Below are 144,179 nucleotides of genomic sequence, written 5' to 3' on the forward strand. Positions count from 1 at the left end.
CATGTTTGTTTTTCTTTCCCTCTCCAGCAATCTAAACATGACAGTCATCCATCTTCTCCCAACATACAGCTGATGACAGGGCTATAAGGAGTATCTACACCTGTAGCGTTTAGTTCATCCAAGAGATATATATATATAAATTTATACATAATTTCATTTTCTTTCTTTGCCGTCTTTATCATTTCCTTTTATTACTTTCATAAAAGTAATTCTTAATCTGTCAGTATAGGACTTTCAGTTATCCATCTACATATTATTAAAAAAAAAAGGTGAGATTTGCAATTCTTACCGCAAATTTTATTTTGATGTTTTCATACGTCTGATACATGAAGCCTGTGAGACTAAATTGATGACCCAAATAAGAAGTAACAAAGAATAAAACTTTATTTCCAAGAAACCAAAAACCATGAACTTGACTTGAAGAACAAAATATTGCAAGCTTTACAATAATCTGTCTTGAAAACATCCGATATACAACAAGAAACAGCAAACATGAGGGGCTTAACTACACTGATTAACTAACAAGAGTTATAAACAAGAACCAATGAGGAAACAAGATTGAATAACAAGAACCCACCAGATACTTCAAGATAAAACTGATTTATTTTTGTCATATCAAAATAACAAGACATGAACATAAAACATGACATAAAACAAGCTAAAGAACATGTTGAAGCGTAGGCCTATATGAATGTCCATCTTAATAGGCAGGTAAATACTGTGGTCTTCTCAAACAAGAGGCAAACCAAGGTAACCGGGCCTAATGGTTCAGCTGTTCACCGCATTCATCCTAGCCATCAGCACTGCACTATATTTACCAGCTTCCTGGGTTACACAAGCCTGCCAAGGGGTGTGCACAAGCCCTCGACCCCTTCCTCTGTCCTCCGGATAAGCCGGCTTCTCTGTCACTGCCATAGTAAACACACAAAAAGCATGGTGCAGGGCCCACCGTTGAGGGAACAAACAAGGGGAGGGTCACATGTGAGACCCGGAGGACAGCAGCCCTCGAGACTATTCTAGGTAACTGGAATGTACACAGCGACCTCATGGCAAACTCCAAATTTGAGACCTCGTGTCTTTCTCCATGCCACTTTTGACTGAGTCGTCTTTGAGAGAGAAATTTGGGAGAAATTGATTTGCTTTTATCCTGCCGAACGGTTCCCATTGGAACTTGAGTGTGAAGAACAAACAGGTGAGTTCAAGAGCTACTTTCAAAATATAAACAAGATTGAATTCATGTACAAAATGCAAATTCTGATATAGGGCATTTGCTTTTCCGGAATTGTCATCTAGTTATTTTATATAACATGTTTGATGAACTAGAGAATTGTATTAAAATCCTTGTTTGTTGAGGTTCTCTTAAGGTATTGTCACTCAGCCATTTTCCACAACTGATGGTTTGTTGTCTATTTTGAAGCTGTCTTCTTTTAAACGAGTACCACTGAAATATGATATGGTATCATTTTATCTTCGGGGAATACTTTCAGCCTTGTTGTGGTGTCTCAGAATGGGGATTAATAATAAGAAAAAACAATTAGCATCCCAAAATAGACGTCAGACAGGCCTATGTGATCTGGAGTGAAATAAAATCAGTAGCTGTCTCTGGGGTGATTAGATGACTTAGTGTTGATAATAGGCCTATGAAATGTCCTGGTCTAAACGGTTAGGCTGTCAAGGGCAAACCTACCGAGGGGATCAGAAACAGCTGGCAAGTGATACAACGGCGTTGATAAACTTAGCTTACATTGGGAAATGTAGCCAAGCGCTACACATGAATGCATTAAAATGATTTAAGGGACACTGGAATAGAACACTGTGGTGTGGCACTGAACATCCGGGCTGATAAAGTAACAGAGAAAGAGAGCTTAAAGGGAGAGAGGGTAGCTTGTGTGGTGGCCAGGACAATAGCAAACCGTAACTTCTTACTCCTCGTGACCGAATGGTAATGTTTATTTGCCATTAAACTCTCAATCCTTACCCTTTGCAGCATGGCTAGTACATCAACAGAGAGCTTTCCGTTCAAGGACCAAGAGCTCCCTGCTCACCTCCTGTTTCAGTTGAACATATTGAGGCAGGAGCAGATCTTTACCGATGTGATCCTGTGCACCGAAGACAAGGAGATCCCGTGCCACAGGAACGTCTTGGTTTCCAGCAGCCCCTACTTCCGAGCCATGTTCTGCAGCAACTTTCGGGAGAGCAGCCAGGCTAGAGTGGACCTGAAAGGGATCGCATCGGAAGTCATTGAATGTGTCGTGGATTACATCTATACTGGTGCCATCACCATCACCATGGAGCTTGTGCTGCCCCTGATGCAGGCGGCCTCCATGCTACAGTACGGGAGGCTCTTTGAGGCCTGCTCCACCTTCCTTCAGGAACAGCTCAATCCGGAAAACTGCCTGAGCATGATCCGGCTCTCGGAAATCCTTCACTGTGAAAGCCTCAAGGAGAGAGCCAAAGAGATGGCTGTGCGCTGTTTCTCAGACGTGGCTGCTACTGAGGACTTCTGCGAACTTTCCCTTCCCGAGCTAATGTGCTACCTGGAGGACGACCGACTGTGCGCGGAGGAGGAGCAGGTTTTCGAGACATTACTTGCTTGGATCCACCATGACCCCTTCTCCCGTCGAGGGGCCATTCACGACCTCTTCAAGAAGGTCCGGTTACGGTACATCCATCCAACATACCTCTTCCAGTTTATCGCCAACGATCCACTCGTCCAGTCGTCTACACTGTGCACTGAGATCATCGAGTCTGTGCGACGTCTGATGTTTTCTGTAAGTGCCAAATGCACTCGAGAGCTGAAGCCTCTCTGGACAACACCGCGCCGCTACACGTGCCGGGAGACTCTGGTGGTGGTTGGAGGCCGCAAAAACAACGAACAGACGTCTCGGGAGGCACTTCTCTATGACGAAAGGACACAACGTTGGCAGTGGCTTGCTAAGCTACCTTTGCGGCTCTACAAGGCGGCGTATGTCTGTATTCACAGCATTCTGTATGTGGTGGGTGGCCTCAGTCTCAGTTTGGTATCTGGAGACAGTGCGGTTAGTGCCACAGTGTATACCCTCTCATTGAAGACAAACCAGTGGAGGACCGCCGAACCCATGCTGGTGCCACGGTATGCCCATCAATGTGTCTCCTACCTTCACTTTATCTTCGCTCTTGGTGGGATAGGGCCGAATAAGCAGATCTCAAATACAGTAGAGCGCTACAACAGCATGTTCAATCAATGGGAGGCCATGGCGCCGATGCCCACAGCAGTCCTACACCCTGCAGTGGCGGCCAACGACCAGAGGATTTATGTGTTTGGAGGCGAGGATGCCCTGCAGAACCCAGTGAGACTAATACAGGTAAGAAAAGTCATTCAGAATAGATCACCTGTGCTCCGCTCAAGGTGTGATCCGACATGACAAACGCCTCTCATCTTTCCAAGGTTTATCACATCTCCCGCAACTTGTGGTCTAGACTGGAAACCAGGACAGTGAAGAACGTCTGCGCACCTGCTGCTGTGATAGAAGACAAGATTTTTATTGTTGGAGGTGAGTAAATAGCGTAAGAAAAAATATGTAAAATACATATACATTTTAATCATTTATTTATTTAAAAAAGAAATCGTAATGTAAAACACTTTTTTTGTAAATCTATGTACAATTTTTGCATTAATTATTGAAAATTTAATAAAATAATTACATATCTGGATTCCAGGAGTGTTCCCACTATTTTTAAACAGTTAATTTATATTAATCTATATTAATGATTTTTCTACCCAAACTCACAATTTCTACCCAATGTAATATTTCAGAGATTTGCATAACTAAAGAAAAGTTCCCATGAATATTATAATAATTTACATGACATTTCCAGGTATAGAGAACAGACTTTTAAAATTGGGCTACCTCATATATCCAGAATTTTCTATACATTGAGGGGGTGAAATTATTATTATTTTTTTATTTTAAATATGATTTTTAGTTTATTTTGCTTGTTTTGTCTTATTTTAAATCATTTTAAATCTGGAGCCCCCCTAGTGGGCACCAGCCCATTAGTTGAGAACCAATGATTTAGTTAAAAAAGTATAATATAATTAATATAATAGGATTTTTTTAAAAATATGTTTTACTCACAGTTTCTACCCAATGTAATATTTCAGAGCTTGGCATAACTGAAGAAAAGTTCCCATGAAGTTGTAATATTTTTAATAATTTATGTGACATTTCCAGGTTTAGAGAACACACTTTTAAAATCGGGCTACCTCATATATCCAGATTTTTCTATACATTGAGGGGGTGAAATAAAATTTGAAATTTAAATATGATTTTTATATTTTGCTTGGTTTGTCTTGTTTTAAATCATTAAAATCTTGAGGCCCCCTAGTGGGGGTTGAGAACCACTGATTTAGTTGAATAAGTATAATATAATAGGATTTCTTTTTAAATATATGTTTTACTCTCAATTTCTACCCAATGTAATATTTCAGAGCTTGGCATAACTAAAGAAAAGTTCCCATGAAGTATAATAATAGATAATTTACATTATATTTCCAGGTATAGAGAACACACTTTTAAAATTGGGCTACCTCATATATCCAGATTTTTCTGAGGGGGTGAAATAAAATTTAAATATGATTTTTATATTTTTATTGATTTTATTGTGTTAATTATTTTAAATCTTGAGGCCCCCTAGTGGGCACCGATGGGGAACCACTGTTTTAGTTGAATAATTTAACAATTACAGGAAAAAAAAATAAAGACATTTTTACCCTACAAATCTAAATTACATTAATAAATAGTCATAAATACCTTTTAATATAGTACATTTATAAATAAATTCACACATCACTATTCATCACTACACTGACAAAAAAAATTATAATTCAGCCTCAAAACTAAACTCATGTGATTAATCAGAGCATAATTCAATTAATAGAGCAACAGTCAATAAATGTTAAGATGAAATCAGTCAAGAGGAAAATTCTTGCCCCTTCCTAATAGGATCATACAATATTCCAAACATGAAACATTTTGCATCATTTGTTTAGTTGATGCATTAATCAAACTGCTCTGTGTTGGCAATCTTTTTAGGATACACAAGAAGAGTGATTGCCTACGACACCAAAGCGAATAAATTTGTGAAGTGCGCAAACATGAAGGAGAGAAGGATGCACCATGCGGCCACAGTCATCAGCAACAAACTCTACGTGACCGGAGGACGCTTCCTCAACGCTCATGATGTCATCGAGGACTCCGACTGCTTCGAGTGCTATGACCCTAAAACAGACGTGTGGACTTCTAAAGGCTCTTTACCGTACAAACTGTTTGATCACGGTTCACTATCGCTGATCTGCGTCTCCAACCGCCCCAACCCACCATGATTGCTCAGAGGGTGCAACATCTCTGCTTGGGCGTCCCGTTCGCTCCCCTGCTCATTAAGGGAAATGAAAAATATGGGGCCACAGCTGAGACTGGAAACCATCTGAGGAAGCTTGCATTCGTTTGTGGGTTGAGTATATCTCAGCTGTGGCTTTGATGGTATGCTGCTGGTGCTCGCCAGCATCTGTGCCTCCTTAAATCAAAAGAGATTTGAGCTGGCAATTGCAAGTGTCACAGTGGACCTCAGGGAGTGAGCCCAGGACCTCAGAGCAAAACGGCAGACTTATGCAATGCACAGCTGTCCCTGAAGAACTGTGACCCAAAAATCTTCAGACAGATGTTTCTCATCAGAACAGCTCGAGCAGCCAAATTTTAGTCAATAGTGCCTTGTTAGCCTGAATTTAATTGGAATGCGGGAGATGTGACAATCTTTTTAGCCAGTGTAAAATCTGCACGCATAAGGACATGACTGTGATGACTGAACATTCCCTCAGAGCTATGGTGTGTGGTCAGTTCTATGTAATTAATAAAGGCTCAAAACAAACCTAATGGATCATGAAATGCATGATGTTCCATGTACGCTAAAAGTATGTGGACACCTGCTTCGAATGAAATCAGAAGGGTTTACTATTTCTGCTACATTACTAACAGATGCATAAAATCAAGCATATACAGCAAACATTTTCAGGGGCCCTTTTCTGTTCCAGCAGGACAATGTATGGACCCATTTCTGAGTTTGTAACTCGAAAGTTAATTTGAGTAGGGTAAACTTTTATACTGTATATATTTTGCATTCCCATTTGCTTCAAAAGGAAAACAATCAACTTTTTGACTCCAAGGCCCCCCTTTATCCGAGACAGACACTCCTTGACTGTTGTAATAAATCAACTAAATCAACTTTTTAGCATTTTAATAAAGGTTAAGTTGATGTAACTAAGTATAAATCATTTTAAGACTTATTGAGGCCCCCCTGGGTAACCACTGCATGTCAACAACTTTCCAAATTTAGAAAAGCTTTTATTTTAAATTGAAAATATAAAAAGCTAACAAGATTCACTATGTTAATTATTGTGGAGATGCACAAGTGGCATTATGGTAGGCCATGCGATCCAATGCATCCCAAATTAACACAGTAGATGAATTTAATATGAATAATAAATCCATTGAAATAAGACTTTAATATCTTATGTTTCTGTAATCTGAATATGTTTCTTGATTTAGGTCTAATTAAATTTTCTCCTAATCACAAAAAGGTGTATGTGTACAATATTTGACAGGGAGAATCCATGCGGCACGATATAAATAACAAACATACTGTGTATATATATATATATATATATATATATATATATATATATATATATATATATATATATATATATATATATATATATATATATATATATATATATATATATATATATATATACAGGTGCTGGTCATATAATAGAATATCATCAAAATTAAAAGAAATAAACATTTGAAATATATCAGTCTGTGTGTAATAAATGAATATAATATACAAGTTTCACTTTTTTAATGGAATTAGTGAAATAAATCAACTTTTTGATGATATTCTAATTATATGACCATATACTGTATATAATCTTTGTGGGGACATTTTTGGTCCCCATGAGAAAAATCTTGTAAATTAAAATGTAAATATGGAGAAAGTTTTTTGTGATGGGTAGGGTTAGTGTACATAGTTTGTACAGTATAAAAAAACATTATGTCTATGGAAAGTCCCCATAAAACATGAATGTGTGTGTGTGTGTGTGTGTGTGTGTGTGTGTGTGGGCATGTTTTCGTGAAATATCAGGACACAAATGTGTATAATGACATGGGTATGACATGGGTATTACAAAAAGAGGGTGAAATATGAGGACGTTCCCCATGTCCTCACTTTTCAAAATGCTTATAAATCATACAGAACAAGTTTTTTTTCACAGAAAGTGAACTGCACAGTCTCCTGTGAGGGTTAGGTTTAGGGGTAGGGGCAGTGTAAGGGGATAGAAAATACGGTTTGTACGGTATAAAAACCATTACGCCTATGGAATGTCCTCACATTTCACAAAAACAAACATGTGTGTGTGTGTGTGTGTGTGTGTGTGTGTGTGTGTGTGTGTGTGTGTGTGTGTGTGTGTGTGTGTGTGTGTGTGTGTGTGTGTGTGTGTGTGTGTGTGTGTGTGTGTGTGTGTGTGTGTGTGTGTGTGTGTGTGTGTGTGTGTGTGTGTGTGTGTGTGTGTGTGTGTGTGTGTGTTTGGTTCAGGTGTCCACATTCTTTTGGCCTTGTAGTTTTCTTCCCCTTTGTGTCAAAATAGATCTCAAAGCCCTGTGCCAACTGTTTGAAGAGGTTCTCTTGTCTGCAAACTCGATTATCAAATAAAAGATATGGGCTTGAAGAGCCCTTACATAACTGAAGACACAAAGGACCAATGGATAGAGATTCAATCAAGATGTCTATTGCCTCCTCATATGTAGGCTAATGCTGCTTGGAAGCTGTCTGGTGGCCTTACACAATAAAATGAGGTAGCCTACTTAAGAAATATCTGTGTGTTTTTTTAACTTGACTAGTGAATGAAATAAATGTTGAAGTATTTCTAGTCTATTCAAACCTAAAACCCATCGATTCACCTTAGTTTTCACTGCACTTTGTCATTTACGATACACAACTACACGCTGAGCATAACAAAGGGGTCTGACCGCGGGAGGGGCCGCGGCGTAATCGGAAGCACAGCTGGTCTCGCGCAAAACTCACCACTAACTTTAGCCGGAGCTTTTAGATGGAAAGTACACCCCTCAAGCTCACATAGCCCTTGACAACTGTTGTTATGGTAACAGCCAATCAGACTGCAGGACAGACTTGTTTTGCCACTGTCATCTCAGTTTACTCTGTCCACTCTCTCTCAGCTCAACCTCAGTGGGAATGTGTTTGTTTGTAAATGAGTCGGCACGCACGAACTAATTAGGCCTTGTGAAACATAAGTCTTAAGAAATTGACTGTATACAAATTAAAAGATAAACATTGAGACTATTTTGGTCAATTGTACTATTATGATTTCAACCGAACGTCTGCATAGCTAACGTAGCTTTTACAGTAGGATAGGCCTACTGTTAGGCTACGAAAATTAACAATGGTTTTATTATAGTAAAAGTGTAGTAACCATGTTTTTTTGGCTAATTGATTACCATTTGCATAACCATTGTTTTTTTTTCTTTAGCACTTTTAAACTATGGTTAGCGTAGCAAAACCATGGCTCATTTGTGGTTACCGTGGATTAACTGTAATAACCATGTTTTTTTTGTAGTAAAACCATGGTTCATTTTCATAAGGGAAATGATAGATTTCATACTGAGGCATATACTGTACATGTATTTCTCAAATAATTTTCACTAACAACCACCATATTCTTCTGCTCATTCTGTTTAAGAAATGTAGAATATGCCAGACGTTTTTAAAAGAGTCAGCTGTTGAAAGTGATGTTTTTCTGCCCTCTAGTGGAGAATTGCAATCCTGTCACTCTCCCAATAGTTTATATCATGCATCCACTGCTAGTTGGAAAGTCAAATGTCAAACTTATAAGGAGAAAACATCCCAAGTGACTCTAGAAACCCTACAATTAATCCATAAGTTTGTCACTAGCTCAAAAAATACATGCCATTAAAGGCTCCATATTCAGGTAATAATATGTGGAAAAGTTTGCATTATCTTGAGGCTTGAGGACATCTCGTATAATCTCATTGAAACTGCCAGCATGATTAAATACACCCTCACTCATAATATTATTTTTCCTTATTAGGGTTCCTTAGAGGTATGTGATTACCTTTTTAATATATCCTAGTAATGTTATCTCCCATACGAGAGACAATTATTCCTTGACATATCAATGCCAGTGTAATGATGCAATGCAATGTTCAAATTTCAAATGCTTTATTTATTGGCAATTCTGTTCTTGTTTTAAAAAAATCATAGATTTCATCATGCACACCAATCATTCTTTAGTTTAGAGGAAGGCAGTACAGTCAGTTTTGCACAAAACAGAAGAACAAGCCTGTATACCATTGCAGTTCATGTGTATTTATAAGTGTGCGCGTGTTTTTTTGAATGAAGGAAAAGCTGAAAAAAAAAGTCTTTCCAAAAACCCTGACATGACTTAAGTACCTTCATATAACGAGATGTTAAAGACTCCTGGGGTCTTTCATTGCACAACATGGGTAATTCATAATATAATATAACTTAATTTACACAGTTTTAAGACATCAAAATAAACATGGAAGTGAAAAATTACAAAATATATGAGTGAAAAGAAAAGCAAAATTTTGACACTTAAAAATAAAAACCATTATTAATAATATAAATCATAACTTTATAACAATGGAGCCTATTTTTATAGATCAGTGGATCAGAGGAGATTCGGATATACAGCATGTACATAAACAACATATCCTACAAAAGTCACCTCCTATTTAAAAGAGAGAATTGGTTTCACCCTTTCGGACCGTCACCATCTCCGGTAAATGTTATTGACTATGTACATCAGGTCCAAGACACATATTGCTCAGATTGTGGAGATTTGTTTGGCACAGCCGATCACTCCTTCAAGAAACACTACAGCTTTTAGCATCCGCTCTAAAAAACACATCTTTACCTTCGTCTTTGACTAAACGCTCAAAAACATTGCCATCAGACGGAGGAAAAATATATATCTGTAAGTACTCTCTGTAATTATCTAAAACGCCATTCGTTCGGACCATGTCACTATTACAGCAGCGATTTTAACGAACAATAAGAAAAACATTTGGTAAGACTTGATCTTGAACTGTTGTGGAGGCTGAGCTCATCTACAGTCTCTTGGTCGACATGTTCTTCCTAAAAGGGGACAAATGAGTCCGTTTGGATGCCTATTTACATCTATAACATTTAGGCTGATCATTCAGCTACTATTTACATACATTTGAACTCCACTTTTCTTTACTATATTGAAAAATGTACATTCAGGCCTTGTTCCTTTCAGAAATCAAAGCAGCCTTGCGTTTTCTTTTTCACATTGTCGTTTTCATTTCATTCGGTGTCAATTCCGATTCATCTGTTTTTGAGAAAAGCTGGTCAAAATAAGTTGAAAAAGTGTGTTAAACTACATTCCAAACCTTTAAATCACAGAAACAAACCATTTCCTGAGAAGGCTGGTGCTTAAGGACTCATGCTGGAAGAGGGACGGCTTTATTCCTTCACCTCTGGCACTTTTTAAATGGAAAAGAAGAGGTATCGAAGGTACGTTACAAAGCTAACAAAAGGGGCCGTACTGTCATACGTGACAAAACACCTTTCGCATAGCAAGCTTATTTCGGTCTGGCACGTTCACAACAGGTGAGAACCGTATAAACAGGAACGTTTTAATAGGAAGGATTCCAAGCACTTGGGATCCTAAACCTCTTTGATAGTCCGTTCAGATGGTTTGAAGTGGGAAGAACTGGTGTTGGACATGTAGACGGAATGGGTCCTACGGTGCAGACGGGCACGTTTGGTGGTCTGGTTGCGCCTGCTGTTGCTGATGATGTCATTGATGAACTTCCTGCAGTCCACGCAGACGTCCATGGAGCTCCAGTCCTCTGTGAACTGCTCGGGAAGCTCCAGCTCGTCTTTGGAGGACGAGCGCTCACCGTGCTTTGACGATCTGAGAGGGATCGGTGACGAGAAAAAATCTTACTAGAAGCCCTTACTATGGTACAGATGATATGAACCCCCCTCAATTTCTGAAACTCACCTGGACATGGAACGCTGAAGGCTGTTGCGCTTGTGGCTGGATGTGGAAGAGGTTTTCTCTGCCAGGGCTGATGCTCCAGACTCCTTTTTGGGCAGAATGCTGGGGCCCAGAGAGGAGATGGGCAGACTGGCATGGGGCTTGGAGGGCAACTTCATCTGAGATGAGAGGATATGAGGTCATTAGCAAATTTTAAAAAATGCACACAACCGTTCAAATGTTTGAGGTCAGACAGATTAATACCTTTATTCAGCAAGGATGCATTCAATTGATCAAAAGTGACAGTAAAACATTTATAAAGTTACAAAATATTTATATTTCCAATAAAGTTTTGCAGTTGTTGGTTTTTTTTCTATTAAATGGTGCACTATGTAACTTTTCCGTCCGCTAGAGGTCGCCTATTCAAAACAAAGGCGTAGTTTGATGACGCCACTTTTGAGTGCAGAATCTTGGGACATGTGGTCTTCACCTCCTTTTTTAAAAGAGAGAATTGGTTTCACCCTTTCGGACCGTCACCATCTCCGGTAAATGTTATTGACTATGTACATCAGGTCCAAGACACATATTGCTCAGATTGTGGAGATTTGTTTGGCACAGCCGATCACTCCTACGTTGGAAAAGATTTGGGATAGGACTCGGGCAGAAATCATGTTCATGGATGTGATTATTAAAGGGTTAGTTCACCCAAAAATGAAAATTCTGTCATTAATTACTCACCCTCATGTCGTTCGACACCCGTAAGACCTCCGTTCATCTTCGGAACAGAAATGAAGATATTTTAGTTGAAATCTGATGGCTCTGAAAGGCCTCCATTGGCACAATGGCACGGTTCACTCTCAAGACCCTTAAAAGGTACTAAAGACGTCGTTACAAAGTCCATCTCACTACAGTGGTTCTAAAATAACTTTATAAATCGGCGAGAACGGCCTCATGAAGCTTCGAAGCGTTATGAATCAATGAGCCGAATCATGATTCGGATCGCGTGTCAAACCGCCAAACTGCTGAAATTTGGCGATTCAAACCGCTGATTCGACTCGCTGATTCATAACGCTTCGAAGCTTCATGATGCCTTGTTTTGAAATCGTCATCCCTATGTAAGTCGTTATTTAGGGTTTTTTTGCGCACAAAAACTATTCTCGCCGATTTATAAAATTATTTTAGAACCACTGTAGTGAGATGGACTTTGTAACGACATCTTTAGTACCTTTTAAGGGTCTTGAGAGTGTAAAGTGCCATTGTGCCAATGGAGGCCTTTCAGAGCCATCAGATTTCAACTAAAATATCTTCATTTGTGTTCCGAAGATGAACGGAGGTCTTACGGGTGTCGAACGACATGAGGGTGAGTAATTAATGACAGAATTTTCATTTTTGGGTGAACTAACCCTTTAACGTTACTGTAGTATGAAGCAGAGCTGGACCGAGTGTTGTGGAGCTGAGGAACCACTGGAACGATTGTTAATAAGATGAACGCAACACACGCCTCGCGAGCAGCGGGACTTTTATTATGCCACAGTCGCCGGGACCATTTCCGCTTTTCCGGTCATGAGTATGAGGTAACGCAGCTCTGTTTATCATATTATATACATCTGAGTGTGTTGAAAATGATGTTATGACGTTACTCATGCATACGCTCGGTAGCTGCTATGACACTTGTTGCACACTGCAGTGAGAGTAAAGCTTTTTTGCTAAATAAAACTGTTTGTGGTATTTTACTGAAAAAATGTTACATAGTGCACCTTTAATCAAAGAACATGGGGGAAAATGTATCACGGTTTCTACAAAAATATTAAGCAGCACAAAATAATGGTTTTCTATAAAAGCTTGTTTCCGCCACTGAATAAAAAATAAAAAAGGTAATTGCAACTTTTTGTATCTCACAATTCTGACTCAGAATAGCATGATATAAACTTACAATTGAGAGAAAAAAAGTCAGAATTGCGAATTTTAAAAGTCAGTTGCAATTATGACTTTTTCTTGTAATTGCGCGTCTATATCTCACAATTCTGTGAAAAGTAGTCAGAATTGCGAGATATAAACTCGCAATTTTGAGTTATAAAGTCCAATTCTGAGGGGAAAAAATCTGAATTGCGAGTTATAAAGTCAGAATTGCAAGATTAAAAACTCGTATTTGCAAGAAAAAGTCAGAATTGCAAGAAAAAAAGGCAGAATTGCGATATATAAACTCGCAATTGCTATTTTATATTTTGCAATTCTGACCTCTTTTCTCAGAACTGTGAGGTATTGCGAGTTATAAAGTCCAATTCTGAGGGGAAAAAATCTGAATTGTGAGTTATAAAGTCAGAATTGCAAGATTAAAAACTCGTATTTGCAAGAAAAAGTCAGAATTGCAAGAAAAAAAGGCAGAATTGCGATATATAAATTTGCAATTGCTATTTTATAATTTGCAATTGCTATTTTATATTTTGCAATTCTGACTTCTTTTCTCAGAACTGTGAGGTATTGCGAGTTATAAAGTCCAATTCTGAGGAAAAAAAGACTTTTTATCTTGCAATTCTGACTTGCAATTGCAAAGGAAAAAAGGAGGAAACAAGCTTCCATAGTTTTCAACACTGATAATAAGAAATGTTTCTTAAGCACCAAATTAGCATATTAATGATTTAATTAATTCTGAAGGATCATGTGACACTGAAAACTAGAGTAATGGCTGCTGAAAATTCAGTACCGAACGGTTCAATATTATATTGAAAATTGTGGCATCCCTAGTGCGCACTGATATAGAGAACAACTCCCTTTGGAGTGAATATTCTAACTTTACAGACCTTTTTGCTCAAACAGCAATATTACACACTAAAAAAAGTTGAAAATGTGCAAAAAGCATAATAGGTCCTCTTATATCTTATATTAATGCAAAAGTAGAAATGAGTTAAAGATGGTATATTTACCTTCTTACAACACTGTGAACAAACAGGCCTGTGAGAGGAAAAGGAGAAGAACCATGATTCCACTGCACATCGTTACTTTGTTTTCGTTATTTAAATTTCTAAATGAAAAGCTCCACCCACCTCTTACAGAACTGGCAGGTGTAGGACCAGGTGAAGAGCGAGAACTTCTTCGTCCGACATGAGAAGCAAAGCTAAAGGAATAGTTTGCGCAATTAAACACTTAACTGTAGCGATTTGCCAGAATTATTAAGCATCATAGCAGAGTATTTCAATAAAGCGTGGGCTAATGTACATTTATAGTGGGCAGTGAATGTACAAGTGTGGAGAAAATGTACCTTTCCTTTCTTCAGGGCATTATACACATCTTTATACTGCTGGAACTTCTCCAGCTCTGCTTTAACAAGAACCTGTCTGATATGCATCACCTCCTCGACGGTCAAAGTCAGGCACTCGACAGGGTAGCAGAACTCCTCCTGAAACAAACACATCACTTTCACAAACATGCTGAAGGGTACATTGCATATTTAAACATGCCATGCTGTTACACCCAAAGATTGAGGGATGGATAAACTACAACATGCTAGATCAAGACTCTGCAGGGTTACACCCTCGGCCAAACACGACACGAAACAAAACCCACAACACAATGATGATGGAGGCAAAGCAAAAAATTTAATTCAACAATGGATTGCTAAACTCTCTGTTTATGTTGCTATGCAAGATTCCCCTCTATAGGTCAAACCTTGTATGCAAAATGTGCATATGAAGATGAATGGAAATCTTCATGCTCTGTGCTAAAACAATGCACGGCGCCCCAGGACTAGTCCTTACCCAATTTAATGAGGCACACTAATTTAAGCACACATAAAAGCCAATATCCATCTCTAATACTCACTTTCAATCACCTTAACTACCATTAGACAAGACAAATCATGTCTTGTCAACTTACAAAACAGACTCATATTGGCTTTTATGCCCCTTGTCACGCAGTGTTAGTGTAGTATCAGTAATATTTAGCTTGATAGGACATACCACACGACCGCTGCCTAATGCGTGAGCCTGACCAAAGAAAACAACATGGCTTTTATTTGGTATTTGTTGAAAACTAACGGCAGTATAGTTTCATGTACAAAAACAGAAAGTGTCACTGATGCTCCATAAATGTTATAAAAACAAGTAAATGTTAAAAATAAATGAAAGTATATTTTAAATGGACAGAAAGTCTAAGTAACACTAAGCCAGTATAAGAAAGAAAGTAAAGACAAACTTATTGTAAAATCACACTGGATATCTTTAAGTAAATTGCTGGTATTTCTAATAATGTAATGTAATGTAATATAATTATTACTTTGCAAATATGGCTGGCTATCTCTACATTATTCCTTCAAATCATAAATTATGGGGGAAAAAAATTAAATGAGGCATATCTATCTACTGGTATTTAAAAAAATGTAATAAATATACTATAATAATATAATATAATGTAATTAATGTAATGTAATGTAAAATGTAATATAATTATTATATTGCAAATATGACTGTTATCTCTACATAATTTCTTTCTTCACCTTTCAAATCATAAATTATGAGGGAAAAATAAAATGAGGAATATCTATATACTGGTATTTCAAATAATAATGTAATATAATAAATATAATATAATAATATAATGTAATATAATTATTACTTTGTAAATATGACTGGGTATCTCTACATTATTTCTTACTTAACCTTTCAAATCATAAATTATGGGGAAAAATAAAATAAGGAATATCTATCCACTGGTATTTCATGTAATATAATATAATATATAATATATGGGGAAAAAATTGAATTAGGCATATCTATCCACTGGTATATAATGAATATAATATAATAAAATTAATATAATATAATATAATATATGGGGGAAAATTTTAATTAGACATATCTATCCACTGGTATTTCAAATAATCATGTAATGAAATAAATATAATATAATACAATAGAAATATTACTTTGCAAATATGACTGGCTATCTCTACATCATTCCTTACCTCACCTTTCAAATAATAAATAATGGGGGGAAAAATAAAATGAGGCATATCTATCCACTGGTATTTCATGTAATATAATATAATATAGTTAATATAATATATAATATAATATAATACATGGGAATAAATTTAAATTAGGCATATCTATACACTGGTATTTCTAATAATCATGTAATATAATTATTACTTTGCAAATATGCCATCTCTACATTATTTCTTACTTCACCTTTTTATTTAAATCGTTATTATTATCATCATCAAAATCTGACACTCTTTGAATGATGCCCATAACTTGAGCATTATTCAAAAGGAGGAAGTTTGTTGAGCAATGTTGTCTCTTCCATTATGATCATAAAATCATCTTGATGACGGGTAACTGAAGCGATTTTAGTGTCGGGCCATTTCCTTCTGCAGATTTCCCTACTGGCCATGCAACATTGTGCAACATGCACACACGAAGCATCCGCCCAACTGAAAGACTGATAAAGCGATCTCACTGCAGATGAAATAGTGATGAAATGACTCCCTCCAACATAATGCAACAGAATCTGTGGGCATGAGAATGTGGAAGATGTGTGCTTTACCTTGTTGTCTGACGACAGCTTCAGTGTAAGGCAGGAAAGGAAAGCAAAGCCGTTACAGCTCTCTATCTAGTATACTGTAATAAAACTACAGTATCACTCACTATCTAGAACTGTTTAAGAATCATTTATTTTCCTGTAAAAGGTCAGTGATTGTCAAATTTACAACCGGTCAAAGAGCTCAGAGGTTTCGCAGTCGGCACTGATCAATTACGGTACTTTTAGGCAGGACCAAACACAGTAAGAAGAAGTCAGTTCTTCATAAGTTAAGCTTCATCTATCAAGGCGGATAGATTATATGATGCACTACCGTTCAAAGTTAAGGGTACGTTTTGTTTTTGTTTTTTGAAACTTATGCTCACAAAGGCTGCTTTTATTTGATCAAAAATACAATAAAATAGTAGCCTGGATGCCAGTCGAACTTAGCCCCGCCCACAACATTTGAGGTCGGGAAGTCCGGTCTGGACTTGATCCGTTGTGGAACAACTATGCTCGAACCAGAGCTGTTCAGACCAATCAAATTGTCAGGGCGGGCTCTATACGATAATGGACAGATGATCAACAGTGACGTAATCATTCACGTCCCCAAAGAGCGCTTGGGTTGAATTTGTTCTAATCCCGAACGGAGAAGTTGTTCATATATGCATTCACCTTTACTATTTCTCTCAAAAATGATGATTGTGTTGGTAAGTACTACATGTAAATTCTTTTTTACAACACCGGCAAAGATAGTTTACACTCATCTTCTTCTACTTCTTCCAGAGTGCATGCAGTAGAGTTCTGTTGACAATTATGCGTCGCTCTATTGCTCTGATTGGTTGTAGGTCTATCCAATTGAGTGCACGCCTCATAATCACAGCCCAATGGAGCAGTATCAGACTCATATTCTGACTAGAATCTGAGTATGACGACGTCAGGCTAATAAAATAGTAATATTGTGAAATATTCTTACAATTTAAAATAACTGTTTTCTATTTTAATACGTTTTTAAATTGTACTATATTCCTGCGATGGTAAAGCTGAGTTGCCAGCATCATTACTCCTGTGTCACATGATCCCTCAGAAATCATTCTAATATTCTGCTCTAGAAATATTTCTTATTATCATAGTTTAAAAACAGTTGTGCTGCTTAATATTTGTGGAAATGGCAATACATGTATCAACAGGATTCCTTGAAAAATACAAAGTTAAAAAGAACAGCACTGCAGAATAAAAGTATTAATTTCTTTATAAACAAAACAAAAAATCGTATTGACCCCAAACTTTTGAACGGTAGTGCAAGTCATTATTGTCGTCAGCGCAGCTGCTTTCAATGTGTGAATGAGACAAGAAACTAGGGCAGTCAGTGCCCGTTAACAATACATCCAAGCCCCCTAAGCAGCTGTATGGCATAGATTAGCCTTTAATTGGGCTTCTGAATTGAAAATGAAAGCACAAGTTCTCCTTTAACTCTCTCTCTCCACACTCAGGACCTGCAATGCTGCAGCACTGGACAGAATCCTGAGAATCTAATTATACTTTCACAAGACTCAGGACAGTTAAGTTTGTCCACAGCCTGTAGCCAACTCAATGCTCTATGCTTATTTATTCTCATTTACTGTCCTGGGATCCACTCAACAAGGAAAAACAACTTTGCACGCTGAAACATGTCAAAAACATGGAGCTAAAGGAAAGTTGTGTCAATTACCAGAGATTTGGAGTTCTGGCGAGATGGAGGCAGGAAAGGCCGTACGCTGGTGGGAGCTTCCTTCTCTATGGAATGCCTTCTCTGAGGAGCGAAGCGTTTGTTAGGTTGAGGAGTGGAAGATATGGGCAGGAACTGTGGGGGAACTAGGGAAAGACAAAATAGAGTGCAAAAATTCAGTTGAAGAAGAACCAGAGTCAATGACATGTTTTTGTTGGACTGCAAATACAAATGTATGTATATTTCATGATGGTTCTTACTCTTTTTGCCCATGACAGACTCTGGAGATGTGTCCTCAACCAGTGAGGTGGATATGCTGGAGCTACTGTCGGATTTCCGAGTGTTTTGGTCCTCCTGGAGTAAGAAAAAGAAGCTATTGCTAAAAATCATGCTGAGATTGACTCCCACGGGAGTCACCTAGAAGTCTGGTTCAACATTTTGGCAGAGTTCTTGCAATATAGAAAATATAAAACACACTCACATCAGAGTCTGAGCTGTCAAGCTCGGCCAGCGTAGGTGCTTTGAGCAACCTCTTCCTCTGGGATAGCGGCTGACCTTCGGCTACACCGTTTACGGGGCTCCGAGCTGGCGACGTGCCATTGGCCAGGGACAGTGTGCTGATGGCCAACTTTCGGGGTCCGTCAGGGATGTCTGTGTGTGGATGGACATAATCAGACACCAATCAGGACAGCAATGGCTGGCACATTAGAGCACTGCACTCAATTACTAATTGTTTATCGAATCTGATCTTGAGAACTCAAAATTGTTCGCATTGACATTGTTTGCACTAAAAACCCATCTGTCTGGTTGCCATAGTATGTCTTAAGAAACTTTCTTCTTCGACAGCTAAGAAGTTTCTAAACAGTCAGTGTGGAAAGTGAGGAAGGAAAACTGGAAATGTTGTCCATCATGGCAACTTGCCGTGTTGCTGAACTCCTAAGGTGCATGAGTTACTCCATTTAGACATTCATGGATATACTGTGAAAGAAGCCGTTTTTTACTACATAGCGAATGCCACATATTTCACTATAAGGGACTTCAAATCATACATCTAATGTGCTTTAAATTGTAAAAAACAGCACACAGCAACAGATGGACTAAGTGGCATTGGTGAAAGATAATGCACAGTAGAATATAGTGATGAAATGAAGTTGATGTCCATAATGAATTAAAATAGTGTAATTCACAAAATCAGTCAATAGAAAACAATTAAGGTCACAGTGTGACAGACACAAAAAGTCACAATGGCCAAGGATTGATGACGTTTAAATAAACTACGGTTCAACAGTTTGGGGTCGTTGTTTTTAAGAGATGTCCCTTATGCTCACTAAATTTGCATTTATTTGATATAGTGAAGCAGTGATATTGTGAAATATTATTACAATTTAAAAAATAACTTCTATATTGAATTATATATAATATAATATAAATAAATATGTAAGTAATGTAAATTATTCCTGGCAAAGCTGAATTTTCAGCATAATTACTCCAGTCTTCAGTGTCACATGATCCTTCAGAAGTCATTCTAATATGCTGAGTTGGTTTTATTAAACAGTTCTTATTTTTTATCAATGTTAAAAACAGTTATGCTGCTTAATATTTTGTCTGGAAACAGTGATCTTTTTTTTTCAGGATTCTTTGATGAATATAAAGTTCAAAAGAACCACATTTTTCTGAAATACAAATCTTTTGTGACATTACAAATGTCCTTACTGTCACTATTGATCAATTTAAAGCATTATTGCGGAATAGAAGTATTAATGGTAACACTTTACAATAAGGTTCAATAGTTAACATTAGTTAACTACATTAGTTAACATGAACTAATAATGAACTGCCCTTATAAAGCATTTATTTCATCTTAATGTTAATTTCAACATTTACTAATACCAGTGTTGGGAATAACGGCGTTATAGATAAACGGCGTTACTAACGGAATTACTTTTTTCAGTAACGAGTAATCAAACGAATTACTGTTTCTTCCGTTACAACGCCGTTAGCGTTACTGAGGGGAAAAAATGCGGCGTTACTATAATTGAGCTCATTGAAGCGGTTTTCATCCGAACAGGCTCTCTGTCAGTCGGACCTGCAACGCGCAACGCGCGCGCGTTGATAGGTTGAGTTCACACACACACACCTATGACGCACATGCATATGCCCAGTCAGCGATGGCAGTCCAACGACTTCAAAGGTAGCTTTCGCAAACTGAAAGTATAAACGCTACTTTTCCCTCGTTGAGGTGAAAGGTAAGAATGTTTATTGTAACGTGCAGCTTATGCCCAAGAAGAAAGAGTCTCTCCACGTCGGTGGAAAGTAATTCTATTTCTAATCTAATGAAGCCTCACGTCATCACAGCCACAACATTAGTGGCTAAAAACCCAGGTGATAACGTGAGCTCCACTACCAGAGGAGTAGTAAAGAAGTACTGATATTATTTACACAATATTTACACTATAGTAGGTCTACTGATAATATTTACACAATATGTAGGCCTACACTATAGTAGGTCTACTGATAATATTTACAATAATGTATTGAATTTGACAGGTGTCTCTCACATTGTCCCACAGCAACATTACAATAGTGTACATTAATGTACAATGTTTTATAATAATAATTTATTCTATTTAGTGTCCAATTCATTCATTTAACATATTTAATATTGGGGGCATCCAAGTTATTTGACATATTTGAACATTTGAAGGAAAAAAAAAGTAACACATTAGTTACTTTCCCTGGTAATTAGTTACTTTTATAATGATGTAACTCAGTTACTAACTCAGTTACTATTTGTAAGAAGTAACTAGTAACTATAACTAATTACTTTTTTAAAGTAACGTGCCCAACACTGACTAATACAAATGAGTTAATGCACTGTGTGTGAACTAACATGAACAAACCATGAACAGCTGTATTTATATTAACTAACGTTAACAAAGATTAAACAAATACAGTAACAAATGTACTGCTCATGGTTAGTCCATGTTAGTTAATACATTAAGTAATGTTAACTAATGAAACCTTATTGTAAAGTGTTACCGTAATAATTTATTAAAAACCTAAACCCCAAACTTTGAAATGGAAGTGGAAATATCAGACACCAAACACTAGATGTCTCATACAGACTTAAAATCACATACAATGCAGGAGACTCTCACACAACAAAAAGCATACAATCAGATTATCTAAGATAATAGGAGACCAGTATACTATATAATTTCTATATTAAGAAAACAAATATACATCGATCTATTTCTAGAAAATAGTTTTTTTTATATGGGCAGAGTATAAAAATAAACATTGCAGCATATTAAATATTGATGCCTGCAGACTCAGTTACATAACCCCTCTTAAACTAGATTAATCCTCATTCTGAATTCTGTGAGATCTGTGTTTGATTCATACACACGCTCTCAGAACCCAGGCATTTCTCTCGCACTGGGCTCAGAGGCGATATGACAGTCATGCTTGCATCAGGAATACTTTACCTGAGCTTCGGAACAAGTCCTGTGGGGTGCTCATACTTTTGCCTGCGCCTAAAAAGGAACATATCTTTCAATATGACCCCGACAGCACAAAACAGGTCTTTCTGTACCTGACATTCACAGAGTAAGCTAATATATGAGTGTAAACCACACTTAGGTTAACCAATCAGCAGCTCTGAGGCTCACTTGTGACTGTGACATCAGCACAAAGCACAAACACAGTGTAGCCACACAGAAGCAGCAGACATACATAACAGAGTGGGATTAGTGGGATATGGAGGTGGAAAACACTATAGCAGAGGAAGGAATTATAGAGAAAGTCCAGTGCAAACAGCCATATTGGAGGCTTTTATTTTAGATTAAAAACTATAGACCTTAGTTGTATATGGTTTGTTTTATATAACACAAATGAAAACAAGGCTGCGAGGGAAGGAAATGCAGCGTGCTTAATGAGATTTATTCACTAAACACTGACAGTGATTAACTCTGCATTGCTTCCATTTGCGTAAAAACTGAGCTTGCTGTCACTCATGTTGTCAGAAATTGCCAACTCTTATTGGAAATGAATTATGTTGCTGCAAAATGCTGTCAGTAGCAATGTTTCCATCCAAATATTTACATATATGCAAATTTTGGGATATGGCATTTGAAAAAAACAAAACAACAAACACTGAATAGAAATGACAAAATAAAATCTTAAAATACGCACTATATTGGAAAAAGTTATGGCACGCCTGCCTTTACATGCACATTAACTTTAATGCCATCCCATTCTTAATCCGTATGGTTTAATATGGAGTTGGCCCACCCTTTGCAGCTATTACAGCTTCAACTATTCTGGGAAGGCTTTCCACACGGTTTAGGAGTGTGTTTATGGAAATTGGTTAGCCAGAAGTTTCAGAATAAACTTTTATACACCTGAGACAGCTAAAATTGGCTAGTAAACTAAGGCAAGTTATCTTGAAATTGGAATACACTACATGACTTTTTAATATCTGAACAGATTTTAAAGCACTAGGCATCATACAACAGAGAAACACTGTCCATCATACACTAACACCGTGTCTACACCAGATATATGATATGATATTATTGTCAGACAAAGTCTAAAATTTGGCGTTAAGTTCATTCACACTTACAAAAACCATACCACGGCGCGACACAAGCACATAAAGCCCATTATAATAAGTGATGCTGTCTAAACTGGATGCGACGTGACAACAAATTCCCAACAATAAACTGATGCCCCTTTCGATTTCTGAAGTACTTCAAGTGCTCACGCTACCTCTGACAAACGAACGGATTTTCAGTGGTCGCTTTTTACACGCATCAAGTGTAGACAGTCTCAAGCTGTAGACTTAGTGTAAATGACTGAGGATCACACACTACCAGACTTTCAAGTCCTTCCGAACACAACAAACTCAATACGTGTTCAAAAATCATCTTAAAACATATTTGATATCCTCACACTGAATGGACTCAGAGTCTGTATCCATACACTACGTGAATCTCTCTAAACTCCAATGACCAAAATCTGCAGACTTACTCTGATATTTGTGAACAGCTGTCAACTTGTTCAGACTGCAAATAGGGGTAAAAGTTGTGTAGTGTATTCCAGTCTTTCCAGAATGCAAACCTGGTTTAAATAGTCTCGCAATCTTGATAATGTAAAAATGTTTAATGTTTCCTTTAGACTGGAGGCACTGCCTTGTCCTCTTCCTCCTCTGATCAGGTTAAATGCCACAACCCCACCACCAGAGGAGTGTGACATGAGGGTAGGAGCAACTGAGGAGGTCAGGCACAATCACAGAAGCCAAAGGGTCAGTAAGCTAACAGCGGTAAAGCCACAGTGAAGTCTTTACCTGATGAGTCAAAACTGACAGACATGCTAAGAGGACGCATTACTGTGAGAGAGAGGCAGAGGTCATGGATGAAGAGAGAGGGAGGAGAAGATAAATAAAGCCATGGGTTAAAACAAGGCATTCAATGTAAATGCATTCAGTGTCAGATATAAAGGATGCCGTTCTGTAAATCTGTTAACAAGCAGGAACACAATTCTACAACTGAGCAGCCAAACAACAGGTAATTTACAGGTAATGTTATTTTTACAATTTCATATCAGAAAACCAAGTAAAACTGGCAAAGCTACGATTCACATTACGAAACTGAGGACTGGTGAAGTTCACTGACAACATATATAATGTAAAGCACATTCACACTACCAGTGGCATACATTGAACTTTTAAAACGATTATAAGATCAAGAACGATTTTACTCTCACAAATTTGCACCAGGCAGCCACTACATTGCGTAAACCTAAAGTTATAATGTGAGAAAGTACTGCAGTACAGTCCAACTATTTACATAACATATACAGTAGATATTCATGATAATCTCCTTTAAGTTTTAAAGGTTTATCGACTGTAGACACTGAACTTTGTCTCTTTAGGCAGATGGAGAAAACAATACTCTTTTCACCACACAAACTGAAAATACATCCATGCAAACTATAAGCTTTTTTAAGTCTGCTGCAAGCGACTTAAATGTGAGACATTTATCCAACATGGATCAGTCCGATATAATGATCGCCAGATTCGTGCTTGTATAACTGTCCAATCATCCACACAAAGAGCCTAGAGGTCTTTATGTATATGCACACATTCAACTTAAAACCTTAGAATCTTTAATTGAATCCTTCAGCAAAATACCACCACGAGACCAAATATCAGGGCATATACACTATTAGGATTATGTACCCTCTCTATAACCTTGTAAACGTCAATGCAGCTGATGTTTAGTATGGTACATGAATCTAATGTTGCGTAACAATGTGAATAAATACATTTTAACAACATCAATCCATGGTGAGGAATATTATAGATTTACAGCTGTTAACAAAATGGGCAGCACAGGGTTAGAGACACAGGGCTGTACTACAGACACTGTAAGAGAACACAAATGGTTCAGTGTAACACAAGCAGCCATGCATGAGAATAACACACTGTCACACATCTGTACTGCTGTCTGTCATGACCTGAGGTCAATCTCGATCACATCAACACTTACAGTACTCACCTCCCTCCACATGACGGATATACTGGATAATTATGTTAACTAACACAGCATGAAGCTAGGTTGTGAGTGTAAATACAATGCAATTTAAAATAAATAATGCATATAGAATATGAATAGAATGCATTTGGAAAAAAAATTGTGCACAAAACGCTAAACATGGAGAAATGGTGCATTGATAAATGATGAACACTAGCAGTCAAAAATTGAGGACACACTTGATTAAAATGTTTCCCATGATATTAAAAATCTTTTGATTATTTGATAAACTATATATACACATATATATATATATATATATTTTTTTTTTGGATTGATTGATTGATTGATTGATTGATTGATTGATTGATTGATTGATTGTGCTTAAATATTATGCATTTGAATATCTTAAAAAAAATAATAATAAATATTCACATATTATGCATGCATGTATGTATGTATGTATGTATGTATGTATGTATGTATGTATGTATGTATGTATGTATGTATGTATGTATGTATGTATGTATGTATGTATGTATGTATGTATGTATGTATGTATGTATGTATGTATGTATGTATGTATGTATGTATGTATGTATGTATGTATGTATGTATGTATGTATGTATGTATGTATGTATGTATGTATGTATGTATGTATATATATATATATATATATATATATATATATATATATATATATATATATATATATATATATCTCCATAATGTAATGTTTTAATTTTTATTTTGGGACAATTTGGACTAGCTAGTGAAAGAAAAGCTAAATGTTTGGTCACTACATAATTCTCATATTATTGTAAAATTGTAAAATAATAAAAATAAAGAGTTGATGTCCATAAATGTTTGACTATTTGATTATTTGATAAACTATATATACACATATATATATATATATATATTTTTTTTTGGATTGATTGATTGATTGATTGATTGATTGTGCTTAAATATTATGCATTTGAATATCTTAAAAAAAATAATAATAAATATTCACATATTATGCATGCATGTATGCATGTATGCATGTATGTATGTATGTATGTATGTATGTATGTATGTATGTATGTATGTATGTATGTATGTATGTATGTATGTATGTATATATATATATGTATGTATGTATGTATGTATGTATGTATGTATGTATGTATGTATGTATGTATATGTATGTATATGTATACATACATATGTATGTATGTATGTATGTATGTATGTATGTATGTATGTATGTATGTATGTATGTATGTATGTATGTATGTATGTATGTATGTATGTATGTATGTATGTATGTATGTATGTATGTATGTATGTATGTATGTATGTATGTATGTATGTATGTATGTATGTATGTATGTATGTATGTATGTATGTATGTATGTATGTATGTATGTATGTATGTATGTATGTATGTATGTATGTATGTATGTATGTATGTATGTATGTATGTATGTATGTATGTATGTATGTATGTATGTATGTATGTATGTATATATATATATATATATATATATATATATATATATATATATATATATATATATATATATATATATATATATAATATATATATATATATCTCCATAATGTAATGTTTTAATTTTTATTTTGGGACAATTTGGACTAGCTAGTGAAAGAAAAGCTAAATGTTTGGTCACTACATAGTTCTCATATTATTGTAAAATTGTAAAATAATAAAAATAAAGAGTTGATGTCCATAAATGTTTGACTGGTAGTGTATATAATGCCAGAATTAAAAATGGCAGTGTTTTTTATTAGTATATGTAGTCTAGTTTATGTTTTTAGTCATATGCTTACATAATGTGAACAAGTTTGTGAAAGTGCACTAACCAAGTCGACTTCTACGGAGCATATTGGGTGAGACAGGCCTCAGCTTTCTCTCCGACTTGATCTCTTCCAGGATACGTTCATGGAGACTTGGAGGTCTTGGAGGATGAGGCTTTAGCTTTCGAGCAGAAACCTTAAAGCGCATCCAAACACACAAAGGCACAATGATTGAAAGCTTTGTGTAATAGGTGTATAATTTGCATGAATAGATTCATTTCATTTTAAAGATACTCCAGCTCACGTATGACCAAAAGTCAGTGTATTTTTGTATGCTTTCATGCTCACAGGATTCAGTGGAGGTCTGGATCGAATGAACTCCAGTATGACCTCATGGGCACTCTTCTTTAACCTCGGAGGAATGTCACCATTGACCTACAGCAAAAAGGAAGCACAGCAGGGGTCAAATGGCAGACAGGCTCTTCACAAAAAGCACATGTTGTCAGTGAACTAAAACCCAAAGTCTGTGTCACTTGCAGCGAGTCAGAAAAGAATGCACCAGACGCATTTCAAACGAGTGTCTGTCTGTCTGAAGAATGCATCAAAATAATATTAGTGACAGCTATGTGCTATTGTCTCAGCATTAATAACTGGAGACAAAGGTGTGTTTGCTGAATAAAAATGTGACCTATTACCTCACTCGGTTCAAATGGGCCTATCATGTAATGAGTTGACTGACGTGGCAGCTCTCTGAAAGTTTTGCAACCTTATACGTCTATTTCTAAACAATAACCTCCAGCCATCTTGATATACTGACTTCGGTGTCATTCACTTAATCCAGTTCAACCCTATAAAACATTTCTGCAGCTTCAGAAATAAGCCTGCTTGAATTCTGATAAGCAAAGTAAACATTGTTGTGGTTTATGATCTCTGTAACAAACAGCAGTAAAAGCGAATTGAACTGTACGGTTGGAACAAAAGAAAAAGTGACTCTTGTTTGTTAATGGACAAATTAAGTTAAAACAATTTGATCACAGATGCTGACTCCATACTCCAGGAGGATATTTTCAGAGCATATCTTGTGGAGTCATGCAACCCATGACAATTCAGGATTCATCAAGTCATATATTCAACATGTGCACACTAACCATGACTTTGCGAAGTTTGTAGCGCTTCGAGCGGATGTCGTCCATGAGCATCTCATAAGGCGTGAACTGGTACTCGATGGCTAGAGGGTTATATTGACGCTCCTGGACCTTCTTCAGCTTCACACCATGTCTCAGGTCCCTCATCACCTGCACCCAAAACCGTGCCTGTGGAAAAACACGTCATGAACCAATGCACACTCTTAACAGAGCTCAGTCTGAATGCATTCAGCACTAGTATGCATTCAGGAGGAATGGGCTTGTGGGATTGCTCTTACCCAGTCATCATTTTGCAGCTCATTCAGATCTTTGGCAGGCTCCTCTGTTTCTCCTTCCATCTTTCGCAAATTCTGAGAAAGAAAAAGACAGAAAAAGATCTTAAGACATATTCCCAGGGTTTCAAAAGAGGGCTGTGAAGAACCAGCATGGGGATAATACATATGCGTGTGTACGGTGTATAATTATGATGTATATTTGAATACACACACATACATGTATATATTTAAGAAATATTTGCATGTATATAAACTGTATGTATTATAGAATTTATATTATATAGAAGTATACATATTTTATATAGCAATATACACTTTTCTTAAATATATACACATGCATGTGGGTGTATATACACAGTACACACACATATATTATGTGTAAACAATCTTTCCATTTGGATGCAATTACATATACTAATATATATAAAATAAAGAATTGCCCCCCCCAAAAAAAAAAAAAACTAAATATTTTTTTAAATTCCTAAAATATATAAAAACGTAATTCTTAAAACATATATTTTACAATCTCTAAATAAAAATAGGTTATAAAACCCTAAAAATTATAAAAATATTTATAGAGATCGGTAACACTTTTTTTTTAAAGTGACAGTTACACGTTACTACATGTACTTAGTAATGTACTATAGTAATAACAGTAAATTATGCTGACCAACCCTTAACCAAACCCTAACTCTAACTGTAACTCTATAGAAAAGTGCATGTAGTTCATTATTATTACTCAGTACTTATTTGAGTAAGTACAATGCAAATATGTCACCTCAAAACTTAACATTGTGTACAGGATACACAATGTACTGGAAATCCCTGGATATTTATTTGGTGTAACAGATGTAGAATGACCTAGATTGTCCTCAGTCTGGTGTTAAAATAAGAAAAAGTCAATGTTGCTTTAACCATTGTGGGTCTGGTTTGTTTGTAAATCGATTTGTTCTCATGAGACAGACCCAGTAAGTAGGACAATAATAATTCATCAATATTGAAGCATGATCAATACGCAGCTTTAACTACTTTAACTAGTCTACACTACACTGGCAAAAGGTCATTTCCACACAGGGTTGAAGTAGGGACAACAGCATCCATGATGGTGGTAATACCTGCGTCACCTGCCACCGATCGACAACTATAAAAACGTGTTTAGTAAACTTCAGCCCAGAATATGCTCTCATCTTGTTTGTGTTGAGTTTAAGCGGTTTGACATTCACGACAAAATAAATGAGATTTACCATTTCAGGGCAAATGAAACAGTGTATGATTAAATCAGGATTTTTTTTTTCTTTCTGCCTTGCCTTTGAATTACGTAAGACAGGCTTATGGTCAGAACAATAAATCTTTCTTTTTCTACCGCCAGGATTGCTTATTAAATTCCTTTGGCGAGTTTACAGTCTTTCCCTCTCAGAAGAACTCAAAGTAGGAGTGTGCGTGCGTCCCCTCTGGGGTTTACCCAGTCCTGACACGGATTTAGCATGAATGAACAGAAACACACAGACAGAGCTAATATCGGAGCAGAAAGAGTCGGATCTCTCAAATCAAACAAAACTGTGCTCCATCACAAAACACAATCCAAAAAGGAGCAATTCATGCATAAGATAGGAAAAGAGACCGACACAGATAAAAAAAGCTCTGAATCATTGGAGCGAGACTATTTCTGTCAATCTAGCTAAGATCAAAAGAACCACACAGCTGATTCTGCCCCTTTCCACTCGCTCTTTCCACTCCTCTTCTTCTCTATAGCAGGGTGCTCCTGGAAATCTACTATGGTACTTCAGTTCAAACCTTGATCTAACACACCTGCCAGCAATATTCAACTGAGGCTGAGCAATTGATCTGGGCTGCAAAGAAATCTCAGAATTCTATTAGTCACAAGCATTAATGTTCATGTTTTTTTACACTTTTGATGACTTCACTATTATTAGGGAAAATCAGTATTATTAAAGGATTAGTTCACTTTAAAATGAATGTTACCCCATGATTGACTCACCCTCAAGACATGCTAAGTGTATATGACTTTCTTCTTTCTTATGAACACAATCGGGAGTTATATTAATAAATATGCATATGTTTCAAAGCTTTATAATGGCAGTGAACGGGGCTCACGAGTTTGAAGCTCAAAAAAGTGCATCCATCCATCATAAACGTACTCCACACGGCTCCGGGGGGTTAATAAAGGCCTTCTGAAGCCTATTGAAGCGTGTAAGAAAAATATCCATATTTAACATGTTATAAAAAGTAAAATGTCACACATTTTAAATATGGATATTTTTCTTACAAAAACCCATCGATTCGCTTCAGAAGGGCGTTATTAAACCACCGGACTTGGAGTATGTTTATGATGGATGGATGCACTTTGAGTTTCAAACTCTTGAGCCCCGTTCACTGCCATTATGAAGCATTAGATATGAATTAATATAACTCAGATTGTGTTCATCAGAAAGAAGAAAGTCATATACACCTAGGATGCCGTGAGGGTGAGTAAATCATGGGGTAATTTTCATTTTAAAGTAAACTTATCCTTTAAGATTGAGGAGCTGTTTGTAAACTTTTCACTAGCAATGTTGCAAACATGCAAAAAGATGACCATGCCATTAAAATCATATCTTGATAACAGACAAGCTGTTGCACACTATTTGTTTAAATGGACTGTAAAAAAAGGTTTAAATAAAGTACCTTTTACGAGTCTTTCTACTTTAAAATGTCGTCTTTTATTCAATGTGTTACTTGCCGATTCTTTGTAATTATTTTGTGAAATTTACTAGCAACTTCTGAGTGAAAATTGTTTCTACACCAAATTTGTTCAGTGTATGAAAGTGTTAACATCTATAACATTTGGTTAAATTCATTACTACTTTCAGCCTTCAGACAATCACCCCAAACTCTTTCTGCAGTTTAAGAGGTTGTGGGAATAGACACTTTGAAAATACACTAGAAACAATAAACCATTCAGGAACCACACTCATTTAAACTTAAATAAACGAATTATAACCTTGCATGCTATTAAGGACAGATAGCATATGAAATGGGCCCTGGGTTAGATGTTTAAGATGTGTTTGACTAGAGATAGGACTCAATTCTGGTTCAGGATTGAGCAGCCCTGCTCTGTCTAGACCCATGATAACTGCTCCTGTTTCACCCACATCCCACCAACATGTGACGTCCACCCAGTGCCACTTGGTCCTGGGGGATTAGGTCTCCAGTTCAGTGAGGAGCTATAGCAAGCAGGTCAATGCAAACTAATGCCTTTGAGAGAAAGAACACATTGAGTGGGATAAGGCTCATGGTACACATTCACATGCCATTTGATTACATGTGACAGTTTAAACAATCACACTTTACACAAAAAGGGCTAAACATGCCTGTCTGACTAAGGAGATCATACAGCAATCCCCTTAATATGCAAAAAAAATATCCATGTGTCCAAAAGTGTCCCACAGAATCACTACACTTTAGAGCATTAAAAACCCAAGAACTGAACCCTGAAAAAAAGTCCCCTCAGTCAGCTGGTTCTGAGACTTACTAACTTAACTAAATATACTAACACTAACCAGTCTCAGACCAGCACTGCTTCAAACCCAAACATCAAAATAGATCAAATTATCAAATAATCTAAAAAATACATATCTGGAACATTGGGATCACAAAGTAAAGTACAATTCTATTGAACCCTAAAATCAAATTATGAATTGGAAGAATATCTCCAGAGTGTCAGAGACAAAAAGCAGAGACTGATCCTAAGCAAGTACATGTTCAGTGAGCACAGTCTAGCCATTGAGACCGGCAGACACAGAAAGAGCTGGTTATCTAGAGAGCAAAGAGTGTGTGCTCACTGTAGGACAGGAGAGATTGAGACAGAGATACACTTCCTCCTTCACTGTCACAGATTTAAATCAATCAACCTCTACATAAAAATAAATCAAACTTAATAAAGAACTCTACAGCCATGACTGAAGCAAAAAAAAATTAAGATAATACTAGGAGAGGGGCAGACAGCAGCACAGGCAGCGAGATATGTGTGGATGTGCCACAGCCTCTGGGATGAATTGGAACGGAGATTACGAGACAGACCTTCCCCTCCAACATAAATGTCTGATCACACAAATGCTCTACTGGATGAATGGGCAAAAATTCCAACAGAAGCACTCCAAAATCATGTAAGAAGCCTTCTAAGAAAAGTGGTTATAGCTGCATAGCTGTTAAAAAGCTGCAAAAAAGCTGTTATAGCTGCAAAGGACAAACTCCATAATAATGTCTATGTATTTAGAATGTGATGTATTTATTGTTCCTGTAGGTGTAATGGTCAGGTGTCCCAATACATTTGTCCATAATGTATGGATGCATGTATGTATGATAGATGGATGATGGATGGATGGATGTATTAATACATGCATCCATTCATGAATATATACATACATTTAATTAATTAAATATTTAATTCAAATGTACGCATGTATGTATGGATGGATGGATGGATGCATGGATGCATGGGTATATGTATAGATGGATGTGTGCATATATAGATGGGTGGGTGTATGGATGGATGTGTGTATGTATAGATGGGTGTATGAATGAATGGGTGTCTGGATGATGGATGACACTTCATAATAGTGCAGTGCATGCTGTTTATTAATGAAATGTCAAGTATTTGCAGGTAACGTTCATAACTGATATCCATGAAAACAGAGCATCACTGGAACATATCAGTCATATCAATAATAAGAGGCCTAGCTTACAAAGCAATACTAAAGAGCCTGACATAGACTAAAGTATATATATCCTTTATTTTTAAATATGGCTCTGAAAATATTTCAGATATAATAAGACAATAATGATGAGGCACGTGAAATCAAATATACACAAAACTAAAAAGGGTAAACAAGAACATATTTATAAAAATCAATTTACGCTTAAACTTTTTACAGTAAATAATTACATATCCCTACTTTAGCAAATAATGTATATAGCAAATGAAAAATGTCATTAAATATTGAACAGAAATATCAGATATACTGTGTATATAATGCATAATGTAAATGATAATCCATATGTAAATGTCTGAGAATTCTTAAAGTCCTGTAGGAAAACATTAGTACAAGATTTACAGTGTTAAATCCTGATTAAACAAGCGTATGGCAATGTGTTAGGTAATATTGCACTAAAGCATTGTTGGTTTCAATCCACCTCCACAGTCCACAGCCTGTTTATGAGTCACTTGTGCTGTCAGCCCACTCACTCTATTCTATCTGTGAACACAAACAGCCTCATGAGGCTTTCAGTAATGTAAATGTATACAGCTGTTTTGAATTTTACCGTCACACCAATATTGTTGTAAGACACTGACCGTTTCATTTGTTTTGGCTTTGCTTTTTGGCATAAATGACACAGAACTGAGAACACAGCTCTTCAGCTAATTAAAACCTGATAATAATAATAAAAAAATATATATATACACATATTGCCAAAAGTTTTGGGACACCTGCCTATACATGTACATGAACTTTAATGACATCCCATTCTTAATCCGTAAACCCTTTGCAGATATAACCGCTTCAACTCGTCTGGAAAGGCTTGCCACAAGGTTTAGGAGTGTGTTTATGGGAATTTCTGACCATTCTTCTACTCTTATTAGAGTGTTGTCCTTCTTAAAGTACCAGTACTAATACAATTTCATATCGTACCGTTTTTAATAGCAGGGTATCGCGATACTTTTCTAGTACCAATATATTGTCCAACACTAGTGTCCATAGCTGATTCATTGCTAGAGAAATTTTGCCAAATTTATGCACTATATTAGCCTATATATTCATTATATTCTACTTAACCTGTTAGTGATGTCTTAATTATTTAATGTATGTTTAAATAAATCTGTCATTAAAAAAATGCCAGCCACTGTGTGTAAATTATTATATTTCAACAACGAATTGGAGTAAAAGCATAATTTTGTAATTAGATTTAGAAGTCAATGCAAGAACTGCCTTATGTGTAGTTTGTATGTTTGCATACAATATGTTATTTGAGTGTTGATTATTATATCTAAAAATAAATAGCAACTGAATTTAGGCTAATAGTTTGGGCTCTGTTGTTAACCTTTAATATTAATGTGCAAGTAAGGGCTCCCTATATAGTTTACAGCACTATCTTTAAGAAACGTTTAGTTATAATTGAATTCATTTAAGGACAGACAATTTGTTCAGTAAACCAGTGTTTAATAAAAAAAAAAAAAGTAAAAAAGAGTTTTATATTTAAACACACTGAACCGTATCGACTTCAAAACCAAGGTATGTACTGAACCGTCAGTTTTGTATACCGTTACACCCCTAATATATTTATACACACACACTATAATGATTATTAAATTTATTTTTTTTATTAACTCACTATTGGCAAAAAAAAAAAAAAAAGTACATTTTGGACCCACACATAAATAACTGAGTTACCTCTTTGGCACTCTTGATCTTCTCCAAGAAGGTGCGTAGCTCCTTGGTCTCTGCGTACAGAGCTCGACATACGGCCTGGTAGTGGTTGGGAGCATCCGATGGGCTGGGGAGGTGAGATGTGCAGAGCTGGAGAGGGGGAAAAAAACAACATCATGAGACCAGGAATTCCAAAACATCTTTGTGAGCTGAACCTTTTAGACCTAAAATATTTACTTGAAGTACTCTCTGACAATTTAAGTTATCTTAAGTCATAATTTGTATTATCAAAAGCATTTTATTTAGATTGCTTTTATTTTTTAAGCGATCTATTTATTTAAATGTTACATTTTTAGAATTTAATTCAGTATTAGCTTTTCACCTACTCAAACACCCCCTGTAGTTTCGGACACCCTGCACTAGAGTACCATTTATTTGTTTGGGCAACCATCATATGATCAGATGTTGAGATGTTATTGTCCCTTGGTTTGAGACCAAACAAGCAATGACAGGAGAAATGTAATTTTTAATTTGAATTATTTCCCATTTGAATGTTGCTATAAATATAATGTACACAAAAATGCTCCCAAACATTCCACCACCTTGCCTCATTCACAAGCAAATTGGTTACAGTATGACTACAAATCTTTGGTAATTGCTCTGTTTGTCAAGAAGTCCCTTTCCTAAAATAGTTCAGAGGGTTTCAGAGGAGAGAAGTGCATTTTAAGGTCAATGAATGTCTCCTCCAACTCGGTCTAGCAAGTTAATCCTTGCATCTTTTACAGACTTTAAGAAAATCATCATCTGAATCTGTCTGATAAGTTAATCCTGGCATTACACATTATGTTTTGGCACATAGCTGAGAGCCAAACCCAAAGATTGCATGCCTAGCAGGTCAAAAACACAGGCCCATTTTAAGTTCAGTTTCCCAAGTATAATAGTTTGAGCATGACACGCATTTTAAATATACAATTACTCCACCAAAGACACCTCCAACCGGCTTAATGACATTTTTCCCCGCACCTTCCCTTAAGCTCTGCCCTCTTCAGGAATGTCTTACACAGCGCAGATTCACTATCTCCATGACGTGTTTTGCTGAGGAATCACGCTTGACGAGAATACTGACTACGCCAAGGGAAAGTGAATACTACTTTGGGGAAGAAAAAAAACCTGCTAGACCTGACAGGTGGGAGATAAGAAGTGGATCGATAAAGAATGGAAAAGCATCTAAGGAGAATGCGGCAGAGGATGTTAATAGAATAGTCCGCAAAGTTCTTTTACTTTCCCATTCCAAACAAATGGGCTGAACGAAAGAGACACGTTTCAACGGTAGTCCACTATCTTCCGCTCTCGTCCTCTTTATCTTTTTGTAAATCTTTCTCTGTCTAAATAAAGAATTTAAAAGGTTTCACCAGGCAGAGCATAAATACAGTCAGTCAGCTGGGAGAAATCTAATGTCATGGTTCGTTTTCTGTGATCGACCTCACCACTAAAGTCAGAGACAGAAAGGAAGGCATGGAAGGACAGACATTATCTAATTAGTCCTGAAAAGAATAATTCAGAACGTACTGTGACCCAAAATGACCATTACCAAATGCATGTTGTTGTTTTAAATCACGTGGTTACTATTTCATGGGTATTTTTATGGCGAAGAACAAGTTAAAGGTATTGCTTATTACAATGTTAAAGGGTTAGTTCACCCAAAAATGGAAATGTAAGATATTTTTTGTTGAAATCCGATGACTCGGTGAGGCCTGCATAGCCAGCAATCACATTTCCTCTCTCAAGATTCATGAATGTACTAAAAACATATTTAAATCAGTTCATGTGAGTACAGTGGTACAATATTAATATTATAAAGCGACGAGAATATTTTTGCTGCGTCAAAAAACGAAATGGCGACTTGTATAGCGACGGTCGATTTCAAAACACTGGGATCGCGTCAAACTGCCAAACTGCTGAAATCACGTGACTTTGGCGCTCCGAACCGCTGATTTGATACGCTGATTCATAACGCTACGAAGCTTCATGAAGCAGTGTTTTGAAATCGGTCTCATCGCTTTGTAATATTAATATTGAACCACTGTACTCACATGAACTGATTTAAATATGTTTTTAGTACATTAATGGATCTTGAGAGAGGAAATGTCATTGCTGGCTATGCAGGCCTCACTGAGCCATTGGATTTCAACAAAAATATCTTAATTTGTGTTCTGAAGATGAACGGAGGTCTTACGGGTGTGGAACGGCATGAGGGTGAGTAATAAATGACATTATTTACATTTTTTGGTGAACTAACCCTTTAACTCATGCTAAAGCTATAGTGTGTACACAGTGTTATCATATTCCTTCTTTCCACAGTTCGTACAGTTTCTCCATTAGCGTATTGATAAATATGACTGTAATTTAAAATAACTGCTGGTAAGTGTCTAAAAGCCTTTATGGAGTCTCAGGGTAATGTGTTACTGAAGTGGGCCTGAGGGAGCAGCATAATGAATACCAGCTGAGAGAGTATCTCTCAGTAAATAACATTCACACAGATCTTAAGAGAGAATAGATAAATCCAACTCAGAACAGAGAGTGTGCTTGTAAAGTCTTGGAGAGCTTTTAATGGGATTTTAATATGAATATGTTAGCCTAACACCGTGTCCTAACTACACACGACGCGATAAGATTCCAGCGACAAGCCACTTGTCTCTCCACACCAGACGCGACGCGACTACGAGATGCGACAAATCAATAAAAAAAACACAGCCAATCAGAACAGCATGTTGGCGGGCTCTCGCGGCAAGTGTACGGCACCAGAGATTGATCTTGACGGCACTCGCAAGGAAACGGATAAGTACATAATCAAATTCACAAAAATTACATAATTTAAACTACTAAAAAATACATACTGAGTTGCTAAAACAATCTTTGTCCTAGAATACACTTGTTTGTTCACAGTTTGAACGTTCTTGTTTCCATTTGTTTAATTTCAAGATCTGAGGTGAATTATCCTTTGTTGCTTTTAGTATGACTAAAGCCCCGTTCATACCACCAGCGATTTTGTCGCTGCATGTCGCCAGCGCCAGAGATTCATGTCGCTAGTGGGGGTCCCCACTACGGGTTGCCTATAAACGTCATTAGCAGATCACCCTCCTCCTTCCATGCATAATTTTTTTTTAAATGTGTCTCTGTATGTACACAGAGACATATCGTAAAGAACAGGGAAATTGCTAACAGCTAAAATCAACTTCTCCTCCATCTTGACACGACACCGCAGTAGCAGTACAGCAGACGGATCACGTGCACTCCACCGACTTCACTCCTATTGGTTGTCGCTCGCGAAAATCGCTTCTCATTTGCATAAAGTTGAAATTTCGGAACTTTTGTCGCGTGTCTCGCGTCGCTTGACACGCCCACATTCTGTCGCCAACGGTCACTGTCGCTCGTGTCGCCGGAAGTCGCCAGCTCTCCATTGAAATGAATGGGATTGTGTCGCTTTGTCCCTGCGTGTCGCTGGCAGTGTGAACGGGGCTTAACAAAGCTAGGAGCACTAAATGATATTCAAAGTTACATTACACGCTTTTAACATTAAATAAAGCACATAAACATTACCTGAGATTATCATTGACATGTTTTGTGTTGTTGTTCCAGCCGTGACGTCACAGAAATAGAAACCGTTTCTAAAATAAAATAATCGTGTGTCGCTGTGGCGGTTGGTTAGGACAAAAACTCAAATTAAAGGGATAGTTCACCCAAAAATGAAAATAAGCCCATAATTTACTCACCCTCAAGTCATCCTAGGTGTATATGACATTCTTCTTTCAGACGAATAAAATCTGAGTTATATTACAAAATTCCAGGCTAATCCGAGCATTAGAATTGCAGTAATAGTTGCTCTGTTTTTGAAGTCCATAAAAAGTGCATCTGCCCATCAAATAACATGCTCCACGTGGCTCTGGGGTGTTAATAAAGGCCTTCTGAAGCGAACCGATGCGTTTGTGTAAGAAAAATATCCATATTTAAAACTTTAAAAAGTAAACTTTCGGCCGACCACCTTCCCTGTTCAATTTATGGAAAAAGTGTTGAAAGTTCCCCTGCCGATCGAAAGACTAACGCGACCAAGTAGGCTCGTCATGACGTCACGTACGCATCTTGAGTTTCACTTTTAACATTCAACACTTTTCCACGGAAGGCTGACAGCCAAAAGTTTACTTGATAAAGTTTTAAATATGGATATTTTTCTTACACAAACGCGTCGATTCGCTTCAGAAGGCCTTTATTCACACCCCAGAGTCGCGTCGAGCACATTATTTGACGGACAGATGCACTTTTTATGGACTACAAAAACAAAGCAATTATTACTGCAATTCTAATGCTTGGATTAGCCTGGACTTTTGTAATATAACTCAGATTTTATACGTCTGAAAGAAGAATGTCATATACACCTAGGATGACTTGAGGGACATGAGTAAATTATGGGCTAATTTTCATTTTTGGGTGAACTATCCCTTTAACATGGAAAAGATACCTTTTATAGCGTGTCGCAGCGTCGCGTCGCGTGTAGTTAGGACACAGTGTTACTCTTATCTATAAGCTAGGTGTGCTCCAAAGCAAAGACAAAATTTGCATTTAGAAGATATATGCGTTCAAATCTTACAGTCTCTCACTTCCACCAATATGGATAAATGATTTTGATGACATCCCTCTGCACTTCAGCTTCTCATCAGTTTTTTTTTTGTCCAGTCAAATGCTCTCTAGAATCTAAAGCGTCCCGTGAATGGCACATGGTGCACTTTATATAGGGGATAGGGAACAATTCAGAGGATGCATTCCATTTGACCGTAAGTGGATTGCGAAGTGGACTTTAAAGGGTATTCTGCCATTTTAAGTGAGATTCCAATCCGAAGGGAGCGAACATGTTCAGTTCAAAGGGCACTGCGTGCAGTGTAGGGAATAAGGGAACATTGATGCATCGCTTCACAGGAAGTGGAGAGCAAAAATCACCCAACCGGCATTGCGCACAGAGTCACCAGTCTGAACTAATGTCGCGTTTCAGGCAACCCGTAACCCGTGTTTTTCCAACCTTCTACCCGTGAAAGTGCGCTTCCCACCCTTGAACTCATACTAGATCGATGTACTCCCAGTTATGCGCTCTGACGTCACATAGCCCGCTAAACAACAATGGCAGCCCCTACGGATGTACAAAAATATACAAATAACGTAAATGAAAAGGTATAACAGCTTCTCCTGCCTTATGCACCGTTTTATTCTCCGTTTCCCTCAAATAATCAAGGAGTAAGCACCTTTGGCGATAGAAATGATTGTAAATGAGCATAAGCCCCGTACGGTCCGCCATGCTTTGTTTACATCTAGCTACCACAATTCCTTGCGCTCAGGCAGTTTGGCGTAACTTTGCCTGGAACACTACAAAGTTGTGGTTTGAAGTCGTAACTTACGGGCTAAAAAACCTGCCTGGAACGCAGCATAACTATAGAGCAAAGCCGTTGGAAGAGTTTTTAAACGGCTCTGCGATGGAGGAGTTTACGTATGCATTTGAGTTGTCATAAATATTCTTGTTATTACAAACTAGAGTATTTATGAATAGTTGTGGCGATTACTGTTACATTTGCATATTCTATTGTATGAATATGTAAAGAAAGTAAAAGTGTTGAGAAGCAGCTGAGGCACTGTCATTTTTTTTATTTGACCATTTACCTCAGGAATGTTTACTATGCAGCTGCGTGTGGGAAAGAAAGCGCACAAGATGAGACCGCTACAATTATTAAGAACATTGGTTAAGAACACTTTTATACATTGTCATTCAAAATGAAAATAAATTTTGATTTGATGAACTGTTACAGTACAGTAGTCTATGTAATAAACTAATACAACTAATACATACTTTGTGTTTAGTATTGTCTATGTATAAGCCTTTTATATGTTTTTTTTTTAAAGTATTTTCAAATTTTTTTGAAATTTGTAAGTAAAGTAAATTACAATATTTATTTATGTTATATCAATCTGCACAACCCCTTCTTTACCTTACTATGATGACGTTGCAGGGCGTTCCAAATGAACGATTATTGTCAGCAAAGTCCACTTCGACTGATAAACCGTGCTCAGGGAGTAGGGAGCAGTGAACACTTGCGTAGGGACCTTGCCGAACAGAACACAGCTAGACAGTGTAAATATGGTTTCCATTGGTGCGAATGAAGTCTGGTTTTACAATAGTGTCACGTGAACCGCCACAGCGTGCGAATAGTCTGTTCCGGTCCAGGAACATGATAGCACAGATAGGATCATATGCGTGAGTCAGGGCATACCAGAAAATGTGTCTGACCCATTTGAATTCTGCACAGAATTCTGTATATTAAAGCGATACAGAGGAGATTAGGAGGAGAAACGGTTGAGATTAGGAGGAAACTGTGGCTTTACCGAGCTGTGATATAAACTAAACGCTATTGGCTATGTTAAAGGGTTAGTTCACCCAAAAATGAAAATTCTGTAATTAATTACTCACCCTCATGTCGCTCGACACCCGTAAGACCTCCGTTCATATTCGGAACACAAATGAAGATATTTTTGTTGAAAGCTGATGGCTGAGAAAGGCTTCAGATAGGCCTCCATTGGCATTCAGTACATTTACACTCCCAAGACGCTTAAAAGGCACTTAAAACGTCGTTACAAAGTCCATCTCACCACAGTGACTCTACAATAATCTTACGATGCGACGACAATAGTTTTTGTGCGCAAAAAAAAATCTAAATAACACCTTTATCCAACTTGTTATTGTCTTCCGTGTGTGCCTCCACGACGCATGCGCGAGAATATGACGCAGATCCGGCGTTCAGAATGATGATCAAAACAGATGGAGTAGATTGAGTCCATCAACAGTTCGAAAGCCTCACCGTCGTTACCTTTTTATGGGTTTGTCCTTTTATTTGGTAACGTTAGGCAGTTTTGATTTATATGCTGCTTAATGTTTGATGATTGTGTTATTTTACATGTGCATAAGCAATGCTTCGTTAAAGCGCCCCCTACCGTATAACAGTGTTATCACGGATTGCTGGAAATTTCCGATACTGGCGGGGATGTGTTGTGTCATAAATTATGGAAAATTTCTCAATGGCGAGGAAAGGGTTAATAAAATAACGATAAAATTTGTATTATATCCCGTATAAAGCGAGTACAACCCGATGTATAATGAGCTATCAATGCTTACAGAAATTATGTCACGGTATCCACGAATGTTGGAGACTTCTGCAGGTTCTTCCTCTCCCTCATCCTCTTCTTCCGTTGCCTCATACCCTTCATCAGGACAGTCTGTTTCCGTGTCTGCCATGTTGGTCATGAGATCGATGAGCTGCTCCAGAGGAGGGCTGAGTTCTCTCTCCTCATGCTCCTTCAGGCCGTAATCCAAAGCCTTGTAGATCATTATACCCAGAGACTCTATGATCTGTAACACATACATTGACATTCATCAAGCATAACTGAATAAATGACCATAAACTCATGACATCAGAAGCAACACGTGCTATGACAAACCTCTATTTTACAACCCATATCATGACCACTGATAAAAGGATTCAGAGACTAGCTTAAAAGAAAGAGAGAGTCAACAACCTCTTGGATAAGCCTCATTACAGTCTTATGACTCTCAGAGGCCTTCATGGTATAATGGAGGGGGAATTCAGATGCTCAGATGTGACAAACACTGGGTATTTGGCTCAAATAGGGCTCGACAATAAGGGCCAGTCCATATTTATGCTAATTAATGTAATTTGATGAATTATTATGAATACATTAATTGTATTTGATATAATACATCTTGACACTATTCAAAAAATGTAAAAAAGCATTTTTATTATCCCTTATCAGTTATTTATGCTTAACACATTTTTTTATATAACTATTTTTATATATAATTATATACAATTATTTATGCTAATGAATGTCAATTGATGAATTTATTGACAAATTAATTCATAAGTCATCATTTCTATATTTTCATCTTGACACTATTTTAAAAATGGTTAAAAATAGCAACACTATTTATTATCCATTATCAGTTATTTATATTTATGCTTTGAAATGTGTTTTTTGTTGTAAATTTGTCTCATGAATGAATATTAAAATGATAATAATTGTTAATATATTAAGCAATGTTACACATTTCATATGTATTTATTTATTCATTTAAAAATACTCTCATGATTATATAAACATTATAGACACGTTATATAAAATATATATTATATTGTCAATATATTATTATTAGTGTTAAGGAAATTTAATTATTTCCATATATTCATTCATATTGAACCATATTCTGATAAATATATAAAAAGTTTCTAAAAATAGCAGCAATTTTTTATTTGAGCCTCACGGTCAGTGAACATGAATACCTTTCAGTGAATCACATTTCCAGATAAATATGAACCCATGCTTTTACCCTCCGTGTGCCTGACACAAAGACACCCTCTGTTATCATATGAGCCGTCAACGAGTTGATTGACCGGCCTAGTGTTGTTTTGTAAAAGATCAATTCAAGTTCAGGCAACAGAAGCGGATGTACTCGTGAGTCAACTGAAAATCAGCCTGGGAATCATTGAAGCTTGGGATCACATCGGGAGACTGTCATGACCGAACAGCCAACAAGCGATCAATTAAGCCTAACTAATACAATTGAGCTGCAAGAACAGCTCATGCAAGGCAAATTATATTATGCAATTACTGAAAGAGTGGTAAAACCAACTATTTTGACAATCATGCAAAAGTTTGGCAAACATCACAGAAGGTCTGATAACTTCCAAACTAGATAGTACTCTAACAGATAATCTAGATGTAGATTTGTTCTCAACCCTGTCAATAAACAAAAACAAAACTCCAACATGGAATAAAGATTTATGTTTATATAGGGGGCTATACGAAACGCCTTATCAGCGAAAGATAAAAATTGTAATTACTGTTATGTAAGAGAGTGCTCAAACAGATGAGGCTTCACCATCATGTCTCCTAAACATTTCACCACTTCCACCGCTGATGTACAAACCAAGACTCATCAGAGCATCCCTATATCAATATTGACATTTTCAAGGCGTGGATTTGCTGTAGTCTATACCTGCTACTAATAACATGCAGTGTTCCGAACGTTAATCCTTGTCATGAGGAAAACAAATATTATAAGTGTCCTGCTCTTATGTAATCTAATCGTCTATGTAATACACTACTCGAGAGCTCAGCTACATGATCCAGACCTGAGAAGCAACCAACAAGTCTAGCCTGCGTGGGATTGCAAACACAGAACGGGCCCTAAACAGTGTGTAACAGTCAAGGATTCATTCATTACTAGCGGACTTGTTTTTAGTTGTTTAATAACACTTAAATGCTAGGAGTGGGCAGTATGACAGAATTCTCATGAGTAATTTTATATCACCGTGGTCTGTAAAGTTATAAATAGGGATTAAACTACATATTATAATTCTGGCTAATATAACCAATAAATGGTCAATTAAAAATGCTATACTATTTTGTAAAAAAAAAAAAAAAACTAAAAATATTCAGTTTAAAATTTGACAAAGATTACATCGAACAGTGTTATTAAATTATTACGGTTTTTAAAGATTAAAGGGGTACTTCACCAGTTTCAATATAACTTGGCTTCATATACAGTAAGAACTAGAAAAGCGAGAATTTTAATCTGTATTACCTGACATAGAGAAAACAGAAGGAAAAAAAGCTGTTGTCTTTCCTTTTGCAAAATAGGTATGAAAACTTCACCCCCCATTATTCACTGGGCATTTATGTAGCTGTCCAAGGCCACTCCCACCAGTCTGCTATGGATACGCTTACCAGATACGCCGTGCTTTAGTAGGGAATACTTCTTAGCAAACTTTTAGTCACAATGGTGTTAATTTGTATTGTTCCCGGGTGCAAGAATTCAAAGATTAAATGTTTAGCAGGAGTGAGTTACTTTCGGTTTCCAGTGAAGGATCCTGCGTGTTGTAGGTTGGCTAAAGGCTGCAAAGAATCGTAAATATGGAGAGAACACTGTGACAGAAAGTCTGAAAAACCTAAATGAAAACCTAAAAAATTTAAATAATAATGTTGTTTGTAATCAACATTTCAAACCGGATGACCACAAACACATCGTTTTAGGCCGAACAGAGTTTAAAAACAGAGAAACTGCTGTTCTGTCAGTTATGCACCAAGCAAAACACCATTAGCCGTGTTTCCACCTCAGGAACCAGGGTCTAAATGAAGTTTCGGGTAAATATTTCCCCCTCCAAACGGCCCGGCTCGCGAGGTAGTACTTTTTCAAAGTTCCGGAACTTCCGGGGGTGGGACTTGGGCGCTGAACATGCTGATTGGTTGAGCTCACGCAGCATTTTATTTCAACCAACATTTTTAAAAGTCTTGCGAGGTTCGTTCTGCATTCAGTAAATATCAGTCTTGCTCTTTCTGTCCGATGGTGCGCGTTTGTCTCAGCAATCGCACGGTCAATGTCCGTAATAGCTGATAATAACATACGTTGTCTTATTTTAAATCTAGCTTTACGAGCATTCAGAATACACTCTAGTATCAGTGCTCGTCTCTTTTCCGCCGTTTTGTTATTTACATATTTAGTAAACCAATACATAACTAGCAAAAGCAGCGCTGCTTGCATCTCCTCCACTTGTTATTGTTGCAGACAGTAAATTATTATTGTCCGTCGCTGACTGGGAGGAGCAGCCGCGCGCAGTCCCACGTCTCTGGACTAATTTGCCAAATCTTCACAGTACTTCAGACCGCAGTGGAAACGCAGACAGTAGCAGGTCTGGGGGGAAAAAAGTCCCTGTAAAAAAAGTTCCTGGTACAAATTGTTCTGGGTAATTTCGGTGGAAACAGGGCTATTGTGTACAGCTAAAGTATTCAATTTTTACCATAATGCTGTTTAAAGAGTAGTAGACATAGTTCAATACAATTTTCAGCAATAAACCTACGCTTACAATAACTGTTCTGTTAATAACCCTCGACCGATCCGACTGTCCGTTGGCGGGGATACAGAAATGTGGAAGTGTTATCTGTTTTTACGTTTTTCAGTCAGGGAAACAGAGAACGAGTAAACATTGTTCATTTACATATACTACTAACACTGTAACAACACAAATCAGGTTGAAAATCACAAACTTACACTTTCATTTTAATTGACCATTAAATGACAGAAGGTAATCTAAATTAGCCTAGAAATCTAGACGCACCCTAGCGGCAGAACATTTATTTTGCCGCGAGTGTAGTCTAGCAACTCTCGGTAGACCTGAGAGCTGGAAAAACCAAACTCTGGTCAGGCCAATCACAGTGCGTGTAGAGTTGGTGGGCGGGCTTAACATAATGACGGCACGTCACGGCAGAGTTGCGGAGGTTCTGCGTGCTACTCGTAAACAAAGAAGCTGACGAACAGTGGTCTTTTGAATCGGTTTGGCCGCGACTCTGGAAGACTTGGAGTTAAGCTTTTCTTTGAGAAAAGGCACTGAAGTCATTCTTAAGAAAAGAAGATATGTTCGAAGTTTTGCCGACCGGATACGGCGAAAGTCTATCAACTAACGTTAGCTCGGCTTCACCTTCTTCTTTGCTCTGGTTGGTTGTGGCGCTCATGGCGCTATCCAATTGCGTGCAGAGGGAATTCGAAAGACAACCATTTATCCCGCCCCTCAGATTGAGCCCTGTCAATGGTGAGTTTCCAGACCCAACATCTTGATGTGGGTCTGGCTTGTCAGGCTAAATGTAAAAATAGAGAAAATGAGCATTCAACTGCTATTTTTTTTTTTTTTTTCAGATATAACACTCAAATAATATGATCTATTAATATTTATATTAAGATATTACCTTAAAAAAAACGACATGTTGTCCGATGGCCGATAGTGAAAATAATTGGCTTTATCGACTGATACCGATTATTGGCCGATACATTGTTTGAGACATGTCCTGTTTTACAGCATTACTCCATGTTTCTTTGTCACTCTCACAAGTAAATAACATACGTCCTGCCCTCAGTATAAAAAAAACAGTCTTCCATTGATGTCCTTTTATTCCAGCTTTTTCAGGTGTGGTCAACATCAACAAAGCATCAGATATCCACCTCAGTTACACATCTGGGAGAGGCAGAGCTTTTACATAACAGGTCAGGAGGAGGAGGATGTTGTATGATGATGCAGCGACAGCTCATCGAGTGGCTCATCATTTATTAAATAATGGAGAGGTTGTTTGGCACACGTCAGTAACTAACAGCCCTAAAGCTGAATGTAACAGTTTTGCTAATTGTTTCACCAAGACAACAGATCCACAATGTTTTACTTGCTTGCTTACACACACACACAAAATTACATGTCGGCTAATTAACTTCTGAAGATTTAGAAAAAAAAAGCAGAACGACTGCTACTTTTTCCTGCAGTAGCGCTAGTTTAAGGTACTGTACCCTTATGCTTGCGTGCATGTAATTCAGAAGCGGCGGAGGGTGTGACTGTGAGAACATCGAGTTCCTGCAGACGTCCTGAAACAGTTGAGGAACACAGGACTATTCTCTCTGCAGTTTTCTCTCCAGGCTTGTGACTCAGAAGGAATGAGGGAAAAAATGGGTGTGAGAGAGAGCAGTGATGATGGTGGAGGGAAAGTGAAAGAAGAGACAGCAAACATCCTGACACACTAACACATACAGGGCTAAATCCAGTCAGAAGCACATGACTTGAACTCGACATGCATGATATCATTTTTATGCTGATCAGCTCTAAATCATTGTTTATTTTCTGGTAGTGGAGACAATTAGTTGTATTGGCCCACGAATATCATCAGACATAATAACTAGCCCTAAACCCCCAACAAACCCACTTCGGAGTGATATTTCATCTCTCTTTCTGTTTAAGTTCACACTATGGTGCAGTTGCCTTCCTCTCTTTTGAGCTCTCTCTCTGTCTCACGCTACGCGAAACAATGAAGACACAGGCTACTGTTCGCTCAGCCCAGTTCACATGACATCACTGCTCCAAGGCAAGTCCAGAGTTTGTTGAGCTTTTCTTAAGGCCTGATTTGAGGATGAACAATATTCATAATCCTTACAATTTGTTAAAAGTGTTGCTCATGAATATGTTATATGCTTTGTGCATGCATAATTCAGACAATTTCTTTAAAATAGATACCAGATAGTTTTGAAAATTGCCCCTGCCCAATCATTATGATTATTTTAATTTAAAACACAAATTTTATTCAAATAAAAGGTGCAGTGTGTACATTTTAGCGGCATCTAGCCGGTGAGTAGGGCTGCACGATAAATCGAAATTTGGCTTAATCTCGATTATTAATCACGATTTGGCTTATGTGCGATTATGAAAGCGCAAAGGCTGCGATTTTAATTAATTAAATAAATAAATGCCAGGCATGTCAGTAAAGAGCAGCTGTGATCAGGAGTAAACGCTGCTCCGTCTGAAAGCACTGCGAGTTTGAGCAACATGTGTCATCTTCACAAACTAGTAATGCGAAGCATTCATAAACCTGTTGTCCAACCAAATACAACGTTTAATAACATGTTTTAACTCACTATTGTCAGTCGAGCTGATGTGGCTTCTTATCACAGAATGTCAATTAGTACTGCATACTTTTATTATTATGAAAATACCCGAGAAGGCTTGAAGAACTCAAATACACCATATCTTGTCGCAGAAGTATTATCTTCATGTTTAATCAGTCAAAGCGTTTATATCTTCATTTTATTCGCTAGCTTCACATTAGGGATTTCCCATAGGGATTTCCTGAAAACAAATGCAGGGCTCCAGACTAACTTTTTTCACTAGGAGCACAGTGGCCCCCAACTGAAAATTTTAGGGGCACAACCAGAAATTTGAGGGGCGCACACCGTAAATCCACATGCTAACCAAATCTACTAATTTCCACTGTATTACTAATAGGGATCTGTATCGTTAAGGTTTTAATGGTATTACTACTCTTACCGATACTGCTTATCGATCCAGTACTTTAACAGTATTCTTACCGGTTCTTTTTATTATACTTAAATATAAAAAAAATAAAAAATAAAAAAAACATAATTAAGAACATAATTAACATGGCTTTATAATCTGAAAAGTAAAATATCTATAGCAAAAGAAACCGCAAAGTTTGAACAAAAATATAAAACATCTATTTGTAAATGAACCAGTGTGCAAGCATTCGGAAGGTCTGCTAACAATAATATTACAGTAAAGAACAAACCTACAAAGAAATCTAATAAAGTAATGAAATGTAAAATAACACTGCATAGTTTTCACTGTATAAATTGATAGATTAATGCTTATAAAAGCTAAAGTTATTAATTCAAGAGATGTGAATATTTTCTATTTGCCTTTTGTTCGATTCGAATTAATGGCTCAATCGTCAGCAGGTTTATTAGACGTTGCCCCTTTAAGACCGATCGAATGTAGAACTAATAATATCATATTCTCCTATTTCTCCAAACTATTTACGCCCATTTAAGATATAAACTGTTAAAATAACTACTCTCCAATCCGGTCATTTTGACACCGGCTATTTGTTGTTTATTTGATGGTTTAGACGCGCACACGAAGCCTAAAATATTAAGTGCAAGTCGGTCCATTTCGCAGCACACACGCATAAGCCGCCTTGAAGTTGGAAACAGCGTCTCTTGCGCGGATGATTGTGCATTTAATAGCTCTTTATTATCAAACACATCCCGCAGTTTAGCAACAGTAGAGACTGCAGTTTACAACAATCACTGAATCTGACGTTTAGTTTAGGTTTAAGGAGAAATGACAGCGCAAGGCTGTGAAGGGAAGGATGTCGCGCTCGACTGAACACGGCTATAGGAATAGTTTTACCTCATACCATCTTTTTATAGTTCTTGGAAGCCAAAATCGAAAATAAAATTAGATTAATATCACAGCACATCCCTAAAGTTTAAGTAGGCTAAACTTTTGTTTAGTTCTTGGCCATCGTCACTCATTAAGCTGACTGTGGTGTTGTGTTCGCTGTAGCTCACTCAATTTCTCTCTCTTCTGGATTGCGAATGGCAAAAATGCATCACGGACAAATGGTTTAATATTATCTCATATAGAAACGGCTGGCAAAGATAGAATTTGCCAGACATAACGTCTATCAATTATAATTAGTAAGTGTATTTTCTTAATTTCTCCAGTACCAACAGCAGGCAAATTTACTGGTGGCACATGTGCGACTAGATGTAAAATTCAGTCGCACACTCTCAAATTTTAGTCGCAAAATGCGACCATTTAGTCGCACTCTGGAGCCCTGAAATGATTACTTCTCTGCCGCAAATGTGCCGTTTCTGCTCAAGGGCGCCCTCTGGCCTCCAGTATGAATGAAACTTTTGGGTAGAAAATAAAAAAAATAAAACTTCTCTCTAAATAAATGTATATGACAATCCATATGTTTTTCTTCAATGTACAGGAGTTTTAATCCCCACAGTGGATGCATAAGAGGCTCATATTTCATGTTAAAAGACATAGACTTTAAGAAATTGATATCACAGATAAAAAGCACAGATTTGTATAATAATAATAATTGTTTTTTACAATAAATCCTTAGACCTTTCTAATGATTTTTAGTCATAGGCTGTCTGCATACTAACACAGGTAACCAATCATTTTTAGTTTTCTGTAAAATATAATAATTATTATTATTATTATTATTATTATTATTATTATTATTATTATTATTATTATTATACTGTTATATTTATTCTTAAATGCTCTATTTAAATTTTTTAATAATTAATGTTATTGTAATAGTAATATTTCTTATTTTTATTTAGCAATAATAATAATCATTATTATTATTAGTCACATTAATATATAAACACAAAATGATATATACACACTTTTCAATTGTAAAAATAAATAAATAATAATCGCATTTTAAATCGCAATCGCAAATTTAACCAGAATAAATCGCAATTAGATATTTCCCCAAAATCGTGCAGCCTTAACGGTGAGGTTGCGAATTGCTCACATAGAGAAGCTACGATGGCCGTCACAGGCCAAAGATGTCGTCGTCTGAGACAGCAGAGAGTAGCTAGCGCTCTGTAGAGCAGTTTGTCCGTTTAGGGCTACTGTTGAAACATGACGGCGCAAAATGGCGACTTCACAGTAAGGGGACCCGTGGTGTATGGAGATAGAAATGGCTCATTCTAAGGTAATAAAAACATAACGGTATATTTTGTAAGGTCTTTATGCACCACTGGAAACATAGTTATGTATATTATATTGCATTTCTGTCAATAGATCCTCATAAATACTACACACCGCATCTTTAAAATAAAAAAAATAGTAATGGCAGTAATAATAAACAGGGTGAATTATATTGCATATACATACAAATTATTTCTTATAAATTTTTTTGCATTGTATATAATAATTGGTGTATATAATAATAATTATTATTTAATCTACTAATATGTAATAAACTCCTCTAATTAAAAAATATATATCATCATCATCATCATCATCATCATCATCATCATCATCATCATCATCATATTTTTTTTTTGTTCTTTGCTATATTCTTTTCCTATGGTATTATGTATATACCAGAACTACAAGTGAACCTTCTGGCTCATTTACAGAACTGACAGAACTATAAAGTAGCAGACTATAAAGAGCAAGGGTTGTTTATGTACTGTATGTCCGTTAGCCAAAACAGCTGCGGTTTTCTAATTTTCTAGTTTTCTAAAATCTAATTCAGGATATTTACATCTCCGCAGTCCACACAGCCTTTTCAGTCTTATTTCCAGAAAATCAAGACACCTACCAGCAAACAACATTCTGACAGTAACAAGAGCTGTCTGTCTGTCAGACACACACATTTGGGCAGTGCTCTACTTCCTTTATTGAGTTAGCATGCCAGTGCCTTTACACAGATGTGGGCAGCAGTCAGCTGTCCGCTGAAGCATCGGCATGTGTCTCAGCAGCACACACACAAGCACATGATGCGTGAACCAATGTGTGCACAACCGTATACATAAGGGTTTCATAATGGGTTTCTGTAACCTCTTAACAACGTGCCACAAACAAACAGCATTCATATCCTGAATAGTTCTAGACTTCATCTGATTCTGAATCGTTACAAAAACAATATTAAGAGGACGTCAGCTGTGCCAAATCGTCCAAAGCGGTCCTCAATTACACCTAATCAATAGCACAGCTTGTACGGAGTCAAATCACATTATGCAAAAGGGAGGGAAGGTTTCCGAGTTATTTATTTATAGACGACAGACCCTATTAAGACGGACCATCTAAACTACAGTGCAGGTGAGAGCGAGACAAGATGAGACAGGCTCTTCATCACTGTTCATTCACACCAGTTATGTCTATTCACTAGGGGGTTATTGTGCTGATCATCACAGTGCACACTGAGAAGGGATTAACATCAAAACACAAGATACATTTCTTATAAAGTTTTAGCCTCAGACTAATGCTATTATATATAAAATATTTATTTACTGTACAGTTGTAGTACAGTAGTAATATACAGTACTTCTGACTTATACTTTCATTATTATTATTATTATTATTATTATTATTATTATTATTATTATATAATCCCACTCTCCTACATAGTTCCGCTCAATTTTCATTTTCCTTCAGTACTCCGGCTGGGATTGCAGTATATTCTCTGGTTTTCTCCGGTCAAATTTTAACCGGTCCAATCAGAGAACAGAGGGAGTGGAGAATGAACGATGACGTTGTCGTGCGCTAGTTTGAGATGACATACGTCACGACCAAATGTTAGCGATTGGTTATGGCAGATCCAGAGTGGCTCTGGGCAGATCCAATAGTTTTAAACTTCAACAGAGTGCCCGCCTTCAAGGAAGTTTACGCTTGTCAATGGAGAGTGGCCAGACTCTCTGTACAAATGAAATCAGGCTAACTACAGCAGAGTTCCATTTGATGAGAAAGTACTTTGACTCTGATCACAAGTAAATTAACTTATACTGGCCCATAATGTTGAGCCAATTTTTCCCTGTTGTAGGGACGGAACGGTATGAAAATTTCATATCACGATTATAGTGACCCAAATTATTACTATAATCAAAATCATCACGGTTTTGTTAAATGAGATGAAAGTGCTCAAAAAGAACATATGCACACACTGAAAACATTTCAACAAGTTTTATATTTGAAAATCAACAAATAAATCAAGCAGCTCTATGTACTTTAAGCAAAATGGCATTTCCTTCCTTATAATGGCCGTCGTCAATAGCAACACATTATAACAGAGCACATTCTCGTATCACAACGGATGCACTTCTCTTGTTTAAATAATGCAACTTGCGTCTCGCGTCTGTTTTTGGCTGTATTGAAAATTAAATCAGAGGACTTTACTATTAATACTACTATAATTATTACTATAACTTCTTGTGATCATCTTGTCTGGATGATTGTTTTGTACACTGTACAAAATGGATTTATAAACATTCATCTCAATTCAATACGTCCCCGTAATTATTTATGTGGTAAAGAAAATCTGTGTAATAAGTGCACAATGAATGTGCATTATTATTCCTTAAATGTCTGAACTTGTTCGTTCGTCTTTGGCTCAAAGCCACTTGCTTCAAACTTTTCTCTGTGGAAGCTTCACGTTAATTTCAAGTGAGTGAGATAAAATATTTCAACTCAAAACTTTGTGTCCAATTATTTCCTAGACGTAGTTTTGGTATTGAGGTCAAAGTCCACTTGCCTTGCGTTCGCTACAACAGTGAGTGGTCACGAAAACGACTCGACAGATTTTAAATGCCCCTATTGCAGTGACTTTCTTCTTGCATGTTCTGCAGACAGGGTGACCGTCCTCGATTTAAGTTTCCCTCAGGACTGTGTTTACATGAATACTCATCAAGACAGCCATTTTGACATAACTGTGTGTGTATTTTACAGCTTGAGTGTGAAACAAGACACGAAAAAAGAATGGCTTGTGCGCACGTTTCGGTCTGTGTGTCACACAGCAGACAGCACGAAACTGCAAAGAGTTGTTTTTTGCAAGTTATTGCGTTTAATAACTCTTTTTAACGTCAAGCAAGTCACATAAGTAACAGTCGTGTGCTCAGTCTATTCTCTGCTATATGCATCAACCTAAAACGTATACTTTTCACAATGTTGAAGTAGCATGTTAAAATCATTCAGATATTGCGTACCCTTGCGATATGCATATTGCAATATGTGCATTTGCGATATTTCGATAATTTAGATATATTGCGCAGCCCTATATCCAATACTGATATTTTTCCAGATATTGTATCAAGGTTAGAAATTCCAGAATCATGACAACACTACATGGCAGTCAAAGAGGTTCACTTCACATCTAAAATGCCTTTCATGACCTAAATCATTTACAAATTGGACCGCTCAGTCAAAATTCTGATTCAGCATGAGCATTCATAAACTTTCCAAAAGACTTTCCAAACCAATCAAAAGCATTTCCATAGCAACGTTCCATTAATAGTTATTCATTCACCAGATGGATTTCCAGCAGTAAAGACAAACTATATAAACTTGGGTAAACCCAAGATGAACTAAGCAAACATTCACATCTGAACAGTTAAATCTGAACTGTCTGTGTCGGTTTAACTTTCTCTGTGAGATGAGACGGAGATGGTGGAGGGAAAGAGGCCACCCATGTGAACTGAGCTGACAGGAGAGAACGAAAACATCCTGCCACTTCTTCCACGCATATACATTGCAGCTATATGACAAAGAATATGAATAATATGCCTGGTTTGACCTCCCACCTCAACTAGTTAAACCCACTTTGGAGTGATATTTCATCCAACTCAGTACATACAAATCCACAGTAAGATGCAGTTGTTTTCCTTACTCCTGAGCTCTATCCTTGTCTCACGTGACAAAACACAATGAAGACACAGGCTACCATTCTCTGAGCCCTTCTCACATGACATCACTGCTCCAAGGCAAAGATTCTTTCACCATTTCACCAGCATCATATGGACATGAGCCACTCGAGAGGAGCAGAACAATGCCATTCCTCTCTAATTTACTCAACCACCTCATGTAGAACTTTTGAAGATAAACTCTAAGCAGGATTTCAGGACCACGCATGAGAAGAACATGCTCCGAGACCGCAGACGCCCAAGGGCAACCACACTTTGATAAACTTACATAGTTGTTTCACAATCACATATGAAGGAAACAAGTTGGTGGAATGGCGGTTGAGCTCCAGGGTCCCATGGTCCTTTTTTCCAACCCTGGATAAACTATATGAACAGGGTGTGAAATTAACATCCACCGCCAACCAAATGTGGGAACTTTTCATGTATTCGCTTTTCTCCCAGAATGGCCAATCCATCTGGGTGCGCACTTCAGATGTTGGTGCACAGGAAACCTCTCACACAGCACACAAGTATTCAATCGAGTTCTCTTTTGTGTCTTCTTGCGCTTGAATATTTAAATTATTTTAATATTTATAAAGTTTTACTTTCTTTGCAATAGACATATCCGACCGAACTAACAACTTTCCAGCGATGCCTGTGAATGTGTCTGTTTAATGACTAAGAGTACATGAGTGCAGTATATTGGGTAAGTATATGCATCCCTAATATTGATAATTTAGAGACCTTAGTGTTTATAGGGCATCGAGCATTGCGATAACATATTTTGATAAATAGCCCGCTGTAAAGGTCCACAAAAGGCCTGATTTAACATCCATGGTTAAGGCTAACTCTATAAATGGTTAAGGCTAACGCCATCTCTGGATGGTGGTGTGTGAGGGGAGTCCTCATGTTTTATTATTTTTATATGACACCACGCCTAGCAAATCCCATATGTCATATCCACATCATTACTTTCTTCCTAGTTAAAAAAATCCAAAATAAGTCAATAAGTTTAAATTTGATTTAAACATGGACAATGTATTCAGATTTCTCTCCAATGCCTCCATCTTTTTTTACTATCTTCCTCCTGCACATTGACCATCATGCTCCCCAGAAAAAAGACAAAGAAAAAAAACCCTCAACAGCGCTATAGAAGTGGGCTGAAAAAACAACTGATTTAATTAATTTAGCACCAAAAGGTTAAATTTATATTCGCATTTTTTATAATAAAAGTCTGATACTTGGCATACAATATTGTCTAATACAATATTGCAAACTACAGCAACATTTTGCTGTATAGATTTTTTTCACATGCTGTACAAGAACACAAACTGTATTTAAGGGGCATTTAAGGACTGTTTCCCAGGAACATTTGGATTGGAACCTAAAGTACAGACAGACTCCGCACTAGACTGGCACAGAGATGAACCGCTGAAAGCGAAAGAATGGACTACAAAAAACACTATGAGAAAGTGAATGAAAGAGAAAGTTACATAATGATCTGGGCTACATCCAGAGCCCTACAGCAAGGTGGACATTTGCTTCCCTCCGACAAACACGGTGACTCACTGTACCGTACACAGATTGACAGGAGGACGACTTGTGCTACTGTTCCAATGTAGGAAAAATCATTCCTACTGCCTCAACTCTCTCTGACCTCATTCAAGCAGCTAAGGTGGAAACGAATGGAACATTTATTCTGTGATGTTAGGAGACACTGCACTTTCCCTTTTTTAACAAAATATGACGGGACACAGTGTTACACTGACTGTGCTATGATAACTTTTTTTGCAGACAGCTTTAAGATACGGATCATAATCGCTGAATTAAATGTCTTAATCCTTTAAAAAATGATTAAATATTCACAACACACACATTCAAAAGTTTGTTCAGCCAAAAAAAAAAAGTATCCTAAAAAACGTACAACTGTTTACCACAAAAAAAATAAGCAGAACAACTATTTTCAACATTGACAATAATAAGAAATGTTTCTTGAGCAGCAAATCAGCATATCAGAAGGATTTCTGGAGGATCATGTGACGACTGGAGTAATGATTCCAATGAATTCAGCTTTGCCATCACTGGAATAAGTTATATAATATATATTACAATAAAAAACAGTTATTTTAAATTGTAATAATATTTCACAATATTATTATTTGAACTGTATTTTTTGCTCAAATAAATGAAGATTTGGTGAGCATAAGAGACTTTGTTTTCAAAGACATAAAAAAATCGTAATAGAGCCCGACCGATATATCGGCGGGCCGATATTATCGGCCGATATTAGGCTTTTTCCAAACTATCGGTATCGGCATTTATGATGGCCGATAAATGAATATTTTTAAAAAAAACAAAAAAAACCGGACGAAACACCGCTCAAACACATTGAGTGTTGGCGTTTCATAGTTTGTCCACCAGAGGGCACTCTACAATGTGCCGGCTGGCAACACCACCAGCTGATCCAGCAGAGTCATGCTGAGCTTCAGCGCTGTGAGCGTTGCATTCACAACACAGATCATCCTTGAAGTGCATGTAAGTTGGCAACGAGCCATACATTGCTTGAATTGAATAACAATTAAAAGAACATCCCCATCAGTTCTCTTAACTCAAATAACATGACAATTTGTAACTGCCAAGTCCAGTTTTGCTGTTACATGTAAGCCAAGAGAGCTGGTAATTACGCTAGGTTACAGTTGACTGACTAAGTTTAACTCGGACAATGTGACTGAATAAGATGTATTTCTTTAATAGTCTGACAGTTTGACAGCATGAGACGTATCATCTCTCCCCTGCCCGTTATTTTGAAAAAGTATACATATTTCTAGATTATAACTTATCATAGACGCTAACCACAAAGCTAGCTAATGCCATGGCTATCAGTGGGAGACCGCTAACATTAATGCGCCTTGGAAATCACAACAAACTTATTCTGCCTAAATAAAGTAATGATTACTGTATTTATAACTAGTATATTTGTAGTTCCAGTCCCTGCATTGTAAATCATAAGTTAGGCTCGTGAAGAGTGAACGAAAGTGCGTGACTTCGTTCAGACGCAGCATTAACAAGTCAAATAATGGATTTACTGCATCATCATAAGTAGTAGATTTTAGAAGGCAGGCAGCAAATGATGATTGAAAATGGTTTGTTGTAGCTTGATGGATAGAATTAAAAGAGTGCATGTAAAGGGATAAGCAAGTTGACATTGTAATTATAAGGTGGCTCATATTTATACTGTATATAGTTTATATTTTGCTGTTGTTGTTATTTATCAGAACTTCTAGAACTTAACTGAATATTTTTTTTCCAGTCTTGCTCAAAGTTATATTTATAAAGCTTACCACATCTATTAATACTGGTAACTTTTTTGTTTTTGTTATTGTGTTTTCGTCCAAACGACTTTAAGTTTCATATCTTAAGTTTGTATTTTTATACATTTTATTTATCAGAACTTTAATATATTTTTATGTTCCTCTGTTCTGTTGTGACAATAAAACAAGTTTATTTTTAAACTGCATTATCATGTTATTTTAGAGAGGCTGAGGGATCATGAATAACTACTTATAACTAATGTATAAGGGAAATCTGTTTAAGTGTTTTTTACGCGTTTCTGTTATTTTATTTATTTATTTTTAATATATATCGGCTGATATATCGGAATATCGGATTTTTAAGTGACCAAATATTTGTATCGGTATCGGCCTTAAAAATCCTTTATCGGTCGGGCTCTAAATCGTATCTATCCCAAACTTTTTGATCTGTAGCGTTGTCTAAAAATGTCTAAGGGTACAGTTATGTAGCTGCTATCGCTCGCAGCAAGACAGAGATAGACTATAAAGAGACGTCATATGCACTTTATGTAGTCTTATGTAGTATAAATGTTCAATTTAAATTTTTTGTTTCTTTTTAGCTCTGGAGAAATGCTGTCTCGTTCCACTGTGTGTGTACAAGCTGCACAAAGATGAAATGATAAAGCTACTCTGATTCTGGCAGATCCAGAATCCAGTGAGCTCAAAGCAGCAGACTCGATCCAAAAGATGATCTGTGTGAGGAGGCCAGAGACGACTACTCTTTCTTCTGAAACCGAAAACCATTAGTCTCCCTGTGCTGTTCACAGCCCTTGAAGTCCTCTGGGAAAGGATGTGGTAACTTTATGAGGTTGACTCATGGCCAAACCAGCATAAATCTCATCAGACAAAGCCATTCAGGCAGTTTATTTATTCACTCAGTGACAGAAGCCACATAAGCAAAAGGTTAGGGATGCGCAAACCTACTTATTTCAACAAAACTGCGGATTATCAAAGCATTCCAGATAGGGAAATCAGAGGTTCTGCAAGAGCCATAATAACTCAAGGCACACATGCATGCTTAGTTTATGACTGATTATTCAAACACTAATAAATCAGTTCTTGGTTCATCAATCATAGATATGCAGGACATATAACATTTCTTTCACATTGAAGGAAATAATAAATAAAATGCAAACTGATTCCACGGCCTTCTGTCTTACATCAACATCACTCACTCAAGTGATCTTCCTCAGCTGACTATATGTAGAGCTGTCATGGTTATGACATTTTAGCTGACAAGTAATTGCAATTATTGACTTAATTGTTAAAGGGGCTATATGCAACTTTTTCCCCAAAATAAACGTAACAATAGCCTTTTTATTTTACCATTTATGACTCAAACACCTCCTGATGAGCATACTGACACCTTGTCCGCTCACAGTGGGTGCACCTATAAGCCTGTATCCTATTTTTCCTATTTTCTGGCGGGTCGTTTTTTTCCCGCGCTGTCTGCGGATGTGACGTAACCACCGCTGCGAGAGCGAGCAGAAAATAAGAGCAGTTCTGTTTTTTGGCCACAGGTGTCAGTCGCGAGTTTAAATTTCAGAAAAACGCATATAGCCCCTTTAGCGCATGCTTAAAAATATATGTGAAATAGGGGTGTAACGGTACACAAAAACTGACGGTACCTCGGTTTTGAAGTCACGGTCCGGTACAGCAGTTTTACAAAAATGCTTTTTATTTATTTATTGAAAAAATTGTGTCTGTCCTTAAATTAATTCAATTATAACTAACAGTTTCCTAAAGATAATGCTGTAAACTATAGGGAGCCCTTACTTAAACATTACCATAATCTTAAAGGTTAACAACAGAGCCCAAAATATTAGCTTAAATTCAGTTGCTATTTATTTTTAGATATAATAATCAACACTCATAAGCTTCACATAAGGCAGTTTTTGCATTAACTTCTAAATCTAATTATATATTTTTTCTCCAATTCGTTGTTGAAATATAATCATTTATACACAGTGACTGTCATTTTCATGACATTTATTTAAACATACATTAAATAATCAAGACATCACTAACAGGTTCAGTAGAATATAATGAATATAGGCTAATACAGTGCATATATTCAGTGAAAGAGTACATTTCTCTGGTGAACTAACAGCTGTGGACACTGAATGACTACTGAGGTAAATGTAATGTTACGTGACATTGTTTACATGCTGTTTTAATATTGACGTTTTTCCGCGGTTGAAACACAGATTGAGCGATTACACGACATATGATACATTTCAGTAAGTTGTAATGTATCCTCAACATACCTTAAGAGATATTAATTTATGTTTATTCTTTAGGAAGAGATGATCGCGTTCACTCGCGTTCCACGCTGCTGCTTTAAGTTGAACTGATGCGTCTATACAGCGCCTATACAGTAACGTCACATTAGAGAGCGTCAAAACGGCATTTATCGTTTGAATTTAATGGCCTGAATACTTCATATGTTCGTGTGGGAACTCGAATTGAAGTGTGTTCCGAGCTTAAAACAAACCTACTGTTAAAGATTGCATTCGGAACCCGGAACACGCGTGTACCGAACCGAAAGCCCTGTACTGAAACGGTTCGGTACGAATACGTGTACCGTTACACCCCTAGTGTGAAAGTATTTAGCACCGAATTTGGAAACATATAAGCAAAATGTATTATAATCATTTAAAATAATATTATAATATTTACATTATATTTTATATTATACTATCATAAAATACTAATTATTTCACATTTAAAGCTGCCATAAGTTTTGCCTCTTTGTCACCATCTCTGTTTGAAACTTGCAATTGCAGTTATGTGCGGAATTATCATCTTTACGTGAGTTGTGCATCGGCACGGCTCCTCAGCACGGATGTTTTGTGGCTGTCAGTCACCGCTCCGGTGTGGATCCTGTACTTCCGAATCACAGATTCTACGTCGTGGAGTATGACCAAAATAAGAATTTTCACCGGAAAATGTCATCTGAACAAGTAAGTGTGCAACTTTTGTTCTGATCAACTGAGAAAAAAAGGCCTTACAATAAATCGTGCTACCAACGGTGATTAAATCTAACGATCGCTTAGCTCATATCACATCAAACCATGCAAATTATTATTATTGTTATACTTTCTTCGGTAAGTTGTAATGTATCTTTTAACACTTTCAGATGCTCGTTCATGTTTATTTTGCGCTGTAACTGGTATTATGGCGGAAAAGAAGATCAGTTCTCTTGAGCGATCTCACACCACAGTGCCAAAACGGTATTTATGCTTTTGAATTTCGTAATAAAATGGAGACTGTGTCATATCAATAGTAACAAAGCACAAAGATTATTTGGATTTAATGGATGGGAGGCGCGCTACAATGTTCTGTTCATTCATCTGAAAACAGGATGACTAATCGATTCTCGGGATTTAAGAATTGATATCGGTTCGTAAAAATGAGAATCGATGAAAATCGAGAAATCAATATTTTTTACCCAGCCCTATTCTTTATGTATACAGACGTGACGTAATGATGCAAAGACGAACTGTGGCATGCTCGAATTTCACCAGATTATAACACCTCAGAAAGCAAATAAATGTGCATTTCAATATTGACTTGAAGTCAATAAAACATAAATTCCCAACATTATATAAAATAATTATGTATGATGCAGAACATCAATCAAATTAAACTTCATCAATTAAACATTTGGGTCAAGTTCATGTCTGGATAGAGATGAAAGTTTGTTCTAAGTTTGTGATAAAGTGTTACAGATAATCTTTCAGAAGGCACAAGACAATATATTGAATAAGCGAACAACTTGTGGCTAAAAAGTGATGGTTGTGCGTAAATTGGCTCCAAATGCAAATGGGAAAATTAAAGTTGTGCGTCACGGCTGTGTGTGACCGGGCCAAAGAACTCACACATTTTACATCATCCTTACACACTCACACAGTCAGCTGAGGAAGGAAAGTTATGCAGCGAGGTGAAAGAAACAGGCTTTGTGCGACGATAAAGAAAACCTCCGGGGATTAAACCACGAGAGCGTCAAGCTCACAGCTAACAATCAAGTTCCCCAAACCCACACAACAACAAAAAAAGGAGAAAGCGAAAGTGAGATGAGGGGTATTTCAGAGGTGGATTGTTTAAAAACCATCAGTCACTGAAGGGGAAGTTGTACTGGGAATTTACTGGAGTCTCAACAGGTGTTTTACAGGCCATCAACATTCCTACTCTTCATCCAAACAGCGGCCTCTCCCTCGAGACCAGAACAACAGACAGGTAGTACGACCTGTAGCTTGAAGAAACTCTCATTAAGAGGTCTGATAATCCCACTTTAGCCACTGAACTGGATCTACGGTCTAATCCTTTGTGCACTTTGAGGGAGGAAACACAGTGATCCTTACAAGTTTTCAATAAGCTGCCAACATGCCTATCGGTCAAAATGGACTGTGTCTTTCATCCTTCAGATCATGTAGATCAGAAACGCTTTAATGATGCACATCAGAGAATATGGAAGCACTTGGAAACCCAGTCTGATTTTGATGGAGTTGGTTTGTTTTTAGCTGAAGGACTCTGGTGAGAAGCCAAGGCATCTAAATGTGATTACTATTCTCCTATTTATAAAGCAATTGAGTCCTGCCAATAGTACTGAGTTAATGGGAGGAAACTGGGTCAGCTCGCCTCTATCTGTCCGGAGAACTGCCAAAGGCCAGAGTGGGCCGGATGAAGCCAACCAAGAGCACTTCCTAAAATCAACACCATTTTGGGGATGGATCGATATGATTTGGTTTTTTGGAGAGACAGATTATTGCTGTCTGAAAGATGAAAAATGTTGCATAACATCTTTCCTCCCAAGATGCCTTCATCTGATTGGTTTTTGAAGGCAGAACAGATGTGACCTTCACTGCCAACGATATCTGGGTCATTGACACAGTGTTGTTGGTAACTAAAACCAAAAAACTGTATTAAAACTATTTCATTCATAGAAATAAATCTGTAATAAAATAAAATATAAATATCAGAAGAAAAGAAAATGTTTGGCAATTAAATTAAGTAAAAAGAGCTTAAGATGAAGTATAAAATTACTAGTAAAACTTTTTTTTTAAAAAACTAAATATAAAAAATTTACAAAAATGACAAAAGCATATTAATTGACTAAAACTTTATATAAAATTAATTCAAAATGTGAATAAATACAACAATAGTAAAAAAAAATAATACTAAAACAACACCGGACGGGGCTTCTTTTGGTCCAATCCATTAACTCAAAATCCATTAAAATGCAATGCATACATAAGATGACTTAAATACACACATTTTATTATGTTTTAATTTTAATAATAATTTTAATATTTTTTGAGACAAAGTAAAAAATACCAGTGTGTATACACCAGTCCTAATGAAGACATACGCAAAACCTTACTGAGTGGTTTGATCGTTTAGAAATACTAATTTTATTATCATTTCTTAGAAAAGAAAATTATTTTAACAAAACAGGAAACAATAAATCACAGCAGACCCTCAAGACTGCGTCTGAGAGTCAATTTTCTTCAAATATCAAATAATTTAACCTTTTTGTGACTGAGTTTGTTCAGTTTGTACAATGTCATGTGTTGTGACTCCCATAGTCCCATGATTGATGATAATTGCAAAAGGAAAAAAGAGGTATATTTAAAAACTTGATAATGATTGAGATGTGTGTTTGACCACCTGATAGTTATTACATTTTTCTTGAAAATGGCATACAAATAATCTAAAACCCCATGTGACGAACATAAAAACAAAGTAAATTTAGAAAAACTGGACATGCCTTGCTTGGACATTCACATTTGTCATGGACTCTTTCACTAAGAAACAAGCACTGCAATCAAAAGCTTAAATCTGTTCTAGACCCATTAGGGGTGGCACGATGTCTTAGGTGTCCTGTCTGAAACCAGATTCCTTAGGAGATGCGTTCATGCAAAAACACTACTGTTAAGTCACTGACGGACATGGCAGTCAGTCTGACTCTGAGACCCAGCCAGAGGGGGCTGTGGATGTGGCGTGTCTGTGGCGAGCAGCAGATTGCTAATACTTTGTTCAAAGTAGAGGCAGCGCTCAACTTGGCCATGAGGGCGAGGTCTTAAACATGCATACTGCAATATCACATGATCGCTGAGAGAGAGGTGCAGTCATGCAGAACAGAGCACACACACCCTCTCATTACTGCCCTCAGACAGGGTAGGCTTTATGAAGAGGAGGATGCCTTAGCTCAACGTGTATACATGAAACATTATGTACAAACAAAGCTTCTGTCATCATTTCCTCACCCTCATTTAGTTCAAACCTGTATGACTTTTAAGCTTCAAAAAGGAAGTACAACTATAAAAGTCTTCTGAAGCTATACAAATTAAACACTGCAAGAGCTGTTATTCACTTGTGTTTGACATTTTATCTTGATATAAGTTTCAATTACGAGTTATGAAGTCAGAACTGTGAGATATAAACGCGCAATTTTGAGAAAATGTCAGAATTGCAAGCTAACTTTTTTCTTGCAGAATTTGACTCGTAGTTGCAATTGCAAGTTTATTTCTCAATTCTGAAAAGAAGAAAAAACAGAATTGGGGATATTAACTCACAATTACGACTGAGAAAGAAAGTCAGAATTGTGATTCTGACTTTTTTTCTTGCAATTCTGACTTCAAAACTCGCAATTGTGAGTTTATATAGCGCAATTCTAGGAAAAACATCAGAATTGTGAAATGTCAGAATTGCGAGCTGACTTTTTTTTTCTCCGAAATTGCACATTTATTTTTCGCAACACTGAAAAAAAAAAAAACCCAGTTGGATTTACATGATTTAATTGTGTACATTGGTCCCATATTAATCAATTAAGTTAAACAAACATAATTTGTTCATGAAACATTAACATCATGGAATTAATACATTTTAAGTGACCCAATTAAGTAGTCTCAAAGTGAGTTTTATCTGGCCAAAAATAACAACATTTACTCTCTCTTGATTTAGCCATATGCAAAAGCATGCTGGGCACTAACAAGTTTCAGTTAATGCAACACAAATCATTCATGTAATCTCAACACAAACGGATTGAGTAAACTTCAATTTGACTTATATTTAAGTGGATTGAACACAATCAAATTGTATTTCTTTAGCTCATTTTAATTAAGCAATCAGAACAAGCAGTAAACATCTTTTTTTTCCATGAATTGAATTCGGAGGGAAAAAAGTCAGAATTGCGGGATATGAACTCACAATTGCGCGAAAAAAAAGAATTGAGATATAAAGTCGCAATTTGTATTTATTTTTTTTTATTCCGTGGCGGAAACGAGCTTTAACTCTGGAGCTAATGTGTGAGTGAATCATTCAGACATTCAATCAATGTGAATTATGCAATTCAAAGCGGTATTATTTTTATATTTTAGTTTACATCTGTGCTTTTTTCATTTTTATTTTTTCTATTTAGCTTTAATTTATATTTATTTATTTCAGTTTTAATCATTTTAGTACTTCAACTTAAACTCATTTTATTTCAGTGTTGAAAATGCAACATTTCTCATTGCGTTTAAGATTTTTATCTAATATTTATATTTTATTTCATTTCAGCTTATCTTTATTATCGGAAAATTATTTTTAATTGTTTTCGTTAACAAAAACAACAATGCTACTCCTCTCCACAAAGAGCAAGGGCAGATATTATCAAGATTATTTGATCTGGTCCACACACACACACAACACTATCGTACAAATTCAGTAGACATGGAATATAGTATGGACCCGTTTATGAAACTTCCATGGTGCTTTTGAGTCCTTTTTGAAGCTTAAAATCTCCAATCTCCCCTGATGGTAATTGAGTGGGAAAGAATGACCAGTACGTTAAAAATGTATCCTTTTGTGTTCCTCATGAGAAAGAAAGTCACACAATTCTGAACAACATGAGGGTGAATAAATGATGGCTTAATTTTTATTATGAATTGCTGATCTGAATCGCTTACTCTCGGAACGGTCTTGATCACACGACCACTAAACAACGCTATGAGATCCAGTGAAAATTCATCAAAGAACATGAATGTCTCTGTGATGTGGCTGAAATTCTCAACAGCTCTGACAAGCACGAGAAACATTGTGCCATGAACGATCCAGTTAGAAGGCTTTTCAATCTACAAATCACCATCATTTACCTTGGATTTACTGTAGTAACACTAACTACATGGTCCTACATTGTACAGCAGCTCCAGATGGCCAGTCCGCCCCTGAACTGCACCATGGTATTATGGCAGAAATGTGGACTATTCATAAAGAATTGTATTAATGTAGACATGAAATGGAATATAATTATTGTATTATTGTTATTAAGCTCAAGCATTTGTATTCATACTAAACATTGATTTAGGCTACTGTTTTTCATAACAAATACCATAAAAACCATATAGTTACATTTCACCATATAGTGATGTGCTAGGCTATATGGGTGGTTTTATCCATGGTTATTCATGATCTAAATGTACTATACTATGGATGACAAATGGTTAGTTTGAATTTTTTTTTAAATGTCTTATCTTTGCTGTGTATCAGAAAAAATATATATTGTTTGTGTGCAAAGGAGGCATGGCCCTTCTGTTCAGCTCTTTGAATATCCTCCCATTCACGGTCACGAGTTTACCGTCTAGTGCTCTGTTGATAATCTCGTTCAGAGAAGGCTCCGAATGCATGCATGGCCGCATGTGTTCTTTTTGTTTGGAAGTCTGTGCGTGTGCGGCTGTGTGGGCGCATGCTTGTATGTGCGCATCCCCTCTGTGGACCCATCTGTTAACTCAGAGGGCATTTTAAAAACTATCACATTTAGCCAACAAACCTTACTTCAAAAATTTTAGCACAACACACAGTCCTATTTGCACAGCACTGTCTTGTTTACTAAATAGAAAGGCCGTAAAATATCCTGTTCCGAGTCGGGCAGCAGGAGATTGCTTGGTACTGAAAAGCTTGGGAAAACTATTTTCCGAATGGATTACAGCAAGGCTTTGGGCTACTTCCCAGAGTGGCAGGGAGCTTTAGGGAATCTTTGAGGCGGGCCGAGATCCACATAGTTGTCACGCCAACAAAGAACAAACAGCTAATGAATACCATCAAGACAATGAGGTTGCCACAGACACAAATACTCCTGAAAACCACTCAAACCTAAATCTAGCTGGCAAACATCCACACCACAGACAGCACCAACAGAGTCAGCGGAAAACACTGCACCTAGAAACCCTCAGAAACCAAACATACGAAGACGAAAACTAGCTTTTTCCTCAGGATGGTTTGTTAAGCGGATGCCCTTTACCAAATATAGCAACAGAATGACTCATTTTTCTCAAAAGTCAAAAACCAGTCCGGCACCTCAACAAAAGCTAACAAGATGACTCACCTCTATTGATGAACTGGGCGGTTCAATGCGTTTATCTGTAATGGGGAGAATAAAAAAGAAAGAGAAACAATATCAGATTAATATTTTTTTTTTAAATAGCATATCTTCAAAATATATAAATTTCATGTACATTACAATTTTCTCTGTATCAATGAACTTGACAATAGGATATAATCTAGAACTCGATTTTTCCAATTCTGGGTGGTTGCCAATGCATGAAGTAGTTAGGTGATTATGTACTTAGAAACTATTTGTTTTACAATTATTGCAAAATATGCATATCTACACAAATATTCAAGTAGTTTGAGAGCATAGGGAGATTATGTTGTTCACAGTGCTTCATGGAAGCGAGCAGACCGGGCACTAAATAATTATTTTGACACCAATTGGTTGCTTTGATTCTCTGATTGGTGGGGATTCTCTGCAGAATCATGGGTAATGTAGTCTTCACCAGGTATTCTGCTGTTGAACATGATTTAAAAAAATAAGCTGAAATAATGCAGGCTGAGGGCTTTAACAAACGCACAAATAATCGATTAACAACCTCAAAGCTAACAGTAGGTCTGTCTTTAAATTATTAGTTCTTTTGGAGCAAATTGGTTGCTTTGATTCTATGATTGGTGGAGATTCTCTGCAGAATCATGGGTAATGTAGTCTTCACCAGGTATTCTGCAGTTGAACATGCTTCTTTTAAAAAATAAACTGAAATAATGCAGTCTGATGGCTTTAACAAACGCACAAATAATCGATTAACAACCTCATGGCTCACAGTAGGTCTGTCTTTAAATGATTAGTTCTTTTGGAGCAAATTGTTTGTTTTGATTCTCTGATTGGTGGAGATTCTCTGCAGAATCATGGGTAATGTAGTTTTCACCAGGTATTCTGCAGTTGAACATGCTTCTTTTAAAAAATAAGCTGAAATAATGCAGGCTAATGGCTTTAACAAACGCACAAATAATCGATTAACAACCTCATGGCTCACAGTAGGTCTGTCTTTAAAGCAGGGGTGTCCAATCCTGCTCCTGGAGGGCCACTGTCCGGCAGAGTTTAGCTCCAACCCCAATTAAGCACACCTGTACAAGCTAATCAAGGTCTTATTAGGCATACTAGAAACTTCCAGACAGGTGTTGAGGCAAGTTGGAGCTAAACCCTGCAGGACAGTGGCCCTCCAGGACCGAGTTTGGACACCCCTGCTTTAAAGGATTAGTTCTTTTGGAGCAAATTGGTTGTTTTGATTCTCTGATTGGTGGGGATTCTCTGCAGAATCATGGGTAATGTAGTCTTCACCAGGTATTCTGCTGTTGAACATGATTTAAAAAAAATAAGCTGAAATAATGCAGGCTGAGGGCTTTAACAAACGCACAAATAATCGATTAACAACCTCATGGCTCACAGTAGGTCTGTCTTTAAATGATTAGTTCTTTATGGAGCAAATTGGTTGCTTTGATTCTCTGATTGGTGGGGATTCTCTGCAGAATCATGGGTAATGTAGTCTTCACCAGGTATTCTGCAGTTGAACATGCTTCTTTTAAAAAATAATCTGAAATAATGCAGGCTGAGGGCTTTAACAAACGCACAAATAATCGATTAACAACCTCATGTATCACAGTAGGTCTGTCTTTAAAGGATTCATTCTTTTGGAGCAAATTGGTTGCTTTAATTCTCTGATTGGTGGGGATTCTCTGCAGAATCATGGGTAATGTAATCTTCACCAGGTATTCTGCTGTTGAACATGCTTCTTTTAAAAAATAAGCTGAAATAATGCAGGCTAATGGCTTTAACAAACGCACAAATAATTGATTAACAACCTCATAGCTCACAGAGGGCTGTCTTTAAAGGATTAGTTCTTTTGGAGCAAATTGGTTGCTTTGATTCTCTGATTGGTGAAGATTCTCTGCAGAATCATGGGTAATGTAGTTTTTCACTAGGTATTCTCTTGTTGAACTTGATTTTTTTTTTTTTTTATACGATGAAATAATGCAGGCTGATGGCTTTAACAAGCACACATATAATCAATTAACAACCTCATAGCTTACAGAAGGTCTGTCTTAAAATTATTATAATCAGCTCCCCTATGAAAAAAGTCTATGGGTAAGTGCAAGTCTATGGGTTTCAGTGCAAGTCTACGGGTTTTGTTTTTGTAGCTTGTTTTTCATACACCAGCCATGGCACAATATTTTTATTAATTTCCAAGGCACAAATGATGCAGAACGAGATACACACTCAAGTTTAATACTTACAGTTACATAATAATAAAGATGCTGATTATCAATGGTGCTTGCTAAGGCCAGCATCTCTCTAGAGAAGTGGTGTATTGGTTGCAATCATGAATAAATTTAATGGAAGTGAAATTGACCATGACGAACCCCCCTCCCCCATTTCTATATTACAGAGAGGGACCCAGGGGTTCACCTCAGACAACCTTCACATGAAATATTTAACACAAATCTATAGGAGTCAGACAGAGATGCAATTTGTGCCAGTTGAGCCTGAGATACACTACAAAAGGCTTAGAATCATAATGTCTGTCTTTAGTGGCACTGGAGGTATAATGTTACAGTGTTCAAAGAAAGAGCCTCCTCTGGGATTGGCCGAGAACCAGAGTTCACTGCTGCCACTAATGAATGAACCTAGTGTCATTGCAACGGCTACTTTCAACAACTGAAAATATAACTGAAAATGTGCAAACAAGTCTGAATTGAAATCCTCACCAACATACCTGACACAAAGGTATTTTTCAAGAGGTTCTTTTGTATTGTAGTGCAATATAGATGCTATTTACATTTTTGTATGAAACAGACGAGTACTGTAATATTATCTTTCTATGAAGATGAAAGGAGATCACTGAAAAGAATTCATCCTTTACATTGTGACCTTAACATGGAAATCTAAACAAGGGTGTTTGACTCAGGAGGAAAGCAACAAACTAAAATTGGGACAGAAAAGCAAAGGTGTAAACCCATACTATTTATTTATTTATTCATTCAGCAGCTGAGTAGGCAATTAATTTTAAAAAACGGCAAGTATATAGCTAAATATGTTAATGTTTGTATATAATATTTTTCAGTAGACAATACTGACAACATCTGTGACAAATCTGCAATACCGTATATTCAAATGTAATCACAACACCTTGTAAGGACAGAGAGTGAAAGCTTTATATATCTCAGATTAACCTATATCTTTGAGTTAGGCTTCTCAAGAGCTTCAGATCTACACTTCCATATTTAATTGTTCTACTTGGGATACATGCTGTTTTCAGGGCTGTAGCAACTATGAATCGCATTGCTTGGAGACAGACATCTTTTTCTTTTTTTTTAATCACTAATAGGCTCTCAAACTGTTTTATTCAATTTGAGAGACAGATCTATTTATCAGATAGATGATAGATAGATAAACAGATGGATAGTTCATGACTGAAACTGGCAGGTTCACAGTCTGATAGCATTGGTCAGTCAGCGTAATTTGAACGTACCCACATTTGCCAGGGCAGCAAACTTCCCCAGGAGAGCAGAATTCAGCAGACCGTCATGTTACATAAGCATTGATTTTCCTGTCTGGTAGGGACCATCTGATCTAATTACTTGCTTGACATTTGGCACTATACACTTCTACACTTAATAAAGCAGGAGACTTATATTTTTTCTTAACAATCTTAAAAAAAAGAGTTTGTATAGGGTCATGGGGTATATGGTGCATCAACTACATATACTCCGACTGTCTAAAAGATAATGATGATGATGTTAATGAAACATCAGCTAAAGGCAGGTCATTTACAGGTTAACACTATTTTTAAAAGAGAATAAGCAGGAGACACCTATGGAAAGGTCTTTCAGATTAAGGTACCAGCCATATAAAACAGCAAAAACACCCAGTATAACTGCTGAACCCAACGTCCAAATCCTGGTTAGGGAGATGGAAGGATTGAGACATTCATCCCAATAATTATACTTATGAACAGCAGTCAGATTAACTCCCAAAGGAGAAACAGAAATGGAAGCCAGATCCAAAAGCCTCAGGCTAAGGAACCCTGATGAGATAATGACTGAGAATTTAATTATACTAGTTCTGTCTGAGAAATCGCTCTCTCAAATTTATCATACATTTTTTTCAGATGGTTTTTGAAGAAATTTTTTTTTAAACCAGTTATCTATATTTAAAAAAAATACAATTCTCAAATATATTGATGTAAAAATGAATGCAGGTAGTCTATTTTAATGTACAATTGATTAATATTATTAACTTAAAACATTCAATGGGCTAAATATGAGTGGACGAGTGTAAAATTATGTAGCTATTTAACACATAAAATGTTGTAATTGTGCATCCTGAACAATATATAAATACACCTAAATGTTGAATCAAGATGGTAAGTATGCATATCACATGAGCACTAGGCCAAAGAGCAGGTCCCTTTTGTTGCCCTCATGCCTAAAGGTGCTTAAGGATGAACCCATCACATGGCCCCATTGTTTACAGTGGCACGATGGTCGATACGGTATAACCGGTATTATAGAGAGAACATTTTTTGTATTACAATGAATGAGATAAATCAAATCGAAGCATATAATATAACATAAACAAATAAAGGCCTATATTTAAATCCTCTTTAAAAACAGCTAAAACAATGGGTTTACAGTTAAAATTGAGATGTAACCTAGGTGCATCCCTAAATCTGTCTAAAAATTAAAATGGCCTCCATTAATCATAATAACGCTTATATTTGGCTACGTGTCAGCGCAATGCCGTTGTAAATAATAACGCGTCTCAGGTCTCAATGCCATTGCTGTTCGGCTGGCTTCATGCTGCGCCATTTACTGCGGATTTACTTCGACTTCTCATGTAAACATTGTGGTTACCTGGACTGTCCAGTTGATATAATTTAACAGTCCCGTCCTTCCGGATCCTCACGTCTCCAGGACCCGCAATCCGTCCAGGTGGACTCACACCTGTCTCTTTCCGTCTCTGTTTTTGAGTTAACCACCTGCAGCACTGATAACACACGGCCCAGGCTTGCTCCTCATTGATCGGTTGACTGTACAGTGTTAAAATCTCCTCCAAACACAATTCATCTTCCCCGTCCATACAATCCATACTGATGTCTACAGTTTTCGCTCCATCTCCGGGATCCTGGAGAGCCGGCGGTGTGATTAACATTCCTTCTTCAGTCATTCTTCTTCTCCAGGCTTCCAGAGAGCTGGGATGACTGTGTTGAGATGATAAAGAGACAGAAAAGGTATTTTTACGTTAGGTCTGTCATCTAGAAAGACCGCGCGTGTCCGCCTCTGCTGCCTGTGTCGCTACTTCTGAGCTCGAGCTGCTGCTGCTGTTCGACTCTGAGAGGCGCTCATGACTTTTCCGCATGGTCTCAGAGTCAGTCAGGTCCTCAGTCACTTTTTTATTATCTTCATCTTAAATATATATATATTTTTATTTCTCCCTCCCTACCCTGGTGTATTATGCTCTGAGTAATGTCCTAAACTTAGTATTTCAAGCACTTTTTGCGTTTCTTCTCCTCTTCATGACGGATCGCTTCCTGTATTCCTCAGTTGTAAGTCGCTTTGTATAAAAGCGTCTGCTAAATACATACATGTAAATGTACAATAACTGTTTTCTATTTGAATATATTTTAAAATGTCATTTATTCCTGTGATGCAAAGCTGAATTTTGAGCATCATTCCTCCAGTCTTCAGTGTCACATGACCCTTCAGAAATCATTCTAATATGATTTGCTCAAGAAACATTTATTATCAATGTTGAAAGCAGTTGTGTAAAAACATTTTTTTAGGATTCTTTGATGAGTAGAAAGTTCAAAAGAACAGTATTTATCTGAAATAGAAAGCTTTTGTAACATTGTACTACCATTCAAACGTTTTTTTTTTTGGAGGGGGGGAACTTAATGAAATTAATACATTTATTCAGCAAGGATGCATTAAATTGATCAAGTGACAGTATAGACATTTATAATGTTGCAAAAGCTTTATATTTCAGATAAATGCTGTTCTTTTGAACATTCCATTCATTAAATAATCCTGAAAAAATTGTACACAACTGTTTTCAACATTGATAATAATAATAAATGTTTCTTGAGCAGCAAATCGGCATAGTAGAATGATTTCTGAAGGATCATGTGACTCTAAACACTGAATTCAAATTCAGCTTTGAATCACAGAAATACATTGAATTTTAAAATATATTCAAATAGAAAAAAGTTATTTTAAATTGTAAAACAAATTTCACAATAATACTGTTTTTGCTGTATTTTTGATCAAATAAAATCAGCCTTTTTGAGCAGAAGAGACTTCTTTAAAAACATAAAAAACATAAAAAAACTTTTAAAAAAAAACTTCTATATATATATATAATTTTTTTTTTTTTTTCAGGATTATATATATATGCAAATTGTGAGGGCTGTGGGCAGTGCCAGCCAAATGATTGAGAAATAAACCAATAGACTTTGCACCAATGGCATGCGCTAATTTGAGCTAGATTAGAATTTAGAATTAGATTGCCAATTAAACCTGATTAACAAACAATTACTGCTGCACCCATTTCTGGTGACAACTCAAAATTGCACTAAACTGTGGAATCAGAGTGGAGACCCATGGGAGTGCTGTAACAGCATCGGTTTAACCAATTAAAAGTGAGCTACAAGGGTGAAATCACTTCATTAATTGGAATTCTAAAAAATAAAAACGGTAAGACGCACACTGCAAAAAATGCTTTTCTTACTTAGTATTTTTGTCTTGTTTTCAGTCCAAATATCTAAAAAATCTTACATTAAGAAGCATTTACTAGATAGGCAAAAGTTTTTGTCTTGTTTTGGGGGAAAATAACTCAAAATTAAGAGAGTTTTTGCTTAAAATAAGCAAAATAATCTGCCAATGGGGTAGGCAAAATAATCTTAATTCAAGCAGAAAACAATGATTATTTTGCTTACCCCATTATTTTTGCTTACCCCATTATTTACCCCCAATATCTTATCAGATTATTTTGCTTTTGGTTATTTGGACTGAAAACAAGACAAAAATACTAAGTAAGGAAAGCATTTTTTGCATTGCATTAAACCAGACAGGTGTGATTGTAACACTTCCACAATATCAGTTTAGACCATGATTTAGACTTTAATTTACTACAATGGTTTTATTTATTTGTTTGTTTGTATTGGACAAGGGCAATACAGAATAGCATTGTTGCTTCAAATTTCATGCAGCAGATTTCTGTACAATTTTCCCAGAAGTGTGCGGGTGACTAACATACACAGTGTTAGATATGTTAATGAGCATATTATGTTTCATACATTTTCATACATTTTTAATATTTTTCCTGCATGTTACCTGTGGAATTTCAATTGTTTAAAGTGAAATGAAGGTGATAATGGATGGTGATTATTTTGAATTGAATATGGTAATTAAATGTACCTGTTCATGCACAAAACCCTATTACAACTCAGCCCATGATTGGGGTAGATGTAACAACAGTGCTCTTTGTACTTGACATTAACTTACATAGTTTAGGTATGGCTATAAGTTAACCATTTTTAAACAACTCCCTGATATTCCTTGATATAGATTGTCTATGATCAATGTTTATGACCATCAGTTTGGTGATGCAGCATTAAGATCTGGCATAACTATGTACAGGCAGTGTTTTTAAAAAGGTTTTCTTTATAAATATTTCATTTAAATATTACACTAAATGTCCAAAACATGTTCATATAAGATAAACTGCTCCATCTAGTGGTCATTTTACATCTGTTATAGCTGGTCGTATAAAATGCCTGTGACTAAGATGGATGTTTGTTATCCTCCACGTCAAAGGCAAAGAATGCAATGTCATAATATTAACCAACTGATTTTTTTTTTTTTTTTTTTTACAATTAATTTAAGCATGACAAAAAGCATTTAGTAGCCTGTTATTTTAAAATCAGTGTCATTAAAATTGCACAGGGCAATACTGAGAGCTATAGTGAGCAATATGAACAGCTTTGCTCACCTGACTAAAATCTACATTTGGCATGCTAATGATCAGATGCATCTTGTTAACCCATTTTAGCAAGAAAACTTCAAAGTGTCATATTTCTCTAAGCGAGCGTCAATGAGATGTCATCTCTTGTGAAGCTCTACTTCTCTCTACAGCTTATGATTTCTTATATAGCCTGTAATCCGCATTGCTGAACTCCTCTGGGTTTCAGAGCGTATCCTCCGCATCAGGCGAAGATGAGTTTTTCCCCATTGGCTCCCCTGGGTGAGACACAGCGTTAGATGAAACCCCCTCAGAATGAGCAGTCCCCTCCTTGCATGTTGTCAGGTTTGAGTCACTTATCTGCTGTAAAACACAAACAAGCTGTCACCGTAACGAATGGAAGACAGATTTAATAGTATTCAAACATTGACACAGCTGTTCTTTCGCAGTCTCCTGGTCTGCTTTGTCTGTACATTGGCAAAACTCTAAAGTTTGAAGAATTATACATCTGAGACCATAATGTTTCATAAATAGCAGGCAGCTTGTTATGCAGTGACTCAAACCTCATGGCCACAGGATGGTCTTTGATAGTTTGTGCAGGTGCTGGAAGAAACCTGCTTCCCACATTGAGTTCCTGCATTAACCATCCGTCTACCTCTGTCTCCACAAGACCTGGCCTCCGTACCTCTACCTGTGGAAATATATTTCACAAAAACTTCTGGAAGCTTGGGTTTTGCCTTATAACAAACTATTTAAAGACTATATCATACTTCAAAAGAGAATAATCAAGCCAAACAAACTTTGATTTGATTTCAGAGCACGCTGCTCCATAAAACCGTATCTTAAAGCTACAGGCTTTTGCAGTTAAATGAGATAAATATGAATATGTTTATACATGTATAACTATAGCCTATATTAGGCTACTTTTAACAAGAAAAAACAGCATACCACGTTCTCCACGAGCGACGTGGTTCTTATAAATCACGCCGTTGGGGATTTCAGCATCAGTATTGGTAAGCCACGTCGATTCGGTTTCTCTGGTCCAGCTCTCATGATATCGCGGTTCAATAGCGTCTGCTCGACTCCCACCACAGCCCATTGAAATAAGATGGAGCGACGCATGTGCTAATAAATGGAGCAGACGAGCGCGCGAGTATACGTGCTGTGGTCCCACGCGCAGCTGTACCCTCGTGCATTTGCCAAACTTCAGATTTGTCAGCCCTTACGTCATCGAGGGTAGGCTACAGTTTATTGTGATACAGTAGAAGCGATTGGTACGAAATTACCAAACAAACGTGTTCAGATAGGCTAGGCTATGGCCAAAAGTGATGTTCCGGGCCAGAAAAAATGGATCACCATTTATTAAAATTATTAAAAATGTGTTAAATATTTTGTATATTGCGTAGTGCTTGGACTCAATTGTTTTATTTGTGATAACGCAATGAAACAAGCCATGTTGTGCGGACATACAAAAGAAGTTGAACACATAAAATAGAAAACCAACAAAATATTATAGAAATATTATGTTGTAGTCAAAGTGTGCTTTTTCCTGTGAGCCTTTAGTTTTTCTATGCATTTTCTGTAAAAACTGTAGTTTACCCATTTTTTGCCAAATAATTTTATCAGATAAATAGGCCTACCTTAATCAAGTTTAGTTTTTTGTTCTTCCCTCAATTTAAAAATATAAAATAAAAATCATAAAAAATATTTGGATGGTTTAATTGAACAAGTCCCCAAACCAACCTCATCCACCCTCCAGACATCACGTAAACGTTTTTATTTTTTATAGGCTACACCCAGGCCTTGAGTGGGTTCCAGAAGTCTGAGACCACTAGTGAAAGTGCTTAAAATTTTCCAATTTAACACATTTTTCATAAATTATTAAGTGTGTGTGTGTGTGGTTAAGGTAAACCATATGTTGTGGGGAAAAATTGTCCACACAAATATGGCAATATTTGAAATCCTTGTCCTTGTGGGGACATTTTTGGGTCCCCATGAGGAAAACACCTTATAATTCATACTGTGATGTTTTTTTGAAAATGTAAAAATGCATAAATTCCAATGATGGGTAGGTTTAGGGGATACCGTAGTTTGTACAGTATAAAAATTATTATGTCTATTGGAATGTCCCCATAAAGCCAAACATACGTATAGTGAAACTATGAAAACAACACACACACACACACACACACACACACACACACACACACACACACACACACACATATATATATATATATATATATATATATATATATATATATATATATATATATATATATATATATATATATATATATATATATATATATATTTATATTTATATACACACTCACCTAAAGGATTATTAGGAACACCATACTAATACTGTGTTTGACCCCCTTTCGCCTTCAGAACTGCCTTAATTCTACATGGCATTGATTCAACAAGGTGCTGAAAGCATTCTTTAGAAATGTTGGCCCATATTGATAGGGTAGCATCTTGCAGTTGATGGAGATTTGTGGGATGCACATCCAGGGCACGAAGCTCCCGTTCCACCACATCCCAAAGATGCTCTATTGGGTTGAGATCTGATGACTGTGGGGGCCATTTTAGTACAGTGAACTCATTGTCATGTTCAAGAAACCAATTTGAAATGATTCAAGCTTTGTGACATGGTGCATTATCCTGCTGGAAGTAGCCATCAGAGGATGGGTACATGGTGGTCATAAAAGGATGGACATGGTCAGAAACAATGCTCAGGTAGGCCGTGGCATTTAAAAGATGCCCAATTGGCACTAAGGGGCCTAAAGTGTGCCAAGAAAACATCCCCCACACCATTACACCACCACCACCAGCCTGCACAGTGGTAACAAGGCATGATGGATCCATGTTCTCATTCTGTTTACGCCAAATTCTGACTCTACCATCTGAATGTCTCAACAAAAATCGAGACTCATCAGACCAGGCAACATTTTTCCAGTCTTCAACTGTCCAATTTTGGTGAGCTTGTGCAAATTGTAGCCTCTTTTTCCTATTTGTAGTGTAGATGAGTGGTACCCGGTGGGGTCTTCTGCTGCTGTAGCCCATCCGCCTCAAGGTTGTGCATGTTGTGGCTTCACAAATGCTTTGCTGCATACCTCGGTTGTAACGAGTGGTGCAGTCAAAGTTGCTCTTCTATCAGCTTGAATCAGTCGGCCCATTCTCCTCTGGCCTCTAGCATCAACAAGGCATTTTCGCCCACAGGACTGCCGCATACTGGATGTTTTTCCCTTTTCACACCATTCTTTGTAAACCCTAGAAATGGTTGTGCGTGAAAATCCCAGTAACTGAGCAGATTGTGAAATACTCAGACTGGCCCGTCTGGCACCAACAATCCATGTGGGGACATTTTTGGGTCCCCATGAGGAAAACACCTTATAATTCATACTGTGATGTTTTTTTGAAAATGTAAAAATGAATACATTTCTATGATGGGTAGGTTTAGGGGATACAGTAGTTTGTACGGTATAAAAATCATTATGTCTATGGAATGTCCCCATAAAGCCAATCATGTATGTATAGTGACATATAATAAAGTAAGCCTAAGAAAGTGTCTAGATATGAATGACTAAATAAAAAATATATATTTCTAAAAACATAGATACATTTATATTTATAAGATGAAAACTTAAAAGTTTATCAATGTTACCTGGATTTCAGCACTGAACATTATGTCGTTAAATAATACAATCAAATTAGTCAAGTAATTAGAGTCATCAAATCTAAACTATGAAAACAACACACACACACACACATATTTATTTATACATAAAAATATGTGTGTGTTGTTTTTATAGTTTGGATTTAATGACTCTAAATTGTCATAATCAGTTAAGTGCTGAAATCCAGGTAATATTGATAAACTTTTGTAGTAATTTGAATATAGATTCTCACATCTGACCATACAAATAAAATAAACAAAATTATGTGCTATAATTTTATTGACTTTGATTGGTCTTGACATTCAGCATGTGATCATGTATTTCACATTTTCCAACAAAAATATAAATACATTTAATCTCACAGTAGAAGCACAAACACAGACAAACACAAACATAGTGGTACTCAACAACACAATTAAACATAATCACTGCATTACCCGTGGCACAGAGTAAGCACCAACAGAAGATTAAAAACAGCAGAGTGCACAACCATTATGGGCTCAGAAGATGAGAAGTGTTCAATGTTGGACCGCACATGCCCTCCAAGGACAGATTTTAAAACCCCTGAAAATCCTTCATTTGTAAACACATTAAACCAAAAACACAGATGGTAAAGCTCTGTGACTGCTTATTCAAAATAGTAATCTGCAGGAATGAAAAAGGAATGAGCCAGTGACAAGGAGGTACTAGCACAGAGGTTAAAAAGGTAAAGATAGAATAAACAATAAGTGTTTAATAAATTATTGGAGTTAGCCTCAGTGAAGTAGAATGAAATGATGTATCTGAATTCTATTTGAAGTCAAAGAGGTTGCAGTCGATCTTGTAGTAAACATATGGATAATACTCTTGCTGGCTGAGATTCAGACCCGGGATGTCCATAGATGCCTATAACACAACAAAAAAAAAGGTTTGGAATAATTGAGATTTTTTCAATGTTTTTATTTTTTATTTTTTGAAGTCTCTTATGCTCATTTATTTGATAAAAAATACAGTAAAAACAGTAATATTGTGAGATATTACATTTTAAAAGAACTGTTTTCTATGTTTATGCTACTTTTTGAATTTACTCAAAAAAGCAGCATTAAGTGGTTCCAATCCACACAACTGTATTGAGTAATTTTTACAAATAACAATTTAGTTATAAGAACAAAAGAAAGTCAAGTAAAGCTGACAACATTTCTTTAAAGGTCCCATGGCATGGCATTTTTCTATTATTTTATAATGTTTCCTGAGCTGTACTTATATTGTTAGTATGACTTTTACATCATAAAATGTCATAATTTAGAAATAAAAGGCATTTTTTCTATACTGCTGTTTGCCCTGTGGCTGAATGCCCTGCTTCAAGAGGCGTGTCTGCTGTGAGACTTCAGTAAAAACACCCACTGTTGTGATTGGCTGACATCTTTGCATTTTATATGAGCGGAGGGGGCGTGGTTTATCGAGGCACGAGCAGGCACGAGTCTGCCAGGGAGACGGATGGACCTGAGTTCACTTCACATCAGTTCTCAGCATGTCTGAACTGTTTTAGTTACAGCATATACTTTAGGTTATTAGTCTATTTCTAGTCGGAGGGACTGTCACTCATGTCAGAAAGTTAGTAACTTTAGTAAATTATGGATCAGCGCTGACTGGAGACGCGAACCGTTTAGAACGATTCAGTCCGATTTGGTGAACTGATTCGGTTCACTAAAAAGAACTGGTTCAAAAGAAAGATCGTTCGCGAACCGGACATCACTAATGTATCAGAGACTGAGCTCAGCGATTGCTAACAAAGTTATTTATAGTAACTACTGAGTTATGAGAGCGCTGTCAGTCAGCGCGAGTTTATTGTGTTTGTATCTGAGAGTTCTGAATAAACAGTCACACCGAGTCCGTCTCTTCATCATTATTCTACCAACTTTGTAACACATGCAAAGTACCATTACAGCTGTCGAGATGAACGAGTTAAAAGTAAGTGTTGATAATAGCATTATTTTTAAAATAAAATAAAAGCGTCAGTGACGCGCGTTGAGTACACAGCGCAAACAAAGACACAACAGCAGTAATCGGATGTAATCCAGTTTATTGTGGGGCTAGGCTGGCTAGCCCGGATATGCTCAAGCTTACCCCCCTTCTGCTTAATCTCACGCCGCGTTTGGTGCCTCCGCTGTGGGCCAGATGCAGTACTGTGGGTCGGGGATGTTGAAGGCCGAGCTTCGGCGTGTGTGAGGTTTATCTCTGCTGATGTTGAGCAGAAACTCATGACTGTATGCACATTTTAGAACCGATAGACGCGACGAGGACGTACAAAAACACTGACTCACAAGATATAAAACACGAAAACACCGTTCTGTCTGGAGAGAGAGAAGCCGCATTGTGTGCACGAATAATAAATAATTAGCTACACATCAGAAATCACTGATCACAGATCAGAAGGAACTGAAAAAAGACTTCTGTTTTCATTTGTACATCCAAACACTGAGAAACTGCCAGCGTACACTCGTTCACAAGCAATGATGCAATGATCTCTCGACGAGCGTTTGCATGGGCGTGCCAGATTCTCTGGGCGGAGGAAAGGGAGGAAACCGTGCCTGCTTGGACGTCAAACCAGGAGACTTCAGGATTGGCTAGTCTGGCCTGTCATTTTCTCAAAGGCAGAGAAAGACAGCCACAACTCGGTTTTACACCGATCAACATTTCTATCCACTTGGGGACAATATTCAGGCTAGGGGAACTCATATTAATGTTGAAAAACCTCATAAAATGAAAATTTCATGCCATGGGACCTTTAAGTAAATACAAACCATTTGAATTTGTCACTGTTACATAATATTTATATGTGCAGTTTACTTAATAATGTTATGTTAAATTTATAAAAGTTAATTATGTCAGGTGAACACATTTATCGATTTAATTTACCTTATTAAATTAACTTCTTGCTCTACAAGTGTAAGTGGAATACTTATTTTTAAGAAACAAAATGCAAAAATAACTTAATGGAGGGCAGGAAGTCCATCCAATAAATGTGTGTATGTGAGTGCCCACAGCCTAAACACAGGCAGCACTTTTCTGCATACTGGTAACCACAAAATTACAGAAACTCCTCTAAATGTCCAACATAACTGAACATGAAACACTAACATAAACTAACAACATCTTTCCCTTTACTGAAAAACATAAAATAACACTTTAATCCCTAAATTTACTCTCCTAATGCAGTCCCTTGCAAAGCATGCTGGAAACTACAGATCCACTGCCCAGTTTGTTCGTTTCACTCAGCAATGTTAAGTTGACCGAACAAACACTTATTAAGTAAAGCTGACAATACTCATATTTAGTAGAAACAACTCAGTAAATTTAAGTTCATTTAGTTACATGAGTTTTGTAAAGTAATGTGAACAAGGATGATTTGAGTGGAACTAACAAAAGTGAAAGTTCATTGTTTTGTGTTTTTTCACAAGCAAGGTGTACATTTTCAAAACTGTACTAATATCACAACAGTGATATTGCACTTTTTTTCAAACATTTCAGCATATTTTCAATTTTCTTAGTACAATACACAAAACCACAACGTATCCTTTTCACTACACAAAATAAATGTTTCATCTATATAAAGGTTTCATTCACAGTAACTGTCTTTCATAAAGCTCTTACTACTAAACTTTTGATTTGCATCTCTTTTCGTTCAGTTTAATACATTTGTCTATTTATTAAATCCAAAGTTGATTAATGGTCTTAATGGTTAATCAATGAATCATTTGATACACCTATAGATTTCTTTAGATATTGATTTTATTTAAATAGTTTTTACTTTGTTTGCATTTTTCAATATGGATAACCATATGTAATTATTGTAATTAATTAATTATTTTTACATTATAAGCAATTTATTTTAGATTATAACCACTATGTTCAAAGTGTGTGTGTGTGTGTGGCCTGGTAAACTCGACATTATGGGGACAAAATGTCCCTATAAAGATGGCAATATCCTAAATCCTTGTCCTTGCGGGGACATTTTTTGATCCCCTTGAGGAAAACAGCTTATAAATCATACAGAATGTATTTTGAAAATGTAAAAATGCAGAAAGCTTTGTGTGATGGGTAGTTTTAGTGTAAGGGGAGAGAATATACAGTTTGTACAGTATAGAAACCATTACGCCTATGTACACTATGGGTGTGAGTGTGTGTGTGAGTGAACAGGGCAGAATAGAGTATAAGGTATGGATAAGACAGATGGCATCAACTACAGCATTTTACATTACAGTATGTATGCCATGTGATAATTGAAGGGTCAAGGGTCAAGCCAAACATCACTTGTCTCTTCATCAGACACATATCCTTCAAGAATGATTTTATGTTCAATATTAAAATAAGAATTAATGATAATCAAGTTATAACAATTTCCTACATTTGATAAATCAGTTCTCTATATTCAAGGAGTGATTTTGGATATTGTAGTGTTTTAGTTGCTCTGTGCTTTTGAATCGACATTCTTTAGGAGCTGCTCTGAGTCTGTGTCAAGACGTGCTGACAGGCAAATGTCCTTGGTGTTTGAAGTGAGAAGAGCTCAGTATGTGTTAAGTGTATGTCTTCCTAAAGCGACCCCCGGGGTCATCTATGTTACAGCTATGTGACTCTTTTGGGGAGAAATTTACCTCTCTGATATACTTTTCTTTCTTTATAGAATAGAATAAAGTCACTTCTGTACTAAATGTAGTATCAGCATGTTTTGGAGAAGTGCTTTGTTGATAGTTAGTTAAGATGTCCCGACCTTGATGGAAACTGGTATTCTCTGGAGTATTGTGTGTGTGCGTTGTATGATTTGTGCAGATCCAGTATTGGATATGGGCCTTCCTGCAGGCGATGCCAGACCTTTAGATGCTTTACTGTGACCTCCGAGGTCACTGGAGACTAATCTGGGCCTGGGCGACATCAAGTCTACGCATTTTTAGAGATATATGCTCCTATCTGTCTACGTGTGGAAAGTTGCTTACGTTGCATGTTGTTAGAACCAATCAGAATCATTCCACATGGCAGTAATGACGTGTCTAGACCTTGAAAACAGTATAACTGTTCAGAAAATTGTATGTACGTTAGACGGAGGCGGGGAGACTGTTAGAGGGAGCGCGGCCTACGAACTCCTCTTGAGCTGGCTTCTGCTGATGAAACTGCAAACTATTCTTCAGTAAAATTTTCTTTAATTAATCTGACTCCTGACTCCTGGTCTTCATTTTTCACTACTGGTCCTGGGTCCTAAGCTGTTACCCCAACATAATGTAAACAGATCACCATGTTAGAGACGGCCACATTACTGTAACTCACCCTTATAAAGCTCAACTACAGTATAGATCCTGTCATATGGTATAATGAGAACATTTACTGTATTGGCAGCAAACTCTGTTCTATAGCCCAGAACCTCATGGCCATGTCGTATCACACCTTTTTGCCTTTTGAATAGATACTATTACAAACATTATGGATTCAATTACATAAGTTAGGTAATGTAAGCGTATTTTCTTATGTGGCATCTTTAGCCTGTTACTATAGGTACTGTAGTAGATAATTCAGCAACGAAGGTAATTTGAAACATGTATCTTGCATTGTTTGCTGTTAAATGATCGACTTTTGTTAAAAGTACTAAATTGGAAGAAGATCATACTGTTGTGTTTCGGTGATTAAACCAAATGTTCTCATAACATATTACAATAATCTTGTGTTTGAAACAATGATTACATGGAATGAAAATATGTGCAACTGAATGAAAGCATTACATCAGCTTTTGAAATAATGACTAGCTGTGTTACAAGTGTGATCAGTTTGGATTTTTGTACTAAGAGTTTTGAAAATGTACACCTTACTTGTGAAAATAGTACCAAAGCGAATAAAAAGAACTGTAAAATGTAATTTATTCCTGTGATGTCAAAATTTAAAGGTTTAGTTCACCCAAAAATGAAAATAATGTCATTTATTATTCACCCTCATGCCGTTCCACACCTGTAAGACCTCAATGAAGATATTTTTGTTGAAATTCGATGGCTCAGAGAGGCCTCCATAGGCAGCAATGACATTTCCTCTCTCAAGATCCATTAATGTACTAAAACATATTTAGATCATTTCATGTGAGTACAGTGGTTCAATATTAATATTATAAAGCGACAAGAATATTTTTGGTGCACCAAAAAAACGAAATAATGACTTTTATAGTGATAACCGATTTCAAAACACTGCTTCATGAAGCTTCGGAGCGTATCGAATCAGCGAGTCGAATCATGATTTGGATCGCGTGACAAACCGCCAAACAACTGAAATCACGTGACTTTGGCGCTCTGGAACGCTGAATCGACTCGCTGATTCGATACGCTCCAAAGCTTCATGAAGCAGTGTTTTGAAATCGGTTATCACTAAATAAGTCGTTATTTTGGTTTTTTTTGGCGCACAAAAAATATTCTCGTCGCTTTATAATATTAATATTGAACCACTGTACTCACATGGACTGATTTAAATATGTTTTTAGTACATTAATGGATCTTGAGAGTATAAATTTCATTGCTGCCTATGCAGGCCTCACTGAGCCTTCAGATTTCAACAAAAATATCTTAATTTGCATTCCGAAGTTGAACGGAGATCTTACGGGTGTGGAACGACATGAGGGTGAGCAATAAATTACATTATTTTCATTTTTGGGTGAACTAACCCTTTAATTTTCAGCAGCCATAAATCCAGTCCTTCAGAACTCATTCTAATATGCCGGTTTGGATACTGATTTTATCAATTATTATAAAACCCAGGTGATAACGTGAGCTCCACTCCCAAAGGAGTAGTATAGTACTGATAATATTTACACAATATTTACACTAAAGTAGGCCTACTGATAATATTTACAATAATGTATTGAATTTGATAGGTGTCTCTCACATTGTCCCACAGCAACATTACAATAATGTAGATTAATATACAATGTTTTATAATAATAATTTATTATATTTAGTGTCCAATTCATTCATTTAACATATTTAATATTGGGGGCATCCAAGTTATTTGACATATTTGAACATTTGAAAAAGAAAAAAAAAGTAACACAGTAGCTACTTTCCCTGGTAATAGTACTCAATCCTTGCTAAATAAAAATATGAATTTCTTCTTACTTACTGTATCACAAAAGCTGTTTTCAACATTGATAATAATAAAATGTTACTTGAGCAGCAAATCAGCATATTAGAATGATTTCTGAAAGACACTGAAGACTGGAGGAACGATGCTGAAAATTCAGCTTTGCCATCACAGGAATAAATTACATTTTAAATATATTAAAACAGAAAACAGTTATTTTAAATTGTAATAATATTACTCAATATTACTGTTTAGACTGTATCAAATAAATGCAGCCTTTGTGAGCATGAGAGACTTATTTGAAAAACATAAAAATTAGTAATTATTCCAAACTTTTGACCGGTAGTGTTACTCACATCGATAACAGTAGCACTGCTGTCCAAGTGTTTGTAAAGTTCCTGCAGAACTTCTCTGAGTTTCTTTACATTCTTCTTGCCGGGCTGCAGCAACATGGCCTGGAAATTGACTGGCAGCCCATACCTGTTAAATACAAACATGGAGGTCATATATCTGACAATCTACATCTCCATGTGAAACCGTTTTATATACGCCACACTGTACCTCAAGACAGACTCTGTAAAAACCCGAAGTGCCTTGATGTGTATCCATGCGATGAAAGCCTCACTGAAGTTTACTTTAAGCCAACGTACCAAAGGACCCTGGGATACAGAAGCAGATTGACTGTTGTTATCATTATGCATCTTTTATTTTTCCTGTTACTTCAAATGAAGACTAATCGAGGCTCAGGGCCTCTCAAGCTGGCTGTGATTTTGAGGTTCCTCATCAACATTATTGTGAAGGATTTTATAATGTTCAATAGTGAATAAAATGTAGGCAGCTGCATGCATACAAACTGCTTTTTCTTGTCAGTGGAGAGGCGAGTCAGCTCCTCTTTGTCTGCTTTCATCTCCTCTTCATTGTACTGAAAGTCACGCACCATGAACCTGAAAAAAATCAGTAACCTCAGGTCAGCGTCTCTCGGAATCAGTGAGCATCAAAAACAGACAGGCACTGATAGCAGTCTTATAACAGTATTTCGTACATAATCTGGGAATATATTTACTTTGATTCTTGAAATATTACAAAACTGGCAACAGAACCAAAGTTTGTGTCGCATGATTCTGGATTCTAATATATATAGTTTTGATTATATATAGACACTACCGTTCAAAAAGTCAGGAAGGACGCATTAGATCGATCACAAATAACAGTAAATACATTTATAATGATACAACACATTTCTATTTCAAATAAATGCTGTTCTTTTGAACTTCCTATTCATCAAAGAATCCAGAAAAATGCATCATGTTTTCCCAAAAACATATTAAGCAGCACAACTGTTTTCATCGTTGATAATAATAAATGTTTCTAGAGCAGCAAATCAGCATATTAGAATGATTTCTGATTTAGTGATGTTGAAAATTCATCTCTGCAAACACACATTTTAAAATATATTCAAACAGAAAACTGTTTTTTTTTAATGTAACACTATTTTCACCTTATTTTTAAATGTTTTATCAACTAAATGCAGCCTTGTTGAGCATAACAGACTTCTTAAAAAAAAAATTAAAAATCTTAACGTTAATATATATTATTCAGAGACTTCAGACACTCACTTGTTTTCTCTGGCTTTTTGTTTGAAGTCATCAATAGCCTTCCTGAAGAGTGTGACGCTAAACAATCCACTATCATGGTCTTCAAATAAAAGCCTAACAGAAGATGAAAACTCTTGATTTAGGATCTATCACTGTCACCATCACAGAGCAGCGCTTTCCCTGATTCAATTGGATGCAAGAATAAACTGCTAAGTATTGCATTACTGAAATTGACCATATTCGCAGCAGCGCCATCTTTGATTTTTAACGGGAATGAAAAAGCGAGGCTGTGAGGGATAGACATCTCTTCAGTGGTTTGTTGTGTTATGTAATGGGTTTTTGGATTGTTCTGCTAATGAAACACTGCAAAAAATATCTTTCCAAGAAATGTGAGTTGATAAAACCTCTAAACAACACAAGCCGTGGAAAATTATGTGTGATCTAAGAGCTTTATACAGCTTTGTACAGCAGATGCCATTGAAAACACATTAAGTCTATCCCTCACAGCCCCGCTTTCATGCTCTGAATAAGGCATAATATAGCTGCCCGAGAGGTGTTTCAAAGATGGCCGCAGAGTGAAATGACTTGCCTTAAAGGGACTTTGATTTTACTCACTTTGTGGATCTTGGAACAACCATTTCAGAAAGAGATTCATACGTCTTCTGCCAGTCAGGATAATTAGTCCTTTTGGGGCAATAAAATGGACAAAAATAAGGTTTTTAAATACTTTTGTGCTAACAAAAGGTATAATGACTGAAAATTAGCACATTCTAAGTTAAAGGGATAGTTCACCCAAAAATTAAAACTCATTTACCCACCATCATGTATGACTTTATTTACTCTGTGGAAGATATTTTGGAAAATGTTCGGATCCCATTGACTTCCATAGTATTTTCGTCCACACTATGGAGGTCAATGGGGACCAAAACTCTTTTCTTACCAAAATTTTTCAAAACATCTTCTTTTATATTCTGCAGAACAAGGAAAGTCACACAGGTTTGGAATTACATGAGGGTGACAATGACAGAATGTTCATATTTGGGTGGCCTATCCCTATAATGCAATGAAGAAACATTAAAAAAGTATTTTCCAGCACAAAATACAAAGAAGCACAAATACTTAAGCTTGACTTACTTTGGAACAACTACAAGCAGAGTAGTAAGGTATTCAGAGTCTAGTATAAAATCATCCTTCTTGACTATATCAGCCAAACTCCTGGTCAAAAGACTCCCTCTAGTGGACAAGACATGTTATTATTGGACGTCACTTAAAGGGACAGTTCACCCAAAAATGTAAATCATCCCATAATTGACTAACCCTCAAGCCATTCTAGGTGTATATGACATTCTTCTTTCAGACTAATACAATCGGAGTTATATTAATAAATATCCTGGCTAATCCAAGCTTTATAATGGCAGTAAATGGCTGCCCAAAATTTGAAGCCCAAAAAAAGTGTATCCGTCCATTATAAAAGTGATCCATCCGGCTCCGGGGGGTTAATAAAAGGCCTTCTGAAATGAACCAATGGGTTTTTGTAAGAAAAATATCCATATTTAACATGTTATAAAGTAAAATATCTATCTCGCCAGTTAAGCTTTTTCCGTAAATCTGTGTGGATTACTTTTATAATTATTATTTTTATTAATATAACTCTGATTGTATTCGTCTGACAGAAGAATGTCATATACACCTAGGATGGCTTGAGGGTGAGTAAATCATGGGGTAATTTTCATTTTTGGGTGAACTATCCCATTAAAAAATTATTAATGCAAGGGTGCTGCACACATCCTGAAAAGTGAAGCCAAAACATTTTGATCTCCCCCTGGTGGCTGGCTTTTTTTGAGTTAGTTCTTATCACACTGACGCATGTTCAAGTGTTTGTTTTTCCAATAAGTTTGGTTTTAGTTAGTTATTTGATTCTAAAAAAAAACGGGACGTAACGTCATGATTGACAGCTGTGCTTGCGATTGAGTCTGCGGGAGTGGGAGTGTGGGCGGGAACGTGACACAGAGGCTCCAACCCAGGATCACTACCTTTGAAATGAACGGTGATGACTGTTTCTGGGATATTTTGGCTTCATTCTTCTATAGTGGAAGTAAATGGAGTCACCCTTGCTGGAAAAAAACTGCTAAAACCAGCCTAAGCTGGTAAGCTAATTTTAGAGGGAATTTGGACACTTTTTCAAGCTGACCAGACTGGTTTTAGCTGCTCAAGCAGGGAAGACCAGCTAAAAGACCAGCTAAAACCAGCTACATCCAGCTTAAACCAGCTAAGACTAGACTAGGCAGTTGAATGAATGTAAAATTAGAATGTAAAAGTCATCCCACTTACACACTCTTCCTCTCCAGGCTCTGTAGGTTACCCTTTAAGCTATTATAAGCCGAAGCTCTGGCTTTAAGATCATTGTCAATCTGACTCACTTGCTATGAACAGAGAACCAAAACATGATATTTAATGCAAGATCAATCTCTTTGTGCGTTATAAACAATGATAAATGATTTGAACGTGCCTCACCTTGGACATGATCTCTGAGATGTTCTTGAGGGACTGTTTGATGGGATACTTGGCCATATCCCACTGGAACCGTGTAATATATGTTACCAGATCGACTGTATGGAAATAATTATCAATTATAAATATCTATAATCATATAAAATAAGGTTTATAAGATTATGTACAAGGACTTTGAACTATGACTGCTAGAATATGAGCAATTACATGTCTTTTTTCTTTAACAAGATTTTATATAAATGTTAATTTAACATTACTACTTGTTAAATATGTTGTTGGTAGTAATCAAGAGTAGTAGTTCACCACCAATATTGTGCTTAGTATGCATTAAGTTCACTTGCCTCCATTGGCCAAAAGATTCTCCTGAACTTTATCTCGACTGTCTTCTAACACATCAGCCATGTACTGGGCCACTTTCCTCACTACACTGGAAAATAAAAAATATCAACACCACAGGTTAAATATACATAACTATATTTAAAGAATAGAAACTAAAAAAATGCATGAAGTGAACTTTGGGAACTGTGAGTTTGTACCACAGCAGTGCCAGTGATACTGAACAAAATATGAAAGAAAAATAATCAAATCAATTTTGAAATTGAAAAGAATCTCTTGTAATAAGTCAAATGTAGACATGAAACCTTTCTACGAAAGAGTCCAATTTGGCAAGCTCGTCTGAAAGCCCTACAAGGACATCCAGAGTTCCCACCTGTTGAGAAACACCAAAACTCATGAGATAGATGACAAATATCATGCGTGTCGTTAATAAAACGTTAATAAAAATGAGGAGTAATTTTACCTTCAGTTCAGGCATGTTGAATTTGTGGTTAGTGGACAGGTTGTTGTTCAGGGTTGTGGCCATGTTAATCTTGTCCCATGTCTGCTGGCAGGTCTTCTCTCCAGGAGCAGAGATCAACCAAAATTCTGTCATGATGACTATTTAAATAATAGCGGGAAGGTTCGTATGTAGATTCAATTCTGGTACCAAATGAGACACAAAAATAACAATCAAATAAAAATACAGAGGTCCTTTCCAGGTTGATCATATGAGCAAATTCACACTTCTCCATTTCATTCCATGAAAATGACCAGTCACGAGTCATTCCGCAATAATATAACGCATCATCAGATACATGCGTCCTGCTCGTGTATTTAAAATTGAAATACATCTTTTTTTTATCTTAAATGCGAACGAACATTGGCATTGTATATACGTATGCGTGACTTAGACGCGATGGATTAAATGCGCTTTTTGAAGGATGTAAATATTGTATGAGCAGCGTTTACTGCTGTCAGTGTCACGACTATGAAATTGAACTCATTTTTGGCGACACTTACCGATTATGGAAGTCCCTTTAGCAAACTACAAAATAATCTGATACAACTGTAAATTGTTTCAATAAAACATTGCTGAATACACAGTTAATTGAGACGCTGCGATGAAAACCCTTTGGACAGCGTCACACTTCCAGTCAGCTGATCGGAGGAGGTTGTGTTTCGTGCAGTTGACAATGCGTTCAGAATGCGCAAAGTAGATACTAAACGTATCTGTTCTTACCTTGATTAAACGTAAAACCTCTTCAAATAACAAACAAAATAAATCCAAAAAGCATTGATAGCAAGAGAATATATATATGCACATGAATTGTCGTGTATATATACAAGAGAATAGGGCAGTATATTTAGTTGCAAAAACCTACCTGATTTTGATCAAATTGTTTTGATCTTTTTTTCGATTGTAGTTAAGTCTTATTTACATGAATTTGAAGCAAATAATGTATATTCTCTTGCAGTAGGCTATATATATATATATATAGGTAGGTTTTTGCAACTAAATATACTGCCCTGAAATAACTTAACAATAATACAATTGTAGAATTTTTTTTGATTCAATATATTTTTGACAAAATGTACTAAACCTTACTTGGTTACCAAACTTTACAATGTGTGAAATAACATATTTCACTTACAATTTAACATGACTGTGCAAATAATACAAATCTTGTTTCTGTCTACAAGAATTCAGGCTGCTCGCAATAAATTTAAATGTGTCTCATGATGACAGTATCCCTATACAATATAATGTTAGTTGAGCACGGATTCTAACTGATCCACATTTATGCTACATCTCAGTTGATACAGGAAAATGTGCAAATTCAGTTCAAGTCAATTAAAAATTTGGAATTGGCTGTAAATGATTTGCTGACAAAATGCTATAGAGGGTGAATATAAAATTGAGCAACAGAGTTAACAACAATTTACTGAAACAAAACAAGACCTTTGGTGTAGGCATGTGCATTGTAACAAGTTATGTCTGAAAATTAAGCTTTTTAGTCTGTTTGGGGAATTATCAGATTTTTGTTTTGTTTTCGTTTTTTTGTTGGCAAACAAACTACAACCCAAAATCTTAAAATATGACCTTTCACCCAGCAAAAGGATATGAAAACAATTGCTCCTTGTGCTTTGTATGTTTATGTATCATTGTGTTTATACAGGCTTGTTATGACAGCTTTGCCAGCTGTGAAGCTGATCATTATTGTTATACATTATAAATCAGAAGAAATACAACTGATGAATGCAGTTTGCATTGACAGAGAACATATCAAAGAGAACACAACATTTTGAACTGGTTTTACTGGTACTGGTGGTACAGTTGTATACAGTATAACAATATACAATATGCTGTTTGTATATATGAATCAAATATTAGCAGTGTATTAAGCAACATAAGCAGAACCCACGTTGGCCCAAACATGTTTAAAGGAGTGCATTTCTCCAAAAGGAATTTGCTAATGAATCCAAGATAAGAACATATTTCTTTCAAGAGTACAGATGTCCACAGTCCACGCCCACCGCTCTGCCTTTGAAATTCGAATCCTACTAAGGGAAAGGCTGAGCTTATGAATATTAATCAGAGTGGGCTGGAGTTTCTTGGAAATCCTCCCAGAACCATAGAAATTATATATACGTAGATTCCGCATTCGACTGCTCCAGACGCGTCGACGCGCCCGCCATCTTGCAACAGTCAGCGTGTCGTCACTCACAGTAAAAATCATTGATGCCTCAACATTGCGCCGCTTCTGGCTGTGAAATCGACAAAATTTAAATTCCAAAAATCCTAGAAATGGGATAACATTTTTACAAGTATCATAAACTTTTATTGATCACAGAGCTTGTTTTTAGCGATATGTGGGAAAATCCTATTGGGTTTTTGTCAAGGGAACCAGTGCGATGCTAGTGCTGCGTTCCAGACGAGGTTGGACGTGGGAATATCCCATATTAAATGTCCCACTTCAGGCCTGTGTGTGTTTCAGTCAATCACATGTTGACGATGTGATGTCACCACGACACAAGGGGAGCATATTGTGTTTTTGGGTCAATTATGGCAAAAACAGAATAAAAATGACATAATTGCTTTGAAAACACCAGGTATCATTACATAAACGTATTGTCTAATGTTAAAGTTTTTCACGTTTATGTTTATTAGAATCAGGGCTTGCCGCCATACTGACTTCAAATGATGCATCTCGCTGAGGTCGGGGTTGATCGAATGTCCTAGCGGCATTCCAGACGTTATTTCCAAGAAGTAGGTAGGAAAAATCCTAATTCCCATCTGTCTGGAATGCAGCATAACTACCGGTTGGCCTACAAAAGTGACGTCATACCAAATGACAGCTAATGAAGAATCTATGTACATATTTCTATACCCAGAACAACCAGTCTTGAGCCAGTTACGTAACCGAATTAATATTCATAAGCCAAGCCTTCGCTGTAGTAGGATTTGATTTTACGCTCCGCCCCGTGTTCTCAAACAAACCAGAAACTGTCGCCCGCCTTCTTCCAGTTCCACCAACCATTTCTGCCTGAGATAGACAGCAGCGCTCTCGTGTTCGACCGAGCCCTCTTCACCCAGGCATATGGCACATAAAGCCTCCTTTCTTTCTTCTATCTGTGTCCCCACCACTCTTTAAAAATTCCGCCGAAAAAGAGAAGACGATTTTCCAAGTCATTCAAGCCGTTATCTCACGTAAGTACAGCGTTTGTTGTTGTTTTTATTCTTCATCCCGGAAAAAATCCTCCGTCTCTGCTGTGAGGAGCCGTGTGACACAACATGGCGCTTGGTTGTAGTTGCGCTTACGGGCAACGGCAGTGCTCCGTGAAGGACAACGAGAAATGGGTTTAAAACGTACACATTTTGAAGATTAAACGTGTTTATGGATATAAATGATTGTTGTCAGACTATGACGGATGTAGTTGGGTAAATAGTTAGTGAGCTGTTCAGTGGACCAAACCCAGGCGCTTACGACATGTCCTATCAGGTTATTAAATTACTAGGGTGTTACACATTAAAATATATACTAGATTACTGTTCTAAATATTATATATATATGACATTCAGCCATATGGTCACAAAATATACTACACTTGCATAATTTATGCGAGTTTAAGATTTAGTTTTCTTTAAGAAACACTTGTTTGGGCATGAGGTAACGTTAACGTTAATGTTCTACCAATACAAGTCACTTACACCATGTTTATTATACCATAATAACACTATATATTACCACAACTTTCTAGGCCTTAGATGATTAGTATGTTTTATGCTTAGTAAAGTTTAACAAAATAAAACATTGTAGTAAGGCAATTAAACAACAGCTTTTCAGCAAAGTTTTGATCATGGCCCTAGAAAGTCATGTATTAAATATGTTACAGTAGGCTTTATAGGGTTAAGGCGGTGTCCACATAAACAAACACCATGACCTCTGATAAATGTTCAGCAAGTTACTTCATTTATTGATCCTGTGTGGGAAGATGAAGATAAGACAGTGTTGTTTAATGCTTAAAAATGAGAACACAGAGTAACAGATTTCCCATGTCACGTACAAAGTTCAACAGTAAATAAGTAATAAAGGGATGCTGAAAGTAATACACCTGTATTAAAAAAACTGGTTGTGTATCTGTGAAGAGTTCTTTCTTTTCTTGCGGTAATGTTCTAACCTGTCCGGCTACATTTTGTTTTATTTTCAGCTGCTCGTGTATATCAAATATTTATGCACCTGTTTTTGTGACTCCACAGGGCTCCCCACTCTCTCTGCGAGTGTATAAGCGCTACCCAGAAGGCCTAGGGAAGGCCCTCTACCGCGAGCAGTTCGACTTCAACGCTGAGCCGCCTTGGGATCCTAGTTGATAGCGGGAGAGGACCATCTCCCACGTTGTCCATGTGAGTACCTAAATATTGCACCCTTCTCTTGAAGTACTGGTTATAGACATTACATAATAACATGATTTATTTAATTGCACATTAAAATCTGCACTCACCCAACTGTAGTGGATTGTCTTTGGTATTACATAACACTATTGGTAGCTTATATGTAACACCTTTGTCCCCCATTCATACGGCGCAAATCCATTGGTAATACCATCAAATACTCCATTGTGCTTCAAAGCCACAGGGATTTATTTTTGATTGGGTCTGAGTAAAAAAAAAAGTAGCCTGTAGGCCACATTCTTAAAGCCTATGTGTTGTCGTCATCTCTAAAGATGGACTCATGTGATACCTTCTCTAGCTATGTCATTAGCTATCCCCGCTTGTACTTATTCGCCTGATGTAGAAACCAAATTTAGATTAATGACGAACTTAGAATGACTTTGAACTTCCCGTTCAAAGTTTGCTCATAAAAACACTGTGTTTTGAAATATCTGGGTAGGTGTTGTAGTTGTACGCCTTGACCTAAAGTTTTGTCTTTCCCCTGAACAGTTTGTTGCATACCCAGAATACCCCAGCGGCTCAGTAAACTCTCTATGATTGTCGGATTTGCGGAATACGGTTGAGATGAAAGATTTCGTTGATGCACCAAACTACTTCATTGAACTACTTGAAGGAGGAACGACCCTTGAAGGTGTCATCGACAACCATGTCTATGAACAAAATCTGGTGAGTTGAGAAAGTACATGTCAAGTTGCATTATGAATGTCTGTTTAAGGAAAGAAATAAAACACAGTTGTTTTTTTTATGGTTTGATCCGATTTTGTTCCTCAGGCTGAAAAGAATGCATTTGTTGTGGCCGACCTTGGGGCCCTAATGCGACAGCATGTTCTGTGGAAGACCACTATGCCCCTAGTTCGACCCTTCTACCCGGTCTGTTGTAACAGCAGCCCTGTCGTCATTGAAGTCCTGTCTGCACTTGGAGTTGGTTTTGTCTGTGCAAATAAGGTAAGATTTCAATTTTTTCTTACTTGAAGATATTAGAAAGATCTCAAAACATATATTTTGGATGTTGAGGCCCACCATCTAATAGAAATGTCTTCTTTCAGGCTGAAACCACATTGGTACTCCATCATGATGTCCCTCCTGAAAACATCATCCTCTCTGGAGTTTGCAAGCAGCTCTCGCTCATTAAACATGCTGCCAAGACTGGCATTAACTATCTGGTGTGTGAAAATGAGGCAGACCTTCGCAAAATTGCCCGTGCCCATCCTGAGGCTAAGTAAGTCCTTAACCTATATATGGACACTACAGTTTAAAAGTTTGGGGTCAGTAAAAATAATTGAATGAATGCTTTATTGAGCCAGGATAATTAAATTGATCAGTGACAGTGAAGACATTTATAATGTTACAAAAGATTTATATTTCAAATAAATGCTGTTCTTTTGAATGTTCTATTCATCAAAGAATCCTGAAGAAATGTATCATGGTTTCCACAAAAATACAAAGTAACACAACAGCACAAAGTCTCTTGCGCACCAAATATGCATATTGTAATGATTTCTGAAGGATCATGTGACACTGTCAAAATGGCTGAAAAACTAAATTCACATTTTTATTTATAATACTACTATTAGCATTATATTAAATTATTATTATATATATATTAACTATTTTTGGCTTTTCTCAAGAGGGTCACAAGAGTGTGTAATGAGCAAAATATGAATGTACCTCATTAAATGTTTATTTAAAGCAATGTAATAACATGACTGTCTGTAAAGAAAAAAAGTGCATAATGTTCTAAACTAACGCTGACGCATCGATCACACACTTTTTTTGTGTAAAAACATGAGATGCAGCGAATGGAAAAAAAAACACACAAAGTCTTGATACATGTTTTTTAAAGGTTTAACTAATTTTAACTTTACATGGCTTTCTAAACATGTGTCTCTTGTGCAAGATGCGAGTGCAGTGGTCAAAGATGTCCCTTTAGTGCGTGTTTACATAGAAAACAATGGTAATGCAGGGCAGAAAATGCATTCTGTGAACGTCTTGGAAAAAATTTTTTTGGACGTAACCAAGATTTTCTCAGCATTGAGCTTTAAAAACATTTAAAAAATCTTACCAACCCCAAACTTTGGAACGGTAGTGTATATATGTGCTTTTTTCTTCTTATTACACAAACAACTTTTACATGTTGTTACAAAATTTTTTATTGTTCATTTATTATTTTTTAATATTTATGAAATTCACCTTCGGCATTGTTTTTGTCTTAACAGGCTTTTGCTTCAAGTGTCTACTGAAGCGCGTGTGGAAGAGGCGAGTGTGACCATTGGTTGCTCCCTGAAGGGCTGTAGACACCTTCTAGAATTGGCCAAGGAGTTGAGTGTAAATGTGGTTGGAGTCACGTAAGTAAAAGGATTTGATCCACATTAATCTTTGACTTTGCATTCTTTTTAAGTGTTTTTATAAAGTGGGACTTTTTTTCACAGGTTCCAGGTACTAGCATCATGCAGAGATCCCCAAGCATACACCCACGCACTGTCAGACGCCCGCTGCATCTTTGACATGGGGGTCAGTTTTTAAATTAATGTTATAAGAGTATATAAAATTGAATTTGGATTTAATTTCATGTATCTATTGGAGTGCTGAGTCTTCCTTGTTTCTACAGAAGGAACTAGGCTTTGACATGAACATCCTGGATATCGGTGGAGGATTCAGTGGTTCTGAGTTTCAGTTGAAACAGGTACAGCAAGCATGTATCTCATTTGTCATATAACATTTAAAATATATCATCCAGCATAGATGTTACTATAAGCTTTTCTTTCATGTCTGTTTGATTAGGTACATTCGGTCGTCAGACCCCTGCTGGAAGCCTATTTCCCCTCAGCGTCTGGAGTGAGCGTCATTGCTGAACCAGGAAACTTCTTTGTGTTTTCCTCCTTCACTCTGGCTGTCAATGTTATTGGCAAAAAAGCAGTATGCCGGGATCTCCATAACAGCACACATGGTGAGCCTAATCGTATTTCATGCGTATGCCATTATATACATCTGCCTCATCTTATTTTCTCAATATGTCTTTTGCACTTTCAGATCAGCTGACCCCAAACGACGTACCAGAATTTGTGTATTACATGAATGATGGTGTTTATGGATCTTTTGTTGGGAAGTTGTTTGGAAATATCATCGCCACACCCTCTGTCCACAAGGTAAATAATAGGGGTGGAAATCTTTTGGTACCACACGATGAGGTCATGATTTTTGATTCGATATATGCATAGATTCCTGTTTGACTGGTAGACAGTTTAATAGGTCTTGAAGAAGAAAATCCCACTGAATTAAATATGAACCTTGACATTTTTTTAGTTTTCTTCCCATTTTAGTCAACCCAATATTATTATTAAGCTGACTGCAATCATTACACACATGACTAGCAGGCTTTTGTAATAAAGGAACAATTATTACAATTGCAAATTACAAACAATAGGACGAATACATCGAAAAAAATATACCTTTTTTAGGTATAGTAGCCTAGGTTTATTTAATGTAGTTAGAAATACTAAAGAAATGAGTAATCAAATATACAATTAAAAACACATAAAATCTGCACTGTATGAATTAATTATAAATTGATTCGTATTAAAGATACAAAAGTGATTCAGTCACAAGCAGTGAGTAATTTTTTGTATTAACTCTTTCCCCGCCAGTGTTTACAAAATAAAAATGCCAGCCACCGTTTTTTATCATTTTCACAAAAATGTAACGGCCTCCAAAATATTTAGTTGTATGAGCATGCATGTTTTATTCTAGCTTCATGCATTTAATTAATTATTCTATTATCAGCACCTTAAAAAAACCTAGAGGGAGTAGATCAAGTCCATCAACACCCCTAATGCTTGCACAGTCCTATAGCTCGTCCTGGGTCGACATTTCGTTCAGTAACATTAGGCAGTTTTGATTTATATGCTTTTTAATGTTGGTGCTCACATTTTTACATAAGCATATGATTACATATGATCTTGTTTTTTTTCTGCATCTTCGCATGCGTTTTGATCAGGAGATTCAGTTCTCTTTCAGAAGATGTGTAATAGCACCCCCTACCATATAACAATGGAAAGCCAGAATATTCCGTAAATGGTGGGGAAGCGTTGTCTCACAAATGACGTACATTTCCGGAAATGGCAGTTAACATTAATGAAACAGACGGCAAGAGTTTGAGGCTGCTGTCACTTTAAGAAGGAATGCATGTATCTAATATACTGTTACACATCTGATTTTCTCCTAACTATTACTTTCGCGAAGGATATAACATTTATATGAATACTCCACACAATGTGCATTTTGACATAATTTGACCGTGCAAGTGTAATAAGCTGTGAAAGAGAACTGAATTCGGGGTCACATGCATGTGAGTGGCGGCATCTGTGCTTGCGCTTTGGCTGTGTCCGTCAGTGCAAACACCACGTTGAGTCCTTTTTTACGGCTTCTTGTGATTTAATACTGCAAGGTTTAAGAAGTGTAACACTTTAGAAAATCGATATTTGAAATTTGTTAATCGATGCACATATGAATTGCGATTAATTTCCCCCCACCACTAATAAATAACATACATGGACCAGAACACATGAACAATATTTGTAACTGTTGCCTGATTTGTTTGTTTTTTAACTGTTGTTTTAAAACTGGATGTTTTGTTTTTCAGATGTCGCTTACCCTAGATGAGCCTGTGTTCTCCAGCAGCTTGTGGGGTCCATCATGTGATCCATTGGACCAGGTGGTGGACCATTGCCTGCTCCCTGAGCTCGCTGTTGGGGACTGGCTCATTTTCAGCAACATGGGGACAAGCGGTCAGGAGGGCCCAGCAACCTTCAGCGACACAGACCAGCCACCTGTGTATTACACCCTCTCCACAGATGACTGGTGATTATTATCAATTTTCGCAGACTGTTGTTACCATCCCTTTTTCATTTCACCCATTCTAAGGCCGGCTACACATTGCAAGCGTGGCATGAGCATGGCGTTTCTTTTGCGTGTCAGCTGCGTGGCGTTTTCTGTGTCTTTGCACACCAGAAACGTGTCTGACGCGGCGCTGCTGCTGCTAGGTGCCATGTTCCACATAAATTTCATGTTAAACATAAATATATAGCCTACTGATTAGGGCTGGGCAAAAAAATCGATTTTTCGATGAATCGTTTTTTAAAATGTGGTCGATTCAAAATCGATTCTCAGAGGCCAAGAATCGATTTTTTTCCCCATATTTATTTCGCAAACATTGAACATAAAATTAACGTAAATCTAATTACTAGTCTTCTCCACTAGATGTCACCCTCTTATTGGCCTTGCGCGATGTTACAAAGGAGCGCATGTATGAACGCGCCTGTCAATCATATATTCAGTGCGGCTTCCGGTGCGTTGATGTTTGTAATGGTGAGGTAAAATGCTACAAATCTGCAGAACTATTTGATAAGACATCACCCAGACGTTGCAACACCAGAGCAGCCGAGCACACAACCGCTAAAAATGTATCACATACATGCGAACGCTTGCCTTGCATTATGATCATTGTATTAAACTTGAACGTTCACTTAAGCACGTATGTTTGCCATTATAGACAAATTCAAATCAACAGTCAATAGGGTCAATAGACAGCACAGGACCAATAATTCAAACCTAATAGCTTATATTATAAACAGATTTCCTCAAATAAAAGTTAGTCCACCTAAGTCAGCACATTAAGGTATTGTTAATTACCACGGCAACTAGGCCTACTTGTGTCCAGGTATGAACGCGCTTCCCGTGTATGAAAAGTAACGAGCGGTGACGGTGCACATGCAGAGGGAGGCTCGGACGCCGGGGGCTCCGAGCGGCGCGCCCCGCAAAGAAAGCACCCATTCCCGGTTACGACCTCGATCCTCGAAAGGCCTTGTCAGGCACTACGATCGACCCCGAATTGAATCGAGAATCGAAATCGAATCGATTTGAGAGCTTGCGAATCGGAATCGAATTGAATCAGAACATCTGAATCGATACCCAGCCCTACTACTGATACAGCAAAGACAACGTCGGCAGTATTGACGGCCAAATAGGCTACAGAATATTTTGTTCCGTATTGACAGGTGCAATATTTGAAAATCGATAATTATTATAATTTTTTAAGAATTACAAATATATCTGCATTTATGTCAAAACCTAGAGACTTAAATGTAATTTATTAATATGTATTTGTGTCAAAATGACATATAAATATCTTTTCCTATTCTATTTTGCCTGGAAACGCTTTCCAGCACGCTCTATTTCTAGCATGCACGTGTTTTCCGTGCGGCTCGAGACGCACGTCACTCAGGCAGTGTGCAAGCTCTAACCTGTTAACAACAATAAAAACGGACACGCCATGCAGCTGAGACGCTCACGTTACGCTTGCAGTGTGTAGCCAGCCGAAGAGTGATTCTGTGATTTTTATTTATTTTAAAAAAATGTAAAGGTGGTTTAAAGATTAATATCATTCAGTTTTTTTCTTTCCTCCAGGTTTGAGATGCAAGAGGCTGGAATTTCTCTTCATGACATCATGAAAAACCTCTCATTGGTCCAGTATGGCTTGTAACAGAGCCAGACTCCGTCCACTAACTAACCACTGGGCATGTGAATTGCTTGCACAGTCAACATTCCATGGGTGGAAAAATTCTATTCGTTTTGGTGGAGAAGACTAAATGACGATGTTATTGCTCTAAAACTAATTGATTGACATTGTTACCTCAGTTTCTCACAATTACAAAAGGCTCTTTTTCTTGATCACTCAAAAATAACAGAACCCCCATATGAAAAAACATATGCAACAAAATGGATGACTGTGGAGATGGCTCCCAAATCTTGGGTTTCTTAATCAAGCTCCGTTTACATAAATGTACAACTAATTTAATTTTATTATGTATACATATATAGATGATCTACTGACAGTCTTGTAAATGAGTTGTCCGTACAAGATTTGTTTCAAATCATGATAAGAGTTTCAATTCTGCACAAATAGGCCATGACTCTCAATGTGTGAACAAGTGTACATTACTTTAGCACTGTCCTTGTTCTCTCTTTTTTGTTTTTCATGGTTTTATAGAAGTAGGGAGCTTCTCTTCGCTCCTCATGCCAAACTATGGTTTCCTCATTACATGTGGTGCGTCACGTGACAGTATTTCCAAAGGTTGTTATATATTTCATAGTGATCTATGGTTGAGTGTGCTGTAATTTGCAGTGTCCCTTCAAAAGATTTGGAACCTTCTGCCGGGTTTTTAGTAGAAGGCAGATGTAAATCTGTCTCATGGTTTCCCTATTGTATATTTTATAAAACTAGAAAGATTGTGTGGCGTTATGAATCTGCTGACAACCTGCATAGAGATGACATTTACCTCAAGTTACATCTAAAATACAAGTTTCACCACAATTCAGATGCAAAAATGCTGCAAGGCACTAGTTCTTAATCTAAAATTGAAACGTCAAATGGTGTATATTTTAAATTCATGTTATACCTTGTGTGTCCAGCATGGTGTCCAAGTTTGATGATAACAGCTCACTGTTTTATAAAATCACACCCCTAAGTAATGAAATATACTTTTTGTCTAAGGCACTAATGGACCATTGCCTGGTTGACTGTAAAATTGTGCTTGTAAAAGTGATTAAAATATTAATTTAATACATTTCTGAGCAAATACGCGAGTCATTTTTTGTCTCCATTTTAATGTAGAAATGTCAGGTAATCTGGAATGCTTAGTAAAATTAAAATCCTGTTGTGAATTAATTAATCTAACTGCAATACACGAGACAATGCTGATATTACACCATTGAACTAGCTGATGGGTGGTTTTATATCCTCCTGGGACCCACGAATAGACTTTTGTCCACTGTAGTGGACATTATATTTTAGTGAATTTCTCCGACATCATACATGTCACATCATGGATGTCCTGTAAAGAGCACATTCGGGGCTTTGCAGAGATACCAAATGTTTGGAGGTTTCTCCAGGACAACAACTTCTTCTTGGTCTTTAAAAACGGCTGACATTAATGTTTAGCACTCTTAAGGAAATATGATAATATTGTTTAATTATAATTTAAATCGGATTAATTTTCAAATTGTTTGTTATAAATCAACATCTCAGGAAAATGTTAAGGGGGTTTCTAATCAAAATATGACTTTCTGTTACAAAATGGCATTGATTTCATAAATGTCCACTGTAGTGGACGCCAGGATTTAAATCCTGTTTATCAGGCATTTTGGAGACATAACAAGTGAATAGGGAAAGAAATTACATATCAATATTCCTATGAAATATTAGATATTATTATGAAAATGTTGCCAATTATTACTCCCATTATTACACTTATTTTTTCATTACATGTTGCACCAAGAACACATTAATATGCAAATTAGATGCAGTGTATAGATGCATTGTATTGAATGGGAAAATCCAAGTATGGCCAGTTTACCCACATATTTCATGAAGTAAAATGGCATATCAATACATTTCGTTATATCTTTCATAACATAGTTGAGAATCATCTTTAAACAAAGTTTGTTTAAAAAAAATCCTGAAACCTAAAAATTGATTGGTAAATTAAAAATAAATCCCATTGTTTTTGCCTATACATGTAATTTCATGTCATTTTATTTTTTTAAACAACTCAGTCCTGGTGTCAACTACAGAGAACATATCATAACATGAATAAAATATAATTTTTCAAAAATGTTTTTTTTTTCCCCATTTGTTTCTTATGCTCTAAACAATGTAATGCATGAAAAAACACTTTTTTTTCTGGGTCGCAGGAGGATATTACCTTTATTATATTTACCTTCACGGAAGAAGCACAAGGGTTAATTTCTCTACAGAGGAACGACAGAGGAGGTGCTGCTGAGCGTGTTGTACTGTGGCTTCAGTCAATGACAGTCGACGTGGAGCTATCGCAGCTTCGCTGCTGACCAAAGACGGTTATAATCATGAACTCCGGTATAAGCAACACTCCGACGGACATTACGGAATATCAGGTAATAATAAACTTTTTATACAGCATTTAACTACGATTTTACGGCCTTCTACGAAATGTTGAATCTGCCTGCGTGATTACGTATAACATTACGGCTGTAAGCTTTCATAACAAAGAGCCTCGCACACTGGAGTGACCTTAGCGCTAAATAAAGCGACATATAGCGTTAATAATCATAAAATATCGAAGGTAGTGTGCATTATGACAGTTTCAGTAAAAATGGTGTTATGTTGGCGAATCGTGGAAGCTATTTGAATGAAAGATAAAAGTGGTAACTTTAAGGTCTGGATGAAGTGAATTATACATATATATATATATATATATATATATATATATATATATATATATATATATATATATATATATATATATATATGATTATTTGAATATTTATTTTCTAAGTTAAGATGTAAATATAGCTGTGAATTGTAATGTTATTCTTTAAATCACACGTGTATGAAAATGTCCTTTTAAATTTTTCGTAAGCAGATTCGTCATCAGTCTGCCCCACATTTAGGCTACTCAGTCAGTCTCTCTAGCCATCTGTTCTCTTTGCGCTTTAATAACGACTGGTCGATGTAATAAGACAACAGTACATTTCTATTAACAGTCATGTTTCTCCCGCAGAATGGTCACAAGGATGTTGACCCAAGCAGTTTTGAAGACGAGCCCCTCCTCAGAGAGAACCCCAAGCGATTTGTCATTTTCCCAATTCAGTATCCAGACATCTGGAAAATGTACAAACAAGCTCAGGCTTCATTCTGGACAGTTGAGGAGGTGAATATTATTTTTGAATTATCAATTTAATATTAAGATATTTTTTGGGTAAGAGTTTATTATGAGGACACAGGTGTTAAAGGGATAACTTACACCCCCAAAAAGTTTTAATTATGTAATTTAAATGCACGTTCTATGATAACTATACATTTTTAATAATCGTTCAAATTCTGTGAGAATATGGAAGTCCACATCACAACACAAGTATATAATGATGATAACGTCCGTTTAACGGAATATCGTTAGAATCACTTTGAAAATGTTTTTTTTTTTACAGCTGATGAACAATAAAAACATTGATAGCCAATCAGAATCCACCGAATTTAAAACCGCAAGCTATCCCATTTGCTCAAATTACTTTAATAAGTACTCTCTTTAGCGCCTGATTACAATTCCTGCAAAATCATGATATGATAAAAGCTGTTTGAACTAAGTTATAATGACCATTAATGTCTGTATTAGTTAGCTTATGTACTAGCATAGCCTACAGATACCTGATTAGCCAGTTTATACATGCATTACCCTACATTTATTCACAATCATCTTTAATGTAATTACGTGTTAATTTAAGTGTCCAAATATTTCAGGTATAAAAAGAATGTAATGATGTTCCATTATTAATTTAATAGGCTGTTATTATTATTATGCTATTATTAATGAATTAACAGTTTATCAAGTGAAAGAAATGACATTCATTTTGTTTTATTCTGCACTGTATAGGAAGCTATACATATTTTAAATGAATACTGTTCATTTGTGCTTAGTATAATGATTAACTGATAGTTTATAGAGACCCGATTTCGAGGGAGGACCCGATTTGCCATGATACCATAGTGAAAACCTTTTTTTTTTGTATTATTATTTGTTTTAATAATCGTTCTAATTCTTTAAGAACAGAAAGTCTGCACCATAACTATAACAATAACGACACAGAGGAATGAAATCGTTTCAGAAATTGTTTTTTTCTGGCTGATGAATAATAAAAACAGCCAATCATTTAAAATGGCAAAAGACATAACTGCAGCATGCGCTCTAACAATATAATTTTGTTGTGGATGTGGATGTGGAGGCTAGTTAAAATTCTTGGTGAACGGGCCTCTCATTTTGTTTCAAAGCTACCTGTCCATAAAAGTAAAAACGCTATATTTGAAATTACACAATGGTGAATTATTATTTTTGGTGATCTGTTCCTTTAATTAAAATGTTTGTTTGCGCTTGTCACTGCCGAAAGTGAAACCATTTTTGGATTTGAATGGTTTGTATAGGTGGATTTATCAAAGGACTTGGTTCACTGGGACAGGCTGAAGACTGAAGAGAAACACTTCATATCCCATGTACTGGCTTTCTTTGCAGCAAGTGATGGGATAGTCAACGAGAACCTGGCAAGTGCATCTCCTTCTAACCTACATTAAGACGATGAAAACCAATATAAAATGTTGGTGGTAGAACAAGATGTATCCAATAGACATAATGTCTTTATTCCTCACAGGTGAAGAGGTTCAGTCAAGAGGTGCAGCTCCCAGAGGCTCGATCCTTCTACGGGTTTCAGATCCTTATAGAGAATGTGCACTCCGAAATGTACAGCTTGCTCATCAACACCTACATAAGGGATCTGAAAGAGAGGTGAGATGAAAATGAAGTGTACTTTTCTACTTTAACAATGTCAGTTACAGTTTTTAATGTGCTTTTACACAGGTGACAGGTGCAAGATTCAGTTAAGCAGATTTTGCTAACATTTTCCTTATGTGGTTTATGAGCAAACATTCTAGCCCCAAAAACACAAGAGATATGAAGGTATTGATTGTTCTACTTGTGTTTTAGCTGAACATCTTTGATTAAGATTATAGTAGTCTTAAAAACAACCTTTGTTGTAAACATTCATATAGTGACTTTAAACATAACATAAATTGCACTAATATTGCACTAATATTTTCTGAATACTTTTTCTTACTAATTTTGGGGTGCTGATTCCAAACATTCCACACTTTCTCACAAAATATGATGTGCATTTCGTAGCATTTTTGCTCTCGACAACCACTTGTAAGTTGAAAAAGTCTTGTATTATATCTCTTAATCACCAGAAAAACTGCCACAAAGACATGATTCTCACTAGGGATGTGCGATATTGAAGAAAAATGCGATATCCTTGTTAAATAATGCGATATTCGATATGCGATACGATATTGCTTTAAGTGTGTAAAATCTATTTCTTTCCCCAACTGATATCTTTCACTTAAAGCGTAACCAACTGTGTTTACATGAATACTCATCAAGACAGCCATTTTGACATAACTGTGTGTGTATTTGACAGTTCGAGTGTGTAACAAGACACGAAAAAAAGAACAGCTTGTGCGCACGTTTCGGTGTGTGTGTCAGACAGCAGACAGCACGAGACTGCAAGGAGTTGTTTTCACAAGTTATTGCGTTTAATAACTATTTTTAACGTCAAGCAAGTCACATAAGTAACAGTCATGTGCTCAGTCTATTCTCTGCTATATGCATCAACCTAAAACGTACACTTTTCACAATGTTGAAGTAGCCTATTAAAATCATTCAGATATTGAGTGCCCTTGCGATATGTACATTTGTGATATTTCGATAATTTCTATATATTGCACAGCCCTAATTCTCACCTTCCTCTGAATTCTCAGCTGATTTTCACATTATTTTATGCCTAATCCTGATTTCAAGGTTAGAATTCTGGCCAATGACAGAAGAGAATGCAAACATGCGCCAGATATATTACGCCCAAACAGAAAATTACAGATTTCGTGAAAAAACAAAACAAAAACGTTCTTTGACATTAAAGGGATAGATCACCAAAAAAGGAAAATGATGTCATCATTTACTCACCCTCAAGTTGTTCCAGTTGTTCAATTTGTTTCTGTATGAATTTCTTTTTTTCTGCTGAACACAAAAGAAGATATTTTGAAGAATATTGCTAAGTCAACAGTTGATGGACCCCATTGACTTCCATAGGAAGTAGTATGGGGGAAAAATACGATGGAAGTAAATGGGGTCCATCAACTGTTTGGTTTACGACATTCTTCAAAATATCATCTTTTGTGTTCAACAGAAGAAAGAAATTATTTCAGGTTTGGAACAACTTGAGGGTGAGTAAAGAATGACATAATTTAAAATTTATTTTTAGGTGAACTATCCCTTTAAATGGAGTATTTGAGCATATTTTCCCACTCTTGCAAATTGTAAGTTGAAAAATAGGCTGAATTATATGAAACGTTTGACATTTGACTGCTTTTGTCATTTTGATAAGTGCATTAAAGCTGAAAAAATGTCATTGTGAAAAAAAACAACAACAACAACTATCTGACGTCTAACGTTTTAAAGGCATAGTTCACCCAAAAATGAAAATTAGCCCATGATTTACTCACCCTCAAGTAATCCTAGGTGTATATGACATCTTTCAGACGAGTTAAATAAAAAAAAAATGTCCTGGATCTTCCAAGCTTTATAATGGCAATGAATGGCTGTATCCATAAAAGTTTCCATCTGGGGGGGTTAATAAAGGCCTTCTGAAGCAATGCATTTGTGAGAGAAAAATATCCATATTTAAAACTTTACAAACTGTAATCTCTTACTTCCGCTAGCTTTCATACACACGTTCACTAGAGACTGGCGTTCCAGCTTATAACGTATGACGCAGACGTAGCGTAAGTTTCGGTGACGAGCGAATGACAGTTAGCGATTACAGTTTGTAAAGTTTTAAATATGGATATTTTTCTTACACAAACGCATCGCTTCAGAAGGCCTTTATTAACCCCCCGGAGCCATATGGAGCACTTTTATAATGTATAGATGCACTTTTATGGACTTCAAAACAGAAACAGCCATTCACTACCATTATAAAGCTGGGAAGAGCCAGGACATTTTTTAAATATAAATCCGATTGTATTCGTCTGAAAGAAGAATGTCATATACACCTAGGATGACTTGAGGGTGAGTAAATCATGGGCTAATTTCCATTTTTGGGTGAACTATCCCTTAAATTATATTTTTGAACTCTGCTTTTTTTCTTTCTTCAAATCAGCAGATTTTTGTTCCAGAATGCAGGGCTGTGTTATTATTAATACTACTACTATTACTATTTTAATATAGTGTAAGGACCCTCTCTAAATCCATATCTCTTCTTCCTAAAGGGACCATTTGTTTAATGCAATTCAGACCATGCCTTGTGTACGGCGGAAAGCAGACTGGGCCTTAGAGTGGATCTCTGACACAAACTCAACTTTTGGTGTGTGGAAATGTTTCCCCCCCTAAAATAAGAGTACAATATTGATTATTAAACTTGTTTAACCTCAGTTTGTTCATTGATTTATTTGTAGGAGAGCGATTAGTGGCATTTGCTGCGGTGGAAGGCATCTTCTTCTCTGGATCATTTGCTGCCATCTACTGGTTGAAGAAAAGAGGCCTGATGCCCGGACTCACCTACTCCAATGAACTCATCAGCAGAGATGAGGTTAAAACAGAATATGATAATGTTATCAGTAGAGGCTTTAAGATATGTTTTGATCAAGGAGTGTTATCTGGATCAATGATAAAAATAGAGAGAAAATCCAATCAAGGCCATTGTTGATTATTAATTGCGCTATCTGAACCTTCACAGGGTCTGCACTGTAATTTCGCCTGTCTAATGTACAGCTACTTGGTGAAAAAACCTTCTGCTGACAGAGTGAAGGACATCATCACAAAAGCTGTGCGCATTGAACAGGTAAGTACTTTTGCTGTGCTCTATTAATGCGGAATGCAATATTTCAGGCATGAATGTAATTGCATCTGTCTTTGCTTGTCTTTCCTGAAGGAGTTTCTCACAGAAGCCTTACCGGTCGATTTGATCGGGATGAACGGCAATCTCATGAAGCAGTACATTCAGTTTGTGGCTGACCGGTTGCTAACAGACTTAAGATTGCCCAAAGTCAGTATTTTATCCAGATTTACTTATGATTTTTGTCTGATAATCTTTATATTTATGTGCTTTATAATTTGTGTCTCAAAAGGTTTACAAGTCAGAAAACCCCTTCGACTTCATGGAGTCAATTTCATTGGAGGGAAAAACGAATTTCTTCGAGAAGCGAGTTGGCGAATACCAACGACTTGGAGTGATGTCAAACACGATGGACTGTGAATTCACTCTTGATGCAGATTTCTAATAAGAAATTATATTTATTTTTAAATTGTTTGTTTTTAAAGGTGAACTATGTAGGATTTTTGCAATAAAATATCCAGAAACCACTAGGCCAGTGTTATATATTTTTTGTTCAGTTGAGTACTTAGAAAATCCCAAATGTTTCCAACTATTTGTAAATCGTGAGAAATTGCTATTTTAACCAAGGAACCGGGACCATAATAAAACCATGACAAAATGGTTTTATTATGACAAAACCGTGTCATAATAAAAGTCCCGCCGGCGACTATGCCATAATAACAGTCCCGCTCTTCAATCGCTCCTGCGGCCTTGCTCAGCTCCACAACACTCGGTCCTGCTCTGCTTCAGACTACAGTAATGTTAATAATCGCATCCATGAACATGATTTCTGCCCGAGTCCTATCCTGACTGTTTTCCACCGGCTGTGAGGTGAAGACCACATGTCCCAGGATTCTGCGCTCAAACGTGGCGTCATCAAACTATGCCTTTGTTTTGAACAGGCGACCTCTAGTGGACGGAAAAGTTACATAGTGTAGCTTTAAGTACAAGCTGAAAAAAAATCAACTCTGGATTTTTTGAGTTTTTATTTACGTTTCTTTTTTTCTTCTAACAATTTAGATGAAAATGATGGACTCCTTGATACACAGATAGGCAGGAAAGGAATTATGGGTTCCCTTAAACAAAAACAAATATTTTGTGGTGTAACTCTTTTAGAAATTTGAAGATGTTTTAGATTAAAACATAAGTATTGATACTTACGGAACATGATAACCCATGATTACATTAACGAGGGCTAAAAAGGTTTGTCAAGTGTGGAAATCCATCCTATTCCATTTCAGAGAGAAAATTAGTGTTTAAATTGACTGAACTAAAACCATGAATACATTTTTAGTAGCTAGCTATATTGTAATTTGCTGTGGCTAAAACCAGCGATTTACCTACATACTGCATTTTGGACATCTTAAAGGGATAGTTCACCCAAAAAATTAACTTATGTCATAAGATATTTTGAAGAATGTCAGTAACCAAAGAGTTGATGAATTTTCATTTTTGTAAATTCCTTTCCTATCCTAATTCCTATCCCTTTAACTTGAGTGGACCTGGAACTTTGGAACGCACTTGTTATCAGGTTTAAGAGATCCGAGGACCAGGGGCCTATACCATGAAGCCGTTTTAGCTGGCTAGCCAGATATGTTTAAGCTTAGTTTGTGCCAATCCTGGGTTTTAGGTACCACTAAAGTGGTTTGGCTTCTAGCAGTGTTCATCTACATAGTAACGTGCGCTCCACGGCTAACCTGCTCCAGGGCAGGTTATGTTCTGGAGAAGAGATCTCAAACTGAAATTAGACCAATCAGCTGTGAGAAAAGTGACACACCTCTTATGCAATGAAGTCATTCCCCCTGTTTCTACTCCAAATTAAAGGTCACTACATAGCAAATGGTTTTTAAAGACTTAAGTGTCTGGCTTTTAACAATGCTTATTTAGAATAATAATAATTTTGAATGACTTAGATATAATTTATGTAATTATTATACCCTTAATCAATTACACATGTATCGTTTTAGTTAATCAATCATTAATAGGCACATAGTTAAAATTTATATAAATAGACTATATAAAGGTCATACAAATAAGCTTTAAAATCAATAAATAAAGCTATAAAAATGACTACATGTGAGTTTAAATGTTCAATTATCTTTATCAACTAAACTAACTTCATAACTTTTACTTGCACTGACTAAATAAGATTTTTCTTAAAGTTGTCCACTTTCATTGACAGCTCTTTTCTTCTTCTTGTGTAAATTTGTTTAAATTCTTAATATTTTCAATCTTGTAATATTCTGCAGAAGAGAGAAATCAATTTCGCTGCTTCTCTCGTGAGAAGTAGATGTCAGTTTCACTGATCCACATTGTGTGATTGGCTGTTCACTAATGTCACAGCTAAATCCTAAACTCAGAATCAAAGCCTGAGTTGACAGAGAAAGCTGATGATCAGCATCATGGGACCAACAAAGCCTGAATAGATTGGTTTGGTTTTGTCAACTCGAAACTTATCCTGTAACCCTCAGTTTGTTAAACTATCATCATGGTACAGGGCAGGCCCCAGGTCTTATTCAGAACCGGTTTGATGTTTCGCCGTTGATTTATTATTAACTAACACTGGCCAAAATGACGTAAGACAAAGGTGTATGTACATAATTATATGTAAGACTTTCGGTTCCGTAAATTGTATCTCGAAAGTAATTCCGCCTCTTATTGACTGCGGAGCCAAATTCATCATGAATAATGACTCTTTTGAGTCGGTTCTTTTTAATGAATCATAACCATTTATGAATCTATGAATTACATTTATTTTACTATTTTTATTAATTTTTCTTTTCTTTTCTGTTGAAATCTGAAATGATCTCCATAATTTGGCAATAGGTATAATTTAAAAACACACAAAAAAAAACTTCCTTTTTAAATATTTCTTTCTCAAGAGTATTAGTAGTGGAACTGTGAACAGATAACTCATTCAAATAAACCAGAGACGGAACTCGAATCTTAACATTTCTTTCGATTCCCTTCTCGTTGATGTCCAAAAAATGCAGCGCCCTAATATGACGCTCAAAAGTGTTGTCTAGGTAGTCAGATCGATAGGTTTTGAGACAGCCATCATGTAAGAAAGCAAGAAATTCTAAAGCCACTCCCTCTGCCGTTCACTCACTGACTCTCTACCGCTGCCAGCAGCAGCTCATTATCCTTCTCTTCGTGCAGTTCTTGTCCGCCTGCTTAAAATGGACCAGGACTGGCGAACTTTAGCCACACAGCGAGCCGAATACGTGTCCGACCGTATCCGCGGGCTGCTGTCCTCCGGCCTGGATTTCCTCCGGGCCGAGCTGGGGGTTGATCTGGGGATAAAGCCGGAGAAGTATCCGTCGTGGCTGATTCTGAGCGCGGCGCTGATCGGGGTGATTGTGCTGGTGGTGCTCGCGGCCTGTGGACGGAGGAAGCGCCGAGCGGCCCCTGTTACTGTGAGCCCCACCACCGCCGCCGAGATCCCGGTCAAGACCGCCCTGCCACCGAAGACTGTGAAGACCGAGCCGACAGAACCGAAGAAGAAGAACAAAAAGAAAGCATCCGACAAGGTAAGCGGCCTGTGATCGTGATTTTCTAGTGACAACGGCTGTGCCTCAAAACCAAGACAGCTGGCCTCGTAGACAGTCCTTTTGGACACTTATGTGACACCGACATTTTTAGGTAACGTAGGCAGTTTACTGGTTTTTGAGATGCAGTCCCGTAAATCATATATGCAACTGACTTGAGTTTGTGGAGATTAGCACGAGTAACGTTAGCTACTAACGTGCTAACCTGTCAAAACCAGTGAAGAAACCGCTGTTGATATAAAAAGCTTTTCCCTATCAGAACTATTTCATTCTACATTGTTTATCGTTTCTTTTAGGATTAAATGACCAAAGCAGACGATTTTATGATATTACGAGTGTCGTGATATGAGTGACACGAAGGCGGTAGAAGAGCCACGTAGCACTGTAGACCTGACCGGTTAACTCACGCTCTCTAAAGTTTCGTTTTCGCTAAACACTACCTTTTGCGAGTCTGGCCCATATTGTGACAGTTTTCATGGCCTAAGGGGAGTTTTCAAGCACTGTCAGTTGATAGAGGAAGGAAATGTTGAGTTTGTCATAGTTTGCATTGTAACTGTCATGTGCTCGCAGCAGAAGGCCCAGGCGAATGGACAGACAGTAGCTGAACCTCAGCAGGAAATCAAAGTCACCGAGGAGAAAAAGAAACCATCTCCTCCACCAGCACCAGTACCAGTAACAACAGCAAAACCTCCAGCACCAGCACAGCCACCTGTTGATACAAAGGTTGTACCTCCTAGTATTCATTCTGGTTTCGTAGAGGAAGTGTAATGGGTTATGTTTATATATTTGTAGTAACAATAACTGTAGTTGTATTTAAGCCATTTTGGCAGCTACTTTAGTATAGGGTGGTTTTGCTCTTCTGAATGCAGTTTGGAGATATTTTTTGCTAACAACATCAAACATATTTATGCAATGATTTGTATGATGCAAACATTTATGCAGCACTTTGAGAAAATTAAATGCTTTGTTTATCTACATGTCATGTGATTATTAACTGACATCAGAAATCGGTGAACATGCAATATTTTGTCATCCCTGCACTGCAGACTTGCTTTCTGCTCGCAGATCTCTATGTATAGATTATAGATGTATGTGACCCTGGACTGCAAAACCAGTCATAAGGGTCAATTTCTTTTTTAAATATAGATTTATACATCATCTGAGAGCTGAATAAATAAGCTTTCCATTGATTTGTTAGGATAGGACAACATTTGGCCCGAGATACAACTACTTGAAAATCTGGAATCTGAGGGTGCAAAAAAGTCTAAATATTGAGAAAATCACCTTTTAAAGTTGTCCAAATGAAGTCCTCAACGCATATTACTACTAATTACATTTTTGATATATTGACGGTAGGAAATGTACAAAATATCTTCATGAAACATGATCTTTACTTAGTAAAATATTATTGGCATAAAAGAAAACTGGATAATTTTGACCCATACAGTGTATTGTTGGCTATAGCCACAAATATACCCGTGCGACTTATGACTGGTTTTGTGGTCCAGGGTCGCATATGATATTATCTATATTACAGTTAAGTTCTTCCACAGCGTTTCAAATTGATACACCCTTTCCAACATCCCAATGCTGAGTGTCCCGCTTGTAAATATGACTTTGCTTGTTTATTCATGTGCGCCAAGCTCGTAAATGCGATATTTCTTACTCCACTTGTAGGGCACATTAAAACTATTTGTATAGACTGTTTTGGAAAGTAACCGTTTGACTCTTTTGCTCAGTAGTGATATGAACGTTTGCATCAGCCTTGGTTCAGTCTGTAAACAGTGATTGAGAAAGGTCGGGTGTCAGTATCGGGCTGTAATTTGATAATGCAGATACAGCAAATGTAGGGTACATCCAGAGGGGAAACTATGTACTTTGTCCCAAGGCCTCAAACTTTAGACATAGCTTTTACAAGACCAAATAAGCATATTACGATATCTTATTGTGTACTTCGTATCTGTAAGTGTGAGAATAAGAAGATACTTTGTTTCTGACTTGTCAGGAAGTTCTAAATGAGTGTTTTTGGTTCCTGTGTAGACCAAGAAAAACAAGAAGAAACCAAAACCAGAGGTGAAGCAAACCCAAAATGTTTCCTCCACCGATGGCAAGGAACCTGATGAAGGTATGAAACTGGGCTACCAAACTGTAGTGGCAACTTGTTTGTTAGTAATTAGACTCAGAAGTTGAAATGCAAAATATCTTGCTTCAAATATATTCAAATGAGCTGCTTTGAGAAGATTCTTTTTCAGTATGACTGTGTTTAGCAGGTGCTTGGGAAACAAAGGTTAGTAATCGAGAGAAACGTCAGCAGCGCAAAAAAGAGAAGGGCCCTGGCGACAGCCCTGGGAGCCCTGAAGCTGGAGATCATGCCAGCCAGAAGGTGGAGCAACCTGCGGTTACAGCCACAGCTGGCATCAAGAAGAACAAAGGTTTGCATTTCCTCCGAGTCCTTTTTAGATTTTCTGAGCACATTTCTTTGCTGATGGCATTCGAGAAAATGTTAATAAACAACGGTTGCCTTTAAGACGCAAGCTAGTTTTAGTTGTTTTCCTTTGATTTATTGTAGAGTCATCACGTGCCAAGGCCGGGAAGGTTGATGCCGTCATAGCCCCAGGTAAAAAAAAAAACGTTTCATTTACAGATTATAGAATCTGTGAGCATTTCACATGTAGTGAAAATTTTATTAAATATGGTATAATATTTAAACGTAATATAACAGAGTTTTATTGTTATCTAAAATGATTCCCAGAATTGCTGTTATGGATTTTATCTAATTTATGAATGACAGAACTTTGATAGGGCATAGATTCCATGTACAATTTTATTCAGAAATTATGCATTCAATTGATCAAAAGTTACATTAACAACATTTATCACGTTACTACAGATTTCTATTTCAAATAAATGCTCTTCTTTTGAACTTTTTTTAAATTTATTTATCAAAAAATTCTGGAAAAAAATATAATGGTTTCTACAAAAAATAAGCAGGAAAAAAAATGTTTCTTGAGCACCAGATCATCTTCAGAATGATTTCTGAAGGATCATGTGACATTCAAAACTGGAGTAATGATGCTGAAAAATCAGCTTTGCCATCTCAGGATTACATTACATTTCAAAATATATTCAAAATGAAAGCAGTTCATTTAAATTGTAGTAGCATTTCACAACATTACCGTTTTACTGTATTTTTGATCAAACCAATGCATTCTTTCTTTCAAAAAAGAGACTTCTTTGAAAAACATTTTAGCAACCCTAAACTTTTGAACGGTGTCAGAATATACTTTACAAATATCACCTTTTTCTTTAGTGACGTCTAACTCGAATGATGTGAACTCTGTTAACGGTGGAGGGTGGACGGAGGTGCCTGTGAAGTCGACGCAAACAAGCGCTTTAAACAACGAGAAGTGGTCTGTTGGGAGAAAGCCCCTTGGGCACAAGATCCGCGATAACACCACCTGGAAACAAGAGCCAGAAGGTAACAGTTCACAGTTGTTTATGACCCTGCCTTGACGGGTTTATAGCGGTTACAGCTGCATTTGAAGGTTTTTAGCTTTCAGATGATTGTGACAGAGCTGGAGTTTGTTCTTTTGTATAGTAATAGATTAGATAGTAGTTCTAATGAAGTTCAATCCTTGGAGTTATTACACTTAATTATAATATAATATGTTTAGCATAGTTACAAGGCAATTATCACAGGACTTTTTTATGTTGGAAATTAGCAGGTAACTAAAATTATGTTTAAAGTTTTTAATTTTTACAGCTGCTGTGGATAAACATGCTGTTTTTTTGTTTTTTTTAGGGCCATGGACTGGTTTGGATAGAGTTAAGGCAGAACCAAACCCAGTGAACTTAACAATGCTTGGACTGAACCCATCAGGTACATGTAACCTTTTATTTTCACTAAGATGACATTTTTGTAAGGAGCAAATCACTTTGTCCTTGTATGCTAATAAACACTACAAACATGAATTATCTTTTCTCATGTATTTTCACAGGTGGGGAGACTCGGACTAAAACAAACATTGAAATAGGGCAATGGGACAATCTGCCCACTACTGCCAATGAATGGTCCAGCTTCAGTAAGATCAACACTTATTTAGACTCAGAAATGAGACCCAGCATTTTCTTGATCAACATTTTAATCCAAAATTTCAATTTGGAATCAGTAAGCTTTGTTTAAAAAAAAAAAAAATGCCAAGGCTGTAGTCTTCAGTGTCACATGATCCTTCAGAAATCATTCTAACATGCTGATTTGGTGCTCAAGAAACGAAGCTTATTATCAGTGTTGAAAACAGTTGTGCTGCCTAATATTTTAATATAATATAATAATATTTTAACAGATTTTTTTTTTCCAGGATTCTTTGGTATATAGAAAGTTCAAACAGCATTAGAAATCTTGGTAACACTTTACAACAAAGTTTCATTAGTTAATGTATTCACGAACATGAACTAACCATGCAAAATACATTTGTTACTGTGTTTGTTAATCGTTTTTAACATTAGTTAATAAAAATACAGCTGTTCATTGTTTGTTCATGTTAGTTTACAGTGCATTAATAACGTTAACAAATGCAACTTTTGATTATAATAGTTTATTAGTAAATGTTAAAATTGACATTAACAAATGCTGTAGAAGTGCAGTTCATTATTAGTTCATGATGATAACTAATGAAACCTTATAGTAAAGTGTTACTGAAATCTTGAGAAATGTTATTTGTCCTTGCGGAATAAAAGTATTCATTTAAAAGAAACCAAGAAAAGAAAAAAAAAGATTATTAACATTTTCATTGTCTGTGTATGATTTCAGATGGTTTTTCCTCTGTGGACCCGAGCTCAGACTGGAACGCTCCAACTGAGATGTGGGGGAATTTTGAGCCCAAAGTTGATGCTCCTGCTTTGAAAGAGATTCCAGTTTCCAAGCCACTTGGGGTATAAAAAAAACACTGTTATAATTAGGGGTGTTCAGCGGAGCCAATATTTGTATGTGTATCTGTAACAATATCAAAATGATTCGTATCTATATTCAGATAAAACCCGAAGACAGTGGGTGGGGTTTTAACTAGAAGTTTGTAAATTTAAGACCGTTTAAAATGTAATTCTGCAGTGCAGTTGTGCTTCAGACTACCCTCTTCGGGGACGTTTCCAGATATCGATAAAGAAACATTTAAATATCTTCTAATTATAATACAACATTTTTTCTTCAAAGAAACTTTATGTAGGAGTTGGGCTATATAAAATGGCTGATTAGAGAACATGGAAATTGAACGAAAATATTCAGTGGTTGAAAATAGAGTTGTTCCGATACTAGTATCGGAAATATCACCGATACCGGAATTTGCCAGAATTTGTTGTGGTATCGGCGAGTACTTGAACCCATGTACCGATCCGATACCATTTTCTTAAACAAGACCTAGTCCTAGTTATTATGACCCCAAGCTTTGCCTAACCGCTGCACGGTTCTTCTTTGCTGCTCAGAATGCATTGCAAACACAGGACACAGCTAAACAAACTAAACAGCCCCCTGTTTAGAGCAACGAAGAAGAAGAAATGAAAACGCGTTTGTTTTACTGTCTATGGTTAGCAGTATGTCCGCTGTTTAGCAGTATTTTGTCTCTGTGTGGATGGCGGGCTCCCGCGCGCACACACACACACACTAGCTCGCTATCTTTGTAATCTCTGCCGTGTGTCACTATCTGGGGCAACCTCCCCCAGTTTCTCTACGTCCATATTCACAGTCTATGGTCACTATATGAGGACACGAATGCATAAACTGTCACTTCATGAAAATTTACAGTTTCATTTGAGAAAACTGTCATATAATGAACACAGACACTGAAATATCTTCACGGCAACCCGTCAAAATAAAAGTTCGGTTTAATTTTTTTTAAATTGACAGAATATATTAGGCTACTGTTGTACAGTAGATTTAGCTAATAATAATACGTCTCTACTACTAATAATAATGCCTAGATGGTTGCTTATTTTTCACTTGTTTTGTTGTAAAGAGATTATTTTCTGATTAATATATAATTTTTTATATTCCTACATTTATTTGTTGCACAGTTTTTTATACAGTCATATTGTAAAACTAAAATACCTTTTTCAGTTTGCAGTGTTAGATTTGTGGCTGCATTTGAAGTTCTTTTTCGCTTAAGAAAAATAAATAATATTACTGTCTAGGGCTGCAACTAACCATTATTTTAATAATCGATTAATCTGTCAATTATTTCTTCGATTAATCGATGAATTGGATAACATTTTTTTTTATTTCCAATCCTTTATTCAAGAAAATAACTGATCTTCAGAATCTAAGCTAAGTGCTATTAAAATGTCACCGCGCGTCAGAGCGATTAAGTGCACGCACTGAGACGAGAGAGGTATGTATCAACTCGTCTTAGTTAAGGGAATACCGGTAACATAGTTTAATATGAAAAAACGGTGGAGTATCCCTTTAAGACAAAACCTGCTATGTTTGGTAGGATACTCGCCAAAGGGGGCCGTTTTTGTGTGACTTTGTTCGTTCAAGCGCAGAACTTGTAAATGACTCGTCATATTATGCAAACGGCACTCGCATTGAACAAAGTTTAGGGGAAGCCAGAATGCGTATCCATTGACAGAAACATACATTAGCATAACTCTGTCTGTCTGTTTTATGCGTACCATGAAACCATATTAGATGTATATGCCTCAGATTTGAGTTGAACCGCGGTGCAAGTGCATGCCGAACCTTGGGTGGAGAACAGTTAATTCGTTTTTTCTTTTCTTCTTTTTTTTTTTACTGAGAACCGTTACACCCCTACTAGTATCTTGGTTGATATTATTCTTGGCATAGCTGGTTTCTGAGAGACTAATGTGGATTGGATGTTTTTTACTATTCGGTAGAATTAATTATTAGTCTTGAAGCCATTATCTGTGCCTTTTCGATTAAGGCATTCGGCTTTGGGCACATCCCTAGTTATAATTTTAGTTATAAGCTACTTTTAGTAGATCTTACTAAATATTAGTTCTGGTTGCAGGAATCAAATGATGACAAGGACCAGGCGGATCCTGCAGGAGGTGGGAAATCTAAGAGACGAAAGAAAAAGAAGAGACCAGAGGAAGAAGGTTCAACCGCTGAGGTAAAAATTACGTTTTAATACACTGAGAATCGGCACATTAAACACCAACAGTGTGTGAATTCTGCATGACGGACCAAATTGTATCTGCCCCTTAACCAGGTGACTCAAGAAGGTTCTGCACCTGCAGAGAAGAGTGTGAATGTCAAGCTTCATCCTCCTCATGTTCCAAAGGATGAGGGATCCAAGCAAAACATCCCTCCACAGTCGTCTTCAAGTGAGTAAATCACAGATGAATTGGTGAATCTAGAGAGAATGTTTGTTTATAGACGGCCGATTATGCTTGTTTACATTTCCATTTTTTTAGTGTGTGATGTTGCTGTTTACAAAGCACAAAGTCCACTCTAAAGAGAGTTATTCTCTATATCAGTAAACACTGTTTCTGAACTCACTGAAACGCCTCAATTGCAGTCTTGAGTTTTCTTCCGGGAATATGTATGACACAAACTTAAAGCATTGACAAACCACAATACACTGGTCCAGCTGACTAATTGTACTTTTCGGAAGGAGGGGCTTCATAGAGAATGGAACTAAAGAGTTTGTGAAATATTATTTTTTTAAAATTTTTTACACATTTCAAGCATGAAAACATTCTATCTAGTAGACCCCAAAATCAAGACTTTGTAAAAGGAAATATGAATGCATTTGACCACATACAGGTCCAAAAGTCTGAGACCAGTATTGATGTTTTTATTATGCATCCCAACCTTATTACAGAGTATATTATCAGCATGGTTATGTGGGTATAATAGTGAATTTAAAAATTTTAGTTCCATTTCAGAATATTGTTTGTATCCACACTACTCTCACCTCTCCCTTTCTCACCTTTTGTATAATACTATAAAATGTGTGATCGTCGTATGTTTATTTTTGCTCCCACAGAGAAATCTGATCAGAATTGGGAACCACCGAAGCAAGTTCAGAAGAAAAAGGCCAGGAGAGAAACATGAACTGTGAATAACATCCAGAATAGCTTATGCAAATAGATTGTTTATGCAATAATTCCACAGTACAGATTTTTATACTGATTAAGTTTACTGTGCTTTAAAAAAAAAAATCCAAAATAGAAACAAAACTGAGTTGGAAGAACTCAGCCAAAAAAAAGAAAGAAAACTATAGAGAAAAGGTGAGCAGTCCGTGGGCTGGAACACTACTTATGTGCACTATTACGCTACACTGAGGTTTGTTAATATCAGACATGCTTTCAGTGGAGCCGAACATTCATGATGATTATTTTCCAACAGCTACTAAACTGATTTTGAACTTGGAAGGTTGAAATCATTTGGGAAATCTGCTTTCTTTCCATCTATTACTGTTCCCGTGGCACTTAAGTACTGCTGAATTCCACTTTGCCGTCCAGCAGATTCTGAAGTGTTGCAGTTACTGTTAGAAGCCACAAAGAGGCGCTGTGAGCCGGCGTCTCCTCCAGCAGTACTTCTGTGAGGTGAATTGCTGTGATCCTCTAGATCGCTGTGGTGGAAAACCAGAGAACGGTTCTATTACAGAGAAGTTTTTTAATGCTAAACCTATTTTCTTAGAGCTTTTCTTCCGTCCTGAGTATATATATTTTACCCATGTAAGTGGGTATGTGGATCTTGGAGAAGTTTAGAGTTCCAACTCTTCCCTTTTTAATCAACTACTAGTTGACTCTAATGCTTTATTTCCTGCAAACTACAGTAGAAAAAGCCACGCCATATGTATAGAACTATAAGGGCTTTTTTTTCTATGGTAATACTCTTTGTAATTGCACTGTGCTGAAGGTTGTAAAATACCATGTGTATTTACTTTTTGTTTTCTTGCACAATGTGAACATAACATTTTTGTTCATGTTTGTTTTGACTGAGTAAGTTAGTAGGTTTATGTGATTTTGATTGGGAAAGTTGATGATGATTAGCGCAGCTTTAATTCCATGACACTAAAACAGTACCAGTATCAGGAATCTGTTGCCTTAATCTATACTTAGTAGTGTATGCTTTGTTCTCTTCCTCATTTTCAAGTCTTTTTAGCAGGTTTGGGGTTAACTTTCCTTCCAGATTTGATTCTTGTCAGTGTTGCACTTGCATGAACTTAACCATTTAAATAGTGATGAACAACGTCCTGATTCTCTGTCCACTCGTGCAAGTACCACTCACTGTAAATAGGCTTAAATGAATGATGATGATGATGACGATGATGATGATGATGAATGGATGTGGGGGGTGGGAGTGGGAGGGTGGGGTTAAAATGCTTATTCATATTTGGGTTGACTTAGTGGTGTTTTGCCCATGGTCGTTTTGTAAATTTCAGTAGATCATGTGTTTCTGAGGCACTCTGGACTAGCATCGGATGCCTGCCTTAGTTTATCATTCTAGAGGTTACTCAAACAATGTATTTCTACAAATTTATGGATTTAAGAATGATCATGTTTACTTAAGTCAATGCAATATTTCTATGTTGATTTGTTAAATAAAAGAAGATTGCTATTTGAGCTTATAGCTGTTGATTTATTAAATAAAAGAAAATGCTGTTTTGGCTCAGAGCTTTTCGTGTAGAGTATTAAGCCCTAAAGTTTATTTATTTTATTGTGTAAATGTTATATTTAAGAGACTTAAAGGGTTAGTTCACCCAAAATTGAACATTCTGTCATTAATTATTTACCCTCATGTCGTTCGACACCCGTAAGACCTCCGTTCATCTTCGGAACACAAATTTTAGTTGAAATCCGATGTCTCAGAAAGGCCTCCATTGGCACACTGCACTTTACACTCTCAAGACCCATAAAAGGTACTAAAGACGCCGTTACAAAGTCCATCTCACTACAGTGGTTCTACAATAACTTTATGAAGTGACGAGAATAGTTTGCGTGCAAAAAAAACCCCCTAAATAACGACTTATATAGTGATGACCGATTTCAAAACACAGCATCATGAAGCTTCGATTTGTTATGAATCAGTGAGTCGATTCAGCGGTTTAGATCGCCAAAGTCACGTGATTACAGCAGTTTGGCGGTTTGACACGCGATACGAATCATGATCCGACTATATATCTAAATATCTTCATTTGTGTTCCGAAGATGAACGGAGGTCTGACGGGTGTCGAACGACATGAGGGTGAGTAATTAATGACTGAATTTTCATTTTTGGGTGAACTAACCCTTTAAGATTATAGTTGATTATAGTTTAAAAGTGTCTTATCTGCTTAAAAAAAACCTACTGCACAATCATAATATTTGTTTGCGGATTTGCAGTTAGTCCTTTTATTTGAATTGTTAATCCGTCTGTACACTGCAAACACAACACATTGTGTCTTTATTTATCCATCAATATTTGGGTTGACAACATTTCTAACTGCAATTTTACGCCATTTTGCTGCATGGCAAGCACTGGCATTTAAAGGTACACTATGTAACTTCTTTGGTCAAAACGATACATCATCAGTCCTGCTAAAACGTGTTTTTGTCTTACCCAGGGGGTTATTCCAGAAAGCATGGTTAAAGGGTTAGTTCACCCAAAAATGAAAGTTCTGTCATCCTTTACTCACCCTCAAGTTGTTCCAAACCTGTATGAGTTTCTTTGTTCTGTTCTTTCTTAACAGGTGTGCCTTAGGCTGGCCACTCTAAAATGTGCGGATTTACTGTATTGGGGGACAAGTTTTGATCTTAAATTGCCAGCTTTAGTTTAAATGGTGCTATAATATTAATGTAATAAATATAGATTTGGTTTTCCATGGTTTTGGTTCCAAATAAACAGAATTGAACACCCCTATTAATGGGTATAGCTACACTAACATCTTCAGATAGTCAATTTAAGATAATTTCCATCCAAACTATAGCCCAGTAGTGTTTGTTTCATGAGCAATAGGATAATCTCTCCCTTTTTTAGTCATGAGAAATAACCATTTTCTTCCGCACAGTCACGCAGAGCTGAAGCACAAACAAAACAATATGTTCTTCTGCAAAAATACATGCAGTTTTGTTTTGTAAAGTAAGGCGTACACAGTGTACCTTCAAAGAAATGCCATTATTTTTTAATCCTTATTATTTTATTGTTTTTATATATATTTTTTTTCTAATGTAACAAAAGCACATGCTAAAGTTATACTAGACAATATATTGTTTTGTTTTTTTTCTAGATTTTGCAGCATCCTGACAGTGTAGTCTCGTGTCACGTGTATGAGACTGACCTTTCCTGCCTGTTTCTCATTTCATTTGGCACAATAATCCTTTTCCATTGATTTGTTGGGATTCTTTTTTAGCAAACATCCTTTGTGGTAGTCATGCTACTGTTGTTAAAACCTGACAACGAAATACACCGTAATGAGATTCATTAGTTAATAAGGTATTTGCTAATTAATAAGTTAATTATATGGGTTATCTGTATTTAAGGCCCTTTTCAAATATTTGTTTGGTTACAATAAATTCTACATGCTCACAACAGCTGTATTTATGTGATACAGTAAATTGTGGGATATTAAAACATATTTTTACAATTTAAAATAACTGGTTTTGATTTGGATATATTTTCAAATGTAATTTATTCCTTTGATGCGAAGCTGAATTTTCAGCATCATTACTCCAGTCTTCAGTGTCACATGATCCTTCAGAAATCATAATATGCTGCATGATTTGCTGCTCAATAAACATTTCTTATTATTATCAATGTTGAAAATACTTGTGCATGTAAATATTTTAGTTGAAACTGTGATAATTTCTCTCCCAAATTATTTTATGAATAGAAAGATCAAAACAACAGCATTTATTTGAAAAAGAAAAATTGTTTGTAACATTATAAATGTCTTTACTGTTTCTTTTGATCAATTTAAAGTGTGTTTGTTTAATTAATTTGTATTTATTTATTTTTTCTAAATAATTATATTTTAATTTATTTTTTTATTTTTAGTCTTTACAAAAAAATCTTACTGACCCCAAACCTTTGAATGGTAGTGTAATAATTTTTATAAAAAATATATATATATATACAAACTACAAAAAATAGACAAAAAAAAACGAATTAATAAACAAACACAACAAAACTTAACTTTGTATGTTTGCCTAAAGAACGCTGCTTGGGTATATATAAAAAAATATATTTAAAAAGTCCTATATTTGTACATGACCAAGTGAGTGTGAAAGGTCCCCATGTAAACTGTTGATTTGCTGCTGTTAAACTTTCTTACTTTGGCTGAGAGCTGTAAATCTCCTGATGCGATGATGAAGCTGCCGCCCACAGAGGCTTAGCGGACACACACACACACACACACACACACACACACACACACACACACACACACACACACACACACACACACCTCATTGGTTTGGGCCATCTGCTCTCCTCCTCTGTCAAGCATGCCCTATCCTTATCAACACTGGATCCCTTCATATAATCTCACTGGAGATTATGAACACTTTTGTAACCAAGAGGGGGAATACATCTGCATCCGAAGACATGTTTGCTCCAGTTTTTACTTGCGTTTTTCATATCCATGTGTCACTATAGCCTACATTTACATTTTAGGTGAATGTCGATCACAAAAGAAAAAAAAAGAAGTGAGATCATCTCATTGGTTTCTCCTAGCCAACCACATTTGTAAAGAGCAAATGGAGACGAAGGGAGACTTTTGTGATTAAAAAAAGCGGGGCCCTAGTTATGTCATCGGTGTCAGTAGAGTTTCATAACATTTCAATAATGTCTCAAACTGTTCTCGGATTTGCCAACATCCAGTCTAGTCAGAGATTAGCCTATATATCATATTATTGGGGCATGTTCAATTATTTTATATCAATGTAGGCTAATACAGTAAAATAGTAATATAGGCTTAGTAATATAATTAAATATTATTACACTTTATTATAACACAGCAGTTTTGCTGAATAGATTCCACTGAGACAATGACAATGTTGTTACAAAAGGTCAAATTGTGTTCAATTAACTGTTTCTTCCTAAATGTTTTGCATCTCTTTCTCACATAACACAAAAATAAACCACAATTTTGACTTCCCGGCGGCTGCAGTCAAGTGACTTGGTCCGGAACATAGAGGTCCGGAACAGCGAATTGCACCAGCGGGCCCGTGACGTCACACCAAATCCCCCTCTGGTCACGTGGTGCGGAGATGAGTTGGATTAATGCAGCGGTGGAGAACAAACGGGACGGTAACGGGAAACGGAAACAACTCAGGATTTAACGGCGACCGAATGCTGAGACGTTGAGCTGTAGCACTCCAAATCCATCGAATTACATAAAAACAGAAATATAATATAAGATAAAAAGACACATGCACTAGTCGTGCTATTTTTGGACGGTAAAATGATGATTTCGCCGTGGGACAGATGGTACACGACCAGCTGCTGCCTGTGTTGTCATGTACGGACGGGCACAATTATCCTGGGCATCTGGTATATGGTGAGTCAAGACAACTTATTTTAAATAACATATTTATAGTTTTTTGAATAGGCCTATATAACCAGCATATGTTTGAATATTATTAGTAAATTATAACTATTAGCAGAATTCTAATTGAATGCCTTTTCTAAAATTATAAAAAATGGTCGTTGTCTAAAAACATTGTTACAGCATTTTTGCATAATGCTTGATGTTCAAAATTCTGCACAGACATATGATTCACCTTTAATGGTATTGTGCTGATGCCAGCAACACCGCTGACAGAATATGAAAAATAAATAGAATATGAAAGAGAATATCTGAGAAAAATGAGCCAATTTAACCAAATGATTGTTTAACGCGTAATTATTCCCATGATGTCGTGCTTCCTCTTAGCGAGGCTTTTAGAAACCAGAGCTCTTTATAGTATAAATAGAAAAACAATCCCTGCTCTTATGCTTGAAACTGTCACTAAAGAAAGTTGTCTTATCGAACTGTGTCCAAACAAAGACCTAAATATAGGAGACACTAATAAACAGTGGAATATTCTGGTCACCTCCAGTTTCTTCTGCATCGCAAGGAACGGCAGAATTCATTAACCTAAAAACTACAGTGACGTTTATTGACACAGACAGGGAAATGCTTCCACAGACAAATTATCAGACACAATGAACGAGGATAAAGGAAATGTGTGTCAGATTAATTTCAATTTTCGATAAATGTCCTTTATGTAGAGCTAAGAGCATAATATGGTTGATGGGTCTTTTTGTCTAGTCTGCAAAGTCAAACAGCAATGTGTGTGTGTATGTGTATATATATATTTATTTATTTATGTTAGAAGCGATTAATATATTTAACATAAAAGTTTGTTTATATAACACTTCTTATTTATATATATATATATATATATATATATATATATATATATATATATATATATATATATATATATATATATATATATGTATATGTATAATATATAAACAAACTTTTATGTAAGAAGCGATTAAAATATGTAATCGCTTCTAACATAACATAAATATATATATATTATATACATAATATTAAAGCGATTAATCGCTTCTAACGTAAAAGTTGTTTATATAATATGCATGTATATCCAAATGCATTTTATATATTTGTATGTATGTGTGTGTGTGTACGCATGCACATACTGTATATAAAATATAAATATAATATATATATATATATATATATATATATATATATATATATATATATATATATATATATATATATATATATATATATATATATATAATGCATACATACACATACATATTATGTTAGATCGATGTTTAATCGTGATTAATCGATTTGTCAGCACTAATATATATAATTTATTAGAATACTATAATTTTAAATTATGTGGCATGTATTATGAAAGTGAATTATGTAAATACTGTAGATCTGTATGTGTATACTTCATACAAGATATTATTAAAATATCCAAATGCCTAATAATAAACTGAACAATAAATATTGTTAATACGAATACTTGTATTTAATCCGAGCAATTTATTCCAAAACTCAATTTACACTGTAAAACATAAAATTACTGTTTTCATCTGATCCTGTTTGCTTTCGCCTAAAAAAAAAAAAAAAGATCCAAACATCTATATTGTAATAAATCTCTTTCCTTTTCAGCTCATCAATGCAGTGGTTTTGTTAATCCTGTTGTCGGCTCTCAATGACCCAGTCCAATATCACTATCACCTCACCAGCTCCGATCTTGGCACGGATTTGGATGTCATGGACGATGCAAGTACGTCTGAGTCATTTAATCTCCTCTAGTTATTAAATTCCAGTATGAACAAACAGATCAGTATCAACTCTTTAAGTTCAGCAAGAACTCAAAGACTGCTATCGTATTTCCTGGTGGTATCAGCACTGCTGTCTGTGTGGCTATAGATTCTGGCACTGGTGACTTTGATTAAAACGGACTCTCATCAGCAGGATTCAAACTATGATTCCTCGTAATTGGTTTGGGCTTTGCATCTGGCCTCTGTTATATGAAGCCTGTTTTGTAATAGGCGCTGAAGTAGACAGAGTGTACGGTTGAGTGTACTTTAACATATGGAGGGATTATGTGGAGGGAGCTATTTCAAAGACCAGCATTGGTGCTCTCAATATACTTACAGTAGCTCAAATTAATTTGATAGTTACAGTGTCTCATTCAGAAGTGTCAGAGATTAGAAAAACTCTGTAATATTAGCCGTTGAGTGAACTGAATATTTTAAAGAGGCCATATAATGCCCTTTTAGAAAGTCTTGATTTTGTTTTTGCGGTCTACTAGAATAGATTTTCATGCTTGAATGTTCAAAAAACACCTTATTTTTCACATATTTCACATTGTTCAAATGTGAAATATGTGACAATGCTATTGTTACAATTTGACCTTTTGTAACAACTTTCCAAGTCTGTCAGTCACGCTTAATGTCGTGTATCTAGACCTTCAGACTAATGGCAGAAGGTCTGGACTCCATCGCAGCTTTTATTGGCCAAGAACCGCCCAACATGTAAACCAATCAGTCACAGTTTGTTTTGTTCTGCGTCATGTTTAAGTGCATGAAAATGTTGATGTCCCTATGATAACAGAACGCCATGCATCTACTAAATTATGATTATTTTCTGGGCAATTTGTTCCTTCATTGTGAAAGGACAGTGTAGAGTGGACAGGAAGCGAGGTGGGAGAAAGGGGGGGACAGGATTGGGAAAGGTCAGGACTTGAACTCGGGTTGCCCACGAGGTTATCTACTAAATTATTAATTCAATAATGTTGTGCAAGTTTACTGCAACAATGGCGCCATGAGCTTCACATACTGAAAATCCAGTGTTTAGTTGATCGGCGTTCTTCTACTAGAGGGTTTGGCGTCACAACGGCTTTGTTTCCAAAGAACGCGACACACACGTTTCCCAGAAATTCTGTAGAATTCAACCAAACAGATGACGACTTTGAAACTTTGGAAGTTTTTCTCATTTTGTGTGCCTTATACATCAGACATTCAGCCCACGGTCTGTGGATGTCTGAGACTGAGACTAAGGCCCTGTCCCAAATGGCACCCTAAACCCTCACGGTCTTCCTCTGAGTCCACACTTCCACGACGTAATGCCGCTTTGACTGCCGGGAGGAAGTCCATTGCGTAACCCGCACTAGTGCAGGCTCGGCAGAAATGCGCATCGAGGGCGCATTTCAAACTCAAAGGGGGCGCTCGCGAGCACCCTTCTGAGACCTAAAATGACAAATTGGACACCCTTGCGGTCTTGTGGACTTAACGACACGCGCACGCAGCGGCCATTTTAAGTTTACAAGACCGAAAGTGCACATGAAGTGTGCCATTTGGGACAGGGCCTAAGAGTAATGCTGTTTAGTTCCTGTCTCTATGCAGTCCCGCTTTCCAAAAGCGCAGTGTGCTCTGATTGGTCGGCTCGACTAGTGTGTTGTGATAAGTCAACCTCTTCGAGTGTTTTTCGTAAATCTCAAGCCCCTTATAATTACCATGAACACGCTACTAATGCAACTCATGCAGGCCTCGACACCTTTTTTGCATATGCCTAAGGCAGGAATTATTTAAATGAGGAATATTATGACATGTACATTCCCGGAAGAAAACTCAAGACTACAATGAATGCATTTCTGGGAGTTCAGAAACAGTGCTTATATTGATATAGAGAATCACTCTCTTTGGAGTGGACTTTGTGCTTTGTAACTTTGCAAACCTTTTTCATGCTCAAACAGCAACATTACACACTAAAGACAGTAACAGGTCCTCTTTAATGTTTAATAATAATAAAAGAAATTCCTTAAAAAATGCCAGAAACCTCCATGTTACCAGTGTGTTCAAACTGTCTCCTAACTAGAGAAGTAAGTTTACTTGTTTTCCTCCTCTATGTGCTTACTAGGCTGTATTATTATCTGTAAAACTTGTATTTCTCAATAACATGAGATATGCTTGTGTTTTGGAGAGAATGAGAGTCCGGTGGTTGTTTTGGAAACAGCACTATAGATAATAGGTCAGGTAACTAGTTCATGAGTGCCTGTAATGTCTTGTGAGCGCTATGCTGAACTACTGAAATTTTAACTCGGGCAGGCAATGTTACTGGCTCATATATCAGTCTCTACCCTTGTCTGATAAATTACTAATTTTATTCATAAATGAATCATTCAGAATGACGAGAGAGTGGGTGTTTTTCCATCAGATTATTGTAATTCTGTATAATTATTATAACCATTTTAATTTAGACTAAGTCAGAATAAACTTAGTAAAAAAATAAAAATTCTGTTCTGTGCTAGATTAACTGAGACTTGTTACAGCACTTGCATATTGTTGATATTGTTGCCCTTGACTGCTCTAGTTGCTTCTATTGCCCTCATTTGTAAGTCGCTTTGGATAAAAGCGTCTGCTAAATGACTAAATGTAAATGTAATTTATTAATTTATTGAAAAAAATATTTTTCACAGATATTTCAATATTTAATAACAAAATTCATTATAATTTACATGGATATATTTCAATGTATTTTCATAAAAATCTCAATGCATACATTTTTTTTACAATTTACATAATTTATTTCAGTGCATTCTAATTGAAATTTTAGTGCATAACAACAAAATTCAGTATCATTTTACATAGATGTAATTTCCAGTTTGTTAATAGCTCTGGGCATTGACACAAATTTTAATTTAATTAACAGTAACGCCACATTAACACCACGAAATTCAGTAACATTTGTTCAAAACATAATTTGGTAAACAAATAAAAAAAATTGTGAACTTAGCAGAAACTCGACTATAGGGTTAAATTAGCTTGACAGCAAAATAATGTTAGGCGAAATTCTTATCATATTAAAAGATCAATCTTGGGATTTTAGGAATTGATGTTTGATATCAGGCTGAAATTGAAAAATCTTTATGCCTATATCTTTTCCCAATCCTTGATGGTACATATTTGCAGTTAAAACCAATATTCCCTGTGCAGATCTGATGTCGTTTGTCTTTCCTCCACAGACATGTGTATCGCTGCGGCAATCTCATTGCTGATGATTTTGATTTGTGGAATGGCGACCTATGGTGCATATAAGGTTTGACAATTTACTTATTAAAGTTCTCCCATCATTTACTCACCATTATGTTGTTCCAAACCCATAATAACACATTCTTTCTTGCATTGAACACAAACATTAGGGTGATTAAAGGATCATTTGAAGCTCATTAAATAAAACTCAATCTGTTTATCAGGATTCTGCTGAATTAATAAATGTCAATGATGAATTCATTGGTTTGAGTCGGGTAGTAAACATTTTTTTTCTTTTTTTTCTTTTTTCAGCAACATGCCGCATGGATCATTCCTTTCTTTTGCTACCAGATCTTTGACTTTGCTCTTAACACACTGGTAGCAATAAGTGTTGTTGTTTACCCCAACACCATACAGGACTATCTTCAGCAGTTGGTAAGGATCTCATGACTTAGAGTTTTTGATAGTGCAGATCATCATTCTGTTATTGACTCGAAGTGTCATTGTGTTTTAACAGCCTGGGACCTTTCCATACAAAGAAGACTTGATGTCCACAAACAACATGTGCCTAGTATTAGCAGTGCTTCTGTTTGTCGGATGCATCTTAGCCTTTAAGGTAATGTACTTTCCCTTCGTTGTGATCTGCCGGTTCATATTTGGTTCACTATAGCTAAATGTGATGCACTGTAAGATGACTAGTGAACCAGACTGCTTCAGACAAACACTGTGTTGTCCTTCTAGAAGCCTGACTTTTCCAGTAGACTTCAGATGTGATACAAATCGCTTTATGACAGCCTGCCCGCATTAGAGAGGCAGATTACTCTGCTGGGATAAACACAGTGTGCTAAAATTAACCTCTTAGCTTGCCTCCCATGCTGTTGTATAAATGACAGTCTAATAGTTTCAAGTTTATTGCATTGTGATCTGACTAAATCAATCTGAATTCTTCTGAGAATTGATTAATTGAATAGTAAATGTGTTTAAAAACCAGTTCCGACTGTAAATTTTACCAAAGGTTTAAGTAAAATCAGATATATTTGGTCGACAGTTTTTAGATTAGTAGGCATTGTATTCCATTTGCAATTCCTCAAATATAACTGCAGATAAAGCTAAAGGTTATGAGTTATGAAGAAAGGTGACCAGTTTTAGCACATTAAATATAATTTAAAAATCGTGATGTTTGTTATTTGTCCCAAATGTTCTTGTTTTTTTTTTTTACCATATGGAAATTAAACGATGTAGACAAGGCACCGTATCTGTGTCTCATTATTTTTATTGCTAAGCCATATACACATGATTTAGGATGGTTTTATTTAGCATCAACGGCTGCTCTTTCTCTTTAGGCTTACCTTATTGCCTGTGTCTGGAACTGCTACAGATATGTCAGTGGAAGAAGCACTACAGAGGTCCTGGTTTATGTCACCACAAATGACACTACGGTAAGCCAAGGGTTTATTTGAATTTACACTGTTTAATGGAGTTTTGTTTCTTTATATTCACATTTGCAGATGTTTCCATAATGAACACACATATAAACTACCATTCAAAAGTTTGGGTGTCGGTAACTCCTTTGTTCAGCAAAAAGGCATTAAATTGATCAAAGTGGCAGTAAATCCTTTTACATTGTTACAAAAGTTTTCTATTTCAAATAAATGCTGTTCTGTTGAACTTTCTTTTCAAGAATACTAAGAGAAAAAGGTTTCCACAAAAATATTAAGCAGCACAACTGTATTCAACATTAATAATAATGAAAGTAGAGGCTTCAGGACTTAAAATACATTTTAAAATGTATTCAAATAGAAATGTATTTTATTTTAAAAGCTATTTTAAATTGTAATAATATTTCACAGTATTACTGCTTTTATTGTGTTTTTAACACTGATCTATTTAAATGATTATTAAGTCATTTAAATAGATCAGTGGTTTTTAATCAGAGGAATGCAGCATAAAAGATTTTTCAAAAATATAAAAAATCTTATGACCCAAAACTTAGGGATGGGGGTAGCGTAATTAGGGATGGGCATCCTAAGGAGTTTGACCATTCATTTTTAGATTATGATTCCATTAAAAAAAAAAAAAAATTCCTTACTAATTTCATTAATGATTCTTTTAGTTCATTTGAGGAGGCACCAAATAATTGATCCTCGCTTTAATATTAGCATATATAACTATATGAGGTTTATATTTTTATAAACAAAATACTGAATTAAAACAATGTTATTTTGGTAACATCTAAATTACATTAAATACATTCAAATGAAACATTAAATTACAAAATAATTATCCTCTGAATCTGTATATATTTAATACTTGTTTTGATTTAGATATCACAGTTCAGGTTTAAATAAAAATGAAATAAAAATGAATTTTAAAAACGAACTAACAAAAGGACAAAAGCACATAACACATTATTTTTTTTAAATTAACATGAAAAATACAAATATAAAATAAGCTAATTCAAAATAATAATAAAACTAAAATAACACGGCACACAAGTAATTCGTTTGCAAATCATGCTACACTAAAAAAATGTAAAAGGTCATTATGAACCATTAACAGAAATAAATAAAATCATCCAGTATTCAGTTCCCGATCCTACACATAATTCAGTCATAAGAAACCGTGTCTTGTAGTCTGCTATAGAGTTTATCTTCGCACAGCTATAGGGGATGTTCTGATGTGCATCAGAGCAGGATCATGAAGGATGACGCTCTCCTCATGCCCTCCGTATTGTTGAGTCAGTGTTTATGGAGGGCATTAGAGAGGGCACTGTGTTGTGTGCCTATACTGCCTCTAATCCAGCACTGTCTGCCAGAAGTAATCCCATTTTACTGCCTCTGTCCTGCTGCTCTGTTGACCCTCACAGCCCTCCGGCCACTGACAACTCGCATATACGAAGACTTACATTTAATGTATTTGACAGACGCTTTTATCTAAAGTGACTTTGTGCATTCAAGATGTACGTTTTATCTGTATGTATGTACAGTATGCAATTAAGTATAAAAATATTCATATTTTTTTGGGTGGGTGATCAGACTAATTGGATTGCCCGGGTCATTCAGCTGAATTCCACAGATGACCTTCCAGCATAATGAGTCGTCAGATGCTTTGAAAAGAGACAGAAAGAATAGAAATAAAAGGCCATTGAGAAGCATAGGGCTTTTTCACCATTCAGCTGCAGGCCGTTACATAACTGTTCACACTTGTTTGGTTCATTTGAAATCCGCTCTGTTGACGCATTCCAGCCATCCTGACAAGGTGAGAACGCGATCCCCTCAGGGCATTCATGACCATATTACTAATTAGCTAATATTTTCATAACAGTACCTAAACAAAGAATGTGGTTTTGGTTGGTCTTTCTATATAGGGAGGATGAACTTTTCTCTGCAGTAACATATAGCATTTAAATTGAAAGGAACACGCTGACTTTTTGGGACTTTAGCTTATTCACCGTATCCCCCAGAGTAAGATAAGTCCATATACATACTGTTCTCATCTCCGTGCGTGCCATAACTCTGTCTGACGCACCCACCCACCCACCGCTAGCCTAGCTTAGCACAAAGACTGGAGGTAAACGGCTCCAGCTAGCCTACTGCTCAATAAGTTACAAAGTAACGGCAACATTTTCCTATTTACATGTTGTGATGTGTATAGTTACATCGTGTAGTAAGACCGACAGAAAATGAAAAGTTGCGATTTTCTAGGCCGATATGGCTAGGAACTATTCTTTCATTCCTGCGTAATGATCAAGGAACTTTGATGCCGTACCATGGGTGCAGCGGCGCAATGAATACGCAGCGCCTGAAAATAGGCTAACTTCCGTCAACAAAACCAACGTGACAACCTGCTTGCACAGAGAGCGTGCTGGGGACTATTTTCAGGCGCTACGTAATATCATCGCACCGCTGCACCAATGGTATGGCAGCAAAGTTCCTTGATTATGACGCAGGAATGAGAATATAGTTCCTAGCCATATCAACTTTTCATTTTCCGTCAGTGCCATATCAACTTTTCATTTTCTGTCGGTCTTAGTACACGATGTCACTATACACATCACAACATGTAAATAGGAAAATGTTGGCGTTATTTTGTCACTTATTGAGCAGTAGGCTAGCTGGAGCCTTTTACCTCCAGTCTTTGTGCTAAGCTAGGCTAGCGGTGGGCGCGTCAGACAGAGTTATGGCACGCACAGAGATGAGAATGGTATGTAATTATCTAACTCTGGGGGATACGGTGAATAAGCTAAAGTCTCAAAAAGTCGGCGTGTACCTTTAAGGTGAAGGAGACCCTTTCATCCAGTGTGGTTGGAAAATGCTTTAGTTTTATTTGTGACACGGCCGTGGTTTACAAATGGATAGCAAAGCAACAAGACACAGAGAGAAAACAGGAAATTATGAAGAGATAAAGGTGAAAGGGGTTTTGGGCATGACGCAAGCAGGATTCGAACCTGCATCTTTCACATGAGCATGTTAAAATACATACTACCGTGGTACTTTTACTTTTTCTTTAGTATACAGTATGTATACTACATGCAGTACATACATTTTCTTTAAGAAATACACAGATTTATGGAGCACCAAACATGACATGGAGGCAAAAAAATTGATATTGTGGCCACAAATTAGGTATTATTTTGGTGCCTTGTTTTAGTCATGGCCACGTTGTACTAATTTGTTCCCTTGCTTTAATTTAGTTAAATCATGATTTAATGGGAACAAATTAAGTAGTGAGAAACAAACTCTTTATCCGTTACCATGATATCTTGTTTTTCCCCCTATGTGCTGGGCTCCAAACAGATGACCTACTACATTTGCCAAAATATGCATACAAATATGTATTCCACAATGCAGTGCTCTCCACTTTACCAAGTCCAGTGTGACAAAATAAACCAGAAGTTATATCAAACATGATTTCTTCAACCTCTTTCTTGACTCATTATGTGAGTTGATTTGATTAAAACATGCTAAGTGACAGTTTGTTTTCCCCCAAAATAAAATATGATGGTTATATGACAAATGGATGGCTTACTACTCTTGAAAACGTTTTAATGTGCAAAGTTTTATGTACTATTTTAGCAGTTTATAGCATAAACCGCACGTAGTTAGCAGCAAGCTATTATTCATTGCAAACATTGCTAACGTGTCTTTAGCATGTGTGCTAACTGCTACAGCTCAAATGTATTCTTGTTTTCTTTTTTGTGTCATGATTCGTCTTGGAATATAGTATACAGAAGAAAAGGGGAAGCATATTGTATAAGGAAAGCATTTACTAATATGTTACTACTGTGTTAATTTCAGGTACTACTTCCACCCTACGAAGAGGCGGTCGCCATTCCACCGAAGGATCCCCCTCCCCAGTACGTTTCGGCTTGAGAATCGCACCACTCTCTTACTATGCTGCTCCCAAACCTTCTCCAAAGAAACAATCTCTCGACACAATAGCCCATTCCGTTGCCCCGGTCTCCTGTTTGTCGCTGTGACGTAAGTCTCCTCTCTCCTCTCCTCTCTGGAGGCAGCAGTATGACTTTGAGACGCCCTTCCCTCGACAAGGCTGCCCAGCTGTCCTGGCAACCCAATGCTGTGTGTCAGCTCCAATGTGATTTGCACTTTTGGCGATTTTTATGTGTGGCACTGGCCTTTTTAATACTGTGAACTTCTCAGTAGTGTTGTCGTCTACTGATATTCCTGAGATTTGAATGCAGCGTGCATGATAAAAACGGATACGTAAGAGCACTTTTCAAATGGGAATTACCTAGAAATATACTGAATGTAAGAAACTGGCATTTTCACTTTAATTGCGTTGTACTGTACGAAATGAAAGAAATTTGAATTCTGGTTCAGAGTATAACTAAATTAGCGGTGTAAAAAGAAAATTTAACAAGCAATGCTACACCATTTTATCTAACAAAGTGAAATCTTTCAAGTCTTCCTTTATACAGAATGCAATCATTTGTTAATTTAGTCTTTCAACAAATCTAATGCTAAACATTAACTTGGATGACGCAACGACCGGTTGTTCCTGCTACTTGTGAACAGTTTTACAAAGCTGTATACACTTAATATACGTGATGACTCTGATTTAGACGAGAAGTTTCAAGATTTGAAACATTTTAAAGATTCTGTTAACCTGTGTTTAATGCATCATGTGGGATCGGACTTCTACAAAGACCCTGAAGTGCCATGGTGATGGAAAAAATATGATCATGCCGATGCTTTTGCGTTATCCTGAAAAACTTTGCATTCGCTTGCAAAATGTTTGCGATCTCCTGAGAAATGTTTCGTTCGCTTGCAAAATGTTTGGGATCCCCGAAAAACTTTGCGTTAGCTTGCAAAATGTTTGCCATCTTCTGAGGAACTTTGCGTTCACTTGAGAAATTTGTGCGATCTCTAGAGAAACTGCATTCACTTGAAAAATGTTTGCGATCTCCTGAGAAACGTTGTGATTGCTTGCAAAACATTTGAGATCCCCCGAGAAACGTTGTGTTCGTTTGCAAAATGTTAGCCTGACGTCGTCATACTCAGATTCTAGTCAGAATATGAGCCTGATACTGCTCCATTGGGCTGTGATTATGGGGCGAAAATGCCTTTGCATTTAATTGGATAGACCTACAACCAATCAGAGCGATGCAAAGTTGTCAACAGAACTCGACTGCACGCACGCTGGAAGAAGTAGAAGAAGAAGAAGATGAGTGTAAACGATCTTTGCTGGTGGTGTAAAAATAATTTAAGGATACACGGTGTACTTACCAACATGATCATCATTTTTGAGAGAAATAGTAAAGGTGAATGCATATACGAACAAGTTCTCCGTTTAGTAAACAAATTCAACCCAAACGCTACGTTTGGTGACGTGAATGATTACGTCACTGTTGATCATCTGTCCATCCTCGTATAGAGACAATTTGATTGGTCCGAACAGCTCTGGTTCGAGCATAGTTGCTCCACAACGGATAAAGTCCAGACCGAACCTCCAGACCTCAAATGTTGTGGGCGGGGCTAAGTTCGGCTGGCATTGAAATAATTTTTTTCCATCACCACATCCCTCTAAGGGGCTCTGTAAACAACGATTAAATGACTTGTTTTCTTTCTTTTTTTTTATATCTAGGTTAAGGTGCTCAATATTTCTTGTTTTTATTGTTTCAGTAGGAATCCACACGATTGTAATGGCGAAAGATTTTCCTATGCAGATTTCGCAACAGGTTTAAATTGGTAACATTGATGAACAAAAAGCTACTTGGAAAGTGACTTCTGTGTGTAAGCAGTATTTTATGGATCGCTACACTATTTCACAATAGTCAATAAACATTTTCCCTATGCCTAAAATGCTAAACTGACTATTAAAACGATTTAAACATCTTTACCATTCAATACACAAGTTTTAACAGGAATAATAATATTAGTGCTTTCATCAAATTAGAAGCTTCACATTCTCTTCTTTTAAATCCTCCAAAAATTGGCCCCATTCACTTCCATTGTAAGTGTAAGTGCAACATTTTTGTGATAATATGCCACAGATGCTGTTGACTGATCTAAACTCTCAATGAATAAATGAGAATTATGTGTAAGGAAATAATTTGTCATTTGTTGAGGTTATGTGCTCCTGTTCAGAGATGTAGTAGCCTATAACTTTTCTGTCATTATCACTAGGTTACAATCTGTGGCTGCAGACTAAATGTTTTTGCACATATGAATATTATTCATTCATGTTATTGTCTGTGATGAACGGTGTGATCAATAATTGTGACAAATTAAAGGTAAAAGCCGACAATAGATTAGCATCTAGTTCAAATAACATAGCATCTCCCCAAGTCATCTTCAAGCTTAAAGTAGCTTCTGTTATTGGGAACATTTTTATATACAGTGGCTATGCAAGGGTATTTTGTAACATGTATCCATAGCTGACAATGACTATGTACTTCCATTTATTCATCATGGTAACATTAGGTATAGAAGCATTAATGAGCGTATTAGAGATCGATAGACGTAGACATTTCCTTTCATTGTTCTGAGCGTAGACTTTCATCTTCAATTCAGCATCTCAGATTCAGCTTCAAATAAGCAATGTTTTTTTTTTTCCCGTGAATCAATTTTCAAAATATTCGGTGTATTTGGAATATTGCTTTTGGTATCAAATGTGACCTGTAGATTTGAATGATTCTCACAATAATTCTCATGAAAATGAAATGATTATCAATGAATATCACAAAAATGAATTCTCAGAAACCCAGAACAATGTTTGTCAGTAGGTAGAATGCCTGTGAGTGTTTGTCTTTTTGTCTTGTTACACATCTTGTATTGGGTTGACACTGGCGTATGTCTTATTTCTAAACAATAAAATATTACAGTAATGCTTCATTATGACTGTGTATCTTTTTATTACTCAGTTGAAAAAATAAAGATAAAGGATAAATAAACAATACAATTAATAATTGTATTATATACATGTGTTATTATATGTGTATATAAACACCGATCAGGCATAACATTATGACAGGTAAAGTGAATAACACTGATTATCTCTTGTTAGTGGGTGGGATATATTAGGCAGCAAGTGAACATTTTGTCCTCAAAGATGATGTTATAAGCAGGAAAATTGGGCAAGCGTAAACAGTGGAGCGAAGGCTGGCCCGTGTGGTCCGATCAAATAGACGAGCTACTGTAGCTCAAATTGCTCACAAAGTTAATGCTGGTTTTGATAGAAAGATATCGGAATACACAGTGCATCACAGTTCGTTGTTTATGGGGCTGCATAGCCGCAGACCAGTCAGGGTGCCCATGCTGACCCCTGTCCACCGCCGAAAGCGCCAACAGTGGGCACGTGAGCATCAGAACTGGACCACGGAGCAATGGAAGAAGGCGGCCTAGTTTGATGAATCATGTTTTCTTTTACACCACGTGGATGGCCGGGTTTGTGTGCGTTGCTTACCTGGGGAAAACATGGCACCAGGATGCACAGTATTCCCTGGTGGCTGTGGCCTCGCTGCCACAAAGCAAAAATGGTTCAGGAATGGTTTGAGGAGCGCAATGAGTTTGAGGTGTTGACTTGGCCTCCAAATTCCCCAGCTCTCAATCCAATCGAGCATCTGTGGGATGTGCTCAACAAACAAGTCCGATCCATGGAGGTCACACCTCGCAACTTACAGGACATAAAGGATCTGCCGCTAACATCTTGGTGCCAGATACCACAGCACACCTTCAGGGGTCTACTGGAGTCCATGCTTCGACGGGTCAGGGCTTTTTTGGCAGCAAAAGGGGGACCAACACAATATTAGGTCATAATGTTCTGGCTGATCAGTGTATGTATGTATATATAAATAGTAATAATCAAGTAAATTGTTTAAAAAAACGTAATTGTTTAAATATACAATATCAATTATAGGCTATTACTCTTTATTGGTGACTAGAAGGCTATTATTGGTTTGAAAATGACTGAAATCTGCCTTGACCAGAGGAGATTCACCTACTACTTTCATTTCTGCACGAGCAGAACTATATCAGGAGTTTAGCAATTACTGTGGATGTAAGAATTTACAATATACACACTTCATCCACTGACCTATTTTTGATGGTTCGGATTTTAAGGATACTGCCCAGTGACGCTTTAGTATCTAACAAACAGCCTGATGTCTTTTCTGAAGCTCTGTTGAGATCTCATGTACATCATTTCCTTTCAGTAATTATCCTTTTATTTTTTGCAAGCTCACTGAACACGCTCAGTGGAGGCCGGGTGATTATAATTATCTGTGTGGGTATTTAAGAACTAGACTTCGAAACTGACGCCACGTGACAGAGGAAACTGGGGCAATCACTTCACTGAAGAGAGCTTTTGATGTTTCCTCTGCTCAAGCGCTTTAGGCCTGTCGGATTTTTAGTTCGGTCTCGGAAAAAAAGTATGTCACGTTTTTAATGCCTACTCCTACAATATTGCCATCATGTCGAATGTCAAGACTGTTTCTGCGAGTTCAGTCATTGGGGGCTATGTAAACAATTTAAATGTGAAATAAACTTAATAGACAGAAAATAAAATGATCCCATGATTTTTCATGTTGGCCGTTTGCTCCAGTTCAGTGCCTGAATTGGATGGAATTAATATGGAACTGTCAATATCATTTGGGCTTTTAGTTTAGTCTACTGTGGAATTAAGCAAATCAAATATTTCATCTTTAAAGGACAAATGTCAGCCTCTTCTAATTTTATGCATTCGATTTCCAAATCTGTGCCATTCAAGATTCGATTGAAAAACATGACATGAGCAAAACTGATTTGGTAGCGATTTAAAATGCCAATATACAACTTCCCCCGCCCCAGTTAAGTCAACTGTGCCTTTCATTTAGGATTGCTCGGACGACAGACATTTTCAAAACAAAAACAAAGATTTGTATAAAATGAAGATATGAAAATGAAGAACAGATTAAAATGCATCAGATATTGCGCCCTCTAATGGTAAAATCCTGTTATATGTGAATTCCAGCAATGTTTTAGTGTGCAATTGTCTACAAGACAGACTTACTGTCAAAACTAATAAGTTGATGCAAAAATGATTCACTAATTTATCAAAATCTCTCAGACGCATGTATATTTCATAAATATCTGACATGGAATGTTTGTAATGTCTGATGAATTGGCAAATGGCCTGCCAAATACAAATCACAATCTTAAGTTTGGAATCATACAGACGTGTACTACAACATTAACTTTTCCTTGTAAAAGTTTTTCTGACTGTTGAAAGCATCTTAAAAGCTCTGAGACATTTTGACCAGTGTCACTTATTTTGGTGGCATTTGGCCAATTTACTGACCCAATAACTAGGTCTTGAAGCCTGAATTAAATGTTTTGGGCAAGTTACATTTGTACATGTAAATGTTCTAATGTTCCAGCAAACAGTTGTGACATTTAAAATTAAAGTTTAGAGAATGTCAAGACCGTAAAAAAAACAACAACAAAAGTGCCTAAGAAAAACTATAAATTACAGGTTAAAGTAAATAGCTCATATATATATATATATTCATTATGTATACAATTTTTCAACTAATAGGAAGAAACTAAGACTTTGTTCATGCTTTAAGGTCAGGACATGAAGAAAATACACATATCCCAAAAAGCTTATCTAGGATTTCAAAAAGGTGACCTTTCTTTAATAAACAAAACCATGGATAACTGAATCATAGCATGTAAACAAAGTGGGATGAATATCCCATTTCTCAACATTATCAGATGAACAGATCTAGAAAAAATATCTAAAAAACAAAAACAAAAGTATTTATCCATTAAACACTTCAAGCCTGAACAAAAGCGGAGACAAATAACCCAAAACCACAATGACCGTTTCAACCCATTTTATTTCTAATAAAGATCTGGTGGAAATGGCTCTACTTCTCCCCCTGCTGCTGGTCTGGCATGCTTCTGATGATGTCAGAATCGCCTGTGAATGCAAGAGAGAGGCATTACTTACAGAACAACACATACCAGAAATCTATATCGACTTGGTCATAAAAATGACCTTCTAGTGCAAAAGTAACATTACAGTATGACATGGAAAGTTACAGTCAAACAAATTCACAATCGTCATATCAGTTCTGCCAGTGAAGGGAACTGAAGCATGAATACACACCAGGGTCAATGATGGCCAATGTGCACACCCTGTAGTATTTGCCACAGGCTGTACCGAGCTCAATGTTGTTTCCACTGTAATGATGGACTCCAGTTTTGGCCAACATAGCGTAATACTCAATCTCAGATTTCCTGGAAAAATATCATGAATCATTCAAATTATCCTTAACCCGCACAAAACTATTTGGATTGTGACAGCAGATTGACAGAAACATTCAAACAAGAAAACAGCACACACCTCAGAGCAGGACAGTTGTTGGCCAGGATTACCAGCTTGGCTTTTCCTTGGCGAATCATTTTCTGAGACTGCTTGTATCCGAGAACGTATTTACCGCTCTTCATCACAAGCTGCAGTCTAGAGTTGATGGACTCCAGGGACTTTTTCTGCAAAAATGAAGACATTGAACAAAACTATAAATACAGCAACAGCACAGAATGTCAAGAAATACCCGTTGACCTTTTTTGTTCAAGGCTTCAAAAACTATTTTGAGACAGTACAAATATTTAAAACCAACGTAGGCGTGCCCTACTATTGCAATTGTTGGGGTCCCCAACGTTTGGACTTTCAAACAGTTAGCTATACTAGCCTTCACTTCATTAGCTAGAGAATGGATTTTAATGGTCCACCAAACCATCAAGTATTTCACAACTGCTTGTTGATACTATGCACTTTCCGAAGCTGGAAATGTTAAAGGGACAGTTCAGCCTGAAATGAAAATAAAGCCATATTTTACTCAACCTGCTGTTGTTCTAATGCCCTCTCCTATCTTTTTTCGGACCTCAAAAGCAG

At 36.6% G+C, this 144,179-nt stretch overlaps 9 protein-coding genes across 18 annotated transcripts in view; 5 read left to right on the forward strand and 4 right to left on the reverse strand.

The window, feature by feature from the left end:
• Positions 1–907: 907 nt before the first annotated feature.
• On the forward strand, positions 908–6,611 carry klhl38a (kelch-like family member 38a). The gene is made up of 4 exons (XM_079830015.1): positions 908–1,192; positions 1,988–3,344; positions 3,428–3,533; positions 5,076–6,611. Exons 2-4 carry the CDS (start codon positions 1,989–1,991, stop codon positions 5,363–5,365), a joined length of 1,752 nt encoding a protein of 583 aa, XP_079686141.1. The 5' UTR covers positions 908–1,192; position 1,988; the 3' UTR covers positions 5,366–6,611.
• A 2,668-nt stretch (positions 6,612–9,279) lies between these two features.
• spire1a (spire-type actin nucleation factor 1a) lies at positions 9,280–72,411 on the reverse strand. 5 transcript variants are annotated; one of them, XM_079829773.1, is made up of 19 exons: positions 71,961–72,411; positions 67,102–67,136; positions 41,725–41,958; positions 34,539–34,664; positions 28,093–28,164; positions 27,818–27,982; positions 27,018–27,104; positions 26,736–26,865; positions 23,677–23,718; positions 21,818–21,865; positions 18,811–18,980; positions 18,590–18,683; positions 18,333–18,475; positions 16,649–16,666; positions 14,364–14,501; positions 14,149–14,219; positions 14,029–14,056; positions 11,129–11,283; positions 9,280–11,038 (listed from the first exon to the last, which is right to left on the reverse strand). In XM_079829773.1, exons 1-19 carry the CDS (start codon positions 72,271–72,273, stop codon positions 10,789–10,791), a joined length of 2,319 nt encoding a protein of 772 aa, XP_079685899.1. In that variant the 5' UTR covers positions 72,274–72,411; the 3' UTR covers positions 9,280–10,788. The 5 variants fall into 5 exon arrangements, with proteins under 5 accessions (XP_079685899.1, XP_079685901.1, XP_079685900.1 ...); XM_079829775.1 differs by lacking the exon at positions 23,677–23,718; XM_079829774.1 differs by lacking the exon at positions 16,649–16,666.
• A 1,797-nt stretch (positions 72,412–74,208) lies between these two features.
• LOC307133572 (uncharacterized protein) lies at positions 74,209–76,298 on the reverse strand. 2 transcript variants are annotated; one of them, XM_079828674.1, is made up of 3 exons: positions 76,015–76,298; positions 75,630–75,757; positions 74,209–75,429 (listed from the first exon to the last, which is right to left on the reverse strand). In XM_079828674.1, the coding sequence occupies exons 1-3, from the start codon at positions 76,163–76,165 to the stop codon at positions 75,292–75,294; spliced, it is 417 nt and encodes a 138-aa protein (XP_079684800.1). In that variant the 5' UTR covers positions 76,166–76,298; the 3' UTR covers positions 74,209–75,291. The 2 variants fall into 2 exon arrangements, with proteins under 2 accessions (XP_079684800.1, XP_079684801.1); XM_079828675.1 differs by having other exon boundaries at positions 74,221–75,426; positions 76,015–76,258.
• Positions 76,299–79,012: 2,714 nt separating this feature from the next.
• Positions 79,013–91,443, reverse strand: atp6v1c1b (ATPase H+ transporting V1 subunit C1b). Its single transcript, XM_079828844.1, has 13 exons — positions 91,283–91,443; positions 90,744–90,922; positions 90,586–90,653; positions 90,286–90,371; positions 89,948–90,042; positions 89,765–89,856; positions 88,568–88,666; positions 88,049–88,117; positions 87,455–87,547; positions 86,689–86,782; positions 86,400–86,497; positions 86,195–86,318; positions 79,013–79,634 (listed from the first exon to the last, which is right to left on the reverse strand). Exons 2-13 carry the CDS (start codon positions 90,873–90,875, stop codon positions 79,539–79,541), a joined length of 1,146 nt encoding a protein of 381 aa, XP_079684970.1. The 5' UTR covers positions 90,876–90,922; positions 91,283–91,443; the 3' UTR covers positions 79,013–79,538.
• A 2,336-nt stretch (positions 91,444–93,779) lies between these two features.
• azin1b (antizyme inhibitor 1b) lies at positions 93,780–102,835 on the forward strand. Its single transcript, XM_079830139.1, has 12 exons — positions 93,780–93,971; positions 95,022–95,165; positions 95,703–95,879; positions 95,985–96,158; positions 96,260–96,432; positions 97,430–97,558; positions 97,643–97,724; positions 97,822–97,896; positions 97,995–98,160; positions 98,244–98,359; positions 99,853–100,070; positions 101,676–102,835. The coding sequence occupies exons 3-12, from the start codon at positions 95,778–95,780 to the stop codon at positions 101,749–101,751; spliced, it is 1,311 nt and encodes a 436-aa protein (XP_079686265.1). The 5' UTR covers positions 93,780–93,971; positions 95,022–95,165; positions 95,703–95,777; the 3' UTR covers positions 101,752–102,835.
• Positions 102,836–104,042: 1,207 nt separating this feature from the next.
• On the forward strand, positions 104,043–110,209 carry rrm2b (ribonucleotide reductase M2 b). Its single transcript, XM_079830016.1, has 9 exons — positions 104,043–104,180; positions 104,807–104,956; positions 106,222–106,338; positions 106,446–106,579; positions 109,114–109,208; positions 109,300–109,433; positions 109,581–109,685; positions 109,776–109,889; positions 109,972–110,209. Exons 1-9 carry the CDS (start codon positions 104,133–104,135, stop codon positions 110,122–110,124), a joined length of 1,050 nt encoding a protein of 349 aa, XP_079686142.1. The 5' UTR covers positions 104,043–104,132; the 3' UTR covers positions 110,125–110,209.
• A 2,541-nt stretch (positions 110,210–112,750) lies between these two features.
• Positions 112,751–122,901, forward strand: mtdha (metadherin a). Of its 4 annotated transcripts, none has more exons than XM_079830017.1 (12): positions 112,751–113,248; positions 113,837–113,989; positions 115,307–115,391; positions 115,534–115,698; positions 115,836–115,883; positions 116,577–116,744; positions 117,069–117,146; positions 117,265–117,348; positions 118,077–118,198; positions 120,286–120,387; positions 120,487–120,601; positions 121,267–122,901. In XM_079830017.1, the coding sequence occupies exons 1-12, from the start codon at positions 112,898–112,900 to the stop codon at positions 121,332–121,334; spliced, it is 1,539 nt and encodes a 512-aa protein (XP_079686143.1). In that variant the 5' UTR covers positions 112,751–112,897; the 3' UTR covers positions 121,335–122,901. The 4 variants fall into 4 exon arrangements, with proteins under 4 accessions (XP_079686143.1, XP_079686144.1, XP_079686145.1 ...); XM_079830018.1 differs by having other exon boundaries at positions 115,537–115,698; XM_079830019.1 differs by having other exon boundaries at positions 112,828–113,248; positions 113,840–113,989.
• Positions 122,902–126,458: 3,557 nt separating this feature from the next.
• On the forward strand, positions 126,459–140,139 carry laptm4b (lysosomal protein transmembrane 4 beta). Of its 2 annotated transcripts, XM_079829139.1 has the most exons (8): positions 126,488–126,567; positions 126,693–126,765; positions 128,413–128,530; positions 131,774–131,847; positions 132,093–132,215; positions 132,298–132,396; positions 133,124–133,219; positions 137,078–140,133. In XM_079829139.1, exons 2-8 carry the CDS (start codon positions 126,763–126,765, stop codon positions 137,150–137,152), a joined length of 588 nt encoding a protein of 195 aa, XP_079685265.1. In that variant the 5' UTR covers positions 126,488–126,567; positions 126,693–126,762; the 3' UTR covers positions 137,153–140,133. The 2 variants fall into 2 exon arrangements, with proteins under 2 accessions (XP_079685264.1, XP_079685265.1); XM_079829138.1 differs by having other exon boundaries at positions 126,459–126,765; positions 137,078–140,139.
• A 2,959-nt stretch (positions 140,140–143,098) lies between these two features.
• Positions 143,099–144,179, reverse strand: part of rpl30 (ribosomal protein L30) — a 4,037-nt gene continuing 2,956 nt past the window's right edge. The window contains exons 3-5 of the mRNA XM_079829335.1: positions 143,628–143,773; positions 143,391–143,521; positions 143,099–143,201 (exon numbers count right to left, since the gene is read on the reverse strand). Of these exons, the coding sequence (XP_079685461.1) occupies positions 143,149–143,201; positions 143,391–143,521; positions 143,628–143,773 (330 nt within the window). The 3' untranslated portion in view covers positions 143,099–143,148. The remainder of the gene's footprint in view (positions 143,202–143,390; positions 143,522–143,627; positions 143,774–144,179) is intronic.

This window comes from Gobio gobio, assembly GCF_949357685.1.
Source record: "Gobio gobio genome assembly, chromosome: 11".
Taxonomy (NCBI): Eukaryota; Metazoa; Chordata; class Actinopteri; order Cypriniformes; family Gobionidae; genus Gobio; species Gobio gobio.

Coding starts and splice junctions, on each gene's coding strand:
- klhl38a (XM_079830015.1), top strand. CDS start 1,989: ATGGCTAGTACATCAACAGAGAGCTTTCCGTTCAAGGACCAAGAGCTC. Junction 3,345..3,427: donor ACCCAGTGAGACTAATACAG/GTAAGAAAAGTC, acceptor CATCTTTCCAAG/GTTTATCACATCTCCCGCAA. Junction 3,534..5,075: donor CAAGATTTTTATTGTTGGAG/GTGAGTAAATAG, acceptor CAATCTTTTTAG/GATACACAAGAAGAGTGATT.
- spire1a (XM_079829773.1), bottom strand. CDS start 72,273: ATGACTGAAGAAGGAATGTTAATCACACCGCCGGCTCTCCAGGATCCC. Junction 27,983..28,092: donor AGCTGCAAAATGATGACTGG/GTAAGAGCAATC, acceptor GTTTTTCCACAG/GCACGGTTTTGGGTGCAGGT. Junction 11,039..11,128: donor CTTCAGCGTTCCATGTCCAG/GTGAGTTTCAGA, acceptor GATCCCTCTCAG/ATCGTCAAAGCACGGTGAGC.
- LOC307133572 (XM_079828674.1), bottom strand. CDS start 76,165: ATGGGCTGTGGTGGGAGTCGAGCAGACGCTATTGAACCGCGATATCAT. Junction 75,758..76,014: donor CGTCGCTCGTGGAGAACGTG/GTATGCTGTTTT, acceptor ATATTTCCACAG/GTAGAGGTACGGAGGCCAGG. Junction 75,430..75,629: donor GACCATCCTGTGGCCATGAG/GTTTGAGTCACT, acceptor TGTGTTTTACAG/CAGATAAGTGACTCAAACCT.
- atp6v1c1b (XM_079828844.1), bottom strand. CDS start 90,875: ATGACAGAATTTTGGTTGATCTCTGCTCCTGGAGAGAAGACCTGCCAG. Junction 88,667..89,764: donor AGCCTGGAGAGGAAGAGTGT/GTAAGTGGGATG, acceptor CTTGTCCACTAG/AGGGAGTCTTTTGACCAGGA. Junction 86,498..86,688: donor CTGACAAGAAAAAGCAGTTT/GTATGCATGCAG, acceptor TCTGTATCCCAG/GGTCCTTTGGTACGTTGGCT.
- azin1b (XM_079830139.1), top strand. CDS start 95,778: ATGAAAGATTTCGTTGATGCACCAAACTACTTCATTGAACTACTTGAA. Junction 98,161..98,243: donor TCTCCATAACAGCACACATG/GTGAGCCTAATC, acceptor TTGCACTTTCAG/ATCAGCTGACCCCAAACGAC. Junction 100,071..101,675: donor ACCCTCTCCACAGATGACTG/GTGATTATTATC, acceptor TCTTTCCTCCAG/GTTTGAGATGCAAGAGGCTG.
- rrm2b (XM_079830016.1), top strand. CDS start 104,133: ATGAACTCCGGTATAAGCAACACTCCGACGGACATTACGGAATATCAG. Junction 106,339..106,445: donor GGATAGTCAACGAGAACCTG/GCAAGTGCATCT, acceptor TATTCCTCACAG/GTGAAGAGGTTCAGTCAAGA. Junction 109,890..109,971: donor CAGACTTAAGATTGCCCAAA/GTCAGTATTTTA, acceptor GTGTCTCAAAAG/GTTTACAAGTCAGAAAACCC.
- mtdha (XM_079830017.1), top strand. CDS start 112,898: ATGGACCAGGACTGGCGAACTTTAGCCACACAGCGAGCCGAATACGTG. Junction 113,990..115,306: donor AGCCACCTGTTGATACAAAG/GTTGTACCTCCT, acceptor GTTCCTGTGTAG/ACCAAGAAAAACAAGAAGAA. Junction 117,349..118,076: donor CAATGAATGGTCCAGCTTCA/GTAAGATCAACA, acceptor GTATGATTTCAG/ATGGTTTTTCCTCTGTGGAC.
- laptm4b (XM_079829138.1), top strand. CDS start 126,670: ATGATGATTTCGCCGTGGGACAGATGGTACACGACCAGCTGCTGCCTG. Junction 126,766..128,412: donor TCCTGGGCATCTGGTATATG/GTGAGTCAAGAC, acceptor TTTCCTTTTCAG/CTCATCAATGCAGTGGTTTT. Junction 133,220..137,077: donor TCACCACAAATGACACTACG/GTAAGCCAAGGG, acceptor TGTTAATTTCAG/GTACTACTTCCACCCTACGA.